The following is a 144,179-nucleotide window of genomic DNA, read 5'->3' on the forward strand; positions in this document are numbered from 1 at the left end:
GTACATTCTACCCAATAGGTACATTTTTGTCCCTTACTGTCTCCTACCCTCCTGCCTTCTTAGTTTCCAATGTCCTTTACACCACTATATGACCATGTACACACATTGTTTAGCTAAAAATTATTAGTGAGAACATGTGGTACTTGTTTTTCCATTCCTGAAATACTTCACTCAGGATAATGTTCCTCAGTTCCATCCAAGTTGCTGCAAAAGACATTATTTCATTCCTTTTTATGGTTGACTAGTACTCTATAGTATATATATATATATATATGTATATGTATATGTATATATATATACATAAACATTTTCTTTATCCAATCAATTGATGGGCACTTAGGTTGAGTCCATATCTTTGCAATTGTGAATTGTGCTCTGGTAAACATTCAGGTGCATGTGTCTTTTTGACATAATGGCTTCTTTTCCTTTGGATATATACCCAGTAGTGGGATTGGTGGATCAAATGATAGGTCTACTTATACTTCTTTGAGGAATCTCCATACTGTTTTCCATAGACATTGTACTAATTTATAGTTTCACCAACAGTGTATAAATGTTCCCTTTTCAGTACATTAATGCCAACATCTATTGTTTTCTGATTTTTTAATAATGACCATTCTGACAGAAGTAAGATGGTATTTCATTGTGGTTTTAATTTGCATTTCCCTGATGACTAATGATAGTGAGCATTTTTTCATGTTTTTAGCCATTTGTCTATCTTCTTTTGAAAAATCTCTATTCATGTCTTTTGCCCACTTTTTAATGGGGCTATGTGTTTTTTCCTTGCTGATTTGAGTTCTTTGTAGATTCTGGATATTAGTCTTTGTTGGATGCATAGTTTGAAACTATTTTCTCCCATTCTGTAGGCTATTTACTCTGTTGATTATTTCCTTTGCTGGCAGAAATTTTTTAATTTAATTAAATCCTATTTATTTATTTTTGTAGTTGTTATATTTGCCATTTGGGTCTTGGTCATAAATTCTTTGCTTTGATTGATGTCTATAAGAGTTTTTCCTACACTTTCTATAATTTTTATGGTTTCGGGTCTTACATTTAAGTCTTTAGTCAATCTTGAGTCACTGCTTCTATTCAACATAGTACTGGAAGTGTGAGCCAGAGAAATCTGGCAAGAAAAAGAAATAAAGGGCAATCAAATAGAGAAAGAGGAGGTCAAACCACCCCTGTTTGACAATGATAGGATCTTGTATCTTGAAAACCCCAAAGACTTCACCAAACGACTCCTAGAATTGATAAATTCATCAAAGTCTCAGGTTACAAAAATCAATCCATGCATATCAGTGGTATTTCTCTATATTAATAACAATCAAGCTAAGAGAACTCAATACCATTTACAATGGCTGCAATGAAAATAAAATACCTAGGAATATACTTAACCAAGGAGATGAAAGATCTCTACAAGGAGATCTACAAAACACTGATGAAAGAAATCATAAATGACAGAAACAAAAGGAAAAACATCCCATGCTTGTGGATTGGAAGAATCAACATTGTTAAAATGTCTATATTGCCCAAAATAGTTTACAGATTCAATGCAACTCCTATCAAAATACCAATGTAATTTTTTTCATATACAAATGTGAAATTAGATAAATTAATCCTGAACTTCATGTGGAACAAAAAAAGAACGCGAAAGGGCAATAATCTTATGCAAGAACAAATCTAGAGGCATCACATTATCTGACTTCAAATTATACTACAAGCCTATAGTAACCAAAACAGCATGGTACTGGTATAAAGGTAGAGATATAGATCAATGGAACAGAATAGAGAACCCAGATATAAAACCATATAGCTACAACCAATTTTCCACAAAGCAGACAAAAACATACACTGGGGAAAGGACAGCCTGTTCAATAAATGGTACTGGGAAAATTGGATAGCCACATGCAGAAGAATGAAACATGATACTTATCTCTTGCCATATATAAATATTACATTTTAATTTAATTTTCTTGCCAAAATATTTTCTTTAAAATTATGAATAGAAATGTCCAAATATTAAAAAAAAAAAGCCTCCAAAATAATCATTTTTGGATTTTACCATCTAAGAAATTAATGTTTAAATTTGCAAGCCCATATAAACAAATTAAAATTTACATAATGATTCTTTCTAGGAGTAGGGATAAAAATGCATCCTGCAACTCTGTGTCTCTATGTGTGTTTTCTTAGTTTTTCTTTTACATTATTATTATTTGGAGAAATTGTGTTTTAACAAGTAAAAGTAAAACCTAAAGTTTATAGTTACTAACATTTGTTTGTGTAAAAATCCACCTCTAAAATTAATACTCCTTAATAGTTTACACTATTACTAAGAGAAAGGGTTAATATCTACAAACCACTTAATTAAAAACATCATTTTCTGAAAAAAAGAAAAGATAGATACTGAGTACTTCCTTGCTGTTTAATAACATTCTCTCTTCCCTTTTCTATTACCATAATGCCAATCAACACCTGACAAAAAGGAGGTAGGGTTTTGGGGGGGTCTATGAAAGTCTTAAAAAAGAATTTTCACCAAACAGTAACTTGGAACCACCAGTTCCACTGCTACCCTTGGTCAAGCCTCCAACATTGGTCACCTAGACTTCTTTATAGCCTCCAAATTATTTTCACCTTCCATTCTTGACTCCCTTTAGAATCCATTCTACACATGAACTCAGAAGGATGAGTTAGGTCATGTCATACCTGAGCACAGAATTCATCAGTAGCTTCATCACATTTTGAACTTCAGACCTAGAAGCCCTGTGTACTCTCTCAATGAACTTCTTTCCTTTTCAGTTTAATTTCACACCAAACTTTCCTGTGTTCTCCGTACTCATTGGCCTCCTGTTGATTCCTAGGCCATGCTAAACATGGAGCTGCCCCAGGGTTTTCTCATGCTCTTCCCTCCATTTGCCTCTATCTTAGGTAGATCAGTCCATGTTACCTTCTCCTCATCATTCAGAAATTAGCTCACTTCTGATGAATCAGGCCTTTCTGATGATTCAGTCTAAAGTAGTACCCCCTTACCTTCCCAACTTAATTAATCTCTATGCTGAACTGCATCACCCAGTTTTGTTACCTTCAGAGTTCCTACCACTAGTTCTTTATTTATCCACTCACTAATGTTCTCTGTCTCCCCCTAAAGAATATAAGCTCCATGGGGGCACAGCCTACATTCTCACCACTTTACCCCCATACTTGACACATAGTAGGTAAATAATAAATGGAAACTGAGGTTAGTATGAACCCAAGAGATTGGGGCAGAGAAATTACAGTAAGAAGCTGTTTATCATGACTGTGGCTACAGTTTTGATAATGATTACTATTTTAAGTCAGCATTGATAAAGTTTACTCTGTAGGTGACATTAAAGAAATCCATAAAGCACAATGCTTATAATTATTTGCATATGTGATAAAGAGAACACAAATCAGAAATAACTAATAAGTGATCAGACCTTATAATATGTTTTGTAGTCCCCTTAGAAATGATGGAGCCTAGTGGAAGGAGAAGAGGGCAGGTGAGGTCCCTGTTGAATTTAGAGGTGGACAGAAGGTTCTCTTGATGCATGGGACAGAGTGGGAGAGGGCTTTCCCTCAAGACTTGCTCACTGCCTGGAGATTAGTTTGCCTTATGTTTATCTGTCTGAGGTGTGACAGCTAATTCATTTTCTCTTTAAAAGGAACTGCAATTCTGGCAGAAGTCTTAAAGCTTTGCTCCTAAATCTTCCATTTTCACTCTTATTGAATGTTGATTTTTCAATTCACTCTGAAAAGATATGGCAGATATTTTCAAACCTAACTTTCTTGAAACCTTGATTTTTTAGAAATGTATTTTATGACATATAATTATATGCAGGCCTCTGGTTCATTCTTTCAAGGCTGGGGAGAGGACACTAGGGTGATACTTTATTAAATGACAGAAGCATCTGTTCTTCATGAAATTCTGGAGAGTAGAAGCTTAGTGATCCTCTCCTACTATGTAACTAAAATAAAAGTTCATGGTAGGCTTTTCCCCTTTGTGGCAGGTTGTGGTAGGCATTCTTCAGTGCGATTCAGATTATTAAATACATCTAGGAAAATCTGTTACCAGCAGGAGAGCTGAGGAATATGCTTCATCTGCAACTCACATAAGGTCTCAATAAAAATGATTTTGGTATTGTATGTGATAGGCCAGATTAATTTATACTTGAATCTGGAAGAATGAACCCAAGTCTCTGTATATGCTATCTTTACCCTTACGTTGGGTAGAGAATGCTATGTATGCTATTTTATTTATTTATTTTTCGGTCTATTTTATTTTAAGGTCCATAATAAATACATAATTATGCAGTTCTTCCTTTTTAAAACCTATTCTCTCACTTCATCCATGATTTCAACCACCTTTTTTATTATGGAAAACATTTTCAAAAATTTCTCTAATGTATTTAATAATATATACCTCTCATCTGATATAGATCACCTTGGAAACACCTAGATGTCTCAACCAGGTGACTTAGATGGTAAGAAAGATGCCTGGTACCTTCCAAATATTCCTAGAGAAGTTAATCTTTCCAAATCATTCACTGTCAGTGAAGACTCTTCACTTTCAAAGCCTCTGACTTGTGAAGAGCAAGTCTCCAATTTATAGCTTATATAAACTTTGATCCTTCAAGATATTCTTGTGACTAAGACCTGGCACATTTCAATAATTGATTACTTGGGCAAGATGACTAGGTGGCTTTTTTATATGAGATAACCACAACTTTTATATAATAAATAAATTTTAAACATCATTTTTAATATTTTTTTAATCAGTTGAGTAAGGAGGATGCCATCTTATTGCCTTTGTTTTACTGCTTGGAACATGTTCAAAACTTACAAATTGATATAGAATAAAAATCACCCTTAAAACAAAGGTTTTTCTATTTAAGCACCATAGAGAGTGGAACGTCACTACCTAAAATCAGGAGTCTAACTCATTAACCAGTTAAATTTTCAAAAAAGTCACTCCATCAGCCTGAATATATTTGAAATGTTTGCATTTCCTGCAGGGCTTTGATATGACTATAGTTTTGGCTTCAAAAGGCTGATGCTTTTTATGCCTCTCACATTCAGAATCTTTCTGTGTGTGTATATGAAAAGCTCCCACTGATTTCAAAGATTCCAGGTTAGGAAAAGCAAATAAATATTCTTACACATTAATCCACTATTTGGGGATTAAAATATACATATATGTACAAGTAGGAAAAATAAAAGGAAATACAATGACTTTCATTTTCCAGGTCTCATTCTTCCTCTTGTTCTATTTTATGGTTTCTATTTTATTTTGTTTTAATCAACAAACATAACATTTACCTCTTAGTTTCATCTAATTCTGGGAAATTTGTGGGATTATCATACTGCTCTATCATAGGAGAGATAACTAAAGGAAAGCATATCATTTTTCAAAAGAACAAGATTTTGGAGATATTGACTTAATAAAAACTCATTCATTTTCAGTTAATGTTGATGTTTCCTGAAAAAGGGGAAATTTCATTTTCTCCTCCACCTATAAGTATTTTCCATTACTTATTATTTTCCTAGCTTCATGATTATGATAATTACCAAAATTGTAAATGATTAGTTTATCCATCAGGTTATTTTCTCAAGCTCTCATAATTTTACTAAAAAAAAAATTAATGGAGCAGTTTTAACATCAGTATTACTAAATGTAATGGTTCATTTAGAAATTTCAAAATTTAAATCTTATCTTGAAGAAAGCAGTTTATAGGTTACCTATCCTCTCCACCCTGGTATACATATGTACACTTGATTTCCTTATATTGCTTACTGAATATACCTGTGTTGCACTCATTATCCTGCTAATGAAGGTTCATTTTCATGTTTGCCTTTCTTATAAGTCTGAGCTCCTATTCCTATACCTAGATATGTGGGCAATTCCTAGCATGTACTAGGCAATAAGTAAATGTTTGCTAAAACAAGTCTTTTAATTTCTGTAATTTTATTTTTTTCTGAATATAAAATCATAAGTCTTATTGTAGGATATTTGAAAAAAACCTAAAAATACAAAGAACATTTATTACTTTTAATTCTATCATCCTTAAAAAGCCATTGCTAACATTAATGACTTAATTTTTCCTAATTGAATTTGATTTGTGGCTTAAGGTGAATAAACAAGGTCTTCCACAACCCCAAAATGTTTCTTTTTCCTGTCCTTAACTGTGTAATTTACATCTGACTTAAATTTTGTAGTTTTTGAAGTTTCTCTCATTTGCTGGCTCTTTTGCTGTTATTTAGGGTTGATTTTGTCTGCCTTCATTCATTCATTTATTTTCCTGCAATAAATATAAATATTCATTGACCTCCTGCTATGTTTTAGATACTATGCTAGGCGTTGGGAACATAATATTGAGTAAATACACATATTTGCCTGCATAGAACTTAGGAGAGCAAATTATAACAGAGAGTGTTTACTAAGGAAAGAGTTAGAACTCAACTGAAAAAAAATGAATCCATTCCTGGGTGGCAGAAGAAAAGCAAACATTGGTAATATGCGACATTCATAATCTATGCAGCATTCAAGAGTTGTCAGTGTTTGAATGTCAGCTGGTGTGTGTGTGTGTGTGTGTGTGTGTGTGTATGTTTATGTGTGTGTCTGTTTGTGGGCATGTGCCCTAAGGGTTTAAAACATTGAATGTTAATCTTTCAATTCCAATATTTTATATGTAGAAATCATATTTATAGTAAATATACTTTTAAAAAGTTGAAAACAAACTGAAATCAAGTCAATCTCAGAAAATCAGATAGAGATCTGCAAATGAGAGCTACTTTCTGACATAATATTCTAGTCACAGCTGAATCGATAAAAGAAACACTTACCATTTTATTTCTTTATCCCCTGAAAAATTTTTAAGCGAAATTTCTCCACTAATGTTAAAAATCTAATAATAAAGAGGAAAGAGAAGTGAGAGCAAGAGGGCTTAAATTTAAACTGTTTATATGGATTTTCACAATTGATTATTAAATGGGGAGCTACTCATCTAATCAATGTGAAGAGTGAAAGTGCAAAGTTGGTATTAATAAATGAAAAATGTTTCTTTTAATTAAATCTGAGAAAGAAAATAAATTCTCAATAACTAAATATTCTAAATGACTTAATGGAGAAACAAATATCAAAGAACAACTTCAAAACAACTTGCTTTGTTGTTTTTGTTGTTTAAGGGCTTTCTTGTAGGAAATGTAGTGATTAAATACTTTAGAGAGTGATTTTTTTATGTTGTTTTGAAAATAAATAGAACACTTCAAGAGTTATTTGTAGGCAAGAAGTAGCATATATATTTTGGGGTTGTATAAAGATAAGTAGGCACTCATGATAAGGTATGCATTTTCATGTTTATAACTTCTGACTTTAAAATAAGCTTTATCTTTAATATACATGTTTTTATTTTTTCTTGATGTTATTTTACATTTATTTGCTATTATCAGTACAAAGAACACTGTAGGGAGATAGGCAAAATCTTAAAAATATCTTAAGTAAAGGTCAACAGAAATGATACTGCCTTAATCTTTCACTTTTGATTAACTTATTTCTTTTTTCTTTTCTATGCAAAATTTTATGGAAATATACGGGAGAGTTCACAAATTGTAAGTCAATTTCTACAAATGAATATATTCATGAAACCATCATCCATATTGAGGAAGTACCAGAAGTTTCATCATGCCCCTTCTAGACATTTATCTCCCCACAAATGTAGCCATTTTTCTGACGTCCTTTGCCATAGATTAGTTTTGCCTGCTTTTGAACTTTATATAAATCAAACAGTAAGTTCTCTATTATATATGGCTGCTGTCACTCAATATTTTGTTTATGAGGTTTATCCATGTTTTTGACCATAGCAATAGTTCTTTTTTTGCTGGAGAGCAGGGCTTGGAACAATTTTTTATAAAAGGTAAATGTTGGAAATATTTAATATTTTGGCAGCCATATGGTCTCTGTTGCAAGTACTCAACTCTGCCATTGTGACATGTCATAACATGAGAGCAGCAATGAATGGACATGTCTGTGTTCTAGTAAAACTTTATTTTCAAAAGCAGACAAAGGACCAGATTTGGCGCAAGGCCATAGTTTGCCAACCCTCTCTGTAAAGTATTTTATTGTGAGAATATACCAGTTTATTTTCCCAGGCTACTTTTGGTATTGTTTTTAGTTTGGTTAATGATGCTAAAAAACATTTTCATGCATGTCTTTGGATGTACTTATATATGTATTTTGGTTGTGTGTATACCAAATTATATAATTGCTGGGTCACAGAAATAGCTTAGGTTCAGCTTGAATAGATACTATCAAACAACTCTCTGAATTTACACCCACCAGCAATGCATGAGAGTTGTGTTTGCTCTAACTCTCCACCATTCGTATTTTCAGTTGTTTTGTTTTGTTTTGTTTTTTGATATAGAGAGAGTCTCACTCTGTGCCCTGGCACTCTGTGTAGCGGCATCATCATAGCTGACTGCAATCTGAGACTCCTGGGCTGAAGCAATCCTCTTGCCTCAGCCTCCCGATTTTCTTCCCTCAGTCTCCCCAGTAGCTGGGATAACAGGAGCATGCCATGATGCTCTGCTAATTTTTCTATTTTTAGTAGAGACAGGTTCTCACTCCTGCTCAGGCTGGTCTCGAACTCCTGAGCTCAAGCTATCCTCCCAGCTCTGCCTCCCAGAGTGCTAGGATTATTACAGGCGTGAGCCACCATGCCAGGCCGTTATTGTCAGTTTTTAATGCAGTGTAGTGATAATTTACTCCTTAAACAGAGATGATCCTAGAATTTAATTCTATAGCAAGAAATACATCTCCATGGAAGGTATTATGATAAATTTAAAGTTTAAACATTTAATTTTAATTGATTTGTACTTTCCCCTTGACAGTTTGGCATACACATTCCCTGCTCCCCAACACATATACACCCCAAACTGAAAGAACAAAAACTATATTTGCTAGCCCTGAAAGAACTCTATGAATTTCCTGTTGTGCTTTAGGGAAAAAATCATGTATTTGTACAGTTAGAAAAACAGAGAGGAAAAGTATAGCGCCCTATTATCTTTAAGGATCATTTTAAAACCTCAGAAGCCATCTCTAACCAGTGCTATAAAAGTCAGCTCAAAGTGCAGTGGGACGTGCAGAAAACGTTCATTAATCAGGCACACTGTGAGTTAAGTCTTTACTTCTAGGAATCATTTCTAATCATTTGTAATTAGAGTAATGCTTTTGAAAATGTTTGCCTTGATAACCATGAGGAGTTGAAACTCTCTCTTCTGGGAAAGTGAGCAGATGGTGTCACTTCATTTACTTTTTCCTGTACAGCAGTGAGGACTAAGGGATTTAACTGTCCTTTCCATCTCTCCTGCCTAGGCTTTGGATAGCTGTCTAGTCTGTGGTCATAGCTCTTGGCTCAGCTATTTCGTGTCCACTTCTCTTTGTTTGATATTACTTTGATCCTTGCCCAATATCAGCAATGCCTTGCTTGGATGATTCTCTCACTCTAGTTCTTACTCTTTTCCTTGGCAGAAGTATTCTTTTCTTTTGGTTATAAGAATCTGGCCAGTAATGAGGTGGTAAGCTCCTGTCGAAGCAGCAGGAGTTGTCAGTGCTCCTTTCTTTCATTAACTTTCTTGGGCTGTAGCCACAACAGCGAGACTTCAGGGACTGAGATTTAACCTTCTCCAGCACTGATCATTTTTCCACATGGATTCACATGGCCCCATAGCCCCTTGGCCCCTTTCACTAGTCCCCTCCCTTCATCCTGCTTTTCATAGTTTATCTTGAACTTTCTGCCCAATGCTCTCCAGGGCCACTAGGAAATAATATGCTTGAAGCATTTCTTTTTTTACTTAACTACCTTTTATTCAGTGTTGTTAAATGAAGAGCACTTTCATACAGCTTTAACAAAAGGTTCTGAAACTTCAGATAACAGCTGTGGCAAATTATCTTTTCTCTTATAAAATAAGCAAGTAATTGGTAACCATACTTTTGTAGCATAATATCATTTATTTTAACCCTAGTAGAATGAAAATCTTTATATTTTTCTACCTAACACAAATGACCATACATGTATGTGTGTAAATGCACATAATGCATAATTAGAAAATATATATCTCTTCAAGTGGTGACTCTTCAGTTAAATATTCATATAATCACTCACCATTCAGTTTATTCTGAAAGAAACAATATATTGATGAACTGATTAGGGACTGTGACCTGTGGAGATTAACGTGATAGTAATAGTAATACAAATAATAATTATGGTAATTAGACTATCATATTTTGGATGCCTACTGAGTGCCAGATACAATGCCAGACATTATGTGTTATGTGTGTGTGTAAAATTTCTAATTCTCACATAAATCGTGTAAGATATAATATCTATGGTTATGCCCATTTTACAGATAAGCAATATGAAGCATGGACAGGTTTCTTGCCCAAAGTTAGAATTACACTGGATGGTTCGTCTCTTTCTCCAATTCCTCAGTCAAATTGCTGTTTTTTTATATTTGGCTGTCATATATACCATCAGCAATCATTTTACATTTCTAATATTCACTTGTAAAAACATTTCCAATGTATAGATGGTTATAACCTATTCTTTAACCTATCATCATGGGCCATACAATGTTGAAAGACTGGATTTGCTTGAGATTTCAAGCTTATTTTGAAATGATTTCTTCATGTTAATGAAACATACACCTTTACTAATGCTTTATCTTATATATGAGATATAGTGTATATATGTGTATGTGTATAGTTAGATGGATTAATTTTTCTACAATCACTTATGGATTATGCTTTTTATAGGAATAGATTAGAGGATATAGAGCTAAATACAACTGTGTTATTAGCTAGTTATAACTCTGTTATTTCCATTAATTTCCAGTTTACCATTAGGGACTAAGATAGTTTTCCATTCTTTGGGTCTGTATTAACACCAAATTATAATAATGTCAATGCAGGAAAATGTCCATATTGGCTAATATTTTCTTAATATGTGCCATTAGGTGCTTTATTATAGTTTCTAATTTCCTGGAATGTCAGTTACTCTAACATTCCTTCATTTTTATTCTATATATTCAACTCTCTTATACTCATATTTGAAGATGTACATTTTCCATCATCTGTTACCAGTAGCAGCCATGGGCTTTTAGTTACCTCAAGAAAATTAAAAAGCAACTTCTTTGACATAGTTATTTTACCTCTTAATATTTGGCAGCACAGGAAAAGTGCCGATCTAAGTTCATTCTCATCGGGTATTTTACTAACAGCAACAGAATAACATGTATGCACTGTGGCAATTCCCTTTAAGGCCAGGAAATGAGTTCTGAAAAGAATGTATATGAAGTTTTCTATTATAAAGACATAACATTGAAAAGACAAAGATAGCAACCTGTAGTCAAAAATATTCATTTTAACTGATGGAGATGTTTTTTGTAAGAAGATGCAAGGTATTGAAATATTTCATTTATTTCAGTTTGACAAAACATCAAGCACAGGTGGAAAAAACAATTCATTGTATCTCTATAGTTTTAAAATTACATAAATATTTCCAAGTTTAAACAAAATGCTATTGCCAAAATTATAACTTTTTAAAAAACAGACTTTTTTTAGAGTAGTTTTAGGTTCACAGCAAAATTAAGCAAAGGCACAGAGATTTCCCATATATTGCCTGTCCGTATATTTGCATAGCCTGCCCCATTATCAATATTCCCCACCAGAGTGGTATATTTTTATCATAACTGATGAATCTACATTGACATATCATTATCACTCAGAGTCCATAGTTAACATTAGGGTTCACTCTCAGAGTTAGAAAAATGTATAATGACATGTATCCACAATTATAGTATCATAGAGAGTAGTTTCACTGTCCTAAAAATTCTCTATGCTCCACCCAATTATCCCTCCTTTCCCCAACCATTGACAACCACTGATATTTTTTCCATAGTTTTGGCTTTTCTAGAATGTCATATAGTTGGATCACACAGTATATATAGTCTTCTCAGATTGGTTCCTTTCACTTAGTAATATATACTTAATTTCCTACATGTCTTCTTCTTTTTTTTTTTTTTTTTTTGGTTTTTATTGAGCTTTCAATATATCTTTGTTTATTACAGAGATAATAATTACAAGATAAACATTTTTCTAATATATGTTTATTGCTCATTTGTATTCCTTCTTTTGTGAATTTGCTTTTCATGCCCTTGGATTTTTTTAAGTATGTATGTATGTATTTATTTATTTTCTAATTGACACATTGTAATCATACATATGTATGGGGTAGAATTTGATATTTTGGTATATATATATGTTGTATAATGGTCAAATCAAGGTATCTAATGTATCCATCACCTCATGCATTTATCATTTCTTTGTCATGAGAATATTCAAAAGCCTATTACCCTGGCCCAATTTTTGCCCAGAAAAATGCCTCCTTAAAGCATTTCTCCTATGTTTTCTTCTAGTAGTTTCATAGTTTGGGGTTTTACATTAAAGTAAATGTAAAATGTCTTTATTTTGAGCTGATTTTTTATATGGTGAAAGGTAGGAGTCTATTCTCGTTATTCTGCATGTGGATGTCCAATTTCCCTAGCGCCATTTGTTGAAGAGACTATCTTTTCCCCAGTTCTTGGCACTTTTGTAAAAAAACTCAGTTGGCTGTAGGTGCCTTAATTTATTTCTGAGCTCTCTGTTCTGCTTCTTTGGTCTCTGTGTCTGTTTTTATGCCAGTACCACACTGTTTTGGCTACTATAGCTTTGAAGTCTGGTAGTTTGATGCCTCCAGGTTTGTTCTTTTTGCTCAAGATCTCAAGGCTATTTGGGGTCTCTGGTAGCTCTTTATGAACTATCTGAGAAAGAAATCAAGGAAACCATTCCATTTACATAGCAACAGAAAATAAGATATGCAGGAATAAACTTAACCAAGGAGCTGAAAGACCTCTACACTGAAAACAATAAAACACTGATGAAAAAAATTGAAGAGGACATAAATAAATGGAAAGATATCCTGTGTTCATTGATTGGAAGAATTGATATTGTTAAATTGGCCATACTACCCAAAGTGATCTTCAGATTTAATGCAATCCCTATCAAAATGCCAATGACATTTATAGAAATAGGAAAAAGTCCTCCCTATGTTTTTGTGAACTGATAGTTCATTTCTTTTCAGTGAAAAATTATAACTTTTCAGTAGTTAATCCCTTTAATTCATTTCCCTAGAGTAATCTGATCTGTTTCAAGCGTTGGAGCTAAAGGAATTAAAACAGCCAGGCACAGTGGAAATAGCCCTGGAATGGGAGCAAGAGAAATGGCTGCAGTCCCTGATCTCCCACTCTACTCTTCACATCCCCAGGTTACCTTGACTAAGCACCTCACATCTGTGGCACTTCCTTTTCTATGAAATAAAGGAATTTGAGAAAATGATCTATTATGTCCTTTCAAGCTCCAGATACTTATGATTATTATCTGCATTAAGACAGGATATAGTCTTGTATCCACGACTGGATGCAGTAAGTGAGTGAATCTATTTGAGTAAATCATGCCACATATTAATCATCATATGAGAAGGGCAGGAATATGGAAAATTACCTAAATTATTCAAAACAATGGTTACTCCATCATTCATAGAGCAAATTAAAGATAACTGGTTTTGTGATCATGACACTTTCCAATTTGAAGCTCTTCAGGGGCTCCTTATTGCCCTTAAAATAAAGATCAAACTCTATTCTGGCCTGCAAGTCCCTCACCCACCCACCACCACCCTTTAGCCCCTGTGTTAATTGAGGTAGGTCAAATGTGTAATGGTTCAAGCACCATGGATGCATATTTCTTGTTTAGACAATAGTCCATGGAGGGGTTCCTGCTGGCAGATCTTCTTCTGAAAGTGCCTCAGGAACCTGCGTTTTTCTCACCTTGTGTCTCTACTGTCCTGCAAGAACTTGTACTTTTTGGTATTCAGCTGACAAATAGGAAAGGGAGAAAGGGCCTTGGCTCAGAGTGACACACATCATTTCTGCTCACGTTCTATTGGTGGGAAATAGTAATAAGCCACACCTAAATACAAGGCTGAGAAGTTGAGAAATATAGTTTTTCTGAATGTTCAGGAAGATGATGAATTGTGGTACACAGCTAGCAAGTGCTACCACTGCTTCATCTCTATCTGTAAGTCTTACTTAATTTTTGTTTTTGGTACCTGGAATGCCCACATTGTCTTCACCCAGGAGCCCCTCTCTCTTCACCTGACTCAGACTCACCCCTCAGGTTTTAGTAGGTGGTGACCTCCCTTCTCTTCTCCCATGGCACTCTGTTTCTGTCCTATCTTTATCATAATACTCATTGCAGTTTGTTTTAATTAATTATGTTTGCCCTGCTAGGTTCTAAGCTCCTTGAGGGCAAAGATCATATTTGTCATTTTTCTCTGTTTCATTCAAAGGTGGTGGAAAAGGAACTGAGAATGAGGGCAAGAAGGAAGGAAAAAGAAACAGAGTAATTGTGAGGGCTAGCAAAAAGATAATAGGCTACAGTGTCAAATCTCTCCTGCTTTTTTCTTCACTGAAAAGATTTTGGCATGGTATTGTAAGGAAAAAAAGATACATCATTCTTTGTGGCTATAAAAATGAATAGGCTATATCACAATAATTTGCTATATTATTATAGAATATAACTTCTTTGGGATGAAAAGAAAACACTAATTTCAAAGGCAAGAAGCTGCATCTCAAAATATTTTCAGCACCCCATTCTTGTCTTGCATCTCAGTAGTGTTCTTTCAAACACCACCAAATACTTGCTCTCTTATTCACACTAAAAGAATTCACCGGGGCTCCTCTAATCATCTTCATTGACTAGTAACTTTCTCCTTCTCACTGTGAGTTTCTCAGCCTGTGAGGTAAGAGGCTATATAAGAAGAATGGAATGAAGATCAGATTCATTATGGTTTTGCTTCTGAGAGAATTATCTGGGAATTTGAAAACAGAAATAGCCGAACCAATCCTCAAATTATTGTGAACCTGTTTTTTTTTTTTTCTAATATCTTACAACCAGAGAGCTACAATGTTTTCAAATTTTATACTCACAAATATATGTATAAAATTCTTTTTTGATTTAATGAGGAAATGTATTAATAGAAATTGCTATATGATGAAGCAGGTGTGTAGTCTTTTAGAAATATATATATAGAGAGAGAATTCAGCAATGTGGCAAGCAGCATTGCTGAAACCCAAATTGTAGTATGTATTAGGAATCATACGTAGAGTTAAGAAAGTAAATAAAACTTTACAGTCATAATTTTACTGTAATATAATGAACACAAGTCAAATAATTTAAAACTATGTGATGTATAATTTAGAGTACTTAATGGACTTCTAGAACAAAGAAATCACAGTCATTTAAAAATAATTTGAGAGGTGTTTTGTTTCAGATGTAAAATTAAATTATTTTATATAGCATGTTTATTTTGTCTCAAGTTCTCACAGAAATAGCTGGAAGACAAATTTTAGAAAAAATGTATTAAAATGTGAAAATTTTTTAAAAGTAAAAATTCAGACTTCATGAGTCACCAGGGTTTTCCACATCAGTGTATAAAGTCTGCAAAGTAGATTAGTTATAGCAGACATCTTATGATGCTGTCCATAAAAAGTCTATGTCTGACATGGATTGGATTAAAAATCAAATGAAAAACATCATTTTATAAATGTCAATTTATAAGTACTAAAATTATAAAGAAATATAGGTCGTCACAGCATTTAAGTACCCAGACAGTATTTCTGGGTTTATTACCCTCAGTGTTTGCAATGATTGCAGGTAACTGAAACTTATTGCCATTTACTGTGTTGTTAATCCAGTTAAATTCAGATGTCCACCTCCTGTCTTAATCTGGTGTTACTTGGCTATCTTGGGTCCAAAGATGAGAAAATTTAACACTCATATTTTTTTAAAGAAAAATATCCAAGAGGCTTAGAATTATGCCATTTTTAAACATGGAGAGACTAAATTATCTCTTATTTTCACTTCAAAAATGAGAAAATTGAGGCCAGAGAAATTTAAGTGGCCTGCTTGGAATAAAATGGATGCTTACTCATAGAACCAGGATTTTCCTTTGATTTTAAAACCCTGTTTTTCAAAGATAATCTTCATTATTTGGATTTAGTTTTAAAAAAAAATGTTAACCCTTTTAAAGGAAAGAAAAGTAGCTTTACATTTAGATGGGTTTATTTTCATCCATTTCATCTGTCAGCATATCAACAGTTGTTTCGGATATGTAGATACTTTGGTAATGTATTATTTATATTTCTCTTGAATGATAAAAACAAAACATAGTATACAGTGATAATTTAATTAGAGTAATGTGGTCTCAAAGATTCTAAAAAGAAAAAAAGGAAGCTCTTTGGAACTTAACACAAGGACACTAATTCTGCTTTCCCCTTGCACCTGCTTGTAGTAATTTATTGGAAGAAATGGAATTGAACATACTTGCTCTTTTTATTAAAATCAGCTTAATAGTTCTTAGCACCACCTGTTACCACATTATATAATTCATCATTAGGTACTAGATTTTCTCCAGATGTTTAGCTTTCTGTTTTCATGGGGGTTGTGGCCTTTTCTACAGTCCAGTGATTAATAGGTCACATGGTTTGCCTGTGGCAAATACACAGAAACAGGTAGTTTAAAATGTTTCAAGTTAAGGAAAAAAAATTGACTGTTAATTTTAAAGATTTTCTTTTTAGATTTAACAGTGAGCTAATATGGCATTTCAAATGGCAGCTGATAACTAGGTAGAAATTTGCTAATGTAAACAAACTCTTTACAGCTAAATTTAGGGGTTCCTTCAGGAGTCTAAACATCTTATTCTTACAATTCTTTTTCTGGAACTGTCCACTGTTTGTATTCTAGGATAGCTTTGTGCATTTTAAGTTAATTGCATAATTATACCAAAACATAAGATAAACAATCTGTTGATTTTGTCTGTTATTTGGCAGTGGAAGCACAATTCAACACACAGACTATTTTTGCTAGTCTATTTCGTGACCAGACAACATGTGCTTTCAGTGAATTTTTGGCAGGATAAGAGGTAAGTTGTAGCTACTTTGAAACTGGGACCTTCCCGTCTATGTACAGGAATAAGCTAGAGGTGTCAGGAGAAACCTTTCAGGTTAATAAAGGTCAGTCTTCCTGTAATTCTATCTTCCCAGTGTTCTGTAATTCTGTACAGCAATTATGTTAAAGACTTATTCTGGAAGAAGAGAGTGGCTAAGAATGTGACCCTATGAAGTAAATATCATTGTACTCATTGTTTCCCAAATCTTGGGTCCCCTTATCTTGGTTAGTTGGCTTTTAGGGTTTTCAATGGGTAGCATATGCCTACTATGTAGAGTGTAAGGGGCCCTCATTCCTGCCACACTAAACTTTACATTAAGTTCAATTTTCTTTGAAATAGAACGAAAACACGGATAATGAGCCAAGCAAACATACAGAGACTGACCCGAATTTAAGATTTGTAAGGAGAATAATTGAGTCTCCTTTCAGAGTTGCTTTCCCTTTGATGTACCATCCACTCAGCCAATATGCAGTACCTTATGGAGACTCCCTGAAACTTGATGGCCAGTGCTGCTCCTGTCTGAGGAGGATTCCACCAGGCCCCAGGAGCCCCTTCCCTGAATGCAGCTCACTATGAACAGCACTAGGCTAGGGTGAGCACTGGTGCTCAAGGGTCTAACATAGATAATTCCTGGTTGGACTTCTTTATTCTGTCTCTATTATAGTTTTTACTTTCTTGTTGGACCTAGAGTAAATCTGAGTATTGTAAGTATTAATATATGAGTTAATATGGTATGTGAGTTAATTACTCTGATTTATAGAAAAATTTACAAAACTTTACTGGATTAGTCTTTTTCTTATTGCATGAGATTATCTATTTCTAATTAAATAACCAGCTTTCAACTTTGCTACTCTCATTTGTCATCCAACTTTTCTAATTTAATAAAAATATCTTGGGTGGCAGAGAATTTTCCTGGAAATAAATTATTGAGAAAATATAGATATTGTATATATTGATTCTATAAATAAAAAAAGACAAAACATTTAAGTATTCTTGTTGAGATAAGAGATTTTTGCTAGTTTTGTACCAGATTTTTTTTTTTTGTTTGATGGTAAAAAAAAAAAGAAATTATTTTTATTTACCCTAAATTTTGTGTCTCAAGTGAGGAAACAGGACTTAATATATTTAAATAAGATTTAGTATTATATAGTTGAATGCAGAAGTTTATCTGTTTTCTTCACCCTAGTCCGCTTTTAATAAAAATTTTGGAGATGAAGGAAGCAGAAAACAAGTTTTAAATTGATAAGAGAAAAGAGTTTATAAAAGTGATTTTAAAACTTTTAATAAAATATATTTATTGAGTATATTCTGCATCTGTGTTCAGTCTCCTGTGCTAAAAGCCAGGAACTTTTATTTCATTAACAATTACTACAAGCCTAGGCACTGGAGATGATAATAGGTAGAATAAATAAAAATCCCAGCCCTCACTGAATTTATGTTCTATACAAATAAACTCTAAAGTTTGTTAGGTGATAAGTGCTAGTGAGAAAAATAAAGAAGAATAAAAAGTATTGGGAAGACTAGGAATATGTAATTGTAAATGGGATGATTTCAATAAGTGCTCCAGGCAGAAAGAACAGCCAGTGCTAAGGTCCCGTGGCGGGAGCATGCTGAAATAGGTGCAAGATCAGGAAAGACACTAGGTATGTAGCAGTAGAGTGAACAAGGGGTAGAGTAGAAGTTGAGAGGTAATAATGTTGGCTAGATCATGACAGCACTGCAAGCTGTTGTGAGAATTTAACTTTTACTCTGATTGAAAAGATCACTTAGTAGAAGGGGCTTCAGCTCTATCCAGGATGATACAAAAGGTGCTAGATCACCATTGTTTTTTTGTTTTTTTTTTTTGTGGCTAAGTAGAACTCCATGGCATATATATACCACATTTTATTAATCCACTCATGTATTGATGGGCACTTGGGTTGTTTCCACATCTTTGCAATTGTGAATTGTGCTGCTATAAACATTCTAGTGCAGATGTCTTTTTTATAGAATGTCTTTTGTTCCTTTGGGTAGATGCCCAGTAATGGGAATGCTGGATCAAATGGTAGTTCTACTTGCAGCTCTTTGAGGTATCTTCATATTACTTTCCACAGAGGTCCTATTAGTTTGCAGTCCCACCAGCAGTATATGAGTGTTCCTGTCTCTCTGCATCCACACCAACATTTATTGTTTTGAGACTTTTTGATAAAGGCCATTCTCACTGGAGATAAGTGATATCTCATTGTGGTTTTGATTCACATTTCCCTAGAGATGTTGAGCAAGTGAAGTATCACAAGAATGGAAAAACAAGCACCACATGTACTCACCATCAAATTGGTATTAACTGATCAACACTTAAGTGCATATATTATAATAACTTTCATCAAGTGTCCAGCAGATTGGAGCGGGGAGGAGGGGTTGGGTATATATATATATAATGGGTGCGGTGCGCACCATCTGGAGGATGGACATGCTTGAAGCTGTCACTCAGGTGGGGCAAAGGCAACATATGTAACCTAAACATTTGCACCCCCGTAATATGCTGAAATAAAAATAAATGAATAAATAAATAAAGAAAGAAAAGACACCATCAGAGGATTTTGAGCAAAGGAGTGACATAATCTGAGGTAAATTTTTAAGGGACTACTCTGGCTGTTGTAACAACCATAGACTGTGACAGAGGGAGGTGGGGACAGCTAGGTAAGGATGGAAACAGAGAGTTTTATGCTCTTGAAGGGTCTTGGGTCTAGTTTAGTAGAGAGACATGTTCACAAATTGTAAAGGTGAGTACTGAGGGGAAGTAGGAGGAAAGTTTGGTCTGAGAAAAGAAGCAAGGTCAAATGCACTCATTTCCAATTCTGCCCATTCAATGTTGATTGATTTTATAAAGTCCTGGGATGTGGAGGCAGAAAAGGAGAGATGAAGGTTGACACATTTTTATTAAAAATATTTATGTATTTTTATTATAACCATAATACATACTATAATTCCAGAAAAGTATCAATTAAAAGATAAAAATTAAAATTTAAAAAATAAAGGTCAACTATAATGCCATTATCAGGAAATCATCACTGCTAACACTTGTATGTATAGTTGTCCTTCAATATATGTGGGGAGTTGGTTCCAAGACCCCTGTGTGTACCAAAATCCCACATACTGAAGTCCCACAGTTGGCCCTGTAGAATCCACTTATGCAAAAAGTCTGCCCTCCATATATGCGAGTTTCATATCCTGCAAATACTGTATTTTCAATTCTCTTTTAGTTGAAGAAATCAGTTCATAAGTTCAAGCCCGTGTTCTTCAAGGGTCAACTGTGTTTCATTCCAACCTCTATCTATTCATGTATCTATCTACTTATCTATCTATTTATGAAAAATTAGAAACAAAAATCCTCTGTGTAAGCTGATTCTGTTTCTTCACTCAAATTGTACCATTAACATTTACTCGTATCATGGACTACTTATTGAAGCTATAATATTTATGGCAGCATTTCCACTGTGGAGATATAGCATTATTTTACCATATCCCATGCAGTTAGAAAAATAAAATTTTTACGTTGTTTTGATCATCCTCAAATACAAATCTTTTAATATAATTAAAATGCTCATATGAGTTTATTTATTAATGAATTTTGCATTTGTTTCTTGGTACCTTGTGTCTCTTTACCCACTTTTTCCTCTTACTAAGGTGCATATACACTTCTTAGTCATTCATAAGAGTTTGTGATATAATAAGATTATTCAACATTCTGTCATGTATATTGCAAATATATTTGTCATTTTGTATATTAATTTGCATGCTGAAATTTTAAAGTTGCAGATAGTAAATTTTTCCTTTCTTATTTCTTTCTCTGTTTTTGGAAATAGCATTTTCCATATTGATATTTATATTCATGTCTAGTTTTTCTACAAGCCCTTGTGTTATTTATTTTCTGTGATCTCATCTTCCCCCCTAAACTGATTCTTTATCTAGACTTTTTTGAGCAGAGACAGAGATGAGGATCTAAGGTGACTTTTGTTTTCTCAGTATGTGGCCAATATTTCCCAGTAGCACATTTAGAATTATCAATTCTTTTCCCATTAAACTGTGATGTTTTCTTCATTATACATTAAGTTTTTAAATATATGGGACTCTGCTTCCACTGATCTTTTTACATTTTTAATGATGAAATACATTTTGAATTGGGTAAGAAATTTTTCTGGATCATTTCAAATCTTAAACATATGATTTAGTTGATTTAAGGAAACCAGACTAGCCAAAGAGGATTCTTTGCAGGCTGATAAACATTTTTTTTTCCTTTTTCCTGTTTCTATTTCTGTCTAAAAACAAACAAAATGGCTTTTTCATCTATTCTGTCATTTATCCGTAATTTTTAAATTCTGAATAGACTCTAAGAATAAACTTTCCGCAATGCTAACAACATTTGACCAGAAGCAAAACTTTTAGAATTTTGTGTTAAATCAGAAAATCCCAGATATATGAACACAGTATAAAATAAGCAACATTTCTGGTAGCTTAAGTGTTTGAGTTGATGAATGAATGAATGAGTTCAGTATTGTATGGAGACAGATAAATAAGGTGAGATTTTCATGATGAAGTTACACAAGTAAATAGTAACTGTTAAGTTAGTTTTATCTAAGAAACTCTAATACATAAACCAATTTTATGGTTCAAGAGGTGAGCTCTAATTCAAAATTTTGAAATTCTGTGGTTTGAGACAGGATGAGATGAATAAAAATATGAGAAGATTTTCCAGTTTTTTCCATTTTTTGTTCTAAGTGTGAGTAGTAATAAATTTCATGTGCAAAATATGAAGGTTTTAACACCCTGGTTATCCTGGCAAACAAAATGGGAAGCACATCTGAGAGATGGTCTTTTTTTTTTTTTTTTCCTTTGGTAACCATTGTTCTATTTTCTCTTGTGGTACTTTTTGCATCCTTCATTACTTTTTTCTTTTTTCATTTCTCCATTCACTCTCTTCCTCTTACGATTTCCTTCCCATTTCCTTCTATTTCATTTTCTGAATCTAACCTAATTAACTTCAACAAGAAAGGTCTAATAGCCAGTCAGTCATGAAAATGAGAAAAGAAAGCAAGAAAAGAAACTATCAACCGATTAGTATATCTTTCTCATTATACAGTAGATTAGATATTACTGTTTTGACTTCCCAGTCTCATGAGAAAGACTTGGCTAAGAAAGACTACAACAAAGCATTCATTAGTATGACATATGGCAAAAATAATGGAAGTGGGACCCAACAAACACATTCAGGTTAAAATCTTGAAGCTGTAATTGTAAGATAATTGTGCAGTCTTATTGTCAAGCAGTTACAGCATGAGACTAATAGGATGCCAAGGGAAATGTTGATCAGTACTTGAGAGCTTTAATTTTCCCTAAATTTTATTCACCAAGTTGTTCAATGAATAGGGCTCTCTTCTGAAGTTGCTATTCATGTGTGAGTTACTGAGCAGTCATGTGCTTTAAAGTGATAACCAAACAGAGCTGACTGAGAGGACGTGGAGTGGGCACTCAGATGAGAAAATGAGATACATTCTTCCAAAAAGTTTATTCCAAGATCTAGGAAATGCTCCTAACATCTAGTTTGCATTTATATCTAAATTGCAGTGACTGTGCCAACAATGGGACTCATAGTAAGTGTGCTAAATAAACTATTGCATTAATCATTTTTAAAAATTTACTCCAGTTAAAGCTACTTTGATGTTTCCAAGAATAATACGTAGGATTGATCAGATGCTAAAGTCTATGTGCATTTTATTTTACGAGTTGATCTATGATCACAAATTCACATATTCTGCTGTAAAATGCTTATAAACATTATCTCAGGAATATTGAAATAATAAGCATTACAATATTTCCAATTAATCTATGTTTAATAGAAATGTGATATGTGCTATACACCATTACTATTTTAAGTGAATTATGCACAGTTTTTCTCCCAGTAACTGCTAATGAGTTCATTAATGAACTTTATTTATAGTGTACAGAGAAAGCTAAAAGAAATATCTCCATCTGCAATGGGTAAACAGAATAGGCTCTATTTTAAGTAGCATAATAATTTAGTTAATATAAGACAGAATTAACTGTTAAACTTTTGCCAGGATGAAATTATTGATTATCAAGGTCATGTGAAACCTAAAATTAGATAGAAAATATTAAAATTATTTTTAGAAATTAGAATAATTCAAGAAGTTTCTAAGAGCTCACTTTCAATAACTTTTCAACAAAGTAGGATATAATGTTTGATCATTTGATCTTACAGGCTAATTTTATAGGTAAAGGCAAAAAAGTACAGAGAGATTAAGAGGATTTTCCAAAACCATGCATCTACTTGACAATAGAACTAGAGTTTCTTCTTCCTTCCAGGCCTCCAGAACTATTTATACAAATAATAATTGGTATGCAGAGATGACACTTTGAATGAGAATCCAAGTAAATTAAAATATTTGCTTAAAGATGTCTATTAGCTTTTCTTTTGTACCTTCTGTTATCTGTCATGATTCTTTTAAAACATAAAATTGATCATAAAATTGTTTGTTTGCTCAAAATCCTCTAGGAACCTCCTTCTTCCAATTCACTTAGGTTAAAAGTCAGTCCTTACAAGCCCTTGCAGAATCCTGCTGCTCTGTCCATTATTGTCCTCTGATTTCATCTTCCACCACTCACCCCCAACTGACTGCCTCAGCTATTGGTTCTTCAAATTTTCCAGGCACTCTGGGTCTCAGAACCTTTGTAGTTCCCTTAGCCTGGAATGTTCTTCCCTAGATGTGCCCTAGATGTGCCTCTCTCTCCTACATGTTCTTCAAGTTTGTGCTTCAGGACTACTCCCAAATATGGAAAATGAACACCCCCTGATCTTTAAGAGTTGCCAGTTCTTCAGCCCCACCTTGCTGAGCCCCAGACATCATAGAGCAACGAGTTCTTCAAGCCAAGGGGAAACACCCACCTGAATTTGGCAGTCCCTTTCTAGACTACATACCATTTCCAGGGATGCTTGGCAAATGCTGTGAGTGAGCCTGCTTTTCTCAAGAGTCACAACATCACCGAGGGCTTCCCTGGTTATCTGTTTTGAAATTATGTCACCGTTATCACCCAGACAGTTCTTTTTCTCTTTTCTGTAGTACACATTGCTTCTAACCTAGTGTATAATTTATTAACTGTGATTGTCTCCTTCTAGTAGGATGTAAACTACATAAGGCAGGGATTCTTACCTGCTTGTTCACTGCTGTAGCACTTTGTTCCAAACAGTGCTTGGCACACACAGTATATGTTTAATAATATTTGTTGGCTGAATGAATAAATGAATCAAGGGCAAAGATGTATCTTGTGTCTTCTGAACAGCTGTGAAAATGGCGGAAATACGTTTGAAGATGTTATATTGTTTCCAGTTGATCTTTATTGTTCATGAGGAGTGTTCTAATGATTCAAATCTCCTCTTTTCTGAAATCCATCAAGTATTGTTAAAGTTTAAAAAAAATAGGTCTTCATAGTGTCAGAGTTTGATCCAAATTTAAACTGTTCAGAAAATTAAATATAAAAGGCCACTTTTCTTTAGTTTTTGAACTGTCATTGAGAAGTTATACATAAGCAATACCCTCAGTTTAAAGCATCTGTGCTTTTCAGTTTACATGTACTGAACTACCTCTTCTGGGATGTCTGAAGCCAGTCTATTAAATCTAAAAGAAATCAGATTCTCAAAGATATGTAAACTATCTTCTGATGCAAATTTTCCACACTGTATTCTCTAAATGTTTGTAGTTTGCTAAATATTTACTATTGTGACTTAAACAAAATATAGATTTAAATATGAAATACTCTCCATATGAGAACTAGATTTCTTTTAGAAAGTTATTAAACTTCTACAGCTTGTCTATTGTGTTTAATAAAAATAAGATGCTGTCTGTGCTAGATACAGTGGGAAAATGAGAAATCATGGTAACTTAGAAGACTAAGAGCGTTTATATCTAGTGACATTTCTAAGTATTAAAGCAATAACTTAAAAACAAGCATTGGCAAATATCTTCCAAACACAACCTTCTGTTTGTTTGTTTGTTTGGATGGATGAATTTCACAAACATAATGTTGAAAAACAACAAAAAAACCTGGACACAAGAGTATGGATTATGAAAGAAATTCTTTTTGCATGACTTTCCAAGACAGTCAAGCTAATTTGTGCTTTCACAATTCAGGATATTGGTTACCCATTGATGTACATGGTGACTAGAAGAGGTGACTAAAGGTCTTTAGGAGTGCTGCTGATGTTCTGTCTCTTTGGGCTTTGGTTATGTTGGTGAGTTCACATGGTGAAAATTCATCCAGCTGTTCACTTACAGTCAAATATAACCCTTTTTTTTTTTTTTGAGACAGAGTCTCACTCTGTTGCCCAGGCTAGAGTGCCATGGCATCAGCCTAGCTCACAGCAACCTCAAACTCCTGTGCTCAAGTGATCCTTCTGCCTCAGGTTCCCAAGTAGCTGGGACTACAGGCATGTGCCACCATGCTTGGCTGATTTTTTCTATATATATATTTTAGCTGTCCATATAATTTCTTTCTATTTTTAGTAGAGACGGGGTCTCGCTCTTGCTCAGGCTGGTCTCGAACTCCTGAGCTCAAACCATCCACCCGCCTCAGCCTCCCAGAGTGCTAGGATTACAGGCGTGAGCCAGCACGCTCAGCCCAAATATAACCTTTAGTATAACATTTTCATCAACAGAATTGTTCATATTTTGTCATGACATTCTGAATGCCTGGAATAGAATTTTTGAACTTTAGGAAGATTAGAGATTATCTGAATTTCTGTATTATGCTAGCAAAAATTCTGAGCCCTGAAAAATTTAAGAGATAAATAAATAGTGTAAAGAAGCATTATAAATTAAATGTTTTGACATTTAAAAATGGAAAGAGCTTCTATTTGGGGGTTGGAGATCATCAATGTGGGGAGATACAGGGAGTATGTCCAGGACTAACACAAGCAAAGGAATGGAGTTGTGGATGTTGATAAGTTAAAGTGAGTACTACTGGAGCATCAGGGAGAAATGAGGCATGGATGAAAAGCAAAGTTGGATTACAGTACACCTTCAATTGTAGGCTTGTGAGTTTGGATTTTACTCCTTAAGTAATGAAGAGCTATTAATGTTTTTTTTAGGAAGGTGATTAGAGTTGTGTTCAAGAATACAATTTGTCAGTAGTTTGGAAAGTCAGTGGGATGGGAAGAAGACTAGATCAGGTTTAGTCTGAAATGATTGATGTTATGTGTAGTTACATTGGATTGTTGGGATATATTGTTCAGGGAAAGAAAAGTCTACCTGAACTCAAGTTATGATGATGGAATGAAGAAGACAAACTGAAAAGAAGAAATGCTTTCTGGGTGAATGTAAGGGAATCTGAGAACTAAATATACATTCCAACAACCTCTCTCATATGACTGTAGTACCAACAGTACTTCTGGTATTATACTAGAATTATAATCATGAGATGATACATAGAAATAAAGTAAAAAGAGGTATGTTCAATATCTCCCTGTCACTTTTTCCATTTTTAAACCAGAATAATGTTTTCTTAGCTATTGAACACACCAGGCTAAATTACCACAATTCCTAGTCCCTGATTTTTACCGTTAAGAACTCACATGCTGTCATGCAAACTAAAGTTAAGGAGTAAATAGAAAGCTAAGATATTGTTGGAAGCTATTAATAGATATCAATAGAAAAATTAAGCAAAATTAATGTGATCACTAATATGTGAAAATATTGATAAATAAGTAATGAAATAACTTACAAGAAAGAGAGAAATGGAAATGATTTTTAGTGCCATTATGTACCAGAGGGTCATGTCAGTATCTGTAAAACAAGCAAGGTAAACTATAGACAAGCCCTACCATTTGTCAAGAGGAATATAATAAATGAATTTCGCAGTATTATGAAATCTATACTATTTATAATCTTATTTAATTGCTCTTGACAAAGGCTATGCAATTAAGGTTTTATTTTCCTAATTTATATATAAGAGTACAAAATTTTTACAAATAGATTTTATGCATTATTTTAACAATTTTTTCCCTTTTAATATGTGATCTAAAACATTCTTCATTTCTAAGTTGTGATATTCATCCACTTTGGGTGAAATTTCTTACCATAACAACACATTTCTAATGGGATAATGCAAATCAATGAGAAACATGATTCAATTAACAAATTTTTTAACAAATGCATTGTGAGATTCTATTTTTTAAAGTGAGTTATATCTGTAGTTAGATTATTTTCAAGAAAGTAATTTACATTTGATTTAAGGAGCACACTTTTCTCATTAAAATATGTTCCTGACAAATCCACAAGACAGTGTGTTTGGGGAGGCTAGGTGTATTAAATTATACATGGTCACTTAGGGAATTGTTTGAGGAAATACTAATAGTAACGGTATAAGCCCATAGGTATTAATGCAAGTACATCCATCATGTGAGAACATTTGTCATTAATAAAGCCTTATTGCCAACTACAAAGAGCTTTCAAAGCATTTTCCACTTGGGTTACTGTATTGTCTAGCAGATTTTAAGGATTCAGTTGCTGGCTTAGGAAATTGAAAATAATTGTCAAAACCCAAAGTGTGCAGTCCTGCAACAAATATTTAGGTTTGACCGATTCTTGCTATAAGAACATAAGCAAAAATAAGATATGTAAAAATGAGTTTAACTATTTGAATACAGTAAATCAAATAGAGTTACTTGCTAAAAGTAGTCACTTAAGAAAAATATAACACTTTTACTGAGAGTATTCATCAAGCACTTTATCTTGTAAAACCTTCTGACTGACTTCTTGCCTCACTATATTGACCTTCTATTTTCCCTATGTTGTCATTTAAATTTTCTCATGTTTTATTCAGACCTTCCCAGAATAACTGCAAGCTCCTTGATTGTAAAAAATGTGCTTTAATTTTTTTTGAAACATGAAAACAATCTATCAGGATAAGCATTTGATAAATCTGTTTAATTACAAGTTCTTTATCATTTATTTGAAAATTATTGACGATTTCACTTGAATTAATAGCCAACATTCAAATACTCTCTATGAACTAGGCACTGTGTTGTTTTATGTGGATTATCTAATTTAATCTTCAGAATATACCGTTAACTTAAAAAAGAGATTTATGCTTTGGAAAAAGGAGAGCTTTATTTCTTGTAAAGGGTTAACTACCCACAGTGGTCATTCTGGCAAACTGGGAAACCAGGCTCCTGGCCACAAGCCAGGAACAGGTGTTTCTAGGTGAGGACAAAGAGAACAGGGTTTTACACTGAGCAGGGTGACTGTATATTGTATATATATTGTATATTAAGAGCATGACCAGAGTCAACTTTACATATTTTGCATGTGCCATTTTAATTCTTTTTATGGAGTCTCTTCTTAACTTTAGATCACCCTCGTTAAGAGAGGCTATGAGAGGAATCTTGATCTCATTTGGAAGACTTGAAAACACCGATTATAGAATGATCTTCATTGTTTTGGAAGGTTTGATAGCCTCTTTGTTTTAATTGAGTGTGCAGGTAAACTAAAGTTCTCCCAAGATTTTTATTGTGGCCAGAAAAGGTTTAAATCATCTCAGATTAGTTCTCTTTAAGATCACAAGCATTTATAAGAACTTTTGATAGTTTTAAGCATGTTAGCCACTAGATTCTCTGATGGCAACATTTCCTTAAAACTATGGTGTTTTTAATAACTGCATTTGCTTTATGAAGGCATCCCTTCCAGTACCCATAATGGGAACATCCTCACAAAACCTTATGGAAAAACTGGGTCTGACTAGGTCCTCCCCAGGTGTCCTGCTGAAACCTTGATTATAGCCCAGTAAGATCCATTTCAAACCTCTGACCTAAATAATAGTACGATACTAAATTCGTGTTGCTTTAAGTTACTAAGTTTGTGTTATTTTGTTATAGCAGCAATAGAAAACTAATACACTAAGTCAGATCTTAAAATACTTTTTAAAAATGTATGAGGTATAATGAGGTATAGTGAGGTATAATGTACAGTTTACAATTTTCAGTCATAACATAATTTATAGTTCGGTGGGCTTTGATAAATATGTACACATGAAAGCCACACTCCTATCAAGATACAGAATATTTCTTTTTTTTATATTTAGTTTATTTTCTTTATTAGGATTTAAATATCATCTCTTTGCATTTTTTAGTGGTGGCTCCAGGGATTATAGTATGCATGTTTTTTTTTTATTTCAGCTTATTATGGGGGTACAAAAGTTCAGATTATATATATTGCCCATGCCCCCCCATCAGCCCCCCCCCCAGTTAGAGCATCAAGCGTGTCCATTCCCCAGACAGTGCACATCGCACTCATCATGTAGGTATACACCCATCCCCTCCCCCCATCCCCCACCTCTGTCCAATACCCAATTGGTGTTATTCCCAAATGTGCACTTAGGTGATGTTCAGGGAAACCAATTTGATGGTGAGTACATGTGGTGCTTGTTTTTCCATTCTTGGGATACTTAATAGAATGGGTTCCAACTCTCTCCAGGAGAACAAAAGAGATGCCATATCACCGTTATTTTTTTATAGCTAAGTAATACTCCATGGTATACATATACCACAATTTACTAATCCACTCATGAATTGATGGGCATTTGGGTTGTTTCCACATCTTTGCAATTGCGAATTGTGCTGCTATAAACATTCGGGTGCAGGTGTCTTTTTTATAGAATGACTTTTGTTCTTCTGGGTAGATGCCCAATAATGGGATTGCTGGATTGAATGGTAGGTCTACTTGAATCTGTTTAAGGTATCTCCATATTGCTTTCCACAGGGGTTGCACTAATTTACAGTCCCACCAGCAGTGTATGAGTGTTCCTGTCTCTCCGCATCCATGCCAACATGTATTGTTTTGAGACTTTTTGATAAAGGCCATTCTCACTGGAGTAAAGTAATATATCATTGTGGTTTTGATTTGCATTTCCCTGATGATTAGAGATGTTGAACATTTTTTCATATGTTTGTTAGCCATTCTTATATCTTCTTTTGAAAAATTTCTATTCATGTCCTTTGCCCACTTTTTGATAGAGTTGTTCAATTTTTTCTTACTGATTTTCCTGAGTTCTAAATAGATTCTTGTTATCAGTCTTTTATCTGATGTGTAGTACGCGAAAATTTTTTCCCATTCTGTAGGTTGTCTGTTTATTCTTGTGACTGTTTCTTTGGCTGTGCAGAAGCTTTTTAATTTAATCATGTCCCATTTATTTATTTTTGTTGTTACTGTGATTGCCTTAGGGGTCTTCATAAATTCTTTGCCTAGGCCAGTGTCAAGATACAGAATATTTCATTACCTTAAAAAGTTTCCTCATCACCCCTTCCCAATCAATTTTCTCTTCTAGGCAACCACTGTTCTGATTTCTATTGCCAAACACTAGTTTTACCGCAGTTTCATATAAATGGAATCATACAGTATTTATTCTTGTATTTGGCTTCTGTTACTCAGGGTAATGGTTTGAGATTTACTCAAATTGTTATGTGAATCATTACTTCTCTCCTTTCTATATTTGAGTAGTACAGATGCTCCTCGACTTATAATGAGGTTACATCCCAATAAGCCTATCTTAAGTTGAAAATAATGTACGTAAACAATATATCTAATACACTTAACTTACCAGACATCATACGTTAGTCTCACGTACCTGAGCTGTGTTCAGAACACTTATGTTGGACTACAATTGGGCAAAATCATCCAGTAGAAAGCCTATTTTACAGTGAAGTGTTGAATGTCTTATGTAATTTATTGAATACTCCACTGAAAGTGAAAAAACAGAATGGTTGTATGGGACTCCCCATTGATGTGCACACTTGAAAGTCCACAAGGCCTGAAGAATGTTTGAAGCTGCATGATGGGATGCTACAGTGACAGGGTCATCAATTTCACTCTCTTCTGATGAGGCTCAAGAATAACTGGTAGAAGGCACGGGGGCATGAACACTAGTTGATGGTTTAGAGGCATAGTGTTCTTCATTGACGCACAGTTTGTTCTTTCTTTTCATTATATATTTACAACAACCAAGAGCATCCTGTATCTGCCTGTCAGCTCTTGTGAATTTCTTATAATTGACATCCATTTCTTCTAACATCTATAAGCCACTGCTGATAACAGCAAATGCCTCCATGGGTTTCTTTGCTGCAGACTTTCTTGGTGCCTCGGGTGCAATGTCTTATTCCACTGCATCAACTTCTTTACTTCTTTCTTTCTCCCATTTGATCAGTTCCTCATTGGAAAGCTCTTCAGCCTTAATGCCAACAAGGTCATGAATATCTTCTTCATTACTGTCCAATTCTAGCTGTTTTCCAAGCACTAATATCTTGTTACTATTTCATCACAGGAGAATCTATGTAAAGGCTTTTAAATGTGTTCACATATGTCTTCAAAACTTTCTTTCAAATGCCATTCATGAATTGCTGTGTGACTTTTTGCCATGTTTCAGTGATGTTCCAGATAGCATTTAAAATATTAAAAACTGCCCAGATTCAGTTGCTTCAACAGCTTGCAGAAACGTGTGGTGTAAATAGCATGCTTTGAACTCAGCTATTGCACCTTGGTCCATTAGTTAAATGAGTGGAGTTGTGTTCAGCTTCAAATACACAACCTTTATGTTAGGATGAACATCACCAATATGTTGTGGATGCCCTAGGGCATTGTTTAAGCTCAGAAGAATCTTGAATGAAATGTTGTTTTTCCTACAACATTCTCTTGCCAGCAAAATAAAACAGTGCAAAAACTAGTCTTCAAACAATGCTGATATCATTTAGGCTTTCTTGTTATGGTAATAAAAAATGGAATGCATATGCTTGCTCATGCTCTTAAATGCTATAGTGTTCTTGGAGCGGTGAGGTTAGGAGAGGCTTTACTTTGAACCCTGTGACATTTTCACCTGAAAGCAGGGTTACAGGATCTCTGAATGTTTCAAATATTGGTACAGTCATGGACCCTTGATGAATGTATGCATGCTCTGGCATATGCTTCTAGAACAAGCTAGTTTCATTGACATAACATATTTGTTCTAGCACATATTTCTCATCCACAATTACCCTATGCTGCTCTCCCTTAAAAGCTTTGGAACCTTCAGTAGCAGCACTTGTTGCCTCACCACTGACCTTCACATTATCAAAATTATTATATGACAGCTTTTAAAGCATTGGAACCACCTATGACTTGCTGTAAACATTTGCTTATACATAGGATCATTGGTGTGCTTTTCTATTGCATTGAAAGACTTCCTGCCTTAACCAGGATCGTCAGTAGGCTAAGCGGCATGCGCTTCTGTGTCTGGTCTTCCATCCATGTGATGAGTAACTTTTTAATATCACCAATCACCCCAGCTCTTTTCTTTGTGGTGAGGGTGTATTTAACCAATGTTCATGATTTCACTGCATGCTTTAAGATGGTCAAGATTGTGGATTGCAAAAGTACTAACTCAATGATACAATGGCCATTACTGGCTTGGCACCTTCATGCTGGGCAATTATCTTGAGTTTCATCTCAAGAGTATTTTTCTTCTTCTTCTCACCAGAAGCAGGAGACACATGTGGACATTTTGTAGACATGATGGGATACAAAAACACTAAACACGGTTTCCAAAAAATGCTGGCAACACAGTCCACTGTAGAGCATTGTTTGTTAATCCTCATGATCACAGAGCTTACTGGGAGCTGTGGCTTTCTGCCACTGCCCAGCCTTACAAGAGAGTACTGAACTGTGTCTCATTAGCCTTCGAAAAGATCAAAATTCAAAATTTGAAGTACAGTTTCTACTTTTGCACTATTGTAAAGTTGAAAATTCATAAGTCCAATTATCATTAATTCAGAGACTGTCTCTAGTTGATTACATGACTATACCACAATTGTTTATCCATTCACTTGTTGGACATTTGAATTATTTTCAGTTTTGGAACATTTCTGACTGTTATAAAGTTTTTATGTAAATCTCTTTCTGTACTTTTATTAGATCTTTACATTTGTATTTGGCTTCAGTATAGAACAAATTAGATTAGCTTGGACAGTGGGTCAGAGAGCAAGAGCTGACATGGTGAACATTGATGTTCAATAATTGAATTATCATAATTGACAATTCTTGGCTCAAGTGAGTTTTAGCTTCTGGTCTCTAGGCATCCAGCTTCACCTAACTGCTATTAAGTCACTATTGGTAGCCAGTCAGGCATGATCGTCACACATTTATCTATCCTATTTGATATAGCAGATCGCATTGTTATGGGAATCAGAAATGCCTATGTTTGATATCCAAATGTGAAAAGATGAGTTTTGATCCTCAACTCAGATCATACCTAAAAATTAATTCAAGTGGATATTAGACTTAAATATAAGATCTTTAAAAATGCAAATTTTAGAAGTTAACACAGAAAATTTTCAAGACTATGAATTAGGTAAAGATTTCTTATGTATGCCACCAAAGAACATGGTCCATAAAAGAAAAAAATCTTATAAATTGGACATTATAAATTTTGAAACTTTTGTATCTCAACAGACATCATCACTTAAAAGAAAAAGACAAACAACAGACTGGGAGAAAACATTTGCAAAATAATATTCAGTTAAGGACTTGTATCAATAATTTAAAAAGACTTCTTAAAGCTTAGTAAGAAGACAACCCAGTTAAAAAATGGGAAAAAGATATTACAAACATATCACCAAAGAAGATACATGAATTACTAATAAGCACTCAAAAATATGCTCAACATCATAAGTCATTAGGGAACTGCATAGTAAAACCACAATGAGATATCATTTCATAATCACTAGAATGGCTATAATTAATAAAAGAGACAAATAAAAAATTTTGTGGGGTATGTAGACAAACAGGGACCCTCATATAATGCTGACAACAATGTAAAATAGCATAACCCTTTTGGAAACCAGTTCTTCAGTTCCTCAAAGAGTTAAACATAAAACTACCATATGACCCAACAATTCTACTTCCATATATATACCTAAGATAATTTAAAAATATGTCCACTAAAAGACTTGTGTGTGCATGTTCATAGCAGCAGTATACTTAATAGCAAAAAAGTGAGAAAGAACTAAATACCGATCAACTAAGGAATGGATAGATAAAATGTGATATACCCATACAATGGAATACTATTTTAACAATAAAAACTAATGAACATGAGGAGGGACCTAAAACATTATACTAAGTGAAAGTTGTCAGACAGTCAAACACAAGAGACCACATAGTATAAGATTGCATTCACATAAAATGTCCAGAAAAGGCAAATTATAGACAGAAAGTAGATGAGTGGTTGCCTGAAGCTGGGGTTAAAAATGAGGATTAAATGTAAATTAGCATGAGGAATCCTATTGGAGGAATGAAAATGTTCTAAAAATGATTTAAAGATGATTCTTACTTAAATTCTTCTTTGAGCTAAATTCAAAAATCGAATTGTACACTTGAAATGGGTGATTTTTGTGATATGCAAAATATTCCTCAGGAAAACTGTTTAATAAAAAAGAAAAAAATGTCTGTGTTCAAAGTTTTGTGCCTCAACTTATTAATGTCTATCTTTGGGCAAGTATAAAATGGTAAAATCTATATCTATCGTACAATTAGGGGAGGTTGACATAAGATGGATATGTCTTGGACCTAGAACAGACTAGAGGTTTAATTAGTAGTAATTATTTGTCATGCTATGAAATTATTTTCCATTCTACCATCCATTCAAAACTCTAAATCCTCTAAAATTTTGATTAAACTTAAGTAAAACAACTGGTAGATAATACACACTCAGAAAGATATTTGCTAGTTATTTTAATCTAAACTTTTAACTTGTAGAATTTAAGAGAATTGAAATAAAATTAAAAATGCAAGAAGTTTATGTGGAGTGTACTTATATCCATGATGATGTGCCTAGGGTGGCCCATGTGCTAGTGCTCTCTAGAACAGAAGGATGGGGAGAAGTGCAATTTACCGGATCAGTCTGGGGGTCTGCCCCTGGGGTTAGATTATATCTCATATGCTCCTCTTAAATCTTCTAACCTGGCCAGCACTGAGCACATACGAGTAAATATGCTAGACAAATATGCGTGACATTTTAATTCCATTACAAATGTTAATTTAATGAAAAAGTTTTAAGAAAGATGACAGTTTCTTTTAATTGAAAAGAGATGATTATATAATTCATAAAAGATGAGCTTGATTGTATGGTTATAAAATAGGCTTTTTAATATTTTATATTTTGAATCATAGGAAAATATTTGTTGGATTCTAGTGTCTGAGTTTTCCATATCTGCTCCAATGTAAACCTAGTTCTTAAAACTACTATAGAGATTTATATATGAATATATTAATATATTTGTCCTAATGTCTTTCATAAACGGATTTATTTTCTTTAGTTTTTTCAACCTCTAAGTTTAGGAAAGTTTTTATAATCATCATTGGCATTGTTTGTTGAGTGAACATTTCTTCTGTCATCAAATTGTTTATTTTGAATCTCCAATTTTCTTTAGTGGCCTTCAGTGGATTGCTTTGCCTATATTATAGGCATCTACTCTAGATATATATTTGATAATGTGCTAAATAGCACATTATTTTCCAGAATTTCCCTAAGCCATCAAATCTGTTAGCATTCCTCAGGGTCACACTTGATTTTCCTACCTTCTGCCATCTCTTTTCTAATATGGCACCATAAAATATAAGCTGCAAACTATTCCCTGCACTGATTAAAAATTTATTGTAAATCCCACATCTTTTAAGATTCTTCTACTACCTCACTCTACCATACACATAATCAGTCAAATATATCAAGTGTTTCTTCTTTTTGAATCTAATATTTATTGACATTATTATGTGCAAGATCTTGGGCTCAGCACATTGACTGAATGCATTATCACATTATCCTCATAACAATGCTAGGGGGTAGGAATTACTGATTTCGTTTTATGGAAAAGCAAACTGAGGAAGGAAATGTGGAAATGTGAAAGGAAATGTGATTGTATTATCTTTGGTCATCCAAGTTTGAGAACCACATTATCTTCATAAAATAATTCATCTAATTGCACTTGAAGGATGATGTTGACCAAGTTCTCAGCCTCTGCTTATTTAGACAAAAAATTTTGTCCTCTGTGGTTAAGCACAAGATAGGAAATGTCAGAAAGAATGAAGTTCAGGGGCCTCTTGGATGCTGGGACTTAGAAACTTCCATGAGAGGGTCCAATCAAAGAACAGATTGGTTGATGGTCAGATATCTAAATCTAGGGACGTGGCTCAAGCAGAAGTAAAGAATGAGTATCAATTATCACTTGACCTTTATTGAGGAGAAAGAGCAGGCAGGGTAAAAACCTCAGACTGGAAGATGGACAACAGACTCCAACAGACAGGCACAAAACTAGTTTTTCTCTCCACTCATTTTAATAGAAGTAAAAAATGTCATTAAGTTGCTGCTCTACAGAGTGAGGATTGATGTTATAGATGCCAGTGTTTGCAGAAAATATGTCCCTGAGAAGGTTCCGGAGTTTTTACAACCTGTTCCAAAAGACCTCCAATTTAACTCAAAGAATGAATAATCAAGAAAACAATAGTTTCAAGGACTCCAAATACATAAGATTACTCAGTTTCAATATGAAATGATTTTGAATTACATTTCTACATATTCTTATCTATTATCTTAATCGACTTGAATTATTTAATCAGTTTAAACCAGTTGGAGCCAGTGTCCAAAGACAAAAAGAGAGTATCTACTTTGAACACTCCTGACAGTTTTGAACTCTCCTAACAGTTTTGAATCAACTTCAAACACATCAATACAGTTTGAATTGATTAGTATGGGCCTAAAAAATTAATGAATCAGAATCTGATAGATTCTTTAAATTTCATTGCTGATTTATTTCAGTAGTATCCTAACTATATTATCATACCACTCTGTTTCAAAGTACAAATTATTACCAAATTAATTTCTTTAAAATGTATCTTACATTGAGGCACCAGGTACTGTGCTAGGCACAGGTAACAATTTTGTCCTTCAGAGCATCAGTTTTGATTCTTCATAGATTACAGAGCTAAAATCCGAATTCATTGACTAATCAAATGTTTGCCACATGCTAAACTCAATATTTATTTTCTTACAGTTTTATATAAATCTCTTTGGGTTTTCTAAATATTTTTATCTATTATCTATTCTTTAAACATATTTTGAACTTTTTACCCTTTGAACTCACAATTTGCTTTACTTGGAATGGCATCCTATAAGTTTTTGATCCATTAAAGTTTTTCTTGTCGAAGAGAACATTTATTGTATATTTAGTTACCCACCACCAATTCCCTCTTCTTTTAGTAACACATACAGAATTCATTTTGGAGAAGCACTACTTGCGTCACTCTTAATCCATTTCCTGCTATAATAATTGGTTCATGGATAAGCATATGACCCAATCAGAGCTAATCAAAACTAATTCAGAATCTAGGCTGGAGAGAAGGTGTTCTCTTTTACTCTTGACTGAACCTGGAAGAATATGGTTGGAGTTACTGTCAATGAGGAAATAGTCTATCTCAAGAGACAGAGCAGAGGGATGAAGAAAAAAACATCCTAATAAAAGTATTTGATACTTGAATCAAGATTTTTCATCATGAGAGCCAATATTTTCATGCTACCTTTTTTTCCCCAAAAGCCAATTTACACTGATTTTTTTTGTCACATCTACTTTTGCCTTTCCTATTCATTCCATCCTGTATCTCTACAGAGATAAGAGTTTAGAGCACTACCTATGTAGAACATGTGCTTGAATCATCTTATATATTCTGCCCTTTCTTTCTAATTTTGTGTATCCACACCTACTCAACAAAAATTAAGAAATTTAGAATATGCGTTTTCATGGTGAGAGTATCTGTTTATATAATGCCTATTTTAAAGCAAGCAAATCCAAATTATATAACATGTTAATATTTTGCATCTTTTCTATCAAGAAAATACAGATTTTGTGTGTGTGTGCTTCTAAAAGGTCAGTAGTACTAAGAGTTTTCCTCTTTACTTTAAAGTTCAAATCCAGTTAATTCTATTGTTGACTAGAAGTACAATGAAAACACATTTTTACATGGATTCCATGCCCCAGTAAGTATAAAGCCCTTTAAGAATGTTTCATAGCTTTCAAAATCTTCCCTGACCTCAGACCAATGCTAGAGATGACCTTTACATTATATTCACAGCTCTACCAGTGGTGTGGTGGTTTATCTGCTGGGCCACCAAAAGAATGCCAGTGGGGAGAAAGTTACTTGTGACTATGTTCTCCCACTGTGCCTCAAAATGGACAGCATTAAGACATCATCTACAAACAGATCATCTTCGTACAGGAAATAGAGATTGATTTGCTGGGATAGTGTGTTTTTTCCACTACAAATAATTATTTTACTATGTGAATTTTTAAAGTACACTTTTTTCCTTCTTATAAGACATTCGTTTGAAAATTTCCAAACAGATTTTTGCAAAGCAAGAGGGCAGTGATTTTTAAACTTTTTGATTTTGTGTATGTTAAACCATTTAGATTTACTGGATTTTTCCAGTAAATTTTACTAATATGATTATTTCGGAGCAAAGTTGGCAAAGAAGAGTGTTCTTGTTTTAAAAAATAAATAAAATAACTTACTTATGTTGTTATGTAGCCATTTTATGTTATGTATGTTTTACATGTTTTTAATACATTAAATGGCCATTTTATGTGATGTGGCCATTCTTGTGTATTTGTTAATATGTGTATGTGTGTTTATGTGTATACACAGTTGAGCAAAGCATAGAAATCCTGTGTTTTAAGATTTTACAGACTGATTAAGCTTGTCATTAAAAGTGGAAGAGAAGACTTTCCACAGAAGTGTGGGCCATTTCTTTGACCACTGAGTTCTGGACAAGCAAACCTCATTGAGCATGGAGCATCGTGGATCATTATTATTTGGATGCTGTACACTTTAGATCCTGAAGGCAGAATTCATAAAGATACTTTTAAATCAACACCTCACTCTTTTCTTTATACCTCCCATACCGTTGTTCTTTAAATTTAATCTTTATATAATCAACATTTTTAAGTAGTTTTCATTACACAATTTAAAAAATATCCCTCCACAAAGAGTAACATATACGGACAAGGTTTGGAAAGGTTACCATCTTCATTAAAACTTATAAACTGCAGAGAAAAATATTTAATTAAATCTCAGGATATCATCAAAATTATTAAGACAAGCTCTCTTTCAAGCTAGATTTCAAGTAATTTTTGGTTTAAACTGCTTTACTTTGTTTTCTTTGTGAGCATATATAGCTTAATCAGAGTGCGTTTGACTAAACATCTGGATTAATGTCACATTTTCCCAAATAGGTCTATATGGGCAAAAAAGGAATCTGTTATCAGTATATTCCACAATAACTAAGTCTTATATGGTTTTAACAACAGTCAAGGGACACATGCCTGTCATAAAAGCATCATATACATTATTCCTACTGCCTGGCTAGCAGATATTCAGACACCGCAGTTAAATATTTTCCAGTAACTCTTCATGAGAACAATTTCTCCTAAGATGAATAGATGAAAGAAGAACTAAGTGATAAAGAAGAATTAGTAATAAGTTTTCTTATTTAAAAAATTTGTATATCCTATTTATGGTACGGAGCTTCTGTTTGCAAGGAATAAATCTGATATTCTAAATCAAGTTACTCTTTCTCCAAAAACCATGCCTGTCTCAGCTACCCTGCCATCACATAGGAATTGTTGGGTTCTTCACTGACAGTACCTTTGGAGTCCTTTTCTTGTCACCATCACTTCAGGAATAGCCATTCCCATACCATGGGTGTCTGTGCAGTCTTCTCTGCTGTGTAGATATTGAATGGGTTGAGAAGAGTTATATTGACCAATTACTACCATTTCAGAAACAGAGGTCCGTATATACCTGAGTTGTAAGGCATATGACAAATTAATTTTTCCATAAATCCAATATAAGTGGCAATTAACTTTCAAAGCCAATACCCCAACGTCCACTTAGCCTAAAGTATAGCAAAATTATAGTACTAATGGTGATATTTCAACCACTGATGATCTCCTCTTTTGCTCCCTTTACCCTCTTCTAATATTTGCTCCTTATTAAAGCCAGAGTGATATCTTTAAATATGATCATATCTCTCTTTTGTTTCTTCAAAGGTTTCCCTTTGTTGTGTTCTTTGAAGGCAACAATTCTTCATTTAAGCTTTAAAGCACTCCATAAGTTAGTTCCAGCATCTCACATCTCCAGCATCATCTCAAACCACTCTTCCTTTTATTCCATGCACTTGAAGAGCTACATCAGGCCTTTATACGTGTTCTCTCTCTGAAAAAATATTCCTTTCCTTATCCAATTTTTTGCCTAATTAACTCCTATAGAACACAGCCTTATACCTCAGTTTGGGGAAAACTGTCTCTGGCCCCCTGCATCAGATATGCTGCATGCTTCTTTAACTGCATGGACTTTTTCTCCATTAGACTTATGAGCGTTTGAATTATATTTTTGTGCAGCTATTTGGTTAGTATATTTCTTACTAAACTGTAAGCTTGTGAGAACAAGGTTCTTTTTGCTCAGTATTATTCATTGTTTGTTACCTTGTTGTTTTGATCACCATATCATCAAAATATAGGAGAATGCCAGACATAAGTAATAAATGAATATTTTTGGAATAAATAAAGCATATTCTTTTAAACAACATTCTTTTTCATTTCTCTTATCTGGATGGGTGGCAAGGAACTTCAAAAACAAGATGGAAAAATTAGTGACAGAGAAAAAAACACATGAATAAGAACTATGGTCTGAATGTTTGTGTACCTTCAAAATTCATATGTTGAAATTCTGACACCCAAGGTAATGCTATTAGAAGGTGTGGTCTTTGGGAAGGGGTTAGGTTATGAGGGTCTAGCTGTCCTGAATGGGATTAGTTCCCCTATAAAAGATACCCTGGAGACTTAGCTACTCCCTCTATGATGTGACGGCTCACTAGACACTGCTGGCACCATGATTTTGAACTTCTCTGACTCCAGAGCTGTGAGAAATAAATTCATACTGTTTATAGCCTACCCAGTTTATGGTATTTTTGTTCTAGAAACCCAAATAGACTAAGCCAATAAGTCAATTGGAAAAGATACAGCATATGGGGATATTTGTAGCCCATGTTTTCACTTACAAAACGACCCACTGCAGGGAAGACCCTCGAGGTGGAGACAGTGAGTTCATAGATGGTAGTGCTAGCAAAAATAAAGCAGACAGGAAAAGGAAACCTTTAAGTAGAATAAAGATCCATTCCTGTGAGGATAAATTGATGCCCCCTTCATGATGGAAGTGTCCAGTGAGGTCACTCTGCCACCAGATAAACAGATGGTCTCTGGAATTCAGGTTCCAGACTTCTAATTTAGCTTTAACCTCTGCTAGTGGCAAGTTATGTGCTCATTAATAGCAATTGCCAAGGAAGTCTTTCCCCAGTACTATTAGTGCTTGCCCAGTGGATTCATGTACAGAGTGATGATGTCTGTATAAAAGGAGGTTATGAATGGGCTCAAGGATACATAAAGCCATTCAATAAGACTTCTTTTGTAGAATGACAGAACAATGGAAAAACTTACTGAAGACTCATTAAGAGCTGAAAGACAAAATCTTGTAAACTTAGGCACGTCATATAAAATTCAGTCTGTGCTTTAATCTGAACCCTTCTATAGCCAGTATATATAGGTCCAGAAATTAACAGGATAGAAGTAAGGATATTTTCTCTCTCTTGTAAACATAATACCTCACTTGAAAAATTTTTGCTTCCTGTCCTGAAACCTTTGGGCTCTGTAGTTTAAAAGATTTAGTTTAAATAGAAGAAATAATTTCAGTAAGGGACAAAAAAGATGCTTTTTAGAACTGGAAATTGTGATAGCCACATAGCCTTTTAGGGCTCCTCATGCTAACAGGCAAAGAAGGGGATGCTCTACTGTGTTGTGGTAGATACCTGTTATTAAGGGGAGAGTAAGCTCTGTGTATAGATAGGGCCCAAGGAATTATTTATGATCTCCCTGAGTATTTCAGTATTCAGTGGTATGAGTCCATAGAAGACTACGTGTAAACCAATAAAGAAAGGATTACTTAGAGATTAAACCTTGACAAATAAATGTTTAGGTTTTTAGGCTATCCCACTGGGGAAAATTCTGGCCAGCTTAGGCTAAAGGAACCATGTAACGGATAGTGGAGGAAGGAAATCATAAACATCAAGCATCATCTGTGATCAATTGCAGAAACCAGGAGAGAACTAGCTATGCCTATTTTTCTTTGCCTATTTTGTAATTTTACACACAGCCCCACACACCATTTTTTTCTTTTGCTTTTCCTTTTTTCTAATTATTTTAAAGAAATAGTATTGGGGATGAAATTGTGACTGAAATAGAAGAGGAATTAATATAATATTAACTTCCCCCCAAATTGGTTACAATGAGTGATAAAATTGGTTTTCTACTTTTAGGAGAAAGAATGAAAGTGTCATCATTTATATGAAGGATAGCTGCATCATGTTAGTAGAAATACGATATTGCATTATTATCACTTTTCAGAAGTTTGAAAATTGGAGAGAATATATGAAAGCTGAATAATCAAAGGTGGAAGTAACCAGACATTATTTGTTGGCACTTGATCCTACTTACTTAGACCCCTCTCTTCTATACTCTCCTTTGTATAGTCAGGGTAAAGCCTGCGAATTGCATTTCACATACTCTCTTGCCAACTAGGTTCTGGTTATCTTCTGCTAATGGAGACACTTGCACCAGATGAAAAATCTGTTGGTAGGCAGAAACCATTCTCTTCTCAACCACGGGCTCTTGTAGAAGCACAAGTGGTTCCAGCTTTTGTGCCAGGGCTCCAAATGCAGCCACGTTAGTGGTAGCAATGGGGGATTCTGGACCACTGAAGGTTACTGCAGAATTTTTCAATATTTCTGTGGATCTCACAGTGACTTTTGTTGTTAAAAGTAACTGTAGGGCTTGAAGGGGAAATATCAGGCAAATGACAGGGACTTCTGAAGCAACTACAGAGAGCACTCTGGGCTCAGACATGCTTTGCTATTGTGGAGACCTTAACATCTTTCCATAATATCCAATCCTTGAAAAACAGTGCCTCCCTCTTCTTTTGTTCTTCCATCCATTCACAAAAGCATGTAAAATCATCCTCCATATTCTATCTCTATTCAAAGATACTAGAGTGGTTTCTATTTTTCTTACTGGACCTTGGTTCATTCTCTTCTTCCCTATCTCTTGCTGTTGCCCTAAAGCTCAGTAATTCATGCTCTTCTCTCATCTTTCTACACTTACTCCCTCTGTGATCTCATCTAGCCTTAACGTGTCTCCAGATTCACATGTCTAATTATTCACTGGACGTCTCCACTTGGATGTTTAATAGATGTCTCAAACTTACTGCCTCCAAAAATAAAGTTCTGAACTCTCTTCTCATACTTGCTTCCCTCCCACAATGTTTCTAATCTGAGCTGATGGAAACTCCTCCCTTTAATAATCTAGGAGTCCTCACAAAAAATTCTCTTTTGTTCATGTTTTATGCCATATCCATCAGGAAAATCTGTTTTTTTCTTTTTTCCAAATATTTCCAGGAATTAATCACTTTTCACCATGACATTTGCTCTGACCATGGTCCAAGCCACCATCATCTTTCATCTGATTTACTGCAATAGTCTCCCCTAAGTCCACCCCCTATCATTATTCACAATGCAGCAAATAGAGCACTACTTTAAAAATGTTATAACTTTTTTTGCTCAGAATCTGTTTATGATGCACTTGCATTTAAAAAATAAAATCTAAATTGATTATTAATATAATAGATTATAAAATCTGCTTCCTTCATATTAGCATCTTCCTGATCTCAACCTCTGCAAGCTTTATCTTGGTTCACTTCCCATCAGCCATCCTGACCCTCCTCCTTGTGTTTTTGTTGTTGCTGTTTGTTTTTGTTTCTGTTTTTGCATGTACTATGCCTTCTCCTACTTCAAGGAATTTGTTCTAGCCATTCTTTCTGCTTGGATCTCTCTTCCCTAACAACACCTAGAAGGCTAACCCACTCACCTTTATCTCAGAGTTACTTTTTCAATTAAGTCTGTCTTTATTACCTGCACCTTTAATACTGTAGATCTTGCTGTTTTTTTCCCTCAACATAACCTATAGATCTATAACATACTATATATTTGTTACTGTTTATTACTTATTACCTCCCATACAAGAATCATAATATACATTTCATAAGGGTAGAGTTTTTTTTTAACTTTTTTTTTCAATTATTTATCATCCCAAGTACCAGACATGTTGTAAGCATTCAATGAATATTTGTTGAATGAAGTAATGAATTTCTTTTTTGGCATAGTTATTGTTTTCTAAATCTCAAGAGTTCATTCAGAATGAATACTGCTAGAATACAGAAGCAAAAAATAAGCTTTTTATCTGATTCCTCTGTCTCTCTCCTACCCACACAATCACACACAGACACATAGAGGCATATAGGTATTCAGACATAGACACACATGTGCATGTAGACACACACATACACTGAAGAGGAGAAACTTGCTAACATGGCATAAAATGTAAAAGGTTTATATTGCAGGCAGGGGTTATAAAAAGAAGTTACGTGAAATTGATTATTTCTGATGGTAAGAAGTAGAATAATGTTTTAAGCAGCCACTTGAATTGTCGTGCACAGTATGCTTTCATTATTATTCATCCTCAATTCTTCTTAAACACAAAGAAGGAAATTAAGATAATATCAAAACAATAATCCTACAAGAGAATATTTTTATTTTTGGAGACACTTTCAGCAGCTAATGAATGATAGCACTAATTTGCATCAGAGTAGATTGTCATTCTGTATCCTGGAAACCTCTTTTAAAATATTTTTTCAAAGCTTATATTATATTGTAATACCCCAGTGAATAATAGGAAGGAATTCTAATTTAATGGCACATTGTAGTACTCTTTTTTTGTACTCCTCCACCATTTTTCCTGCCCCATCAAAGAGCTAACACAGGTTCAGCATTTCCTAAAAGCATAAGTTATTGTGGAGGCAGCTGCATTCTCACCATAGTCTTTAATTAGCAATGATATTCTATACATGATAAAACTGGTAACAAATTATGTCCATCTATATTTATAAAAATATATTGGTTAAAATCCTTTTGAGAACAAGTAATCTACCAGACAAATATAAACATTTTCAGGAAAAATGTCTACTGTTTTGTGGCTACAAACTTGGATTTCAAAGTTGAGGACATGGATAAAACCTGAGGATCTTCGAACTCCCAGCAGTTGGTATAAAAACCATGTAAACAGCTACTCAAATTGCCATAAAATATTTTCCCTTGACATCTCCTAGGCTACACATTGTTAAACTGTCTAGAATCCACCAGTAGTCTAGGCTATAAGGCAACAAATGTAACCTGGCGGTGAATTGGTTTATTTGTTTCAAGATGGTCAGTGTTTTCGGTTTAACTAATTAAGGATTAAATGGAATCTTTTGGTATTATGTTGGGCTGTGTGGACTGGAGTAAAGAAATCAGAGACTTAGGAACTACAAAGCAGTTCATACATTGCCATTATTTGGAAAAGAAAATAGAGGTTAATGTAATATAAAATACCTCTCTCTCTCTCTTCCTCCATCACTCTACCTTCTTCTCTTAAGTGTGAAGCATATGCATTAGCAATAGGAATAAACATACAGGTAGTTTTTCCCATATTTAGCAGAGTTACTGGCAATGTGGCACAGCTAGATTATCATGGTCAGTTTCCCAAAGACTATGCTAGGCAATGTCTGTCCCCCTAAAAAAGAAAAAGCTATAGCATACAAGAAAGCGGAGGTGCCTAGGATGTATTAATCACAATAGCTTTACTGATAGATATAACCACTGTAGTCAAAGGATTAAAAGACAATCAAAGTATTTCAATTCTATTGGGCATTTAATATGCTTCAAATAGTCAGCTTTTATCTGGTAATTAGCAGTAATATACAGGTAGCCAGCTAAATTTATAACATAGTGTTTGTAATCATGAGTGTTAGAGTCAAACAGAACTAGGTTATTATGTTGGCCACACTACTTTTTACTCTGTAAACTGTAACAGATTATTTGACCTTTCTAAGATTTAATATTTTATTTGTTAAATGAGCATAATGATAACATATTTCTGATAAGCTTGCCATGAAGACTACATATAAAGTGCATAACATACTGCTTAGAACATAGTAGGTGCCTAGTAAATATTAAGTATTTTGATTTTGAATATTAATAATAATTACTTTCTAGGTATTTTGTTCTGCATTGGTTAGAAAGTGAGTCTTATTCTATCTTTTCTATCAGATGTTTCCAGTAGTTTCTTTAAAGAGGGATATGCTGACTAAGGCCATATTCTTAAATTAGTGATCTCATAGGAAAGTGTGTATTGTATGTGAGTTATACATGCTTTTATAATTCTTTTCAAAATAAACCACCTTGCACTTATTTTTAAATAAATCACAGCCAAAGTTCATTTTCTTTACAATCATGAAAGCCTCCATGTGGAACTCATGCAACATTCTTATACTTTAGAGGTAATAACAAAAGTCCAGTAGATTAGGGTGGCAGGGGGGAACCACATTAGGATGGAGAAAAAAGTTATTCTATGATCCCTAAGAAGAAAGTGTCATAGAATGGTTTATTCAGCTCATTAAGATATTCCCATTATTAGGTTGAACTGTATGAAATTGCCAGTAAATGTCAAAAATACTCAAATACCAGCAATTTCAAGTTTCAAACTAAATGTCTACCAAGTATTTTAATACAAGTAATGTTAACTACATTTCCTCTTCAGTGGATGCTAATTCTAGAAACATCCCTTGCTTAAGCCCTATATTTATCCAAGTCAAACCTAAACTATTGTGGATTAATTCCAATACATATGAAGGTGAGGGACTGTATGAGTGAGATTCTTGATGGAAAAAGACAGAAACCACTTTGGCTAACTAAGCAGAAAAGAAATTTCTGGAAGGGCACATCATGAAATAGAAAGGAAGTCTTGGATAACCAGGCTTACGGCAGAAAGGTCAAGACCTTGAAACTTGTCAACTTAGGGCATACCATAGTTTGGGACCCTCTGTGATCTCCAACATTAGCCATTTGCTAGCTACTCCATCATATCTGTTAGACATAATCTCAACCACATCCTGTACTTTTTTCTCATTCTCTCAGGGTTTGAAACTCTGAAATGGTTTGCCTGATTATTTGATATCACATCCTTTAAACGACTTTTCAGAGTTATGAAAGAAAATTTCCTCACTTAGTCACTTGTAATGGAAGACAGAGCTGTGCTATCTTGTTATTCTTGCCAAAAAAGAAGTCTGTATGTTGGGTGCATGTAAATAGTTTGTTAGCTAGAACTCTTTCTCCAGACTTATTCCTACATAACACTCTGTTAGGGTTGTTACAGCCTGAAGAGGTTTTGCATTTTTCTATTATTTTGTTTATATGTACATATATTACCTATAAAACCACAAAAATATATCCCTGTAAGTCTGAAAACAAAGTAGCAATTAAAATTTCAAGCTAAAAAATATAGCTTCTAGCCCTCAAAAATTTGGTAGTTCAGAATTGCACCATATTTATTTGACTTTTGTCAATTGTGCTATCAGTGTCAATTGTTGTTATATAAAGAGTGACATGAAAGTAATACAAAGAACAATTTTTTATTGTTTCATTGTGAAAAACATACTTAAGAGAATGCTGCCAGAGATGTTTTTCACACATAAGAGAAGAGATGTTTTTCACACATAAGATAGGTCATATGTTAGATCCTTGCGTAGAAGGTATGGAAAATTGTCAGTTTAACATAACGGAAACAAAAATCTATTTTCACTCAATGCATTTGTGTGAATTTAATCAAAATTGGAAAGCAAATAAACCTGTTTGCTGATGGTCGTGCTTTCTGTAGAGGATAAAATAATGTTTACATTGTTGTTGGTAAATAAAATCATTTTTCAAAAAAAAAGAATTCATCTTTTTCCAAGGTGAAGAATTTACCTCAGAATAACTTTAAAACTATGTGCTATAAGAGAAGTTAAAACTTTATTGAGATAATAAAACTATATTAATCACAATTATTTCACACTGAGAATAAAACTGACTGAATCTGACTATCTTATATTGCCCATGATATTTCAGTTCTCTGAGATACTTCTAGGATTTCAGAGGCAGGATATTCTTTACATGAGCACTTCTTGCACATTACATTCCCCAACCTCAATTATTTTTCCCTTTACTCATTTAAAAGAATCCTGAGAAAACTTAGCTCTCAGAATACACATTAAAAATGTGACCTATTCTTTCCATTGAATTAACAAATTAAAATCACTTTAGTTCTTTCTCTCCTAAACTTAGCTGTTTGTAAATATTTTCTTAAGAGAGTACTTTTTAATCCCTCCCTCACACTTTTTCATGTGGGGAGGGTAAGGTATTTGAAGGAATCATGTTTTTGATGTTAAAGGCAAAATAAGTTTATTGATAGAGAACTGATTAAAAAGTAATAAGACATTCTCGAGACATTAACCAAAGCATAATTGTAATATATATAGCAGATTTATAAAAAACCCTGGTTTTCCTTTAAAGTTTTGTTCAAGACATGATGTTTTACATTTAAACAATAAAATAATTCAATCTATTACTGAAAATTTTACTGGTGGGGCATTTTTCCTAAAACTGAGTTGACTTTTATGTAATTATCAATAGCTTGGTTAAAAGTATTTGTCTGAATATGGCTAATGGGTGATGTTGGAGTGTTCATCATGAAATAGAAAAAGGAAAAAGGGCTTGTATTGAGTATTGGTTTTTTATCTTGATGCAATTATCATGATATCTGATCATGTTTGGCAATTACTTTTCTACTTACTGCTTAAATGATACTATATAAATTAGATATTTGGCATTCCAGTTCTGTGAGGAGAGAAGAAGTTTCTTTTTGGAAGGCCAAAAAATAAGTTTTGGGGTTTTGATTTGTTTTCATTTTTTTTTACCCAGTCATGTCTACCGGGAAACATCATACCTCTGATGTCAGACATATTGCCATGCAAGAGAAGCACTAGTAGAGACAATAATTTTACATTGTTTTAAGTCCATGAATAAAAGAATCTTTTTGTCTAAACATGAGCATGAATTTAGGGTATTTACCTAATAATAGAAAACTTGCTTAAAAGGAGAAACTTTTTATTTGGTTCCAGATCCAGTGACTATGTTATCCATATACTTTTTCCCCTAAATAATAAGGCTGCAAAACAAAATACAAAGATAACAAAGTAGGTAATAAAAATGACTATATGTATTTCTGTTTTTGTTTTCAGGTAAATTTGATATGCAAATGTGTTAGGGTATGTGTGTGTGTGTGTGTGTGTGTGTGTGAGAGAGAGAGAGAGAGAGAGAGAGAATGAACTGAATATACCTTTTAGATGACTTCTTTTGAGTTAGAAGAATTTGGAGTAATTGTTGAACCTCTCTAAGTCACCAATATCTGCCACTTCACTTGAGTATTCAGAAACAGGCTGAAAACATAAAGAAAAGAAAGAAGCAAACAACAACAACAACAAAAAAAACCCAATGTGGGGCAACTAAGAATGCGAGGAAGCAAATGGCATAAGACATAAGACATTCGTTTTTTCCTTTTACCACCTCCTTGATTCCCAATCTACTAACTCTGTACCCAAAGTGTTTTTGCTTCCAAATGGAAGTGAATGGTAAAATATAGGATGCCAGCTAATGAGGAATTTTCATCTTAATCTATACCTCTCGGCCCCTGCCTTCAGTGGCACAACATAAGAAGACAAGTCAAAGCCTTCACACCCAGTCTTACAGCAACATGTGATAAGCATTAGGGGCCCCATATTATGATTGGGACAGACCTGACACTGTACCTCCTAGCCGAATCTGTCACTCAGGGCACTGGGTGCAGGCGTTGCTTGTTGGTTCATTTGTTTGTTTGAGATTACACATATAGACAAGACTTAGTCATTATTGACTCAACTATCATATAATGATTAAAGAGACAAAATTTAATGAATCTTGAAAGCAGACTTCTATTTGCAGTCAGCTCTTGCAGATAGTGCAAAACTATGTCATTTGCTCACAATAGTGCATTCTATCAAAAACTTATGCAGACTTACTTCAGCCTTTTCCAAATGAAATCACTATAAAAATAATCTGAAGGAGAAGAAATTTCCAAACAGCATATATTTGTAACCCATATTTCTCCAAAATAAAGCCTAGGAGCTTTACAGCCTAGGAGTAAAGCTAGTGATCCAATGAGAGAGAAAAAAACAAAACAAAACAAAAAAACCCAAACAGTATATCTCTCTTTTTGCCACTGTCCATAAGATTTCAGGACTTTCAGATTTCTCCAACAGAATTCAAGCTGTCCCCGCAGGGATAGCCAACAGCAGTCCATTCAACTGATAAGGAGAGAGTATGATTTCCTCTTACACAATCTTCTCAGACACCCCTAGGTAGACCTCCATTTTTCTTGTTCCCTACTCAGGCTGCTGTGAGAGTTAAGTCTTTATTCTCCTAATGCTCTGATGTTCCGGCCCTAATACAGTTCTTTTATTTCCTTTTATTCCACACAGTGGCTGGATTGGTTTGCTGCATAAGTAATGTGATCACAGAGATCAATAATTATGGAAAGTAGTACACTCTGCTATGTAGGCTGCTAGATTATGGTTACTCAGTTTTTTTCATATCTTACAGAGATTTTAGGAAATGAACTTTTTAAATTTATACCCTTTCACTGAGGTCTTTGCTACATGTTTTTAAGGAAAGAAAGGGAGCAGATAACATCGGATCCATAACCAAAATTCCCCATCTTTTCTTGAAATTAAGGCAAATTTGTGTGTATTTAATCTTTTTTCCCAAGAGCTTTATTCTTTCCTACTAGGTTCATTAGTCCTTTATTCAAGCAGACCCAAACTCACTAAATTTGCCCAAACATATCTGAATCCTAGGATGAATTCAACTTAGTCTCTCAAGCTAAGATTCCTATCACCCTACATATACATATATTCCAGTGCTAATATTCCATTTGAGCATAGACCATCATTATTTTAAATATAATAGTCATTAAATTGGATCCAAGTGAGTTATTTTATTGGAATTGTCCCTGATGTGCCATAGTTTACATTTGGGACTGACTGAATTTTCTAACAATGGAGCAAGGAGAGCAGTACCTCTTAATATCAGTTTGGATGGCGTGGTACCAAAGTCACCAATTGAGTTTTCTAGAGCAAATCAGTGCTATTCCCCAAAGTAACCACATTGTCCATTTTCTAGGACTCTTGGTAGACTGAAGCACCAAGTGCATTGTTTTGCCTCATTAAAATGATCTGCACAAACATTTCTCTAAAAAAACCACTTTTTTGCTGTAATAGGCCTTAGTAAGGTTTTTTAGGCTCAGTTATTTGGAGCCTTCTGTTCAACAGATAAGTGATGGCACATACCCAGATTGGTCATACTTGTGTATATTCAATGTCATTACACTTGGGTGATGCCTTGTCATTTTTACATATTCTGTAGAAAATGCATACACAAGACAGTGTTGGCTTCATTAGAAATTATAACCTGAGCCCAGAAGTGACATGGATTTCAAAAAGCTGTTTAGAAACCACGCAGTGTTGGAGTTTCTAAGAGAAATGACTGGGTATGAAAGAAATTTGGAAAGCCCTCTCTTGATGCTGCATGCATTCTAGCTGGAATTCAGTTCTCCCTCTGGATGGACAGAAAAGACTGCCACCACCTGAGTGCATATATGCATAAGGGAACTAACTGGGGTAGACGGCAGAAGCCCTGCCCATTAAACTTCCCAAGTGTGATATTTTCTTGTGCCCTTCTCCAAAAACTGTATCCTTTAACCCTATGGTAGTAAAGTTAAACTTGATTAAGATTTAGGTATTAGAATGATAAGTTTTGTAAATTCTTAAAACTTTTATTCTGTGGAACTAAGTCAGTTGCCATGCAAATAAAGATTTTGGTTAAGAATTTAAAAAGAATAAGGATTCAGTATTTATACTGTATTTCTTTAATCTATTCTTCAGTAGATATTAATCAAATTTATTGCAATAATGAGACTCCTTCCATCATTCATACAGTTTTCAAATACCAAATTTGTGACTTCCTTCTTATCCTCTAACTTTTGGGGTTATGGGTCAGAATTAGCAAAAGTCATCCCTTATATTAATACTTCTACAAGGATGGAATAAAATGAAGGAAAAATGACAAAAAGACTTTTTGAGGAATTTTGTGTACATCAACTATGACAAGTTTTTATTTTATTCCCTTACTATCATAATTTGAACCAACTTCATGAGAGAAAGAGTCCCATAAAATATAGAGGAATCTAGAACTTCCAAAGTTTCACACACCAGGGAAGAAATATCATCTTAAAGTTTTCTACAGTGGAAGCTGATTTATTAGACTAAAGAGGGTGAAATAAGGGGGAGGAAAGAAAGAAAACGTTCCCTATTGAAAAAGGTCCAGAGTAGAGCAAGGAAGAAAAAAGACTGCCAGAAGGAAAAATCTGTAAAGGATATCTCTGAGAAAGGTCACTCCAATTGATGTAGGTTTTGCTGTTACGGATTCTTTTTTATGTGCTTAGCTGTTAAATGTTAAATCTTCCATTTTAAAATGGACTTTAGTTTCACCATGGAATCAGGCCCTAACCCCTGCAAATGATGGTCAGTTTCTACATATGTATTTCATTTTGTGTCATGTGCTCCTTGCTCATGCTTTCTATTTTTCTTATTTGGCGCCCTGATATAAGGGCACTTATCTTTCTGAAATGTCATTGTGTGAATGTATATTGATATCCTCTTGTGTAAGTGCCTCAGGGACATTCTTTTCTGATGGATGTTCCAGATGTCAGAGTTTACACCTGTTCCTAAGTGTAAAATGTATATGTTAACCAACAAAAATGTTTTGTAAGACTGGTATGATTTTAAACTAAAAAGCTCATGTGAATGGGTTATAGCAAGGTGTAGAAATATAAAACATCTCATATTTGTTTGAAAAAATATATAATTTCTAGAAGAATGCAAATATAACATTTAAAGGAAAGGTCTGGATTAAATATCATAAGTTTAAGTGACTAAATAAAGTAGCTTAAGTGAAAGGCTTCCTGGTTCCCACAGGGTTATAACTTTCTCTTTGCTATGTCATTAAATAACACATGGTTTGGAGGAAGAGAAAAAAAGAAGCAATTGAAAATTTTGATAAGAAATGTCGATCCTTAAACCTAAATAGAATTTAATAGCTTTATGATTTTTAAAATATTTAATGTAATCAATAATGCAATTAGTGGTAGCATAAGCATTAATAGAGAGAAGCCTAGATTATAATTCCCACGTTAGCATTTGTTGGTATTGTCATTCACACATCTGTTCAACTATTATTTAAGTTCTTACAATGTGCCATGCAGTGTTCTTGAAAAACATTTTAATATCTCTTAGCTTCTACTGCCTTATCTATAAAATGGATTTAAAAATCCCCTAACTTAGTGAAGATAGGGGCTAAATAAAATGGTCTTTTGAAATTAAATTACAGATTTACAATTTTAATATTCTAGGTAAGATTTTTTATTTGATTCTCATTCATATTTTTTCTCTCTCTCACTCCAATGGAAATTAAAAATAGAAACAATAGTAAACAACCAAAATAACATAAACTATAAAAGTCATTCCTAGAGAAACACAAATTCTTTAAAAGTAGAAATTAAACATTGCTTCAGAAGACCAGTGAAAGAGATAACAATGTTCTGTGAAGAGCAACAGAGAAAACCAGAGTTAGGAAAGTCTTTAAATTTTAAGAACTATTTACCCAACAATTCTTTGAATTTTAGACTTTACCTTTTTATTTTCTCCTTCATAGGTATGATAATAATAAATAGCAAGCTGAATTGAAGAATTGCTTGCAAAGACCGAAAACTGTCCCATAATGTGATTTTAGTAAATGAACAAAACCTTTCATTTTAATTGTATAAGATTAAAGGTTGGTAATATGACATATACTTCAATTCCATAATGAAATTAGACTACATATTCAGGAAGCCTATTTTTTGGAAGGCAGAATTTTGTCAAGGAAGGGTTTTGATTTCATTATTACATTAATACATGACAATTTTTAATATAGATCTTTGTAAAAAGGTAGGTAGGAGCATTTAAAACTGCAAAATTAAGGCATATATTTTGAAAATGTTTCCTATATATTTATTCCAAAGATATGGAATATTTATTTTTTCTTGTAAACAGCTGAAATCTTGGTTTATTATTTGTTTGAAATTTATTCCATCTACATTTGAAAAGTTTGAGATGGTTAGGCTACTGTTATTATTACTGTTATTATGTTCTTAAATTTCTTTCAAGAAGAAAATGTATACCTGATCCATAATCAAATAAACTATTACCAGAATTTAATTTGAATTGGGAATAGTAGCAACAGGAACATTTAAAGCTATAATGGACCTTGATTAGTTGATTTCCTCTATGATAGGACCATGGTGCAAATTCAAAAGGAGGTTAACTATAATTTGGTTATTTTATTGTATGGAAATTTCATCCATTGCAGATTTGAGGGCTCTGATTATATAGATCCATGAACACACAAATACAAGTTTTTATGTGTCTGTTCTTTGTTAGTTAAAATGGCTCAGTGAATTTTCCCTATTACACTATTACTGTCTAAAAGTTTCCCGTCTTGCTAGGCTGCCCCTTTCCTGGTTCTTAGAATAGACAAGGCAGATTTTTGTTAGCAAGATTTTTGGTTTGTACCCACTGGCATTTGTGGGTCGCCAGCTTATTAAGCTGGGCTATATGAAACGTAAAGAAAACTCAAGGAACTCAACTATTCTCTTTTTTTGAGTCCCCAGCTCTCTAGTCAGTCAACATTCTCTCTAATCTTTCAGAGTCTTATTATTTATGTTTGTTTTATATACAATGGCTAGGGTTATTAGTTGTACTTGGTGGAAGAAATAAGGTAAAGTATATCTATTCCATCTTCTCAGAAGTGGAAGTTCCAAAAGATTTTTAAAAGTTAATACTATACCCATCTTCACCATGCCTTCAGTTCCAGCCTCTCAGGAGTCTGAGGCAGGAGGATTGATTGAATTCAGGAAGTTGAGATAAGGTCTCACTACGTTTAGTGAGACCTTATCTCTAAAATATATATAGTTGCTATTAAATTTTATTAATGGCTAACAATTTTTCTAAATAACACAGGATAATATGGTAAATTACACTCCTTGGTTCTGTCTGTATCATTTAACCTTACAATGGTATCATTTAAACTCATAGAATATATGAGTTTAAAATATCCTGATCACCTAATCATTCAAATCACACATTTAATAGCAACTCTATGATTCAAAATCAGATTCTTAATACCTAGTCAATGTTATTCGAATATCTCACCAAATTTTGTAGCTATAGGATAGCCCATGTTATAAAATCTAGTAAATGCTAAATTTTGCTTAAAGTTACAAAAAGATGCTCTGAGTGTGATTCATGGTTAAATTTTCAAACTTTTGCCTTCTCAATGTAATTTTTCCATTAACTTATTTTTAAAATCACAGTTAAGAAAATACATATGCTTTTACCTGTCTTGGGCTCATTTGCTTTAAAAATATGCTTGCAGAGTACATTAAAATATGCTTTTTAGGAAACTTGGGGGAATATATCACACCAGAAATATGAGTCATCAACATAGCTTATAAACAATTGGCCATATAACTTATCTATATTTATTATATTTCTGAATGCTATTTCCTGTTTCACTGTGTTACAAACCAAAATAGTTCAATAGACACTTACCTGATATATGTACCCTGCTTTCCCCACTCTAGTCCATTTTCTACACAGTGTTTTTTTTTTTAGAAAACTGTAAACCATTATTTTATACCACCTCTGCTCAAAATTCTCCAGTAATTTAGATTCACACTTAAAATAAAATACAAATTCCTTATATGCCCTTAAACATTACTTGATCTGAGTCTTGCTTCCTTCTTTGACCTTACTTCTCCCATCCCCCCCAGAAATCCCCACCCATGGTTCCCATATTGCATCTATACTTATTTTCTCTCTGTTCTTGAACATATCTATCTTGTTTCTACTTGATGACTTTTGAACAGTTATATCTTATTATTGCCTTTACCAAAAAACTACAGTCACTATAAAAGAAAAAACTTACAGAGGACATAAACAGATGGAAAACCATACCATGCTCATGGATTGGCAGAATCAAAATTGTTAAAATGTCTGTACTATCCAAAGTGATCTACAGATTCAATGCAATCTCTATTAAAATACCAACATCATGTTTTGCAGATCTAGAAAAAAAAAAATTCCACGCTTTGTATGAAACCAGAGAAGACCCTCTGTAGCCAAAACAATCTTAAGCAAAAAGAACAAATTGGGAGGGATGAATTAACCAGACTTCAAGCTGTACTATAAGGTTATAGTAAGCAAAATGGCATGGTATTGGCACAAGAAAAGAGACATAGACCCTGGATATAAAACCATCCTCACATTGTTGTCTGCTCTTTGACAAACCAGACAAAAACATACACTGGGGAAAAGAATTCCTATTCAATAAATGGTGCTGGGAAAATTGGATAGTTACATGTAGAAGACTGAAACAAAATCCATACCTCTCACTTCTCATAAAAATCAACTCATGGTGGATAACAGACTAAAACCTAAGGCATGAAACCACAAGAATTCTAGAAGAAAATGTTGGAAAAACTCTTATAGACATTGGCCTAGGCAAAGAATATGAAGAAGATCCCGAAAGCAATCACAGCAACAACAAAAATAAATAAAGAGGACCTGATCAAATTAAAAAGCTTCTGCACAGCCAAGGAAACAATCATTAGAGTGAATAGACAACCTACAAAATGGGAGAAACTATTTGCATGCTATATATCCAACAAAGGGTCGATAACTAGAATCTGTAGAGAACTCAAGCAAATCAGCAAGAAAAAAATCAGACCCATCAAAAAGCGATCAAAAGACATGAACAGAAACTTTTCAAAAGACGATAGACTAAGGGCCAAGAAACATATGAAAAAATGCTCAACATCTCTAATCATCAAGGAATGCAAATCAAAACCACAATGAGATATCACTTAAGTCCAGAGAGAATGGCTTTTATAAAAAAGTCCCAACACAACAAATGTTGGCGTGGATGCAGAGAGATAGGAACACTCATACACTAGTGGTGGGACTGCAAACTAGGTCAATCTCTATGGAAAGTTGTAAGGAGATACTTCAAAGAACTAAAAGTAGAACTACCATTTGATCCAGCAATCCCACTACTAGGTATCTACCCAAAAGAGAAAAAGGACATTTTATAAAAAAGACATCTGCACTTGAATGTTTATAGCAGCACAATTCACAATTGCAAAGATGGGGAAACAACCCAAGTGCCCATGAATACATGAATGAATTAATGAAATGTGGTAAATGTATACCATGGAGTACTACTCAGCCATAAAAAACGATGGTGAATTAATACCTCTTGCTTTATCCTGGATGGAGCTAGAGCCCATTCTTCAAAGTGAAGTATCACAAGGATGGAAAAACAAACACCACATGTACTTACCATTAAATTGGTACTAACTGATCAACACTTACGTACACATATGGAAGTAATATTCATCAGGGATCAGGCAAGTGGGAGGGGGGAGGAGGGAATGGGTAAATTCACAGCTAATGGGTGCGGTGCATACTGTCTAGTGGATGGGCACACTTGTAGCTTTGACTTGGGTGGTGCAAAGGCAATTTACGTGACCAAAGCATTTTTACCTCTGTAATAGTCTGAAATTAAAACAAAGAAAAAGAAAAAGAAAAAAACTGAAGGTTGGCTATTGTGTGCTGGCTAGTAAATGAGTACTATCATTTCTGCTTCTTTAGTTTCAATCCTCTATTGTTATCAATTACGTGTTATAAGCTACAAGAGAGGTGTTTACTGAAATGCGTGAAGATTCAGAATGTAATTGAAGAAAAATTATAAATCATATATGTAATGTAATCTGTCTGCATAGAGAAACAACATTGTAGATTATATTTTCAACTATTCTACACACTATCATCAGCAGAAAACAACAGAGTTAGCCATACATAGAGTTAAACCAGCTCATACCAATTTTGTTATTTTGTATGCTGCTCTCAAAGCAATGGCTCTGGAAGAAATCCAAATGGAAATCCAATTCAATAGCACTCTGTATTCCAAAGAATATGTGATGGAACCAAAAGTATAACAAATGTGACTTGGGGGCACAATGTTCTAAAAAGAAAAAATGATATATCTCACATAAAAGATGAGCTGGTTATAACTAGCGGGGGGCAAATTACAGTATGTTTATGGATATTCTGATAAATACGAAAACAAGAACATTATAACTACATAAAATAATGCACTCTACACATGCTAAACTTGAAGAGCCATAAGATTTATCTAATTTCAGCTATTTGTTTTTGCACTTTATATGTTAAATTTTACTACCACTAATATCACGACCTGTTGCTTTATTTTCCCTTCTTCCTTGGAGGACTTTTCATCTCCTTTCATTTATTGTAAACTAAATGACAAACTCTCCAAACAATATCTGTACATAGAGGTAGGAAATTTTCTTAATAAAATGAACATTTTTCTCTGAGGTAACAGAATGTGCCATTTATTTAGCTGCAATTTTTTCATTTATATTACTGTATATGAGGCAAAAATATAAAATTCTCATTTTTTTAATAATTTTGAGGCATGTGAAAAAAGCACAAGACTGGCAATTTTAGGGTAATTTTTCTATAAACTTACTATGGATTTACTAGACAGACATTAGTGGAAATATTTCTGTCTGTGTGTGTGTGTGTTTGCATGTGTGTGCATGTGTGTGTACATCTTCTCTTACTTGCTTCATTCTAAAATTTTGGCTTTAAGGAAGAAAATTCAGTCCAGATATGAAATAAGGAAATGAAATAAGAAGAGGTAAGTTTGCTTCCTTCTGAATTATGTTGAAGGCTTGCCATAAAACTGGCAATGGTATTTTTCTTTCTTAACAGAAAGCAAATGCTGAATTGGTTAAACTTTCCAGGGTACAATAGGAAGCAGCTTATCCTTCCCTCCACTCCACTGCCTTCCAACCTTCTCTCTGGTATTTCTTGATGACAACTCAAGCATATCCCATGGATTTCCAGTAACTTTCAGGTACTCATAAGTCCATCCAAATCTATCTCAAAATTAATTTCTTCTTCCATTTAAACACCACCCCCAACCTAGTCTAAGCCATGGCCCAGCACATGACAACAAGGAAAAGGAAATTTGTGGTCTATTCTCTTATATTTGTTTTTCCCACCCAGGTTTTGTGGTGTGTAAAGCATATGCACTTTGGGGAGAGGGGAGCCTTCTTTATGAAAAAAATAATATAAATTATGAATACAAAATTTGGTCCATAGCATCCTAATGAGGGCTGTGCAAGTGAGGTGCTCTGAAGATGAAGCTTCATTAGCTTCCCAGTAAACCCACCTCTGTCTTCACCTTGTGCTTCCACTCTTCCTGCTCATCACTTTGGTTCTTCCAAGAACTAAAGCATCATGAAGAATGTTTAGAGAAGAGGGGAGAAAAGATCTACTTGTTATGTGAAACTATTTGCAATTCTTGACTAGCAATAAGTGGCGGCTGGTTGTTGCCCTCTGCTGTGGCAAACGTCCAGACACTCAAACTTTTACAAAGTATATGTTGTTGGATTCTTTGTAAACTACCCTTCTCTACTCACCCCAGAGTAGCTTCCAATACTGTATATTCTCTGATGGGAATGTGACAGTCCCAAGCTGACCTTCTGGATTTTGCTCTCAACTCTGGCAGTACGTCACAAAAGGTCCTCACCATAGGAAGTCTCCTTTTTTTTATGAGGGGGTGAGAATGGGCCAGTACTTTCAGCATGAACTCAGCCTGGCTATCTTCCTCAGTATCCACTTGGCTGCAAGGTATAAAAACTTCCTAGTTTGTCAAATTATAGAATTTCAGCTTGTTTTGAGTGTGGCCTTTTTGCCTCTTTGCCCCACCAATGTAGGAATGTCCCAGGTGTCTTCTCAGCTTCAAATGTACAGTGTGAGATCCAGGCTGCAATTTTTTTGCTGCAAAACTCCAGGAGTGAGAGGCCATACTCTCCTAAGAAGTCACAACGCTTTCCACCCTCGAAACAGTGTGGGCCCCGTCCATCGTTTCCTATAGCCAAGGAGTGGAAAGTCAATTTCTTCTTCTTGATTCCAACTCCTCCCAATCTCTCCAGGGAATTTTTAGAACCTTTGAATTTGCCTTTGGAGGCACCTGTAGGGAGGAGAGGGAAATTCTGACCGCAATCTAGTGACCTACAAATTGCCTCACTTCAAGAAATCCCTCCTCACCAATACGCCACTAGGTTTTATATAGGTTGTGGGTGAAAAATGGTTGCTGGACTAGTTCAGCTTTCTTTTCATCAGTCCCACACAATGTGTGTAGTACCTGTTTGGATGGGATATTTACCACCCAATATCATAAGCCTTATGGCTTTAGCCAAGAATATAAAATAACAAGAAAAATCCTATTCCAAATATTGTGCTAACTTTTTTTACTGGCTTTGAAATGACAAAGCAACTATTAAGCCAAAGTTAAATGTCAGGTATTTGGCCTACAAATAGAAAAATGGTGTCGATTCAATCAGGATATTGCTCATTTATGGTTTCAATGGAATGCCAGTGTAAACATTTGAAAACAAGCGCAGGAATATTATTTAAGATAGGAGAATTGCAGACATATGCAGTTGGGCTTTTAGTCATGTTGCAAAATTGTCAGTGTCTAAATTCTATAGGCTCTCAGAACTCCCTTTCTCCTCTAACCATTTTGCACATGACTTGATTGTTGGTCTTATAAAATGAAGCTTTTTTAAAGATGGACTCACAGAAGCAGAGGGTAGAATGGTGGTTACCAGGGACTAGGGAGTAGGTGAGGAATTTTGAGATGTTAGTCAAAGGACACAAAAGTTCAGTTAGATAGGATGGATACGTTTAAGAGGCCTATTGCACAACATGATGACTATAGTTAATAACAAAGTATTGTATGCTTAAAAAAATTTAAGAGAATATATTTTAGGTGGTCTCACCACAAAAGATAAATGTGTGAGGTAATGCATACTTTCATAAGCTTTATTATGGCATTCCACAATGTATACCTATTTCAAAACATTATGCTGTATACCATAAATATGTACCTTTTAAATTTGTTAATTACAAATAAATTAATAATAGATAAAATAAATAATAAAATAAATGAAGCTTTTATCATTTCAAAATTTATTTTCCTCTTATATTCTCTAAAAATCTCTTAGCAGCTTTTCCTTGTCCACTGGCTAAAGTCTAGCTTTGTTTACTTTGTTCTTTAATCCTTTATTACTAGAGCTAAGCCTTCTTTACAGTCTTATTTTTTGATAATGTATTGCATATATCCCCTCCAAGAATTTATTTATACATTCTCTACAGCTGGAATCCTTCCCCTTCTCATTCTATCTAGTCTATATTCATTCTTCAATAAAATCTTCTCTATTACATCAACACTATAGGAGGTCCTTATTCAGAACCACTTAGTAAGTTTTCTTTTCTACTTATGATACAGAAGTAGTTGGTTAATAGTGTTTAAACTTTTTATTTCTCTTTCAGTCACTAGTATTGGGCCATAACCCTATTCAGAACACATGTGATAATTTGTCTTCCCAACTGCATTGTAATCTCCTATGAGGTGTTGCCTTAAATGCCTAGAATGATGTCTTGTATGTAGTAGATGTTTATTAAGTCTTGGATTTTTATTGGTTAACATATGACAGAACTGATAAGCAGCCAAGGAAAGAGAATGTCTATATCCAAAGACTAAACAAAATAACAAAATTGCAAGAATAAAAACAAAGTAATTTTCTTTTAGGAAGCTTATTCATGGAAGAAAAGAAAAAAATACGAAGAAAACAATTTATCAAACAAGCTATAACAACTTGCCACAAGTTATTTTCTGCTATCAACTATGTCCAGTCTTGGGTCAGTGCAACAAGAGTTGGTGCGGCTCTTATTTTCTCCTCCTCTTCCTCTTTTTTCACTTCTTATTCCTTCTGTTCTACTTTATTCTCCTTTGTCATCTCATTTGGATTTAAGTGACACTGTATAATAATTAGTTACCTTTGTCATTCATCGCATCATAATAGGCAAGGAAGCCTCACTCCTTTTCTAAGGCCACAGGGTATGCATCTAGCCTGTTCCTCTCCCCTCTAGCTACTGGCTAGAAAGAGGATTAACAGGGTTCCTATACAGTTATATTCAGAACTCTCCACACCCACTATTTTACCCTGGTCCAAGTCTTCATAATATTGTAATTGTTCTCTTTGCTTCCACTCTTGGCCCCCTTCAAACCACTCTAAGTGCAGAAGCTGGTGTGAGGCTTTCGCACATAATGCATATCATTTTCTTTTCCTGCGAAAACCTTTCAATAATCTGCCAATATATTATTTAGATTAAAACCAATGTTCTTCTAATTATACTGTATGATTGCCCACCACTACATATCCTACACACCCTCTATTCCCCCCCACTCCTACTACTTTCTCCCTTTCTCTTTCACCCCTTCATAAGGCCTTCATACTTGCTGTCCCACCAGCCCTCAGTACCCTTTCCCAAGATGTCCCATGACATTTTCTCCCACTTCCTTCTTCTTATTTTCTCAAATGTCACCTTCCCTGCCCACCGTATCTATGATTATACTCTACCCTTCTCAATTTTTATACCCCTTTCCCAGGTTTGTTTTCTTCCATAACTCTGTATATTTACTAATTGTTTTTGTTTATTCTCTGTTTTCCTCTAACAGAATATATATGCTAGGAACACAGATGTGCTATGTTCACTGCTACATCCCCAGCATTTAGCATGGTACCTGATACGGAGCAGGAGCTCAATGAGTATTTGTTGAATGAATTAATGAGCACCTATATGAAGGCCACAGTACTAAAGCAACGGGAGAGATTCAAAATATACAAACGTAGCTTTTGCGATCAAGGCACTTACAGTATGTTAGAAAAGCCAAAACAAATACAAAATATTTTTTTTAATTTCAGGATATTATGGGGGTACAAACATTTTGGTTGCATGTTATGACTTTGCCTCACCCAAGCCAGGATTTGAGGCGTGCTCTTCAAGTACAAAACATTATGCTACAAAGTATTATGGCAGAGACTTCATTGACTGTGAGTGGGACAACAGTAATAATTGTGCTTAATCCTGAAAGATGAGATTGGAATATGAAAATGGAAGTAAGACTACATTCCTGACTAACAATAGAGTATGGGAATATTAAAAAAAAAGGCAATGATAGAAAAACATGTTGTATATTCAGGTAGAGTCAATAATGCAGTTTGGTAGAAGTGTAGAATATGAGAAAATAAGGCTACGGGTAGAAAGGTTAGATTGTTGCCAGGTAAGAGGAATTCTGAATGTCAGATGAGGAGAGTGAATGGCAGAGGCAGCAAGAAATCTTGTAAGTATTTTGGGAAGGAAATTGAGATGGCCATGTTTGTGCTTTTAGGGGATAAGTGGGAGTTCAGCAGAGAGCGAGGAGAGAATGAAATCAGAGGGACTAGTCAGGAAATTAATAAAATATTAATATTTTGAGAAGAACAATGAGGGTAAAGTAGGTAGTGGCAGTAAGGAGCAGAAATGAAAGGGAGCATTCCAGAGATAAAGGAAGGCAGAATGCAAAGAACTTAGCTACTGATGTGATGTTTTTTGTAAAGGCATTATCCCTTATCTATGCAGATAATGTCTCCACCCAACTATGAATATGAGTGATAATCTGAATTAAAAAATTTGTGCAACCCCTGTGGAAAGCATTATGGAGGTATCTTAAACAGATTCAAGTAGACCTGCCATTTGACCCAGCAATCCCATTACTGGGCATATACTCAAAGGAAAAAAGGTCATTCTTTAACAAAGACACATGTACCCGAATGTTTATAGCAGCACCATTCACAATAGCAAAGATGTGGAAACAACCCAAATGCCCATCAATACATGATTGGATTAGTAAGCTGTGGTATATGTATACCATGGAATATTACTCAGCTATAAGGAATGATGAAGATACGACATCTCTATGGTTCTCCTGGAGAGAGTTGGAACCCATTATATTAAGTGAAGTATCCCAAGAATGGAAAAACAAGCATCACATGTTCTCACCAGAAAATTGGTTTCCCTGATCATCACCTAAATACAAATCTGGGAACGACACCAATTGGATATCAGACTGAGGTGGGGGGTGGGGGAGGGGATGGGGGTATGCCTACACAATGAGTACATTGCGCACCGTTTGGGGAGTGGTAACACTTGAAGGTGCTGACTCGGGAAGGGGGGTGGGGAAGGGAGGGATATATACCTCATGATGGGTGCAATGCGCACGACCTGGGGAACAAACACGCCTGGAGCTCTGACTTGGGGGGAAAGGCGGTACAGGAGCAACATATGTAACCTGCAATTCTGTATCCCCCATAACAAGATAAAATAAAAAAAAAATTTGTTTTACTTTTACTCAGTCCTGATCTTATGTATACTAGGGTATGAAAATATGTTTAGAAGCAGAAAGTCTAAGGATCCTTTCTTTCTTATAGTACTAAGAATTCGAATGGAATCAAAATTACTCCTAGTCTGAAATTTCCCAGTGATGTCAGAAGCTCAGAGATAGAATAATTTGTGCAACCTATGCCTATAACCGTCAGATTCAAACAATGGTCTGGCACATATGGGAAGCCAGTCATCCTCATTGCCTCAATTCCACTAGGGAATGATAAAAGAAAAAAATATTCTTAACATGAGACATTTCATGCTTGCAAGAGGGTGATGAGCAAGTCTTTTGATGAAAATAAAACCTCCAAAAATATCTCTCAAATTAAAGCAAGAGACCTGCACAGTAGAAAACAAAACACAACAAACTAACAAATAAACAAAGGTGATCAAAACATGCTTAGAATAGGCAAGCAGCAAACAAAGAGAAAGGGTTATGTTGGGGACACAGCAACATAATTGGATTCCTCTGCCAACCCTGGTAATTAAAATGGAGACACTCAGTACCTTAGTTGCTCTGCAATCCCATAATATGTTTGAGATTAACAACCCTTGAATCTTGGTGTTACTGCTATATTATTTGAATATACAATACGTTTCTCTTGTCGTTTTCAGAACTCACAAATAGAGGTTTCTGTAGGGCCATGAAGATTTAGAAACAGCTAATGAGAAAGCCTGACTTGTACTCCCCAATCACTTCCCCTTGCTACCATCAATATCTGGGCAAATCTGAATGGAAAACAAATGAAATAAAGAAATAGCAAGCTTTGCAGTGATTTAAAGCTCTGCTCGCCTATTTGAGAGGAAAAAACAAAAACAAAAACAAGCTGCTGCTCTGTAGCTTTGCATGGCTACTTCTCTGTTTTGCCAGCATTTTTTTTTTTTTTTAGATCTTGCCAATGCCTTGTAAAAATAAAAGACACATAAAATGCATTGTTGGCTTGAACTGCTTGGAGAGGACTTGATTATTTGTGAGGGACTGTTATCTTCGTTGATATCGCCCGACATGCTTTGACCACTCTGTGTCTCAGATCTGTGTCTGTACCCGTCTGTGGGAGAGAATGATGACCTGATCTCCTCATTGGCATGTGGCCTTGCCTGGATGATGCCCACCAGTAACCCACAGCCTGTGTGCAGGAGACACAAAGAGTCTCTGCCACTCTGCCACTGAAAGGCTGTTCTGACTGTGTGGATGGTAGTCTCAGCCAAATGCCTGCTGCAGAGTGATGAGATTTCCTCTAGGCTCTGGTGGAGGTGTTAGTCAAGTGCTGCATATGGATATTAAAAAGGGAACAGGAAGTACATGGCAGTAATTAATGTTATATCTTGTCCCCAAAGACATTCCTGGTCCCTTTATATGTTAGTTGACTGATCATCCAACTCCTCTGAGAGGTAATGATGAAGTTAATATAAACACTGAGCTTTATACCTTATTTCTACTATTAAAAGGGGGGAGGAAGGTGAGCAAAGATGCAGACACACACACACACACACACACACACACACACACACACAGAAAGCAGGTTGGTAATGCCTAAGAAAAATATCAACAATACTTGGTATGCTACACAGTGGAAGGAGTCAGGAACTGCTTTTTCTGGCCGAGGGAGGTTGTTTCTAGTAGGTCTGTTCATGGTGACAGGTATTACAAATAACTTGGAGAAAAGGGAAGTTGAAAGAGCTCAAAAAGAAAGAAGACAAAGGCCCTGTTATATTCTACTTCTGTTTCATCCCTGGACAAAACAAAACCATGCCAACAAAAGCTCAGCACTAATTCAGCCCCACATGGTGTGAAATAGACCCCAGCTCTTAGTTCACTTGCCTGGTTAGTGAGAGAGGAGGTGAGCAGAACACCAGATAAATCAGGGATTATTCTTACTGCAGTGCAGACATCTGTCTATCTTTGCAGGGTCTAGGCTATTGTGAGATGACAACTGGAAACTCATGCTTTAAAAAACGACTTAAATTATACATCCGACACATTTTGGCATTAAAATAATAGACATTCATAAGGTAAATGTCTAGTCTAAGCATGTGGAAAATCCTATAATTCATGCTTTTAATCATTCATTTATTCAATAGATATTTTCTGCCTACTTTGCTGCTGCCTCAGTCTCTGTGGGATTGTGTAAAGGATGCTCACTGCTCTCGGAGGGTTTATAGACTAGATGATCAAGTTTGTTGGATGACACTTAAAAAAATAGGAGACTATAAACAGATGTGAATTTTGTTGGGCCAATAAAGAGAACTATTGACTGGAGAGAATAAAGATGGATTATTTTTTAAAGACACAAAGATGGTTATCCCCCTCCCCTGAATCGCCTATTTTATATGGTTACAAATTTTAAGGGCCTGAGTAAGATTATAATGGTGAAGGAGTCCAGCCATAATACTGCTTCATAAATGTTGACCCTGGGTACAATACGATCTGCCCCAAAAGAGTCAAAATAACCACTGGAAATCTGATGATTATATTGTTTCTAAAAGAAAATTCCATTCTCTCATCATGATTTAGTTTGGTTTAAAAATTCTGATTTATGATTTACTGGATTATTTCCAAATATTTCAAGGGGATCCTGCCATCCTTTGGTCCTCAATAGTGTAACATTTTTAATTCATATATAATAAAAATAAAACATGACAAGCTTGACTATGAGTATAAGGCAAGGCATTGGAAAATAAAACAATTAGTGGAGTGTCACTGCTCCACCAAAGTGGACAATGATTGTGCATTCGTATCATCTTTATTGTTTACAAGACTCCATCTTTTTACCACCTATCAGAAAAATAAAAATATATTTTTTTTTCTGTCAGAAAACTCACACTAACCTCTTTTAAATATTTCTGCCAGTGGAAAAATACCCTTAATGAAAAAAAGAACACTATTTCTTGAACTTCAGTCTTGTTTCGTTGGCCATTAGTACCTAGGTATTAGAATTCCAGCACTAGAACTTTAGGATCTGAGAATTTTAGGGGAAAAGGCCTACGTGTGGGCCCACATGCATTCAGCAGGGGTTATGCTTCACAGCAGATGCTCTGGGGGGAGAGGGGGAACAGATGCAGCTGTGGAGAGGAGCCAGCCTCTGCATGGGGACGCCGTTCCACATTGCTGGGGCTCGGCAGTGGTGAATCTGGGAGCTGCACGGCATTATGGCGGGTGCAGTGGTTCAGTTGTTATTAGTGAGTGTCATTGTGCCCTGATTGCAAGCACTCAAGTGTTCAGAGGGGGAATCAAGGATACCAAATGGAGAAAAACAATACACAGGAGTCTAATATCTTTAAGCGGGTAAATTATCTTTTCCTTGAGAAAGCAGAAAATGTTAATGGCTAAGTCTGCCAAGACATTTTATAATAGAGGTAAATAAAGAAACAAAAGAGTGTTCCAGTACTTTTGTGTGCAATTAAAGCATGTCATTCAGTACCCTGAATGAATCGAGGCACTCTGACGTAAATGTGTAGCTATGTGAAAAAAAGGAGCAATTTGGATGGATTTTTTTCTTTACAAAAAATACTTGGTGACTGGAGATTGTTTACATGTACAGTAATATTTGACATAATATATTTATAATGTACCAATATTGGAGTAAAAATACGTTTTTATTCCTATTTATCTATCTTTTCCCTCTTACAACCTATTGTAACTGGCCTGTTTTGGCATTGAGACTAAATTTTGTTAGTCAAAGTTTCTTTTGTCTTAGGTGATAAGATGGTTATTGATTTATAGAATTAGATAAGGTATAAAAGGGTCTGTGGAATAAGAGGTTGTCTGAAACAATAAACTGAGCAGGCTGAACAATGTTAACTCTATTTCCCTGTTTCCTCTGGCTTTTACCTGTGACATCTAGAAAAGTTAAATTTGCTCTTACCTCTGGGTTACTTCAAGGCATGTTCAGAAAGGAGAACTGGCCTTCCTGCCCCAGAACTGCCCCTGTACCCAGCTGCCCCATTGGTAAAATGATAAAAAGCAGTGAGTAGAAGTCACCTCCCTGATGTCATCATGGAATAGCTGTGATTGCCAAAACAATCTCCTACGTATCCTGTCTTTAACTGTTCCACAACTGAAAAGTGGATTGACAGAAAAAAAACATGTCAAGTCCCCAAGATGAGATGACATGACAGAGGGGAACAGTCATAGGCTTTGTTGTCAGAACTCTTGGGTTCTCATTCAGGCATCACCATTTACCAACTGCAAAAGACAAGTCACCTAACCTCCCTGAGATTCATAATCCAAATAAAAGAAAGAATGATAACGCCTAAGCCATGTATTTTACAGCAATTCTATGGAGATCAAGGTGAGATGGATACACAACCGTATTTTTAATCCAAAAGCATAAAATTTGTTATTAATTTCCTTGCATGCGGCAGGTTTTCGATATTTATATGTTGAATAAAGGATTCAGTGTGCCATGACATCCTCTCCAGATCAGGCAAGATGACCAGGATGGGGCCTCCTAAAAAAAAAAAAAAATTAAAAGATGAATAATACAACCTATTTGGAAAACCATTTGGCAGTATCTGCTAATATTGAACATTTCACAGACCATATGCCTTCCAAATTCTACTCCTAGACATATATCCAGAAGAAATTATTGCTTATTTTGTCAAAAGGCACATACAAGGTTCATGGTAGTATTATTTGTAATAGCCCCAAACTGAAAAAAAATTCATCAAAAGTAAAACGTGTAAATAAATTGTGATGTATTAATCCAGTGGAATACAATACAACAATGAGAATAAATTATGACTACATGCAAAAATATGAATGAATCTCACAAACAAATACAGCGAAAGATGCTGTACACAAAATATTACATATTTTAGAATTCCATTTATATAAAATTCAAAAACAGGCAAAACTAATCAGCGATGAAAAAAGTCAGAAAGTGGTAGTTCTTGGAGGATTAGTGACTAGAGATTTTAGGATGTTTGATAATGTCTTGTGTTTGGTTGAGATTTGTTTACTTTGTGAAAACTCATCAGACTGGACATTTATGATATGTATACTTCTCTGTATGTATGTTATATATGAATAAAAAGTTAAAAATTATGATTTTGGTGAAATTTAATTTTAATCCTTCCAAATTTACTAAATTCATGCTGATTCCCACAGAAGATATCTTGAATCTTCATGCTAAACCCATGTTTACTCTCTTTATCAATAGGACAGATAAGCCAAAAATTTACACACTATTAACTAAAATATTATCTCTCTCATATTTACATTTTTAAAAGAGGATCTTTAAGAGAAAAAAAGTCAAACACAAAGGTATGAATCACTAATAGTTGATTTTCATTAATCATTAAGAAAGATAATTTCAAGTGAAAAATACCTTGATTTTCATCAAATCATGCCACATATGAGAACATATATTCTTGTTACGCATAGGTAGATTATTAAAGTCAAAGTTAATGAGAAGGAATAGGGAAGGAAAGATGTTGAGGTTAGAGAAGATGCTGTGAAGAATATTCATGCCCACTCTATAATAAATATCTTTTGAAATTTTAGTTTGTGCCAAGCACTGTGATTTTTGCTGGGATTACAGCAGACAGAATAATATGTTCCATTTTCTCATTAAGTTCACAATCTAGTAGTGGAAAGAATTAATTATTAAAACAACAAACATAAATTACAATTTTGTTTTAGTTACAGTAGATATACAAGTGTACACAGTTCTGCCACTTTCTGTCTGCATGAAGTTCAGCAAGTTATTTAACCTCATATCTGCATCTGTTTTCTCACATAGGAAATGAGAATAATAATTGTACCTGCTTCACAGGATTTCTATGAAGATTAAAAAAGTTAGTACTCATAAAATGCTTAAAGTGAGGCGTGGTACATTGATGTTTACACAGCACATCTCATCAATCTAAAATATATAGTTTAACATTTCAGATATTGTATTATTCTTACAATCAGTGGTATCATACATTCACTTAGCTAAGGTGTGGTAGGGGTCATCATCTACACATGTTTGACCATGGTTGTTTATTTTTGGTGGCTTGATTAAACACTTCTAATGTCCATTTGAGGAAGAAAAATAAAGTCCTGAATATATCAGAAAACCTTAATTGAAAACTTCTAGTAAAATCAGTAAAGTACCTATGTAAATCTTCCAGCAAAGTAGCATGGAGCAAACTTTTAGAAGAAAACCAGTAACTTAGAACTTGAAACAGACTTGTGGGAAGTAGTGCATTATCAATGTTTCTTATGGCTTAAAAGATGATATTGTATGGAAACATGGATATTGACCTTTCTGAATTGAAAGGAACTAAGAAAAGTTGGATTCTGAATGTGAACATTTTAGGAATATCTTAATTTATTTCATTTCAAATGTCCTTTTTGTATATGCATAAGATGAATATACGATCGAGAGCTATGTCTAAATATTTCTGAAAGAGCTCTTTCAACAACAGTAAAATAAAAATTCTGAATCCTATGAAACATTGTTTAATTGGCATCTTATTTTCTATCCCAGTGATAGCACATAAAATATGTCTTGTCATCAGCAGTGTCTTGGTTTCAATTAAATGTGGTAGATATTTGTTAAATAAATGAAATGTGATGAGAGCATAGAAAGGGAAATAGATTATCTTAAGGAAGTCAAGAAAAACTCCCCTAAGTAATTAATTTTTGACCCATGACTGAGATCTAAAGAAAAGGCAGGGGTTGAGGAAGTATAGGAGAGAGAGAGTGTCTCTCAGGCACGAGAAATAGGATGTGCAAAGATCCTACAGCAAGAGGGAGCAAGGCATTCATAAAGGTATAAGTAAGACGATAGCAGTCATATCCCAACCTCATTTCAAGGCATCTTGCAGATTTAATTTTCGTGAGTTGAAAGCAGACTCCTCCTTCACACATATTGAAAATCTACACGATGTCCTGAAACATCATCCTGGTTCAGAAGCTGATGTGTTTCCTTTACATCACAACTCATTTTTATTTTTCCCTGAAAAAATAAATCAGCACTTATTGGCAAGAAACATACTTTGCACTTAATAAGTCTGCCCTGGCTATTGTCATGTCTGCACATGAGAGTTTATTCAGTGTGATTTTATAATGACAGCTTTTATAAAATTGAATAAATATTATTTGATTATAACAAATAGTATAATGAAGCTAACTACAAAATAAGAAAACTGATTGAATCATTGTGAAGCAGAAGTTAAATCATAATGAAATAATTTGAGTTTAATTTGAATGTAATAGCCCATTACATCTTCACATTTTTCTCTCTTTTTAATATAGTGAGCTAATTACCTTTTCAAAATCTTTATATAGTAACCTTTATAAGGGCCAGAAAAGTATCCTGTTCCATAAATTCCAAAAACACCCATGACTGAAAGTGTATATTTAAGATAAATTCAAGAAATTGTGAATAAGGAATTATTTTAATGTGCTTCACTGTAGTATTAAAAGTGTAGTGTTTATTCTTTTTATTTTCAGAGTTTTCAGTCACTTTTCCTTATTTTAATAATTTTCTCTATCTTATGTTCTCCTTTTTCCTGTTTATTTTTCATTTTCTGGTGATTCAAAAGTATTAATATATAGCCAGTTTTAATTCTCCTAGACTTTACATTTACAATTAAAAAAACACAGCTCATTATCCAATTATATTGCCACAAGTTATAGTGGTGATTGATTTCTCCTTTCTATAAGATGAAACAACTAACTTTTAAATTTTGATTCATTTTAATTGGTATTAAATTATTATTTTTCACTGATAAGGTTTTTTTTTTTCCATAACTGCTTTACCTTTATTGTGAAGTTCCATTAAAATTCCCATTACAAACCTGAACTTCTTCAGTCTTTTGACTTTTTTGGTAAATCATAAAGATAACAATAGATAATTCATACATAGACTGATAAATGCTTTCCAGTATTTCCCCATATTCTCCAGGAAAGAAAATTGACCATTTTTTTTAAGTTGATTATTTCAAATCATTTGTCTCCACCTTTTGGGTCATTCATGCTTTCCATTATCATCTTCCAGATTTAATGAACCCATTGACACTGCTCAAAGAGGTCTTTGAGATTTATTTGTGGCACCTTTTAGTAAAATACACAGAAAAGAATAGCAAAAGAAGTGAATATCCATTGATACTTTTGATGTCAATGAGAATTTAAATCACAGGCTACTTTTTAAAATACATAATACACATTTTATCATGGACAAAATTAACTAAAGACAAGTTGGTCAGGCAGTATTTTGTCCTAAACAACCTCAGTAATAAAATTAAATTTGAAATCTGTAGATGCAACAACATTGTTCTGCAAATTGTCAAGGATAACTTTAAAAAAATATGAACGTGAGATCTTTTGATGCAACTTGGTTCCATGAGTGCTTGTCACTCGTGTTGCCACAGTATTTTCTATGGTGAACAGAGCTTCACATTGTACTATCTTTTTTAAGAAAAGACCCACCCCTTTTTTTGGCTTCCTTCTTATCAGTTTCATTAAGGTGCTCCTTCTTACTGACCAGTATGGTGCAACCTCAAGAGTAAAGATACCCAATTATTCTTGTGAAGTTTATTTTAGGGAGTGTATTTTCCTCCTCAATAGTAACTTTTAATGCTTACTTTTGTTTTGGAATTATTTGCTTTGGAATTATATCATTTTATAACCCCAACTTTCTATTCTTTATTTTGTTTTAATCCTGGTTCAACTGCAATGTGTTTTTTATTAATTTTTTTCACTGGGTAACATAGACTTTACTTTCTCAGCTCTTGTATCTGTAATGTGGTCTTTCCATTAATTTCTCATGAGACTGACAACTTAGAGGTATGAAATTTGGGATCATGACATTTATTTATTTATTTTTGAGACAGGGTCTCACTCCGTCACCCAGGCTGAAGTGCAGTGGCACAATCATAGCTCATTCCACCTTGAACTCCTGGGCACAAGCGATCCTCCTGCCTCATCCTTCTAAGCAGCTGGGACTACAGGTTCATGCCACCACACTCGGCTAATTCTTTAAAATGCCATTTTGTTTACCATGAATTCTTTGGACGTTGCTAAATACTGTGGAGTTTTGGATATAAGACAGACATTTGAGGCTAACTTGATCTGTGATTTTTTCTTAAGGCAAACTCTTGTTTTATTCAGATGCTTTGGGACTTTTTTTTTTAACACATTAAATTAAACATTTTGCCTGGGGCAAGCCCAACATGTTTTTAGTTTTATAAAAAGTTAGGTTAACCCAAGATCAGTTTGTTCTGTGTTGTTTATTTATATCACTAATCTATCACATCAAATTATAACTACCTGTGTACTTGTCTCCCTGCCTCATAAGTTTTATCTCCTTAGTCACATTAGCATTGCCTTTTTAATGCTGTAACTTGAGCATGTTGCACAGTGCTTGGTACAGCACAGCTCTCAATAAACATTTGTTGAGGGAATGAATAAGCAAGCAAATATGGAGACCCACTTAAAATTTCAGAATTCAACAACATTCTCCAACTGAATTTCAATGCAAGTCAACAGATAGACATATGTAGGAATGAGACTTGAGTCTACATATTTTTAAGAAAATTTTTATTAAAAAATTAAAATATTGGTGAAAATATTAAAAACAGTGTTCCAAATAACATATTAAGTATCATATACTATTAATAAATGCCATTTGCCTTATCCTTGTTGCATCTATTGACTCTTTCATGGATGTTTACTTCATTTGGTGATATTTGATGGTATGATTATTGCCAGTGGGCATTGTCTTTTTTAGGAGCACATTATATTTTGGATGCAAGCATATACATTATTTTCAAGTTTTCCCTTAAGTGGAGGCAGAATTTACTATCAACACACTGTGAGTAAAAATTCTAATCTCCTGACTTTATGAGGGTAGGCTTGGGTTCAATTTTTGAGAGGTCACTCTCTCCCCACCAGAGCAATGGATAGAAGGGAAGCTTCCAAGCCATATCCCAGGAGAATGACCAGAGTATGTCTCATGGTTTCTGAGTTTATATGGAGGCTTCATGACTTTCAAGGCATAAGGGCTCATCTTGAACCCTTATTTGAAAAATAAAACCTATACTCCAACTCTATACAGTTTAAATGTGTATTGGAAAACCCTTGACTTTGACCTTGACCTCAGCTCTGGCTTACTGCATTAGCTTTGTATTCCTGCTTCATTTCCAACATGTGACAACTTTATTTTTATTTTTTCTTTGAGCTCAACCATATAATATCTAATAGTTTTCATTTCTACAGCATTCCTATGAATTTGGAGCAAAAGTTCATGTATTCATCTTTGTATTTCCAGTGCCTTCCCAAGTCTGTGGCCCATAGATGCTCCTCAATCGTTTGCTGAAAATCATTTAATGAAGGGCAGATGTGAATGCCCTATGATAGTCACAATGTTGATGTTCATTGAGAGGGTGGAGAATAGGCAACAAAGTGGTCTGCTATATATGACCAAGGAAAAAATAATAAGAAAGAATAATGGGAAGGATGAGAATATAAAAGAACAAACAACACAACACTAAGGAATAATTTCTGTGACTTGCAAAATTTGCCCGAGACCTGACTTCTGCAGAGAAATTTTTAAAAGTCAAAATTATGATCCCAGGACCGAGGACTCTAGTTTTGTCATGTTGATGCTTATTTTACTTCATCAAGATTCTGTAGCTCTTCACTAAACACGCATTATAAAAATTCTGCCCAAAACGAAGAAAGATCTCATTAAAAATAAATAGTGAAAATGCCATCTAATGCATATTTCTGGTAGCAAATTCCTCTTGATGACACCCCTAGCTTGACAAATTTGGATCATACTGCAGATGGATAATTTTTTGGCAATATTGCCAGTTTTCTCCCAGACAGATACTATGTGTTCACCACTTTCCAGATGTACAACTCCCTCTGGTTAATTCTTTAAAAAACATCTTTCATTGTTCAAAAAAAAAAAAAAAAAAAAAAAAACAAAACTCACAATTTGAACGAGTTTCTTTGTTTCTTTATTGTTTCATTTGATAAAAGATAGTTTATCTATCCAACACACGCATTGCATTCTCACAGCACCTTGTGGCAATACAGCTTTTTTTTTAAATCTGCATTTGCTAAATTTAGTATGAACGGCAGGATAATCCTTGCTAGGAAAGTGGATTATAAAGATAAAAGAAAGAAGCATTAAGTTCTTTCCCCAACCAGTTCCAAATGTGCCTTTATGCCTATAATATCCCATAAACACCAGGACAACTGCACCAGCTGCTCTTGACTCTCTGAGGGCATGATATTTCCTCTCATTCTGGCACCAGCCACCACCCCAAAGGAAAGAAATTCTCACAAGCCAGAAGTAGACAGGAGGAGCTTTCATCGGTGCTGTAGATAAAACACTAGGACCTGATAGCTCTCTGCTGACAGTGAGTTTCTATAAAAATAAAAAAGTGAAGTATAAAAGATACTAAATCCAGACATTAAAAAGAGGTTTTTGATATTTTTTAATTATAGTCTTCTGATACTTTATAACTGTGATATCTATAACTCTTGGCAATGGTGCATTAAATGGGAGTGAGAAAAAAAAGAGGAATTTAGCTCCCTAGATGGACTGATTAATACATGGATTACTCACTTCCATTAGTATGAGCATTTTCTTTTGTGTTACTGAATTTTTGTAAAGCTAAAAACAATGTATTCGCTTATGTTAAAACCAGAAACACCATTCGAGTGCTATAAAAATACAAAGTGTTCGTCCTGTTTTAACTTACGGTTTTATTTTATTTTATCAAATGGTGAAATTGGACATTTTCTTACTCTTAAAACAAACACAAAACAAAATTATACTCCCAAGAAAGACTGGGAAGTACTGTTCTGGGCATCTTTTCCCCAGCACTCTTGAACACTGGTCACAAATTATTATGTTATTGTCTGATATTAAAAAAAAAAGAAGGAAACAGACATATATCATTCCAAGCTTGATGGCTATGAGGTGATGATTGCTCAAAGGGGCTTCCATATCTTATGGCAATTCTTTCTCCCTTCACACATATTCAGTTCAACTCTTTGTTAAATTCCCATCACACACACACACACACACACACACACACACAAGCTCCTCACTCCACCTTGCTCTGTAGTAGAAAGATTGAGCTGGCTATGTGCTTGGAAAAGGCAGGAAAATCACAATCTATTACATCCCCATCCAGTTCCATAAAAATCATATGTTGCCACCTCTTGACCTCTCCAAAGCAGACAGAAGAAAAACTTCAGAAAAAAATTTAGAACAAAACTTAGATTCAAATATTTGCCCTGATACTTATGAGATATTATGCTGGTTATTTAATTTTATTAGCCTTTGTTTCTTCATCTGTAATGAATACAGCAACCTCTGCCATTTCTTTTTCAATGTTTATTGGTCACAATCGGGTGAGACAATATATATGAAAAATTGGAAATTGTTTACAAAAGTAAGATATTCCTATTTTGGAAGGTTTATATTTGGCATATACAGTTAACACTCATATCTTCCTTATGTGCCAGACACTGTTCTAAGTGAATTAAGGATTTAACTCATTTAATCCTCCAATGCCCATATGAATTAGAGATGATTATCATCCCCATTTGACAGATAAGTAAACTGAGACACCGAGAGACTAAGCAACTCATACATTCCGTCAATCCATGCACTATACCAAAGTTTTATGGATGTCATCAATTAAACAGGTGCCATACTTATGCTATGCCTTACTTATGCCATGAGGTCAATAGATTGGTATGTAAAATTGGTTTAACAATAAAATTATGAAGTGAGATCTCAAATATAAGCCCTCAAAATACAGTGCAAGCCCATCTCAGGAAAAAGTTAGAAGAAAGAAACCAAAGTGTCTGCACTGTTTAAATGGAAACAGTGGACTCAAACCATGGAGGGACAAAAGTTAATGATAGTGACCTGCTCCTAATGTCTCATAACTGCATAAAGTTGGGCCATTCAGTCATCCTAACTTACTTAGTATCATCATCATAGTCCATCTAAGCAACAGGAGAAAATTAAAAGGTGGCAGAGAGGAATTTTAGATACAATACATCCTATTAGTGGGAGTAGGATGATGAAATGAAAATGTTACCAAATTAAAATGAGCATGAAAAGGCTGAGAATAGGAAGAAATAAGTATTACTAAATTGCTCAGATAATTTAGAAAGAAAGCTCAATGAATACATTAGAGTCATTCTTACCCATGATGTACTATTAGACTAGAACACCAAGTCCTTCTGTATGTAGGCAATGGCACCAACAATATATTTAATCTGAGGAAAGCAGAAATTTGGATACATTCACAGAGTGTGTCATGGGGTAAATATTACCTCCCTTCAGCTATTTTCTTTCCGTTTTAGACTACTACTTTCTTAGAGGCTCTATTGTTGCTTCCCACTTACCGATTACCTAATCACAAAATATTGCTTTCCAGCACACACCTCAGTTGCCAGAGGAACAGATGACATTTTTTTGTTGTTGTTTTGGACATAGATACTGTATTTGTTATCTATTACTCAGTAACAAATTGCACCAAAACTTAGCGCTTTAAAAAACAACATTTATTATCTCACAGTTTCTCTGGGTCAGGAATCTGGGCACACTTAACCTGGGTATGTCTGGCTCAGGGTTTCTCACAAGGTGTTAGCCAGGGCTTCAGTCATTTTAAAACTCATGTGGGGAAAAATCTGCTTCCAAGCTTGCTCATATGGTTGTTGGCAAGATTTAGTTCTTCATGAGCTGTTGGGCTGAGAGCCTCAGTTCCTCACTGGGTGTTAGCTAGAGACTACCTTCAGTTTCTTGCCACATGGGCTTCTTCCTAATGCAGCTCCAACATGACAGCCAGCTACTTCTAGGAAACAGCTTGGACTCGGGGCTGGATGAGGATCTTCTACATTTGGGCTTCCACAGGTGAGATAAAGAAGAAAGGGAGTTTAAAGTACTGGTAAAATGAAAGGTTAAGAGAAAAGCAGTGGAAGAAAATGGCTGAACTTCAGTGTGAGGGAAGGTCTTCTAGAAGGTTCAGGAACTGACAGTCCACATGTTTGATGAGCCCTGAGCCCTTCTTGTGAATGTTGAAGTCACTGTAATTGTTGGCAGGAATTGAAGTGGACAAAAAGATTGTGAGAATCAAAGGGAAGGAGTCACAAATGTAAGAGAGTGTACTAAACATGACACTAGGGAAGCAAGGAGGAGCCCTCACTTGGGCCTTATAATATGTGGAGTGTGAGAGATTAAGTGGCCTCTGCTTGAGTGGACTGCAAGACAAGTAGTGACCTCTAGAGAAAGGCTGGGTTATTTCAGGCAAGGAGGTTGAAGATATTCATTGAAGTTGTTGTGGATATAGAGAATTGTCTTTACCATAAGTATTAAATCTAGAATTGTCCAAGCCAGCGGACAGCTTGATTAAAAAAAGTTATAGTACATCTTCCTCCTTCCATGCATTGCTCTCTTTGTATTTCATATACCCTAGTGAAGTACTCACACATACTCTTTTATCTCAGGCTTGTTTTCTGGGGAACTTAAGCTAAGACAAAGGGAAAGGTAAACTTACAATATTGTTTATTCAAAGGTGTGCTATATATATCTCATATATTAAAAATATCAGAAAATGTTAACAAATTCTAATCAAACAAAAAATATTTAAAACATGAATTATCCTGTTTCTAGTAATCACCATCATAATCATTACCAGCATCACCACCATTATCGTCATCATCATCATCTCCTTCTGGGATTCACAGTAAGGTAACAAGCCATATGATGTGATACAGGGATACTAGGATGTTTGCAGGAAGAGACCAAGGCCAGACTTCAGGTGGGAAATGATGGTGCTTGTCTTCACCCAATCAACATTTGATTTCATTAAGAAGATGAATTATTTCTTTCCTTTTAAATATATATATATATTCTGTTCAGAAGTCCCTAAGATTATTGGAAGTTGTTAAAGATATCTAATACCCTCCATACAAAAATTGAATATTATTATATATGTTATTTTAACAATGAGAACCTTTCTAAAAATATATCAACAAGTAGGTAAATTATAATCAGAGAAAAATTATAGTTCAGAGTATGCATTAGATTCCTAGGACTACTGTAAAAAAATTACCGCATATTGAATGGCTTAAACAAACAGAAATGTGTTCTTTAAATTAACAGTTCTGGGAGCTAGAAGTCTGAAATCAAAGTGTTGCTAGGGTTATGCTCCTTCTAAAGGCTCTAGAGAAGAATTCTTCCTTGCTTCTTTCTGTCTTCTGGTGGTTTCCAGCAATCCTTGGCATCCCTTGGCCTGTAGCTGCATCACTCCAGTATATACTCCTTCACATGGCTGTCATCCCTCTGTGTGTGTCTCTGTGTCTCCAAATCTCCCTTTCTTTGTAAAAGTATCAGTCAGTGAATTCAGGGCCCACTCTAATCTAATATGACCTTACCTTAACTTGATTACATCTTAAAAGACCCTATTTCCAATAAGGTTACATTCACAGGTACCTGGGGTTAGAATTTCAGTACAGCCTTTTTAGGGAACATAATTCAACCAACTATAGAGTGTTATCAAATAATTCTTGGAATTTTTACACTAATGTCTACAAACCAAAACTTCCACTGGGGAAGAAAAAAGGTAGGCTAACAAACGTAGAATATTTTTTGTTCAGGTAAACTGCCAAATCTCATAACGTGATAGCAATTACTTTAAAAATTCAAAGAAGTTATTCCCTAAGCCAATTAAGCTAGTTCTTTTTCTTGAAGTTTTCCAGCCTTTAGTTGTGATATACTCACATTTTAGAAAGTGTTATACAATCAATGACTATATGCACATGAACAAATTTAGATTAGACGTATCCTTAGCCTTGGTGACGTTTTGAGTTTTGCTTTGCTGTTCACACTTACGAAGCTGAAAACACTGTAGGGAGCTGAACAATGGAGTAAAACAGAATGCACAGGGGCAGTACATCAGAGTTGTTTTCCCACTTCAAACGACTGGATTCAGAGCTTTCCCACTGTCTCAAAGTTCTCTGAGGCAGAGTGGTTAGCATCCAAACAACGTGCAAATGCATACTGCAAAACAATAAGCTTCTCCCTTACCATAAACAGGACTGGGAAGAAACAAAGGGAGTTTTTCATTGTTGACAAATGACTTTGGTACAAAGGATGTGTGGAAGCAAAGAGATTTTTTCCCCCTGGCCTTCATTACTGCAAACATGTGCTGTCCCGTACACCACCTCTCAGGTCTAAAATATAAGACCCTCTGTGAGACCTGCTATATACAGAACATACAAAATGTGAAGTGTGTTAGTCTTTTTATATGGCCTATTTAAATACACATTAGTTTTTTGTTAAGAAAAAAAGGCCACCACCTTTTATTTTTAAACCATTTCTGTGCAATAATTCCCAAGGAAATATGAATGTGCAGTCCAGTTCATTTATTTGACACACACAGAAAAACAATAATGCTAAAATTTCAGATGTTTTCCTCATTAACCCTCTTTGTCCACTTTGATGACTTTTTCCTGCTTCATTAATAATTTATTTCTATTTAGAAATTTCATCATAACTAATTTCAATGTCAAGAAGCTACCATTAGAACTTAATATGGGAACATGTGGTACAAATCCTCTTGTGTTTTTCTTCACCACATTTTGTGGACTTCTTTTGCGTCATTTTTATTTCTATGGTCTTTCTCCAAATACAAGTTAGTTCACAAAAGGATCAAAGGAATGATTTTCTCAGAGGTGTCCTTAGCCTCACTTTCCTATCATGAGTCCATTTTGTCAGCCAGCATTGTCACAAACTATGTAATTGAACTTTCTCTATGTTGTTTCCCAATTGACTCTCCATCTTCCAGTACACAAAACTCAATCTTTCATTGGCTTCAAAACCTGCCACTAGTCCTTCAGCACTCACTTCTATTGAATTAATTGTTTTTAGATTATGCATGTGTACCTCCAAGCACACCTACTTGTTCCTCAATGGTCCTGTCCAGAACTCATTTCTCAAATAATTTCTGAACCTAAAATTGAAAACCCTTTCAAAATCAGCCCTCTGCTTACAACTTAGCTGTTACTGTCTGAGCCTTAGTTTCTGTATTTTTAAAATGAATGGTTAAAATAATCATTCCTATCCACGAGTTTATGGTTTTTGTGGTCTTTTAAACTTGGCACAAACTTTGTTTGCTAAGTGTTACTTTAAATTAATCTTATAAAAACTCAGTAAGAAATTCTATTTGATATAAGGAACATATTGTTTAATATCACAATTTATAACCTGCCTTAAGTATTTTAAGTAAAAAAAGAAGAGTGTAAAAGTAAATTTAATAAATAAAAACATATATTTTTTCAAAAACGTATGTTTTGCGGACCTATACTCTGTGACCTGAACTGCTGCTGGCCTGTTGTTAAGGGTAAGCTATTCAATTTGAATTTCAAGTTAAAACAAGTCAGTGACTTTTGCTCTTTGTAACTGATGAGTAATGAGCTATTTTATTTTTTAATAAATAGCTTGACTCTTTTTTTAAAGAGTCAAGTAGAAAATAATTATCTGATTAGACAGAATCTAGACAAGCATGTTGGTGGCATACCATAATGTGTAAAAGAAGAAAATCTACACAGTTAGCTTGTCTTTTCCTTTCATTGCTATCTGAAAAAAAAAACAGGAATCAGGGTATCTTAGAGTAGAAAAGTCAAAGGGAAAGATTGAGATCTTTTGGTTGATGAGGACATGCCTAATGCTAAAAATACAATCGATACATAAAAATTGAGAATATTATCAGCATAATGATTTAAATAAATACTTAAAATATGTATGCATCATGCATTTTTTACTTCATGATAACCTGAAACCAGAGGGCCAGTACAAAGGTGATTTAGTGGTAATATAGAATTAAGGGTAACAAATATCCAATCCATATTTGGGTATGTGAATTAGGTCTCATTAAAGCTATTAAAGAAGAAAAAGTGGGGAAAATATTTGATTTTACATATTTACTAAAAAGAAAGAGATCTTGTTAAATAAAAATTATCTGTTTAACTTGTAACATTGCTTAAGTTCAATTGTTTAATTAAAATACTAATTTTTAAATAACAACTGCAGTGATTTAATAAATTCTCATCTCAGCTACATCTCTAACCCTTAAGTTTTGCTATCAGATAGTGTGATAGTGACCATCCCAAACAGTAAACAAATTTATTAATTCATTCAATCAATCAATCATATTGTTTCAATAGAAGCTTATTGTTTACATAGATATTGTCAGAATTGAATTTTGAAGCATGAAGAATTAAAATATTTATTAACATGTATGGTATTCTACTAGCCATTATGAGTTTATTTGCCTGTTTGAGAGCTTACAATTCTCTAGATCCATGGTGTGATGGGCTGAATTACATTCCTTACTCCAATTTATATGCTGAAGTCCTAATCACTATTTCTTCAGAATGTGACTGTAATTGGAGACAGTGTGTCTAAAAAGGTGATTAAATTAAAATGGTGCCATTAGGGTGGATCCTAATTCAATCTGATTCATGTCCTTATAAGAATAAATTTGGACACACAGAGAGACAGAGAGACAACAGAGAAGTGTATTCACAGAGAAAAGAACTTGTGAAGACATATCAAGAATGTGGCCATCTTCCCTGGTGCAGTGGTTCATGCCTGTAATCCCAGCACCTTGGAAGGCTGAGGTGGGAGGATTGCTTGACCTCAGGAGTTCAAGGTTAAATGAGCTATGATCATGCCACTGCACTCACTCCAGCCTGACAAAGTGAGACCCTGTTTCAAAAAAAAAAAAAAAGCATGTGGCCATCTTCAAGCCAACAAGAAGAGAGGCCTCAGAAGAAACCAAACCTGCTGACTCCTTCATCTTGGACTCAGTCCCTAGAACTGTACAAAAATAAATTTCTGTTGTTTAAGTAACCCCGCCTGTGGTATTTGTTATGGTAGCTCTAGTGAACTAACACACACTGGTCAAGGCCTGAAATAATCTTCAGAAATTGTTTTAGAAACCTTTCCATTTAAAACATTACATCACTGGGGTTTATAGCTCCAGGGGATAACAGAATGGGAAGATATCAGCTCAGTTACCCTTGTTTTGGCTCTTTGGTGACCCATTACTCTGTAAGGATATGCTACCAAGGAAGGTGTTTCCAGCAATTCACTTCTGCTCTGCCTTTTGTGGACTCCAGTTTTGTTTCCACGGGGCTGACTCTCCAGGCACTGTATATAGTCTCACTGGGCAGTCAAACTTTAGTAGACATCACAGCTGAGAACTGATGCTGCTGAATTTCAGATCATCCTGGAGAGCTAGCTACCCACCAGCTGCTGTGTGCCGTCCAGGGCCAGGACTGGACTGAGGTGGTCCTGCGCTGGCATGATCCTTAGGATGAGACCTCCTGAGATTTTGGCTGTAGACACCCTACTCTCTTTACCTAACTTTGAGCCTAAGTTGGTGCCACGCACTTCCCAAGCATTTTTTGACATTCCTTCAAAGCGTTTATAGTTTGGTTATGGGTACACAGGAGATATTTACAGTAGATTAGAAAAATATATGAGCTTTGAAAATAAGTGCTAAATGAATGATCTCAATTCTTAAGGAGTTCAGGGGACAGTTGCTTTGCCTCATTGCTATAAAAATAGCTTCATAGAGAATGAAAGTGTGAAAAATACATAGGATTTTAACAATGCCTGGAAGTTGAATCTCAGATCAAACAACAACAAAAAAATGGACAATAATCACCATCGTACCTAATTCAGAAGCTTCAGAGAAGGCATGGGTTGCAGGCCTGGAGCTGCCACTTACCAGCTGTGTAGCATAAAGAAAATTATAGCCTCTCTGAACCTCTATTTCCTCATGGGTTTGTTTAGATGATTAGAAATAACTTATATAAAATGACTTACTTTGTGCCAGGCAAATGGTCTGGACTCACTAAATGGTTCTATGCTTATTATCATTGTTTCTTGATTAATGCAAATCTAACCACCATCATCTCAGCAGGCCTTATTTTAGCACTCACACGACAGACATCAGAAATCAAAATTGACCTTAGCAATGATTTAGTCCAGTCTCCTCATTTTTCAGAGAAAATTAATGCCCAGAGAAATTAAATGACTTGCCCCAGGTTACAGAGCCAGTTGGTGGCAATGACAGCATCAGCCACAGAACATATGATTTCTTACTCAGGTTCAGAATACTTTTCATTTCAGAGCACTTCATTAATAGCAGTACACATGTCTTAATAAACATGTATTTTTAAATGTGTACTAATTACAAATGGGCAGTCAATGAACTGAAATAGATAGAATAATGGTTAAATCTAAGTATTGTGGTAGTGCTGTAAATTTACACTTAGGTCAACTCTGATGTACAAAGTAATTGAAGGTTTTTGATTGTCTCTAACAAATCTAATCTCCCTCACAAGCCCTGACCCTGACAAATAGGGATGGAATCTATGGTGGGGATTTTAACAGGCTAATTTACAGTATCTCAGATTCTGGTTTAATTTTGTTTTCCAGGAAAGTGCTTTGTTTTACATATTGCCAATCACAAGTCCCAAACTAACAAATGAGAATGTGGGAGGGGACATAGGGGGGCCTCCTGCCCTTGCAGAACTGGCGGAGAAATGTGGAACTCTTGCGTGATCTCCAGGCCCTCTGGATCCTCCTGGATCTCTGCTGTAGAATGGCTGCTTCATCCCTGGCGTTCTTGGGCTATGTTCTGAGGTACAGCATAAATTTGTGACTTGTTCTCTTGGGCACTTCAGGACTTGGTTGTGCTCTTCTCATATTTTCAAAATCATCCTCCATCAGGTGCCTGACTAGGCTACTTACACTGTGGTTTTTGCACCATGGCCACCTTGTTTCTAGCCAGGGTAGCCCCAGGCAGGCCTTCTAGCTCTGGGCTGAGCTACCTTCGTCTCTTCCATGGGGCATGCAGGGCACGTCTGGGTCCCATCTGTGTCCCACTACACAAGGGCAGCTCTGAGCGTTCTCTCAGCCTTCTCTCTACTTAATGCTGCCATATCTTTAGTTTTTTCTGTGCCATGGCTGAACTCTTGTTGCCACAAACTCCCAACGGTGAAACTGTCTTTTCAGAGTTCAAAATGGAAGTAGGCAAAAATCTTTCCCTTCAATTAACTCCACACCTCTGACTGGGATTTCAGAAAGCAGGTGAAAGCTACACTCCTTATGTTTCCCTCTTTGCTTTTTTCTCCACTTTGGTTGGTATCTTTCTTCCCAGATTTCTCTGGACAATAAGAAATTCTCATTACCTTTTCTCTTCTGTCTACCCCAAATTCCTCTTCAGACATTATTTCCTCTGCCCTCTCTCACTTTTAGCTAATATTAAATACTTACCATTTGAGTCATATAGGCTAGGTTCTTGATATTGGAATCTCAGGCATCTAGAAACTAGTGTTTAAGACAAATAATATATTGGTTTACTATTTCACAAATATTTTCCTCATTGCAATATTTACTTTTACATAGAACTAAATCAGGCTAAGTCAAAAAAACTGCTTGAAACTCTTCAAAGATTTTCCCTTTCACTGAGAATAAAACCACAACTTGCAGGATCTGGTCTCTTCTTCTCCTTTAGTTTTCAACCTCATCTCAACCTCTCTTTTCCCAGTTCTTTGCACCCTAAACACACATCATACCAAGGAAGCTGATTCCCTCTTCATGGTCTGTTTTGTTTTTTTTTTCCTCTCATTTCCTTTTTCTGAATCTTTGCACACCAGCTTCTTCTCATGTTCTAGGTCTCAACTTAAAACTTGCCTTTCCAAAGAGGAATTCTTTAAGTTGCTTCTTGAAAGATTTTGAAAAGAACTACCCACCCCCTCCAGTCTTTTGTTTCTAGCACACAACTTGGATATTTCACTCATAATACTTAAGACAATCTGAAACCATTTTGTTCATCAGTATGCTTGTTCATTGTCTGTTTCCCGATGGTATAGAAAATGCATGAGACCAAATACTGTGTGCCTGTCTTGTTCACTATCTTATGCCTAGAATTAAATCACGTCTGAAACACAGTAGGTGCACAATATATAAGGAATGAATGAATGAATGAATGAATATATGTTGTTCTTCTAGGAGTCATAACAAAGCTAAATTTCCTTGTGTACTTAGATTATTTATACTTTTGAGAATGCTATTAATTACATAATTAATATAGAATGATGACATGTTTGAAAGATTGAAATCTCATAGTATTTTAAGGTGATGAAGAATATAGTCTTCAAAAAAGACTAAATTGTATTGAGATGGTATAGGAACAGGACTTAGGCATCACTTCTGACCAAGGGAGACATCATGGGGACAGCATAACCTTGTGAGCCATGTTTTTCAGGGCCACTGGAGCAAGACACTGACACAGGCTGATAAGGCACCTGGCTGCAAAAGAGCCAGACCTATCTGAATCCAACAGCCTTAAGCCAGAAAAAAAAGAAAAACCCTCACACTGACCTTACCCTGACTTTTCCCTCATTATAATCTCATTTTAATGCTAAAAAATCACATGGGGGGGGAGGAATTTAACATGCTAATGAGACATGCAAGCATGAAGATGCCTGTAACAGAACTATGCAGATGCAAGAAAATCTCTACCTCTACATTCTTACACTTCACCCTTTTCCTGCCTAAGCCTCTTTAAAACTCTCCCTGAACTCCCCTCAGGGAGAAAGCCTGAGGACTTTTCCTTTGTGCTGCTTCTCTTATGTTCGAACATAAGCCCCAATAAAGCCTTGCCTGCGACTTCCATTTGGCCTCTTATTAATTTCTATTGCATAGAGAGCCCAAGGACCTGCACCAGTAACAATACGTATTGAAAAAAGAAAGAAAGAGAGAAATTCTACAACTTGATTATATTTCAAATCAGCATTTAATTAATCTAATTACTTTATCTATTTTGTTACTAGTTATTTTGCAATATTTCTGTTCTTTGTTGTATTTTTTCTTGTATAATAAAATATCTGTTATCCCTGTTGTACAAATCTTCCGAACATGTTCTTAATACATTTTGGCTAATAAATATTCTGTTTTTCATCCATATAAGACATACATATGCACACACACTTATGGAATTTTTACAAAAAACTCAATTTACACTAAAATGGAAGAAAGATTGGAAGATTGGCTATTCTATCCAGGGGTATCAGGATTGTAATACAGGATAATTACCAACAGATGTTGTTGGTACCTTGCAGTGGGTCATGCCAGAACAGTTCTCCCTTCAAGTAAAGCTGATAGAAAAATAACTGACCAATAGTTGCTTCTTCATTTTCTCTTTTCCCCCTCCTTTTTCTTCTTTTCTTTTTCTGTTAAGACAAAAATAAAAGACATTCTATTAAGATATCAATTGTATTACTCAACTGGAATATACATAAAGATAAACTCACAAGAAGCAAGACTTAATAGAATTCTGTAACTAGGCTCACATTGTAATTATCATTTAATTATCTCTTATTTAGAATTAAACCTCTGTTTTTCTCCTATAGCTCAGTTACCTGCATAGAAAGTTATTTCACTGTATGGCAGAAACTATTCATATCTTGATTTCTAGATTTATAGTTTGAGTCTTGAAACAATAGCTTTTACATGTGTCAGGTTGCATTGGAGGTTAATGATTTTAATCACTCATTTGTATTTTTGCTTTCCCTGTGTTTAAGTTTCTGTGGCATTTTCTATTGATATTTTTCTGTTCCTGCATCTCTCCTCCCCACTCTGACCCTGAAAATTAAATCCCAACTTTATCTCTGTTTCTTGCATGATTCCACAAAACTGAAATTTAAAAGAGGAAAAAATAAGCATATCAAAGCAGAGATTCACCCAATTCTATAACAATATTTATTCATTAAGGAAAATACATGATGTCTCTGTCTTTTATTTTTAGGTGTCTTCTAACTCTGCGTTCATTTCCCACACCCTTGTTTAAAAGAAGAATATCTGGATGTTCATGATTTAATTATCAATACCACTAGTCATTTAAATTTTATTTTATTTTCAGTCTATACTGATTAAAAAGAAAAAAACTTTGCTTTTTATTTACTTTCAAAATATATAAACCTATTTGTTTTATGAAGAACACATCAACTATTAAATTTTCACAGTCTCCTATGGTCAATTTAACTAGTAGATGAACCATATTTTCTGCCTTCAATGAACATACAAACTATGGTATTCATAGGCTAATTATTTAGGTCTTCATTTTGTCCGTATCTTTTGTACTTGAGGTTTTACTAATTTTCTTTTTGATTTTTTTAATTTCAGCAAAACATTGAAAAATAACTGGAGAATAGGTAAAACTTATAGTAGATTGCATTGGTATTTGAAAGATTTTCTTTCAAAAAATTAAAATTACCAAGTAGATTAAAGCTCTAATTTATTATGTTATGTTAGTAAAATTTTTGCATTTTGTAGAAGTTTGAACATGGTTGATGAGTTCTTTAATGGTATCAAGAACACGTTTGTTTACATTTTGTTCACTATCTGCATAATTGAGACATTGGCTAGTGAGGTTACATTTAACTCTGTATATACAAGTAGTCTGTATATTTGAGATTAGTAAAAAACTGATTATATTTTATTCTTCGGTCCTGACATTTTTTCCTCCTCCTCCTCCTCTTTCTTTCCTTCCCTCTCCTCTTGCTCTTCATTCTCTTATTCTCCTTTTTCTCCTTTACGCTCTTCCTTCTCCTAGTCTCCTCCTTCTTCTCCTTTTCCTTCAACTTCACTGTCTTCACTCACTCCTCAGCCCTGCCTTCTTTGTACTATTTACAAAGAGAAAGATAGCCCCTGTGCACCCTCGGAATTAGTGTTTGTTGGTAAACCTTTACAATTACCTGCACTATTCCTACTCTTGTTCTCTTGAGTATGGAATAATCCCTGTGGAGTTACTTGCTATTGTTTCAGTGCTCTGTATATAGAGGTGGTTGTTGTTGTTAATACAGTTGTATTTTAACTAGTTAAAAGGTAAAAACAAATTTAAATAATTAAAACGCAATTGGTTGTATTTATGTCCCCAAATTTTGGATAGTTTATGGCTGTTTTTGGTGGGATCATATAATATTATTAAAGCAAATTTTACTAAGATAGACTATAAAACTGTAAATGTTCATTGAAAAGTTCAATTAATACATGAGTAGATAAATAAAAGTCGAACTTCTTCACTTATCATCTCTAATTGCTCTACCAAAAGGCATAATTGAGAAGTTGCTGTGTATGCATCCATAATTTTTGTTTGATTGTACTTAGACACATCCATAAAAATATACATAACCACATAATTGTATATTTTCAGCAAAAACTGGATCATAGAATACATATTGTTCTGAAACTACATTTTTAAAATTAATTTTATGGATATTTATATTTTTAAATTATTTTAAAATTAAATTCTTACAATAAGTACTGTAGATAAAACAAGTAATAAATATACAACATTTATATTAGTTACATTATATTCTTTTTTTCTTTAACTATTAATACTAAGTGGAGAAAAAAAGCAAAAAAAGAAACCTAAGCATGGTTCATATGAAGTTATATTAAATTGCAATTTTGAAGAGTTATTTAAAATCCTAGCATTTGTCAGTTTCTGATCTTAGTTTTTTCTTTTGACAAATATGAGGTGGAGGTGGGAAGATACTGATCTAGTTGGTTTCTGATACCTTGTCCTGATACCATTCTCTAATTCTATAATAAAGGTTGCACACACAATAGAGGTAGTGACAGTAGCAACAATAGAATAAGTAAGTTGTATTGTGCTTCATTAGAATATCGAAAAACAAACAAAAAATAAAAAAAAAAAAAGAATATCATCGTAGATGCTGTTACACCAAATAGTAGTGTTCTAAATAAGATAGAAGTTTATTTTTCTTTCATATACAATTCTAAGCTCATGTGGTGACTCTAATCCTCAAAGTTTTTGGAGATGTAGACTTTCTCTGTTTTGCTGCTCTGCCATCCTCAGTAGCAAGCCTCCATCTCATGGTCAAACAAGGCTGTTCCAATTCCTGCTGTCATGACTTCCCACATTCCAGCCTGCCAGATGAATAATATGGGAAATGGAATGCTGGCTCCCTTTTAGAGGCATAGCCCAGAAGTTACACCCACCTCTTCCGATCTATTCCACTGGCCAGAGCTTTGTCATATGGTTATCGCTGACTTCAGGCAAGACTGGAATATGAAGTATTTCTGTGTGGCTATAATTGTTAGCCAAAAATTCTATTGCATGAAAAAAATAAGAATGGGCATGGAGGACAAGGGATACCATGGACAGCCAAAAATAGGTACTTTTTAGTATTCATGAAATCTATAATTTTACAAAGAAAAAATGATGTGTCTAAGAGATTCTGGGATTAAAAATTAGCTTATCCTCTTTGACCCCGTCAATGTATCTCTTATGTTAATAATAACTTCATTCTTTTTGTTCTTTGTGTATGCCACCACCACCACTTCCCAATTTGTATAAAGAGCGTAATTGTAACACAGGAGAATTGTAGCTCTGTCTGTCTTGCTCTTCTTAGTTAAATCACTTAACTTCCCTTACCTTCATTTTGCTTGTTTTCCCACCTGTTAAATGCTGAGCACAATGACTGTGCTACTTCTGTCGATAATGCATAGAAGACTATTATACAGAAAAAAATTAAGATAATTACTACTGTAAATTAATTTGATAGGTAAGCCATGCTTCTGTAAATAATTGAAACCATCAAATATTTATTGCCTACTATGGGCCAGGCAGTCTCTTAGATGCTTTAAATGTATCTCATTTAATTAATCTTCACAACGACCATATGGTGTATTTTATTTTTAGAGTTGAGGAAACTGAGGCTCAATAGTAGTTAAATGATTTACCCACAATGCCAATTCCACCATGCTCAGGGTTTGGTGTTTTAATTTCTTAGGGTTTTTCTGTCTTTACACTTTTAAGTAAAAATCTAGCATATGCACCTGACTTGTTTTACTGCAGTGAGTAACTATGAACTTACATCAGATGCTCATGAAAAAAACTAAATCAGGAGTTTTCCTAAGACTGATGCTATTAAAATCAAATACTGGGTTCCTTCTAATGAAAGTCATTCTTGCCACACATTCCCTTCTCATTTTATGATTGACAAGTGATGTGGATTAAAGTCCACTGCACTCATCTTTAACTTGAATTGTCATCCATCTCAGTCCATCTCTTTGTGAAGTCGGCATTGAAACCCAAGGATAGCTTGGCATGTTCTTGGTCTGTTTGAGTGAATGTTGGGGCTATAAAGACATGGAGGCTGAATTCTGGGGGCTATTACCTTGTAAGGTGGGTGATGTGCATTGACATGGAAACCCAGAGACACTTTTCATCATGGCTAATGACAGTGTATCTAGCTGGTGGGTAATTACAGGCCTTCAACCTTCACTACTTCTTCATGAGATTAATGTTTATTCAGAACAATAAATATAAGGTCTATGACATCTTTAAAGTTACACTTAAATGTGACTCTGTGACCACTGATGAATGACTACAGTTGTTTCATGCTTTGCTGAACATATTTGGCTTTTCATGAGCAATAGATTCTGAAAGGAGAAGCATTCACAGTGTGTGTTATGAAGGTACACATATTAATTCTATAGAATCTATCTAAAACCTCTATCTAGTTCTTCAGGGGGTGACATTAACAAAGTTTTGTGATCTAGTCTTGACTCTGATAAGTACTGAACAGCTGCAAGGGACAGGTAATGTTTTTTCTACATCAGCAAATACCATATACTTATTTTTTTGTTTCTGACAAGAGAACTAAAAAATGTAGCTCTCTAGCCTTTTGGTGATTTTGTGAGATAATGTCCTTTTAAAAATTCTTTTTGTATCTAAAGTATTCACAGTAGATTCTGCTGTTTGCAGAATAGCCCAGAAGATATGTCTATGCAACCTGGCTAAAAAGCTTTGAGGGAAGGTAAGATGCATTCATTCAGTGGATCATTTGTTCACTATTTCCATTTATTCATTCTCTCTGCCTTTCTGAATAAATAATTAACTCATTTAAAGTGTTTATTGAACGTGACCATGCACATGCATGCTATTTTATTCATTTTTGCAGGAGGGCTAAACAATAAATTGAACAGTAACCCTGTCATCAAGGAATTTGTGTAAATTTAACCCAACTATGTTAGAAAACAGAAGGTGGTCAATGCTATGAGAAAGGTACAGAACTACAGTGCTATGAAGTTTCAAAAGCAGAGAGATGGACAGCAGAAGAAAGTCACCTCTTTCAGAGAAGAGATGGCATGGGGAATTAGAAGTAAAAGTTAGGAGATATTTGAACACAAAGATGGAGAAATAAGTATCTCTTGGGTAGAGAAGGCATGACAAAGAGAAAATAGGTGGAATGTATAAACAATAGGCATGATTACTTTTAATGTATCATTAATGAATTGAGAAATAAACAAAATGGTAAAGGCCAGATGACAAGAGCTTTCAGCTTATAAAGAGGCATTTTCACTTAATTTGTAGACCAGAAAGAATTGTGAGAAGGGACTACTTCAAAAAGATTATTATTTCATATATATATTTTTCACAAACCTTTTTTTATTTTTAACTATTTCGGGGGTACAAATGTTTTTGGTTACATGGATTTCTTTTGTTATGTTTCAGTCAGGGTTATAAGCATGTCCATCACCCAAGTAGTGTTCATTGTACCTGTTGGGTAGATTTTCGTCCATCCCCTCCTACCCACAGCCCCATGCTTGATTTACACTGAGTTTTACTTGCCTCTGTGCACATGTGTGCTCATCAGTTATTTCTAATTTAATAGCGAGTACATGTGGTGTTTGTTTTTCCATTCTTTAGATACTTCACTTAGAAGAATAGTCTCCAGCTCCATCCAAATTGTTGCAAAAGACCTTAATTCATCTTCCTTCATGGCTGAGTAGTATTCTATGGTATACATATACCATGTTTTATTAACCCACTCATGAATTGATGGGCATTTGGGTTGATTCCACATCCTCACAATTGTGAATTGTGCTGCAATCAAGTGTATGTGTCTTTTTGATAAAATGACTTCTTTTCCTTTGGGAAAATACCCAGTAGTGGGATTGTTGGATCAAATGGTACTTCTAACTTTAGTTCTTTGAGGAATCTTCATACTATTTTCCATAAAGGTTGTACTAATTTGCAGTACCACCAACAGTGTAGAAGCAATCTTTCTCTTTGAGTCCATGCCAGCATCTATTGCTTTTGGACTTTTTAATAACAGCCATTCAACCTGGGGTAAGGTGATATCTCTGTGGGGTTTTAATTTGCATTTCCATGATGATTGGTGATGTTGAGCATTTTTTCGTATGTTTATTCACCCTTTGTATACCTTCTATTGAATAGCTTTTGTTCATGTCTTTTGTCCATTTTTTAATATGATTGTTTGTTTTATTCTTGCTGATTTGCTTGAATTCTTTGTAGATTCTGGTTATTAGCCCTTTATCAGATACATAGTTTGCAAATATTTTCTCCCATTCTGTAGGCTATTTGCTCTGTTGATTGTTTCCTTAGCTGCGCAGAAGCTTTTTAATGTAATCAAGTCCTGTTTATTTGTTTTTGTTGTTGCTGTGATTGCCATTAGGGTCTCCTTCACAAATTCTTAGCCTAGGCCAATATCTAGAAGAGTTGTTCCAACATTGTTTTCCAAAATTCTTATGGTTTCATGCCTTACATTAAAGTCTTCTATTCAACTTGAATTAATTCTTGTTAGTGGTGAGAGATATGGATCCTGTTTCATTCTTCTGCACGTGGCTATCCCATTCTACTAGCACCATTTATTGAATAGGACTTCTTTTCTCCATTGTATATTATTGTCTGCTTTGTGAAAGGTCAGTTAGCTGGATGCAGAAGGTTTTATATCTGGGTTCTCTGTTCTGTTCCATTGGTTTATGTCTCTATTTTTGTGCCAATACTATGTTGTTTTGGTTACTATAGTCTTGTAGTATAGTTTGAAGTCTGGTAATGTGTTGCCTACAGATTTGTTTCTTTTGCTTAGGATTGCTTTGGCTATTTGGGCTCTTTTCTAGTTCCAAATCAAGCCTAGAATTATTTTTCTATATCTTTGAAATATGATGTTGGTATTTTGGGGGGGATTGCATTCAATCTGTAAATCACTTTGGGTAAGTATGGACATTTTGACAATGTTGATTCTACCCATCCATGAGCATGATATGTTTTTCCATTTGTATGTGTCCTCAGTGATTTCTTTCCTCAGTATTTCTTAGTTCCCTTTGTAGAGATCTTTTACTTCCTGGGTAAGTATGTTTCTAGATATTTTATTTTCTTTGTGGCTATTGTGAATGGTATTGAGTCTTTTATTTCACTCTCAGTTTGACTGTTATTTGTGTATAGGAATGCTATTGGTTTATGCATATTGATTTTGTAACCTGAGACTTTGCTGAATTTATCAGTTTCAGGAGGCTTTTTTAGTGGCATTTGTGTTGCTGTCTAGATATAAGGTCATATCATCAGCAAAAAGCAATAGTTTGACCTCCTCTATGCCAATTTAAGCACCCTTTACTTCTTTCTCTTGCCTGATTGGTCCGGGTAAGACTTCCAGCACCATGTGAAATAGAAGTGCCAATAGTGGGCATCCTTGTCTTGTTCCAGTTTTTAATGGGAATGCTTTCAACTTTTCCCCATTCAGTATGATGTTGGCAGTGGTTTGTCATATATGGCTTTTATAAATTTGAGATATGTTCCTTCTGTGCCTACTTTGTTGAGGATTTTTATCATGAAAGGGTGTTGAATTTTGTCGAATGCTTTTTCTGCATCTATTGAGATGATCAGATAGTCTCTCTTTTTTTTATGTGGTGAATTGCGTTTATTGATTTACATATGTCGAACCATCCCTGCATCCCTGGGATAAAGCCCATGGGGTTTATTATTATTATTGGGGTCATGGGGTAATATTATTATTATTTTTTTTTTTTTTTTGAGACAGAGTCTCTCTCTGTTGCCCAGGCTAGAGTGAGTGCCGTGGCGTCAGCCTAGCTCACAGCAACCTCAAACTCCTGAGCTCAAGGGATCCTCCTGTCTCAGCCTCCTGAGTAGCTGGGACTACAGACATGCACCACCATGCCTGGCTAATTTTTTCTACATATTTTTAGCTGTCCATATAATTTCTTTCTATTTTTAGTAGAGATGGGGTCTCGCTCTTGCTCAGGCTGGTCTCGAACTCCTGAGCTCAAATGATCCGCCCACCTCGGCCTCCCAGAGTGCTAGGATTACAGGCGTGAGCCACCGCACCCGGCCATTATTATTATTATTTTGATGTGCTGTTGAATTTGGTTTACTAATATGTTATTGAGGACTCTTGCTTCTATATTCATAAGGGATACTGGTCTATCATTTTCTTTTTCTGGTGTGTCCTTTCTTGGCCTTGGTGTCAAGGTGATACTGGCTTCATAGAATGACTTGGGAGAGTTCCTTCTTGATGCTATGGAATAATTTTTTCAGTATGGGTACCAAGTGTTCTCTGCAAGTCTGGTAAAGTTTGGCTGTGAATTCTTCTGGTCCAGGGCTTTTTTTGCTTTGAAGATTCTTCTTCAGTTCTGCTTCAATCTCATTGCTTATTATTGGTCTGTTCAGGATTTCTATTTCTTCCTGATTAAGTCTTGGGAGGTTGTTTGTTTCCAGAAATTTGTCTATTTTCTCTATGTTTTTGAGTTTATGTGCATAGAGATTTTTCATAGTATTCACAGATGGCATTTTGTATTCCTGTGGTGTCAGTTGTATTATCTCCTTTTTCATTTCCGATTGAGCTTGTTTGGGTCCTTTCTCTTCTATTCCTGATTAATCTGGCAAGAGGTCTATCAATTTTATTTATCTTTTTAAAGAACCAACCTTTTGTTTCATTGATCCTTTGTCTTTTTTTTTTTTTTTTTCCATTTTATTTAATTCTGTTCTGACCTTAGTTATTTGTTTTCTTCTGCTGGGTTTGGATTTGGTTTGCTTTTCCTTTTCTATAATAGTTCCTTAAGCTGTGTCATTAGGTTATTGATTTGTGATCTTTATGACTTTTTGATATAGGAATTTAAGGCTATAAATTTTTCTCATAGGATTGCATTTGCTGAATCCCATAGATTTTGATAGCTTGTATTCCCTTTGTCATTCAGTTCAAGGAATCTTTTTATTTCCATCTTAATTTTGTTATTGACCCAATAATTGTTCAATACCAGGTTAATTTCCATGACTTTGTGTAGAATTGAGTGTTTCTCTTGATGTTGACTTGTAGTTTGAGATATAATTCACATACTGTATTATTCGCCAACTTAAATTAAAAAATTCAATGGGTTTTTTGTATCCACAATGTTTTGTAGTTTTCAGACTATTGGTTTTCCACTTCTGTTGTTAATTTTTTCCTATGTATTTTATCCTTCTTTAACAGTACTGTTAATAGAATTATTGTCTTAATTTCATTTTTGGATTGTTCATTACAAGTATATAGAAATGCAATGGATTTTTGTGTATTGATCTTATATCTTGAAACCTTACTGAATTCATTTATTAGTTTTTTAGTGTATTTCTTAGGATTTTATATAAACATGATCATGTCATACTCAAGAGGAGCTATTCTTTATTTTTTTCTTTTTAATACAGGTATCTTTTATTTCATTTTCTTGCCCAATTGCCTTGGCTAAATTTCCAGTAAAATATTGAATAGGAGTGGCAAAGAGAACATCTGTGTCATATCTTTCACCATTAATTATGATGTTAGTTACCGTTTTTTTGTAGATGTAATTTTTCATATTGAGGAAGTTTCCTTCTATTCCTATTTTTTTGAATGTTTCAGTTTTTACTATGAAGCCATGTTAGAAAAATTATTCTGATGTCTGTGTATAAATGGAATTGGAAGTGGAAGGGACTGAATATGTCATGTAAAAATCAAGGCATAATGTTATGAAAGCCCAAATTAAAGCACAAAATAAAGCATGGCTATAGATGAGAGATATTGAGAAGGTGCAAATGATATCTTCTGGCAGCTGAGTTGACACAGTTGATAATATAGAAGGAAGTGTCTGAGAGCATGGAGGTGTTTAAGCATAATACAACTCAAACTGAAGCTATATGTCTTTGTGGTTAAGAGCATGAGTTAACAATCTGACTCCTTTATAATTATGTACTTTGGCCCAGCAACTGAGTCTTTTTGTGGTCACATTTCCTTAGCTCGTAATAACTGTCATGAAAATTTTCTGTGACTATTAAATCTATTATATGTAAAGCCCTTAAAATAATGCCTAGCTCTGAGTATTAACTGCAATTATTATTATTATTTCAAAAAAATGTATTCTTTGACTAATTTAAAACAAATACATATATATACTCCCCAAATTAGTATTTTCCAGCCAATACATGAACATAGAATTTTTTTCTACTCACAATGAAATAGGAAATACATTGATTCCGTTGGCCTAAATTATTGTCATAGAGAAGGCAGAAATATGTTTTTTGAAATATATTCATTGGGATTGTTGATGATGGCGGAGTGGTGGTGACAGCCTGGATTTGTGCTCCCGGTGAGGAAGACATGGATCCGGACCTACCACAATGCTAGAGGACCGCTCCCACACAAGAACAGCGGTGTGAATCCATGGAAAATCAACGTGGGACAAACAGAGTGAGTGAGGTCTGAGGTGAACAGAAAATAAGATTGCGAAATTCTGCAGAGTGCGGGACAGACAGTAGACAGCAGAGCGCGGGTCGGCTACACCCGCCCCACCTTCGAGTGGGGCGGGGACAGCCTCCTAGGAAAGCGGCTTGCTCTCCTCACTGACCTCCACACCCAATCGTTTAGAGACCTGCCTCAAGCCAGTGAAGAATCACCGAGGGAGACGTGGGGCATTGCAGACAGGAGGCTTTTTCGGGAAAACAGCTTAGACCCTGGGAGGTCTCAGCTGAGACCACGCTTAGCGAGGAGGGACGGATCTATGCCAAGGCAGAAAACCGCAAAAGGTTCCCGAACAACGAATTTTGTTGTCACTCCTTGCTGACTTTTTCGGCGGTTCTCCAGCTGGTGGCCCCCGGTGAGTGTCTTTGCCCACCAAGCCCCCGGCAACGGTGGAGTCTGCCTGCCGAAACACCAATCCCCTCCAGCCCCGGAGCTCTACGGCTCTCTCCGCGGCACCCTCCGCTAGCCTCTGAACCCACGCCAAGAGCGCGGGATATACATAAGCACGGTGGGCAAGAGACATTACTGGGTAAACAGCTTGGATCCTGGGGGAATCTCTGCTGGGGCCGTGCTTGGCGTGGAGGGGTGGAGCTGCGCTAAGGCTTAAAAACAAAAACAGAGTCGCCAAACTATATACTTCATTTTTGTGTATCTTTCTGTTTTGTGGTGTGGTGTGGTGTTGTGTAGTTTTGTTTTTGTTCTTTTTTATTTGTGTTTTTGGTGTTTTTGGTTTGGGTTTTTTTTTTTTCTTCCTTTTCTTTCTTTCTTCTCTCTTTTTGCCTTCTAGCTGGGGAGCCACGGTGAGCTTCGGAACTGGCCAGGCCCCTGGCTCTGGTACATACCGGAACCTGAGCAGTCACCCCCAGCGCCAGCGATCTGCAGGCGCGCAATCGCCATCTTGGGGCCCACAGCCAAGTCACTGCGGAGCAATAGGGTGCCAAGAGGCTCCCTGGACGGCCCCCTCCCCTGGTCCAAGGACCTTATATAGGGGCCCCGCCCATGTGTAAACACTGAATACTTTTCCAGAAGCGAGAGTGTGGAGCCTGGTCCCTGGGGACATTGGGCCAAGGCAGACTTTTGCCCGTGGGAGCTGCAGCAACTGGGATGCTGAGCGAGCAAGGGCACTGTCCACTCCCCATAGCTAGTATCTTTCCTGTGGATAGAGACAGAAACCACCCCTATAGAGGAAGAACCAAAGGGAAACAAACAAACAAAGAGAATTTCAGTCTACTACTAGTGTGGACCCTGCCTCCCTACTGAAAGACCAAAACACAGTGTCCTAACTCGCCAAAGTGGTCTTGGATCACTCCAATCCTCTAGGGTTGGACCCACCAAAAACAGTCCCCCGACCAAAATAGAAAAAAACTCTAAACAATACACAACAGTCTCCCCCTCTTGCCAAAGGAAGCAACATACCTAGACTGCTTTACAGCCTAAGAGCAGAGTACAAAGAGTGCTGTTAACCAGACTAAATCTATAAGAAAAGATCCAACAATAAATCTAGATGGGAAGGGCCCAGCGAAAAAACACGGGGAGCACAAAGACTGAAACGGAAAGCTCACCCCCAAAGAGAAATACCAGCTCTCAACCATTTGACACAAACCAGACTCAAAACACCAACATGTCACAGGAAGAATTCCAATTATGGGTCATAAACAAGCTGAATAATATACAAGAAACAATGGATAAACAACACAAAGAAACCACAAAAAAAAAAAAATACAGGATTTGGAGGAAAAATTCACTAAAGAAATTGAAATATTGAAGAAAAACCAAACTGAACTCCTAGAAATGAAGAATTCACTCAGAGAGCTACAAAACACTGTGGAAAGTCTCAAGAGCAGGGTAGATCAAACAGAGGAAAGAATCTCAGAGATTGAAGATACCTCTTTCCAACTAAATAAGTCAGTCACAGAGATAGCTCAAAGAAGTAAGAGAAATGATCAGAGTCTTCAAGAAATGTGGGATTATGTGAAGAAACCTAACTTGAGAGTTATTGGCATTCTTGAGGGTGAAGAAGATAATAAGCAAGGGTTGGACAAGCTATTTGGAGACATAACCTAACTTGAGAGTTATTGGCATTCTTGAGGGTGAAGAAGATAATAAGCAAGGGTTGGACAAGCTATTTGGAGACATAATCGAGGAAAATTTTCCAGGCCTTGCCAATACTCTAGACATACAGATTCAAGAAGCTCAAAGGACCCCTGGGAGATTCATAGCAAATAGGAAAACACCACGCCACGTAGTCATCAGGCTGACCAAAATATCCACTAAAGAGTCCCTTCTCCGAGCTGTAAGGAGAAAGAAACAAGTAACTTACAAAGGAAAACCTATCAGAATCACGCCAGATTTCTCAGCTGAAACCTTACAAGCAAGAAAAGGTTGGGGCTCCATTTTCACTCTTCTGAAACAGAATAATGCCGAGCCTAGAATCTTGTACCCAGCTAAGCTAAGTTTTCTCTACAATGGAGAAATTAAGACATTCTCAGATAAACAAAGTTTGAAGGAATTAACCAAGACAAGACCAGCCCTCCAACAAGTGCTCCAAAGAGAGTTACACATGGATCAGCACAAGAAAGACCCATGAATGTAAAACTACTCAAGAGCTAAAGATCAAATTCCAGATACCACAATGGCTCAGGAGAGAAAACATCGCAATGAAGTTTTACCCAACAAGCTGAACAAAAAACTGTCTCACTTATCAATTTTCTCAATAAATGTGAATGGCTTGAATTCCCCACTCAAGAGACATAGACTGGCCCAATGGATAAAAAAACACAAGCCAAGTATCTGCTGTCTTCAAGAACCTCACCTAACCTGCAAAGATGCATTTAGACTGAAAATAAAAGGATGGAAATCGATATTTCAAGCAAACGGTAACCAAAAGAAAGCTGGTGTGGCAATCTTAATTTCCAATAACTTAGCTTTCAAACCAACAAAAATAATAAAAGACAACGATGGATACTACATACTGGTTAAAGGCACAATTCAACAAGAAGCCATGACTATACTCAATATATATGCACCCAACCTAGGTGCACCTAGATTCATAAAGCAAACCCTACTTGATCTGAACCAAATGATAGATAACAATACTGTAATAGCTGGAGACTTTAACACCCCACTGACAGTACAGGACAGATCCTCTAAACAGAAAATAAACAAAGACATAATGGACCTAAATAGAATGCTAGAACAAATGGACATGGCTGATATCTATAGGACATTCTACCCAAAGTCCACAGAATATACATTCTTCTCATCAGCTCATGGGACATTCTCTAAGATTGACCATATCCTAGGGCATAAAGCATGTCTTAAAAAATTCAAAAAAATAGAAATTATACCATGCATCTTCTCAGATCACAGTGGAATAAAAGTAACAATGAACACAAACAGAAACGCTCACTCTTACTCAAAGTCATGGAAGCTAAATAACTTTCTCCTGAATAATTATTGTATAAATGAAGAAATCAAGATGGAAATCAAAAGTTTCTTTGAATTAAATGACAATGGAGATACAACTTATCAAAATCTATGGGACGCAGCTAAAGCAGTCCTGAGAGGAAAATTCATATCCATAAATGCCTATATCAAAAAGACAGAAAACTTGCAAATAGACAACCTAATGAATAGACTCAAAGAGCTGGAGAAAGAAGAACAGAATGACCCCAAACCCAGAAGAAGGCGAGAAATTACTAAGATCAAAGCAGAATTAAATGAAAAGGACAACAAAGAAACTATAAGGGAAATTAATAAAACAAAAAGTTGGTTCTTTGAAAAGATAAACAAAATAGACACACCTCTGGCTAGACTAACCAAGAGCACAAAACTAAAATCTCTAATAACCTCCATTAGGAACATGAAAGGAGAAATCACAACCGATGCTACAGAGATACAAGATATCATCTATGAATTCTACAAAAATCTTTACGCACACAAACTGGAGAATGCAGAGGAAATGGACAAATTTTTAGAAACACATAGTCTTCCCAGGCTCAACCCGGAAGAAATAGAGTACCTGAACAGACCAATATCAAGAACTGAAATCGAAACAGCAATAAAAAACCTTCCCAAAAAGAAAAGCCCTCTTCCAGATGGGTTCACACCCGAATTTTACCATACATACAAAGAAGAACTGGTGCCCATCCTACAGAAACTATTCTCCAATATTGAGAAGTATGGAATTCTCCCCAACACGTTCTACCAAGCCAATATAACATTGATACCAAACCCAGGAAAGGACGCAACAAAAATAGAGAACTACAGACCAATTTCTCTCATGAATATAGATGCAAAAATTCTCAATAAAATACTAGCAAATCGAATCCAAGTACTTATCAAAAAAGGAATCCACCACGACCAAGTGGGCTTCATCCCAGAGATGCAGGGGTGGTTCAACATAAGGAAATCTATAAATGTAATTCACCACATAAATAGAAGCAAAAACAAAAACCATATGATACTCTCATTAGATGCAGGAAAAGCATTTGACAAAATTCAACACCCTTTTATGATAAAAATGCTTAACAAAATAGGCGTTGTTGGAACCTACCTAAAAATGATAGGAGCCATATATGACAAACCCACATCATTCTGAATGGGGAAAAACTGAAAGCACTCCCACTTAGAACTGGAACCAGACAAGGCTGCCCACTGTCCCCATTACTTTTCAACATAGTATTGGAAGTCCTTGTGAGAGCTATCAGGCAAGAGAGCAAAATCAAGGGAGTCCAAATAGGGAAAGAAGAGATCAAACTCTCACTTTTTGCTGATGATATGATGTTATATCTGGAAAACCCCCAGGATTCAACCATGAGACTCCTGGAATTGATTAACGAATATAGCAAAGTCTCAGGCTACAAAATTAATATACACAAATCAGAGGCATTTATATATGCCAATAACAGTCAATCAGAAAACCAAATTAAAGACTCAATACCCTTCAAAATAGCAACAAAGAAAATAAAATATCTAGGTATACACCTAACTAAAGAGGTAAAGGACCTCTATAAGGAAAACTATGAAACACTGAGAAAAGCAATAGCAGAACTTGCAAATAGATGGAAAACTATACCATGCTCGTGGATCGGAAGAATCAACATTGTTAAAATGTCTATACTACCCAAAGTGATCTACAGATTCAATGTAATCCCTATTAAATTACCAACATCATTCTTCACAGATGTAGAGAAAATAATTATACACTTTGTATGGAATCAGAGAAGACCCCATATAGCAAAAGCAATTTTAAGCAACAAAAACAAAATGGGAGGTATTAATTTGCCAGACCTCAAACTATACTACAAGGCCGTGGTTCTTAAAATAGCCTGGTACTGGCACAAGTACAGGGACACAGATCAGTGGAACACAACAGAAAATCCAAATATAGAACCATCCTCATATAGTCACCTAATTTTCGACAAAGCGGGAAAGAATATACTCTGGGGACAAGAATCCCTATTCAATAAATGGTGCTGGGAGAATTGGTTAGCCACATGTAGAAGACTGAAACAGGACCCATAGCTTTCACCTCTCACAAAAATCAAATCACGGTGGATAACAGACTTAAACCTTAGGCATTATACAATCAGAATTCTAGAAGAAAATGTAGGAAAGACTCTTACAGACACTGGCCTAGGCAAAGAATTTATGAAAAAGACCCCTAAGGCAATCACAGCAGCAACAAAAATAAATGAATGGGACATGATTAAATTAAAAAGCTTCTGCACAGCCAAAGAAACAGTCCAGAGAATAAACAGACCACCTACAGAATGGGAAAAAATTTTTGCATACTACACATCAGATAAAGGACTGATAACAAGAATCTATTTAGAACTCAGGAAAATCAGCAAGAAAAAATCAAACAACCCTATCAAAAAGTGGGCAAATGACATGAATAGAAACTTCTTAAAAGAAGATATAAGAATGGCTAACAAACATATGAAAAAATGCTCAACATCCCTAATCATCAGAGAAATGCAAATCAAAACCACAATGAGATATCACTTAACCCCAGTGTGAATGGCCTTTATCAAAAAAACCCAAAACAACACATGTTGGCGTGGATGTGGAGAGACAGGAACACTCATACACTGCTGGTGGGACTGCAAACTAGTGTAACCCCTGTGGAAAGCATTACGGAGGTATCTTAAACAGATTCAAGTAGACCTGCCATTTGATCCAGCAATCCCATTATTGCGCATATACCCAAAGGAAAAAAGGTCATTCTGTAACAAAAACACATGTACCCGAATGTTTATAGCAGCACAATTCACAATAGCAAAGATGTGGAAACAACCCAAATGCCTGTCAATACATGATTGGATTAGTAAGCTGTGGTATATGTATACCATGGAATATTACTCAGCTATAAGAAATAATGAAGATACGACATCTCTATGGTTCTCCTCGAGAGAGTTCGAGCCCATTATATTAAGTGAAGTATCCCAAGAATGGAAAAACAAGCATCACATATACTCACCAGAAAATTGGTTTCCCTGATCATCACCTAAATACACATCTGGGAATGACACCAATTGGATATCAGACTGAGGTGGGGGGTGGGGGGAGGGGATGGGTGTATGCCTACATAATGAGTGCATTGTGCACCGTTTGGGGAATGGTCACGCTTGAAGGTGCTGACTCGGGAAGAGGGGGGTAAGGTAGGGTGGGATATATACCTACATGATGGGATCAACGCGCACTGTCTTGGGGACAGACATACCTGGAGCTTTGACTTGGGGGGAAAGGCGGTACATGGGCAATGTATGTAACCTGCAATTCTGTATCCCCCACAACAAGATGAAAAAAAAAAAAAAAAAGAAAAGAAATATATTCACATTTTCAAGGAAACGGGTTGTTTCTTTGTTCAAAACCATGGTAGACATGAGCAGATAGCACACAATAAAGACTAAAAATAGATGTCCAACTAATATACATAAAATTTGTCTTTATAGAGTAAAAATGCATATTTAATCAATCTAATCAAACACAACTGTACCTAAATTGTCTTACACTTGCCTAAGACATGCACACACCTGCTGAACAAAAGGAATAAGATATCTTGTCTCTAGGAAATTACTGCAGTTAAGCATCTTCAAAAATATTTTATTTTTGAACTTTTCTTTTATATAAATCCAGAGAAGCACCTAATTAAAACATAGGTGATTTCTTGAACCATTTTATTAAAAATGGCTATGTTTGGTACTATCTCAACCTTTGAGTTCGTACAGCTGTTTAATAATGTACATTAATCACTTTTCAACCTTTGGCTAAGATCAAGTGTTATAATGAAATATATCTGAAATGATAGTATATAAAAGACTAAATACACTTAAAATGCCCAGAAAAAAAATTGCATACTGTAAAATAGTACAAAATTAGTTTGTTTATCTATTGTTTTTACTTTAAATTATATATGTAAATTTTTACAAATTTTTACTGGTGCTAGAAGAGTAAAACCCTCATGTATCATGTACATTGATAAAAGCATAATTAGTTTTCATCAAAAACTAAAACCTTAATATTTTCAACAATAGGTTAAATATTTTCAATCCTACTTTTAGAATCTTTCTTAAATTTGTCAATATTAATCCACTTTGAAAACTTAAATAAATGAAAATAACATGTTACATTAACATTTTTATGCAGTGCACTTTTCATCGAATGATCTTGCATCTTAATTGAACACAATATACCATATAGTAAATGATAATACTATTCTAGTGTTTTAATTTATAAATTATACTTAATAAAATTTTGTAACAGAAATGCTGAGAATAACAAATGATGATGAAATGGACACTCCTATTGGAAATAAAGAGACTAAAATTGCCTCAACCTTTCTACAAGAAAATTAGATATAGGTTTCAAGGACTTTATATGAAGCCTTAAATTTACTTGCACTGTGCTCAGTGGTAAAAAGAAAAAGTAACTTTTTTGTTATGTTTCTAAGTTACTTGACCTTTCTCCTGAACCTCCTAAACCTCAGGAGAGGAAACTATTATATTCAGGAAATCAAGTAGTCTTAGCTCAATGCAATAATGAAAATAGTCACTTTAAGTAAAATGTTCAATTTTCTAGATCTGCAAAAAATGATGTTGGCATTTTAATAGGGATTGCATTGAATTGCATATCACTTTGGGTAGTACAGACATTTTATCAATGTTGATTCTGCTGATCTACAAGGCTATAGTAACTAAAACAGCATGGTAGTGGCAAAGGATAGAGACATAGACCAAGGGAACAGATATAAAACCATCCTCATATAGTCATCTAATCTTTGACAAAGCAGACAAAAACATATACAGGGCAAAAGAATCCTTATTCAATAAATGGTGCTGATAAAATTGGATAGCCACATGCAGAAAACTGAAACAGGATCTGCACCTTTCACCTCTCACAAAAATCAGCTCACGGTGGATAACAGACTTAAACCTAAGGCATGAAACTATAAGAATTTGTAGAAGAAAATGTTGGAAAAAATCTTACAGACATTGGCCCAGGCAAAGGATTTATGAAGAAGACCTCAAAGGCAATCACAGTAACAACAAAAATAAATAAATGGGACCTGATTGAATTAAAAAGCTCTGCACAGCCAAGGAAACTATCATGAGGGCAAATAGAAACCTACAGAATGGGAGAAAATATTTACATGCTACACATCCAAAAAAGGGCTATTAACTAGAATATACATAGAACTCAAGAAAATCAACAAGAAAAAATCAAATGACCCTATCAAAAAGTTGGCAAAGGACATGAAAAAAACTTTTCAAAAGAAGATAGACTAATGGCCAAGAAACGTATGAAAAAATGCTCAACATCTCTAAACATCAGGGAAGTACAAAGCAAAATCACAATGCGATATCACTTATCTCCAGTGAGAATGCCCTTTATCAAAAAGTCCCAAAACAATAAATGTTGGCATGGATGTGGAGAGATAGGAACACTCATACTCTGATGGTGGGACTGCAAACTAGTGCAATCTCTGTGGAAAGTAATATGGAGATTACTCAAAGATCTACAAGTATAACTACCATCTGATCCAGCAATCCCATTACTGGGCATCTACCCAAAGGATAAAAAACATTCTATAAAAAAAGACATTTGCACTCAAATGTTTATAGCAGCACAATTCACAATTGCAAAGATGTGGAAACAACCCAAGTGCCCATGAATACATGAGTGGATTAATGAAATGTAGTGAATGTATACCATGCAGTTCTCAGCCACAAAAAACAATGGTGATCTAGCACCTCTTATATTATCCCGGATAGAAATGCTGTCAATTCTACTAAGTAAGTATCGCAAGAATGGAAAAACAAGCACCACATGTATCACCATCAAATTGGTATTAACTGATCAACACTTAAGTGCACATATAGTAGTAACATTCATTGGGTGTTGGGCAGATGGGAGAGGGGAAAGAGGGATGGGTATATACACACCTAATGGGTGTGGTGCACACTGTCTAGGGGATGGACACACTTGAAGATCTGACTCAGGTGGGGCAAAGGCAATATAGGTAACCTAAACATTTGTTCCCCCATAATACGATGAAATAAAAAAAAATGCTCAATTTTCTCATTTCACTTCTTATCTGAGATGACATTTGATGTATGTTAGGGACTTAGTACTGGCCGGAAAATGTTTCTGCTGTTATTGTTAATCACTGCAGTATTTTGTGACTACTTCAGACTTTTCGCCACTAATTTAGTTCAGTTGACCTGCCTAGTGAATGCCTACTTAGTTGTTATTTTTGGTTCCTGTATAATGTGTGTATGGGTGCTGCTGGCTTTGTCAGAGCCTAGTCTGTATCCTCACTCAGGCTATTTGGCTTTCTCTCGGTATTCAAAGGCCACAGAGTCCTCTCTAATGGTTCACCATACCTTCCATCTAGACACCAACAAGATTTCCACTCCTTAGCTTCTCCAGTTCCCTTAAAAGTTTCCAACCCCCTACTGTGTACCCTGTCCCCAAGGAGCCTAACAAGAACCTCTGAGTCCCATCCATACAACGTAGGAAGGGAAGTTTGAGACAGTTTGACATTAGTCCTTCCTTTCCTTAACCACGCTGAGATGCCAGATTTACTTGTCATAGAGCTGCTGTCCAAGTTCATGTAGGAGTAGATTTTGGGGGGTGAGAATTGGGGGCAAGGAGAAGCTAACAGTAAAGGAAATTTCCCCAAATCTTAAAATTTATATTGAGCAAAAATATCCTTCCCTTTTAGTCACTCAACTTCTTCTTTTTAATACACCTTCCCTTTTCTGGGCTAAAATCCAGAAAGTGAAGATCGAGATTTTAATCTGTCCCATTCTCTTCCATTCTTGTTTCTCTCATTCTTCCCATTTTTGTGATTTTTCAGTACAAAAGAAGTAAAAATCTCTTATTTGCTCTATGTAATATCTACTTACCTCTTCCAACCCCAAGGGTAAAATGTAATTGTTGACAAGAATATGAGAGCAAGAGATTAGCTTATTGGTAAAGATTAAATTGGGAAGTGTTTCCAAGCTATTATTCTACTTATACATGCACTAATAATATAGCCCTGAAAGGGACTGCATTGTTCAAAAAACAGTATAAATAGTCTTTTAGAATCCTTATAACTACTAATAGGTCTGTCATAGACTTTTACTATGTTTAACTTATTTTCTATTACTCTGTTTTCTGGAAAAGTACATATTAATGCCATATTTGGTAATCTAACTGAACTCTCTTTTTAGGTTAATAATTTTGGGGTGATTCTATTTAATACTACCTGGAAATTATTATACTATGCATCTAATTTATTTTGTCTCTTCTTTTCCAGTATTCATACAAAATTAATTTGAGAAACCCTTTATTTTCCATCTGTTAAGGTCATCATAGGCTTTACTACTCAAATTCATGATTTCGCTTACTATCTCTGAACTGTTGGCCTTAAGTGAAGCTCAGGTTTTACCTCTAATTTTTATGTCTCTATACTTAATTATTTCCTTGACATTTCTTCCTGGATGCCTGAAAAGAATCTTATATTCAATTTGCTTATAACTGAAATAAATTTTTTCCTTCCTATTTTCATCCTCTCTAGATCTTTGTATATTGATGAATGATAGCAATGTCTTTCTATTAGGCATGCCAGAAATCTAGAAATAACCCTTGATATCTCTTTTTGTCTCATTTCCTACATCTAACTCAACCAAGAAATTTTGATTCCTCCTCTCAAGTATCTCTCAATTTTATCCAATTCTCCATTTCCACTGCCCTCATTATAATACTCCCAGCCATTGTCACCTTCTGCCTGATGATTGCTGTAAATGTCTTGATTATTCTTACTGGGTGTACTTTTGCCTGTCACTAATTCATTCTATACATAGCAACTAGACTGCTCTTTAAAAACCTCCTTCTCTGTAAGACTCTCCTTCCCTAACTCCTGTCTCATCTCATACTGTTTCCCTCCTCAATCTCTGTGCTGACCCATATAGACTTTAACTTATCCCTTGTCCTCAGGGATTTGGGGCCTGGAATGAGTCCCTTCACTGCTCCTCATTTACTCTGACTCATTCTTCAGATGAGATCAAATAAAATTTCTTCATGGAAATCTTCCTTGCATTTTCCAGACAAGATGAAGTCCCCTTATTATAGATCATAATAACTTTTCTTTGCAGCATATAACACAGGTTGTAATTAGACTTGTGCAATTTTTGCTTTGATGCCTACCCCTTCTCTAAGTCCTATGAGGGTAGGAATTATAACTTTTGGATTTTTATTATTGTAGCCCTAGCATCTATAGAGTGCCTGGAATAGAGTGGGTGTTCAATGTTAAATAAATCAAGTGATATTGACATGATTTTGATTTGATTGGGTGTGAAATATAAAGAATATGGAGAAATCAAAGACGGTTGTTAGTGGTACAAGGCTTGTATGCATAAAGCTCCTGTCAGATACTAAATTAAATGTTTTACCTTCCTAGTCATAAATATCAGAGAAAAGAATGAATTTCTTGAAATATTTTTTGTTGATCCTCATTGAGTTGTAATTGGCAATATATGAAATATTTTGAGGTATGTCACAAACTTTAAAATATTTAAAGCATTAAACTCTGAAATTAAGCACTTTTATGTGTGTGTGTGTATACATACATAGACATATAGTAGTTGAGCCATGAATATTTAAGTACCTATAGGTATTTCAAATGTTATGACATAAATAAATGCAGAATCAATTCCAAACTCCATGTAATACCAAAACAAATGAACTAAAATTTTTTATATTTTCTAATTTTTTATATTATCAGTGAATCTCATAAATAAATAAAATGGAATATATTCAGTAATTGGATTGATTAATTATTACTAATTGGTTTACTGATAACTTCAAAATACTTGGAGAGGTATTCAAATTATTATATCAAATCACAATTAAAATATATTTGACAGCTGATAATAAACCCCTTGTTATGAATTTTTCCCAAATTTTATGATAAATTGACATGTTCTAAAATGGTGAGGTTGGGAAAAGACTGAAGGTATAAAAATATATTTTGTAAATGACTCCAGGATTTTATTACTGTATCATTTTTAATTTCATAAGACTCCGTTAGTGTTAATTTTGCTAAAATCAAAGTAAAATAAATGATTTTGAAGGTTTTCCCAAGTAACTATAGTGCAGAACAATTTGCATTTGCATTTATAAGGATATTAAAATGGTAATCTTCTAATCAAACAAAATAATTGGGTGGCTATTTTTTATTAGCTTCAAGAAGGCAAAGGTCGTGTTACACAACATAAATTACAGTTTTTTTTATCACTACTTAAAACACATTATTTGAAAACTTTCTATATTATTGTCAAATTTTATATTCAGAATATTAAAGTCAGCCTAAACCAACTTGGTAGTTTTTTTTATTATTTTACGCATATGCATACACACACACACACACACACACACACACATACACACATATACTAAAATATAGAAGATTTTATGATATCAGAATTGACCTAGGTACACTTTTGCAGTTTCCAAATTTGATTCAGATGAACCTTTATTTTTCCAGTGTATACCCATTTACATATTTTAAAGGGTTACACATAACTTTTACATAAGTAAGGGTATGAAATTTGCCTTCTTAGAAAGCATTTTTCCCATTAAAAAACAAACCAAAAAACAGATGCACCATTGCCTGTTTCACAGTCAGAGCCAATCTGAAATGGCTGCTGCTAGCTCAGGGAAGTCATAAAGAGATCAAATGACTTCTGGGCCAATGGAAAGCCCTACCATCTAAATGCTTTTCAGGCCAATTTGAAGAAGTAATTAGACTTACTGGAAGCTTGTGTGAATAATGCTGCAAGTACAATTATGAGCTGCCCAGAAATATGGTTTTCAATATAGAACTTGTCAACTGATTATGATGAGATAGATGTATGTAAAATTCAGGATCTTTATTTTAGAATTGATAAAATGATGGTGACATCATGATGTATTAAAAATTGTGGTTCATTTCTGGAATTATTATTATTAAGTAAAAAGCCAGCTATTATTCAAATGAAATATAATCATGTTCTTCTATAAGTCCTTAGCACTAAGCTTTTCTTGTCCTAAATGTTGACAAATGACTGTAACTCTAAGAAGTCTACAGATAATAATTGGAAATGCTTATAAGAACTGAAAAATCTATAGACACATGGTAATGCCAGGCCATTGCAATGCAATTAGGGGATGTTGTGTGGATGCCTCTGAAGTGCCTATAAATGAATGTGACTTCAGTAATGCTGCCAAATGAGTCCAATGTCCCACAAATGAACTGAAAAATAAAGTGCCTGAAATACTGTCTGCAGTGTCACTTTGAGGTGACTGCCATGCTGTATTAACTGAAATGATTTGATGAAAATATCATGGCACATGTATGCACCAAGATATTGTATTTAAGTCTCATCTTATTCAATGAAAAATGGGTTAATCGCTCACGAAAGTATATATTTCATCAGAGTTAGTATATGGCATGACTGAAAAAGATTGAAAGGATATTTATTCAGAGTATGACTGAAAGCTGGTTTGACAATATCAAAAAATATTTATTACAAAGTTGTAATAATGAAGAAAGCAAAAACAACATGGAAGGCACTTTGGTTTCTATTAATTATTTTCAAGCAGGGAATAATAGTGTGTGTCGTATTCAGTGTTTGGGTATTATTTTCTAGGGAATTTTTGTTTTTCTTTTTCTAATAGAAAACTTGATATTGTCAACTATGAGCTGGCAGCTCCAATAAACATTTGTGGTTTTTTTTATTTCAGTATATTACAGGGGTACAAATGTTTAGGTTACATATATTGCCTTTGCCACACCCGAGTTAGATCTTCAAGCATGTCCATCCTCCAGGCGGTGTGCACCGCACCTATTAAGTGTGTATATACCCGCCCCTTCCTCCCCACTCCCATCTGCCTGACATCCAGTGAATGTTATTACTATATGTGCACTTAAGCATTGATCAGTTAATACCAATTTGATGGTAAGTACATGTGGTGCCTGTCTAACATTTGTACTTTTTAATTATCTTTTCACAAACTCATTTTATTAGTGCTTATCATGTGTTACAAATTTTAACTTGTTAACCCTCAAAACAATCTTGTGATGTAGGTAAGTTAGCCCCATTTAGAGCTGAGGGAACTAAGACTTGGAGAGGATAAATAATGAGCCTCGGGGCACAGGACTAGTGAGTAAAGGAGCCTAGTTTAAACCCAGATGATCTGCTGTAGATGCTGAATTTGAATACTGACCTGTTCTGTCACACACACACATATATGTATATCAGATGTCCAGAGGAATCACAGGAGTTGATATTTCTTAATGCTTGATACCCAGGTTTTAGCCCCACAGATTTTTGGATTTAGTGCATCTTAGGATATGGTCTAGGCATCTATCTCCATTTTTAACCAGATTTCATAGGTAATTTTGATGCTAGTGGCTTGTTGACCACACTTTGGGACAAACCTATTAAAAAAATACAAGTTACATTCATAATATTGGATTCTTTATTCTTGTTCCAGCCTATATTCATCCACCGTAGTTTCTGTAACTAACCAATTAATGCTATACCAGTGCTCACTCTGATTTTAAATAGAGGAAGTTCAGAAACAAAAATGCCCATATGGCTCATGCTGTCATTTTCAATTATCACTGAGGTCTGATCCTTTATAAATCCAACTCTTTTAGGGTATTATTTATTAATCTAGAGTAATTAGTGAGCTAGATACTATATACGTTTTTGTTAAGTGAAATATTCATGAGTATCTTTCCCGAATATGACTAAGACATGTGCCTTCCTGTTTGTATGCTTATATTAAAGTTTATTTTTTAACTTCATCCATGATTATCTGGGCTGAAAATTTCTTTTTGCTTTTCAAATGAATACTCCCCACTAGCACTACAATAGTTAATTGAGTATTTCCATTTTATAAAATATCTTTGAGTGTAATGACTGAAAGTACTTTGTTGAATATTCATTAACTATCCTTTCCTCACAGGGCATATAAATCCTCTGAAATGTAATACATATACACTTTAAACTTTGACATAAAATACTCATATTTCTAAGATAAAGGAGTTTTTCTTCTTTAAGCACTCTCTCAAATCATATATAATCAGGAACATTGGCAACATTGCTGCTATGAGAAGGACAGAGAGAACATCAAGAAATCCAAATGAATTCAAGCCCATTAAATGTAATGGTGTGGTAAATCTCAGTGTACCATCTGCTGTGGAACACTGATACACTATTGGAATTCCACATCTTATTTACATAACAGATAAGAATGTGCTAGTAGATTTATATGGTGAATAAATACTCGAGACAAAACTTAGTTTTTCCTATATTCACATCTGGGGATAGCCACAGCTGTATAAAATTTAATCTATTTCTGGTTAGCTATTCTATAGTAAAACATAAAATGCCACTTTATCCAAATGTTATCAGCAGTACTGTCAGTAAAAATCAAATAATGAATTAAAGAAACAAAGAATTCATATGCAATGCTGTGTAAGATGTGAAAATTTATCCAAGAATTCTCTTTTATTTTGACATGCATATTTAAAGAATAGGACTACAAGCCCATAGTAAATGCCTAATATATCTGTGCTTACATTTAACAAATAACTTGTTAGCAATTCTTTCAGAGAAAGGTTTGACTCATATTTACTCAAAAACACTTCAGGAGTTAGGGTAGTGATTAAATTTATTGAGTTAATTAATTCAAAACACTTTAAAATCCATAATGTGTAAGCAAAACCCTAAAAACTAAAACAAGTTTGAAAAAAAAACATGAAATCAAATCTTAAAGTGGAATAGTTTCCTGTCCTCAAATTGGAATGAATCTTCATTCTTCTTTTGCTTTTACTTGAGGATGCCCCTTAAATAGACATGAATCATAAAGCTTGTAAATGTTTTCATGAAGCATATCCTATACATAATTATAAGACCACATTATCTATTACTACATATATCTTTTTCAGTAGCTAGAATTATTTAGCAAGGTACTTTATGAGTTGTGAACACTTTCATCTGCATTCTTTTAAAAACTTTTTTTTCACTTAAAGGAGGTAAAGAGGTAATCAATATTTTTCAGGATTATATAGAAAAGATTAGGAGATACCAAAATTCTTCTGGAACCTGTTTTTTGACTGTCATCACCAGCGAAGTTGAATAATTAAGCACTTTTACATTTACATTCTGCAACCAGGATTTAATTAAACACAGTTCCCATCTCTTCAGCTGCTCTTACCAAGCCTCCAAAAGTTGAAGAGTGTTGCTGTTGACAATGGCAGTCCACCAAGTGGAAAATTATGCAAAGAAAATTGAGAATGTAGGAAAAATGCCAGGCCTGGTGCCTTAGGGAAGGTAGAGAATACGAAAGTAAATACAGTACAGAGTACTTTGGTTATTGCTGTTGGCAGTCTTCTTGATTATGTAATTGACTTTGTAAATTGATATATTACATGTTTATTACTTATTATCAAATCACAGGAATAGGAACCAATTTTGTTCTTGAAAGAATGATGGCACATTACACAAGTCCCATCAAGAATGTATTTGGCTACGTAATTGACCATGGCGGTAAACTGAGCTAATTTCAACATAGGCTTGTATAGCAATATTTATCTGTGATTACCAATAGTTGGAGCCAATTTTTATTATTCACATATTTCATCTTATACACAGGCCCATATCTTTTTTCATACAGTTAGAATTTTGCTAATAGGAAAAATTAACTATTTTGTAAGCAGAATCTGGATCCATATTTTAAATGTGAAACCATGGTATTCTACTGATATAATATTTAATTTTTAAAATCTAGTTTATTATTTAACAAACTTCTAGGAAAACTTTGAGCATTGATCTTAAGTATGTTTTGATTCTTGTACTAATTATTAATCATCAATTGAGTGCAGACATGCTGCAAAATATACAATGACTAGGAAGAAGGGGAGATAGTCTTTGCCCTCAATATGACTCTCAAATAAAATGTTTAATTGATAAACACATGTAGTGGTTTAAAAAATAACCACTCCTCACATAAAAAAACACATATACACATTCATGCCTTGAAATCTGTGAATATGATAGTTTTAAGAAAAAGGGTCTTTGTAGATGAAAGATTTTAAGATAAGATCATTATGGATTAGGGTGGACCCTTACAAGGAAGACGTGGGAGACAGGGGAGAAGGCCATGTAAAGATGGAAACAAAGACTGGAGTTACATAGTCCCAAGCCAAGAAATTCCTGGAGCCACCAAAACCTGGAAAAGGCAAGGAAGGATTTTTCCTACAGTGTTCAGAGAGAGCATGGCCCTGTCAACACTTAGATTTCACACTCCTGGTCTTTGGAACTGTGAGACAATAAATATCTCCTATCGTAAGGCACAGGAACAGGGTATTTCGTTATGGCAGTCCTTGGAAACTAATACTAATTTTGATACCAGAAAGTAGCATGCTGCTGTAACAAATATCTAAAAATATTTGTGGAAGTCACTTTGGAATTGGATAACGCATGGAGGCTAGAAGAATTTTGAGGCATATGATAGAAAAGGCTTAGATCCTCACCTTGAACAGACTGTTGGTAGAAATATGGATTTTAAAGATGTTGCTGGGGAGGACTTAGAGAGGAATAAAAAAACACGTTATTTGGAAACTAGAGGAGAGGTGATCCTTGCTACACAGTGTAAGAAAACTTAGATTAATTTTATCTTGCTGTTGTGTGGAAAGCAGAACTTATATGCAATAAACTGGAATATTTAGTGGAGGAGATTCCAAGCAGTGTTGAAGATGACAATATTTAGGGATGTTGAGTTGGGGTGAATGTATTCTGCACATGGAACAGATGTTAATTTTGGGGGGTAGAGGGCAGATGTAGACAGTTTAATAGTTATATCCTTGCCACTCTACTGAAATTGTTCTTGTTAATGTCATTAAGGAAATTTATGCTGCTAAATCCAAAGAACATTTATTTCTTTAAAGTTTCTTAGGTTCTCAGGGGCAGTGGACTTCATCAATGACTCCCTTCATCTGTTCAATAATTTATATTATATTTAAATATAGTTTTCTTTTTTTTACTTTTTTTTTATTTCAGCATATTATGGGAGTACAAAAGTTTACATTACGTATATTACCCTTGCTTCTGCTCCGAGTCAGAGCTTCAAGTGTGTCCATCCCCTAGACGGAGCACATCACACTCATTATGTATGTATACACTCATCTGCCCCACTACATCTGCCCGACGCATGATTAGTGTTATTCCTAAATGTGCTCTTAGGTGATGATCAGTGAAACCAATTTGATGGTGAGTACACGTAGTGCTTATTTTTCCATTCTTGAGATACTTCACTTAGTAGAATGGGTTCCAGCTCTATCCAGGAAAATGCAAGAGGTGCTATATCACCCTTATTTCTTATAGCTGAGTAGTAGTACTCCATGGTATACATATACCACATTTTACTAATTCACTCATGTATTGATGGGCACTTGGGTTGTTTCCACATCTTTGCAATTGTGAATTGTGCTGCTATAAACATTCGAATGCAGATGTCTTTTTTATAGAATGTCTTTTGTTCTTTTGAGTAGATGCCCAATAATGAGATTGCTGGATCAAATAGTAGGTCTACTTGTATCTGTTTAAGGTATCTCCATATATTTTTCTGACAAACAGAGGAGAACTTCACATCGCATATTTAGAAGATACTCTTTTCTTCATGGCACATGATTATCCTTAGTTTGTGCAAAGTTCTTCTCTGTTGTATTTCAGTTTATTTTCATCTGTATATCTGAGCCCATTACCAAAATAAGCACCCACTATAACATATCTTTTATATGCCCTTGAATATGTATGTAATTTTGAGAAATACATGGTGTCCTTGTGCATGCTACTTAAATGTACATGAACTGTATTGTGGTATAGATTTATTCTATACCATTCATTTTGTTTCTTTTCTTCCAACATTTGGTTGTAAGATCTGTCCATGTTTTTGAGTATATTTCTAAATGTTTCTTTCCAAATGATGCCCATTTTTACCCGAGAATTTAGCCATCCCTTTTCACTTATTCATTCTTTCTGTAATGATCACACCTATATTACCTCCAAATCCTTACTATGAAAAATAGTGCTGTGACAAACATCTTCACTCCTTCTCCTCACATCTGTAAATAGGTGTCTCTGGAGTATATATCCAAAAGTGTGCTGACTGGGAATTAAGGCAAATAAATGCAGAGACTTGTTTGAGCATGTATTGAACCTATGGATACATTTGGGAAGTATTTGAATCTTAAAAATATTAAGCTCCTTATCCACAAACACGTTATGTCTCTCCTATTATTTAAATTTTTTAAAATTTATCTCAATGATCACTTGTAGTTTTTTTGTAAAAAGTTTTATAAATCTTTATTAGATTTACACCTAGGTATTGGATAAAATGATAATGTAAGTGCTATATTTTTAAAATTTCATTTTTCAATGGTTTCTGATGTTATAGGTAAATAAGATATGGTCTCTACTGCTCCCATTTTAAGTCTCTTGAAAGGAATGACTGCTCATTCCTTGTTATATCCAAAGGACTGAACAGGATGTATATGCTAAGTAAAATTTTGTTGAATAAATGAATGAAAATTTTGCAGGAGCATATATATGTATGCATTCAGAAGGCTCACTTTTGCGTTTTGTTTATGCTCCTTCTTGTAGTTTCAATCAATAAGTTTTGAGAAATAGCTTCCTCTCATCATAAAAAGTATATAATATGGCCCAAATGTGCAGTGCTAAATTATTTCACCATAAATTGTAAGTCTTCACTGTCAATACAAAAGACAAGCATTATTTCCAATACTAAACACACACACACACACACAATGTAATGAACAGAAAGTGCATAAAAATCACATCCTTGTCTACTAACTGACAAATTCTGTCAAACTGACATCTCTCAGCATTTTTATAGACTGTCCAGAAGCCAAAAGTACAAATAAGGCAGCAATGCTCAAAGTTTAATTCTCTCAACAAGGGACCTTTTTTTTTTTTTCCCAATGGAAAGAAATGTTTTGTTATAGTTTACACCTGTAAGAAAGCCCAAGAAAAAAATTCTCAGTTCCCTTTATTCAGCAATCTAATAACCCATCCAAAGTTCCAATTGTTTTTAATGAACATTTCACATAATCCAAAAACCAGAAAATGCAAACAAGTTTGTCATGGGCGTTAAAGTGAGGCAGTTTCCATGTGATTATTCAAATCAAATATTTGGCCTCTCTCCTTGAGATGAAGTATCTGCCAACTGTCAAATGTCAGGCTAGATGAGATTGGAGAAGAACAGACTGGGAAAGAAGAATTCTTTTTGTTTACATTGTCACGTTTCAGCACCATCCATTTCACTGTTGTCATGAGTCATCAGTGTCTTTGGTCTAATATTCAGTCCAATCCTACCATATGGGTAATTCAGCACATGTCTGCAGATTAAAACCTTAATGTAGTCAGGGGATTTTTCTTGTTGTTTGATAAAAAGGTGAATCATTGTTCCTCTTATTTCTACTATTCTTGATTTATACATCAAATTAGAAAGCAACTTACTTTCCTTTCAGAGACCATGGAGAAAAGACATCTTTTGGCATCTCATTAGATTAAACATTTGTCTAATAAGAGAAGAATTTAGCAGTTTCTTATCAGTGTAATTTTATTTGACTTTCAACTTTGAAGAATATTATCATTTATGGTTTTATATATTATATTTTCTTTGAAAATTACTAAGATGCAAAAATTTTAGCCTATTAAGACTTTATTTCATTAGCAAATATGCTGGATATACAACAAGCATTTCTGAAATCAAGCACATTGATTAACCTTCTCCAAGATTTAGAGATTTTATAAAATAATACCTAAACAAGATTACATTAAACTTTAGATCTAAATCCTAAATAAGGGTTTGACAAAATGTGTACTCACTATTAAAATTGTGATCCAAAAATAGTAAATGGGTTCTTATCATGTTTGATAGTATGAGACTGTGTAAGCCAATTTCTATTTTAATAAAAGCTCTACCAGTGGAGAAAGATAGTGAAATCCTCCTTCAAAGAGTTCAACATCAAATTTTGTCCTTATAATGCCCATATAAAAGACCTAAAATCAGTTATTTTGATTAACAAAATTTAGATAAGGAAAATGGACTTGCTATTCATAATGTTTCATAACTTTTCAAATGCATGAAAATATAGTGAGACCCAAGATAGTACACCACTAATTTATTATAAATCCAGTGACAACTTTTTGAGAGATTAGTTATTGGCATTCAATTCTCCAAAATGCTTATTCCTAAAAATATTTTGTTGTGTGATGCAGACAAATGCACCAAAATACTTTTATATAAAATGATATTTATCTAAAAGGACTTCCTAAAGACACAACCCAAAGATGCGGTAGAAGATCTTGAATAATAAAATTATATAATAGGCACAGTATCACATATTATTATTTATTATATATCTACATTATATATTAGATATTTGTTGCAGGCAAAAAGCTAATTTACATGGTACTTTCTCAATATATTTTACTGTATTGCAAAATAGCATTTACTTTGCTATATGTTGTATAGACATATAGACATTCAAAAACTTTTTATGATTTTACATTATGGAAAACCTGTAGAGTTGTATTTATTTTAGATGTAAAAAATTCATCTTTTTAAAAGAAGATGTCATTGACTCTATTCTTTTTTTTCTTTTTTTTTTTTTTTTCAGCTTATTATGAGGGTACAAAAGTTCAGGTTATATATATTGCCCATGTCCCACCCATCCCGCTGAGTCAGAGCTTCAAGCATGTCCATTCCCCAGACAGTGCGCAACGCATTCATCATGGAGGTAGTGGTGACTCTATTCTTAAATGCATTTGTGAATTTCCTGTTAGGGGCTTCCAGTTAGCAGGAAGGCAACATAAATTCAAGTTCCTGGAGAAAATGTCTAGAACAGGTAGCTCTGGCATAAAGAGGGCTCAGAAAATGAGAGAGAGGAGTTTGGGAAGGTGGATAAAGCAAGGTAAGCATGACTCTGGATTTAGAATAGTAAGAAAAGAGTCTAAAACCTTAGGAAGGTAGTTCAGTGGTTGGCTGAACATAGATAAGGCACCAGATCCAAGAAGAAGAAATAAATAGTCAAGAGGGAAGTCAAGAAAGAGAGAATTGGGACTGCTGGGTCAAATGGCAGGTCTACTTGAATCTGTTTAAGATACCTCCATAATGCTTTCCACTAGTTTGCAGTCCCACCAGCAGTGTATGAGTGTTCCTGTCTCTCCACACCCACGCCAACATGTGTTGTTTTGGGATTTTTTGATAAAGGCCATTCTCACTGGGGTTAAGTGATATCTCATTGTGGTTTTGATTTGCATTTCTCTGATGATTAGGGATGTTGAGCATTTTTTCATATGTTTGTTAGCCATTCTTATATCTTCTCTTGAGAAGTTTCTATTCATGTCATTTGCCCACTTTTTGATAGGGTTGTTTGATTTTTTCTTGCTGATTTTCCTGAGTTCTAAATAGATTCTTGTTGTCAGTCCTTTATCTGATGTGTAGTATGCAAAAATTTTTTCCCATTCTGTAGGTGGTCTGTTTATTCTGGTGACTGTTTCTTTGGCTGTGCAGAAGCTTTTTAATTTAATCATGTCCCATTCATTTATTTTTGTTGCTGCTGTGATTGCCTTGGGGGTCTTCTTCATAAATTCTTTGCCTAGGCCAATGTCTGTAAGAGTCTTTCCTATATTTTCTTCTAGAATTCTGATTGTATCACGCCTATGGTTTAAGTCTGTTATCCACCAAAGGAAAAAAGGTCATTCTGTAACAAAGACACATGTACCCGAATGTTTATAGCAGCACAATTCACAATAGCAAAGATGTGTAAACAACCCAAATGCCCATCAATACATGATTGGATTAGTAAGCTGTGGTATATGTATGCCATGGAATATTACTCAGCTATAAAGAATAATGAAGATACGACATCTCTATGGTTCTCCCGGAGAGAGTTGGAACCCATTATATTAAGTGAAGTATCCCAAGAATGGAAAAACAAGCATCACATGTACTCACCAGAAAATTGGTTTCCCTGATCATCACCTAAATACACATCTGGGAACGACACCAATCGGATATCAGACTGAGGTGGGGGTGAGGGAGGGGATGGGTGTATGCCTACACAATGAGTGCATTGAGCACCCTTTGGGGAATGGTAACGCTTGAAGGTGCTGACTTGGGAAGGGGGGGTGGGGAAGGGAGGGATATATACCTACATGATGGGTGCAACACGCACTATGTGGGGAACAGACACACCTGGAGCTCTGACTTTGGGGGAAAGGCGGTACATGGGCAACGTATGTAACCTGCAATTCTGTATCCCCCATAACAATAAGATGAAATAAATAAATAAATAAATGAAAAGAAAGAGAGATTTATAGGAGATAGGTAAACAAAGTGGTGGGTATGCTGCAAGGAGGCTCAGACAGGATTCTTACTACTTCTGGCCCTTATGGACACTGGACATGGTTTCTGATAGGTATTTTTGTTTATTAAAAAATCCATAGTTATGTTTTGTTGTTTCTAAAATGATTTACTGATTAAGAAATTAGATATATTTTTAATATTCTCATTTTTTCCACATGCATAGCTTTTAGAAATCCACAGAAGAAGGTGGAAGGAAGGTAATGTTCACTCTGCCAGCCATATATATTCAATGTCTTGTGAAAAGATAGTAATGCATCACAACTAATTCAACCTTACATTCAAATTAAAACCTTAGATTTCATCTTTTTAAATATTTTCCATCTATATTTAAGTTTTTATCAATACCTATTGTGGGTATTTGCTCAAATTAAAATTGTATACTACTATAATGTATATACTTTATATTAGATAGACTTTCTGTACAATAAAATGTTTTGTTGGCCATTCATTTAATTTTTCTTTGGGCTCAGAAGTGACAAAGTTCAAAGTCATATACATACATCTTTGAACTTAAGATAGCTGTATAAATGTTGTCTCTCACAAGATTTTTTTTCCTGTTTGCAAGCAAACACTGGTAATTCAAACAAAATCTCAATACTCCTGAATTTTGCATAAATCATTTACATTTCAAGAGTGTCAAAATCAGTAATAGATCAGACGTTTCAGAGTTAGAAAGACTGATAGGAGCAGTTTAGAAAAAGGAGCACCCAAGATTTGGGAATTGCACAATATATTGGATCACAAGAAAAGAATATAAGAAGGAAAATTAATAAAGGTATGAGATAAAAAGAAGTTTTTTGGGGGGTGGTACTGTTTGAAATTTCTGTATTTATTTTTTCTTCCACACTTTCAGGCAAGATTCCTGTCTTCTAACTTAAACATATAAATGTCTCTTCTATCTAAGAAGTATTTCAGAGCCTTTCTTAGGAATCTGTTTCAGTATTTTTCAAGTTTTATCACCAAAATAATTTTTGACAATTCAACTTACTTTTTGTGACATAGTCTAATTTTATTACGTTTGGTTTTCAGTGTGTAGGTAAAACTTCTGGAGATTTCCCTATAAATGATTCTCCACATTTCCTGCTAATCAATTTCCAGGGATGTGGAATTGATAAAAGGTGCTTTCTTCTCTAAGTGTCTGTGATGCAATAATTCTACCATCACTAGTAGAACAAAGGCTTTTCATGAAAGTATGAACTTGAGACTTCTGAAGTGAGCCATCCAATATGGTGCTACATAGCTATTTCATATGCATGAAAATTACTATATAAGGAGATCTGATATCTTCTTAAAAATATGCAACACAAGTTTCCTTGACCTCAAATATACCTAGCCAGCCTTCCTAGTTAACCTGTACCTTACAATATTCTTATAAAAATGAAGAAGTAATCCATGTAACACACAGCACAGTCTCTACACAATAAGCATTTAATAAATTGTAGCTATTATTAATTTTACTCTGACTAGTGTCTAGTCAGTTCTACCTTTCCTTTCAATTTTATGTTTCTTGGTTTATACTTATCTCCTGGAACAATCTCAGGCACAGAACACTAATAAAAGGCAAAGGAAATAAACTGACATAAGTAAATATTGAAAAGATAATTGCAGATTATTTCAGGAAAATGAAATCAGAATAATAGATACCACATCCATTGGATGGCAAAAATAAAAATAACAGTAGCATGTATTGTTGGTCAAGTTGTAGGTACTATGAGGATGTGAATTGCTACAAGTTATTTTTGAAAAGTAATTTAGTGTTTAAATAATTATATTAATTTTACTTTAATTTAACATTTAAATAATTTAAATGATAGTACTAATACTTATAGCATTTGGCCCAGTTTTCCCGTTTTTTAGCATTTTAGCAGAAAATACTGGTGCTAAGATTCAAAATCAAGTGCACTTGTGGGTTCAAATTCATGTACTTTCTAATTTATCCCATTATTTCTTGACTCTGTATGTGTGTTGAATTTTCCAGATTGGCACAACTGGATAATTTCAATTGGACATACACTGATCCACTTCATGTTTCTTGGCTGTGTAGACCAAGGTTAAAATCTTAGTTAACTCAGAGAATCAAAAAACTGAGAAGAATCATATTGGTGTAATCACTTTTTTTCCAGTCAACCTGGGACCAGGGCAGGGACAATATTTCAGTATAGGATAGTGGTTAAGAGGAAGTGCTTTGTAGTCAAGTATATCTAGAATCAATTCCCAACTAAGTCATTTATTAACAAAGTGGCATTCACTGCTAAATATCTCTAAACCATTATCAACCGTTTAAACCAGAACACCTAAAATTTATTCTCAGTTTCTCCCTTCCTTAAACTTTATATCAAATCCATAATTAAGTCCTGGTAAATAGAGATCCAGAGTATCTCTAATCAATCTATAGCCTCCATATTATATACACTTTATATCCAAGCCATAATTATATTTTTCTTCATCTATTGCAAAGCTTTCCAGAAGTTTAACCTCTTTTCACTCTTGCTTTTCTCACATTCATTCTTGCTAATATTCCATATTTAAAAATATATATTATATCTTGTCACTCTTCTGCTTAAAAGATCTCCATGGAGGATATATTTTAGGGGGAAAAAAAAAAAAAAACCTATGTGCTTTACCATGAGCTGTAAGGCCTCAGGATCTGGTGTCTGCTGATGTTCTGGTTTCATATCTCAAGCCCTCTGCCTGTTTCAGGATCAATATTGCATTATTTATGTTGCTCAGGTGTATCAAGTTCTGTCTTGATTCAGGGCCTTTCCCCCTATCTTTTCTCCATATGTAGTACTCATTTTCCTTTAGTCTTTTCATAGCTGGCATTTTCTTATTCTTTGGGTCCTAGATTAAACTTTATTTCCTCATAGTTCTGGAGGTCAGGTGTCTGAAAAGCTCATTGGGCTCAAAAGTTCATTGGGCTAAAATCAAGGTATTGGCAAGGCTGCATTTCTTCTGGAGGCTCTAGCAGAGAATCCATTCTCTTGGCTTTCCAGTTTCTAGAAACTTTCTGCCCACTTTCAAGCCTAGCATTTTAGTATCTTCTAATATCTTTCTAACTTTAATCCTCCTGCCTTCCTTTTATAAGAACTCTTGGGATTACATTGGACCCATCCAGATAATCCAGTATAATCTCACTATCTCCAGATTCTTAATTTAACATCTGCAAAGTCCCTTTTCCAATTTAAGGTAGAATTTTCACAGGTTCTGTAGATTAGGATCTGGCCACCTATGGGGGCTATTACTCTGCTAAAACCATCTGATTTTTTAATAATTTCAGATACTCAATAATCTCAGATAACATTCTCTGTTTTTCAAGTCTTTGAACATATTTTTAAGGACTGTTTTAAAGTTCTTGTCTCTTAATTCCATTATCCAGATCATTGTGGGGTCTTTTACCATTGACTATTTATTTTTCTTACCTCTGAGACATATTCTCTGGGTTCTTTATACATGTAATAAAATTCTATTGTACACTTCAATAACATGTTTAGAGATGGGATTATCGTATCCTGCTCTGAAGAATGTTGGCATTTGTTCTGGCAGAAATTGCTGGCGAGTCACACTGATCTTGTGGAGCCTCGGTTTTACACTTTATTAACTTGTGACTATTTGGGTTTTACCCTTATTCTTATGATGAGTCCCTTATTCCTGGCATATCGATTTTCTTCCTAAAGTGCAGCCTTTCTGAGATTTCAATAGAAAACCTGAGGCTTTTATGTAACCTCTCTAACTTGATGGGCCTCAAACTCCAACCCTTTTCTCCCCTGCAGTGGGAAACAGCTGAAATCTCTACTTAACTTGTTCTGACTTCCATTCCCTTTCTGCTTGGTTTTTCTGAGTATTTCTCTGAACATGACAGTCACAATATATGAAGTTCAACTATCTGACGGTCATACTGTGAAATGCCCAACCTTGCCAGTTGGAGAGGTGACATAGAGGAGAACCACTATCCTGGGACAACAGCTCTGGCTGAGCTTCCAATCTGAGAATGAGACCAATTTGACAGCTGTGTAAATGAGGACATTTTAGAAGTAGATTTTACAGTCTCATTAAAGCTGTCCCAGGTGACACTACATGGAGCAAGAATAGTCTATTCCCACTGAGCCTTGCCCAACTTGTAGAATTTTGTTTCACCATAAGCATTTTCATTTTTAAAAAATTAAACAATATATTGATATATGTTCACATACATATTCACACTTTTGACAAGTCAGACACTGAAATACATAAGTAAAAAATGAAATTACTCATATGCTGGTCACACATAACTAATCTTCCCCCAATTTATTTCCAGTAATACATGGATTGGTGTGTATCCCTTTGAATGATTATATGTACACATATGAGTATACACAAGCACATTTAAACAGATACATTCATTTATAATATAAGTCAAGTTATATGAGAAGCATTTTTATCTTCCCTAATGTATGTTTGCTAATTTCTACACACCTACAATTATAAATACATTAATCTTATTTAATTGTTGTATTGTTTTGTGTTATACTTTGTATTATGTATGTGCCAGAATTTAAGAATGGGCGTATGGGCATTTGCTCTATTTTTAATTCCAAGGGTCATAATACTACTCTAATCAACTTCCTCATAGGGACGTGCCCAGGCACACATGCATGTAAGCATTTCTGTATAATATATTTCTATAAGCAGAACATTCGAGTTAGTAAATTTTCACCTTTTAAAGTTTAACTAGATACCATAAGTTGCTCTTAGAAAAGGCACTCATATGTAAGAGATATTTATATACCAAATCCTTACCAGCACTAGATATTGAAAATCTTAAGTATATTTTTGCAAATATTATAGGCCAAAGTGACATCTTTGCCATTGCAGTTTTCATATTCCTGATATTTAGCAAATTATGCATATTTTTCTATTTCATTGCCATAGGTATTTCTTCTTTTATGACTTGATCATACTTGAATTTTCCCAATTTTTAAATTATGGTTGTAATTTTATTGAGTTTTTTAAAAAATTAATTATAATTAAAATATAAAATTCAGTTATGAATTTAAAACAATTAGAAAAAAGTTAGAAAAATTATGTATGGTAATTCTTTGTGTCATATATGTTTAAAATATTTTCTTTAAATTTGTTGCTTTTTTGTTGATGGTTTCTTTCATCATACAGAATTATTAAAGTTTTATATTATCAATGTTACCAAATGTCACTCTGCCCATTCTATTTATCATGGCATTCAAAAAGTCATTTCCAAGTTAAAAGATATGAAGGGCAGAAGCCACCTCTTATAGGGAGTGTTGTCATTCTGCAACAAAATGTGGGACAAGAAATTTTGCTCTGGGTTTTTTTTCAAAAATACTATCTTACACAGGTTGCATTTCAAATATTGCTTCTAAATGACAGTTAAATAGATGTAGATAGAAAGAGAGTGAGAGAGAATATATAGATATATAGAGAGATCAATAGAAGATACAGGTATAGTTATGGATAGATAATGGAAAGAAACAAGTTCAAAATAAGTTTCTTTTGGAACTTTGAAGAGAGTGCTTCACTGCTTTCTCATTTCAGTTTTGCTGAAGGAAAATCTGATGCCACTTTGATTCTTCTTGTAGATAACCTGAGAGGGGTGTGTGCGCGCGTGTGTGTGTGTGTGTGTGTGTGTGTGTTTGCTTGTTTGTTTTTGTCTGGAGCATTATTTTTTTATAATTGTATCATATCTTCTTTGTTTTGAAATTTTACCACAAAACTTATCTGGTTTTTAATTATGTACTGATGACCACTCAATGTGAAGATATTTCTGTCTTCAACTTTGGAGCATTTTCTCCTCCCATTCACTGTATTCTTGCCTTTTGTATTGCACAGTCCATGGTTATGGGACTTGAATCTACCACTCATGTTTTCATTCCTCTCTTTCTGCTTTTGTGCTGCCTGTTGAGGTAGATCTTCCATTTCAATAACAAGATTCTAAGCCAGGGCTGGAGGCCAAGACTTTGAGACCAGCATGGGCAATAGCGAGACCCCATTTCTACAAAAAATACAATAATTAGTGAAATGTGATGGCACATGCCTGTAGTTCCAGTCACTCGGGAGACTGAGGCAGAAGGATCTCTTAAGCCCAGGAGTTGATGTTGCATTAAGACCAGGACATGACACCACTGCACTCTAGGCCAGAAACAGAGTGAGACTGTCAAAAAAAAAAAAAAAAAAGAAGGCGGCAAAAAAACCCCAAGATGCTATTCCTTTAAAAATTGTTCTTTATGAAAATGTGAACTGGGAAAATAAAATTAATTTGATAACTTTTCTAAGCAGTCTGAATAACCAATATTATTCATTCTCTTTGTTGGTAGTCTGTGTGCTTTAAAAATGTATGCACGAGTCTGAAGAACTACTGAACTGTAACTCAAAAATGTTCCCAAAATTACTTTGTTAAAAATATTGTTTTGGGTGAGTTAATGTACATTTTTATTATACAAACACTAGCCATTATGTTAATTTCTATAAAATTTAGATATGAGAGAAACATTCTGTAAGATATGGCTCTTAATTCCTTAACACAGTCTTTCAGCTCACTAATTTTATCTTCTGATTTAATATGATTACTTTTTACATAATTGAATTTTATATTTTAATAATCATAATTCCTGCTTGTTACAATTTCTTTTTGTTGTTGTTAGTGAATACTATATTATACTGCTTTTCTCTACAGTTACTGCTTGTATTTATTTTAGTTTTCTATTTTCCCTTTTAACTCTCTTTATTGGGAGCTATTTTTTATATTTGCTTGTTTGGTCCCTTTCTTTCATGGTATTATTATTCCTCAAATGATGGGTTATTTCAGATTATCTGTTTTTATTTTCTGTTGTGGTTCTATTAACAATTCGAATAGCACATTTCTTCAAACAAAATAGAAATTTCATTTTGCCTTTTTAGAAGCTTTTTCTTACAATATATCTTTGTTTTAGTTCTGTACAGTTCAGGTTTTCCTATGAATCCAATTCCATGTTTTTGCTATCTTAAGGGAATTGCTTATCATTTCTGATTTACATTTTTGGATTCATAGTTCTTTAAGATCTTTAATAAAATTTTATGTCTTTTTAATATTCTAATAATTATTTTTTAAGATTATATATCCCTGTTTATAATATGGTGACCCAAGGGTAGTGTTGTTGAAGTATTATTTGCTTAGAAGATGGTTTTTAACCCAGATATGGTCATTTTTCTAGCTCTAAGAATTGCGTAAGTTATTGGACATTTTATTATTTGTGTTTCCAGATTTAAAATACAGATGTAATTCATGATAAAAGCCCAGTCTTATTTTCCTCATTGGGTAATCTGCATGTTAAATTAAATGACAGAAGTCAAATTCTACTACAGTGTAAGATCACATGTATGAAGGTACTGTTATTTGATTCTTTCTTGTAAAATTTAAATCTCTTTGCAGGCAAGAATCATGTTTAATTTTTCATATGCATCATATGTCTATGTCATGGATGAATTACAAACATTTTCCTGTATTTTATGCTTTTGCAGAGGTTGATCTCTGTGCTTAGATTTCTAATACCCTTCTCCTCCTGGCTGACTCCTATTCTTCTTCAAGACCCAGTTAAAGTTATGCCCTCATAGAATTGCTCCTCTATTTCCCACTCTCCCCCAACTGTGCAACCTGTAGATTAGACTGTGTGTCCCCTTTTGTGTGCTCTATTTTAGACAGAGCACAGCTCTATCACTTAATTTACTGCTTTGCATTATAAGTCTCCGTGTGAAGGCACAGAGAGATTAAGCACACTCCCCAAGGTCACACAGTTAGTTGGTGTCAGGACCAATATTCAAACCCAGAAATTTCAGCACTTAATACTACGCTTAAGTACAGGCTTAATAACACTGAATAAACATGCATTAGGGTAATATAAACCATATCCTCAATGCTCAAATAGACAACATATCTGTTAAGCTATCTCTTTTTGTGCATTTTAACATTTAATATAAAAAAGCTCTATTTATAAAAGTAAACTGGATAAAGCCACATAATTTCTTCAAACATCTGTAGTGATTTCCCTATGATATTTATGGAATAGTAAACAAAAGTTTTCAATAACTTTTACCATTAAATTTAAGAAAGTATTTGCAACATGTGCTACTTATTGAGAATAAACTATACCATATCATTATTTTTAAAATTAAGGTAAATAATCAAACAGTTACATTTGGATATATAGCATTTCAATACAAAGAAATCCAGTTTATGCACTTGCAAATGGTTTCAGGGTAAAATCAGTTTATTTTTTGAATGTGTAGGTATAATTAACCAAACTGAGACTAAAATGAGAGCATCAATCAATTTTGTGTTCCCTGGGAAGAAATGCTTTTGTTTTTAGCCTTGCGTATAAATGCAAAATACCTAAATTTAAAATTTTTTAAATTGATCATATTTTTCTTTACAAACTGAATATATATAAATATTTGAGATTTATTTTATATAGTTTTTCAACTATGTTTTATTTGCAAATGGCACATGTAAAAAACATGTAAATATCTTCTCTATTCTGACAAAAATTTTGCAGGAAAAAATTTTAAAATATACTGTCAAATACCAATTTAAATAGATGTTAAATCAATTTTTTTCATCATAAATAAATTCATTAACCCAATAAACCAAGACCTGCAAAAATCACACCATAAAACACACACAAACACACACATACACACACACACACACACACACAAAGTTAAACATATCCTTTTCTGCATGCTGAGGTATTTCATTTCAGTCTTCCTAACTCCCTGTGCATGGAAGTAATAATACTACATATCCCTAGGTTTATTTCACTTCCTTTTTTCTCTTCTTAAGCATTGTCATAAAAATAAATGAATATTGTTCCACTGTGCATGCTTTTTACACTTCTCATGATGAGAATGAATTCATGATAACCCATTTATTTTCTTTTCTTCTAACAATCTTTGCAGCAAGAATGAGATGCCTGAATTTTAATGCCTAATATGATCTTCGGAAGACTATAAACTTTTAATAGACTTTAAACATAAAGTGAGGGAAAAGATAAATAGCAGAGAAGTCTGTGGTTTGATCCCAGGAAATCCTGATTAATAGCCTTCAGATTGTGTTAGACCACCCTGAATATTTTCTGAAAACAATTGGTTCATTTTATTGTCAAATAAATTGTAATTGAAGTTACCAACTTCTAACCAAATAAAAGCCTAACTAAAGGGGAAGGGACATGGGAACATGTATTTCTTTACACACTATAGCATCTGGGACATAGCTCGTTTTATTTATTCTCTGTGCTATTTATTTCTGCTAATTTTATGTGATAAACACAACAGGTTTAAGACAACAAAGCTTTTCTTTCAAATTGGCTCTCTCTGTGAATCTTTTTTGGGCAGCCATAAATTAACATAAGATCAGAAATATTCAACATTGTCTTTAGTATCTTTAGGGCACAATATTGACTACTTTCAGAGGTCTGCAAGCGTAGAATTTAAGACCTCCTTGGAAGGGAAAAAAATCTCTCCTCTAACATCACCTTTAGCAATGCTTACTGTGTGGTTTCAAATTTTGTTCTCTGTTTATATTTTTAAATAAAATTAAACAGTATGATTATGTCCTTTATGTAAATCAGTCTTTAAAGGCTAGAATGTAACAAAAATGCAATTATGCTTTATAATTAGAAAAAAAGATAGGCATTGATAATGTGCAAAAGGTTCAAATCATATATATTTGTTAATGTCCTTTTATTGATTTATTTTTTAAATAAAAAATGAACAATTTTATTATATAGACTACAAGCAAAGATACAATCTTTTGACATTACAAAATACTATAAATGATTCTTCCAAAATTGCATCTCTCTTAAAATAGAGGGAGAAGGAAAGAAAACAGTTAAAAAAAATTGGTTGATATTGCTACAATATACACAACCCCCTGAGCTTTGCCTTTTAAATCAGCATTCTGCTGTTAAATAATAAAAGAAAAGTCCCATTATTTTCCCAGCTTCACTTTGCTTAAAGTGATTGATGTAGAATTTTACTGCCATCCAATGGCAGCCACCTAATATAGCTCAAGTAAATGTCTAAAGCTTTTTGATCAAATTGCAGTCTAGGGAATTTAACTTATGTAGTACACTCAGAACTTGCATCAATACATCTCTGTTTGTTACACAGTGAGAAAGAAATATGACTACAGTTTCAATTTATTGTGCGTTCTCTAAATTCAATTTAACAGTGAATTACTAATATTGCTGAACATAATTACCTAAATGAATAAATCAACCTAGGCTACTCACTAGAGAGAACATTAGAGCATAATATTAATTTTTACATGCACCTCATCATATTAGTATAAAAGGTTTCTTTTTACAAGTAACAATCTTTTCCTACCAGGCAAAATAGCCTGTATTAAAAGACTGTTCTCAGCTTTACTTCTGTTATTTGGAAAGCATTTGAATCTTTTTACCTGCTACTGTACATCATATAATTTCTGATTAACATTAAATTGCATACTGTTTTAATTATAATCTTCATTTCTAAATGATTGAGTATTTAGATCATTTCTCAAAAAGGCAAAATAAAAATTATGTTTGATTGATATGAATGAGTTTGTGCTTTAAATATTCAAGCTTAGTTATTCAAAATTCCAGATTTCAGGTAGAAGAGTTGATGGGTAATAAACCAATTTTGCTTTTTATTATAATTAACTAAAATATAACATATTTGAAATTATAAGTAAATTACTACTACAAAGTAATTTTATTTAGATAAAACTTCATGAAAAAATATATTTTATGATTTATTTTTATATGAATGACATTTTGCTAAAATATCAAAAGCTTAGTTCAGTAATTAATTATTTTAAATATAGGCAAATTCAGATAAATATCTTGCCCATTATATGAAAAGTATTTCTGATGTTATTTTATTCCACTGAATGTTTTAAAAGCATGTGTGCATGCATTTGTGCATTGTGTGTGTGTGTGTGTGTGTGTGTGTAAAAATAGCCTCAATCTTTAAATATGTTTTGATACTCTTGAACATCTGAGACCAATAATTCAATGGAATGGAAACACAATAGTATATTTATTTTAACTTATTTTACATTAAAATATTTAATTCAGACTTTTCTTTCAGTTAAAACCTCACATTACTGTTCTCCTAAAAGATTTCCAAATTAAATCCAAAACATTTTTTAGGAAAATCCAGATCAGACTTCATATTGAGAAAGATTTTATAAAGAAGCTTAAAACAATTCTAGAAATTTTGGATGGACAGGGATAAAATGACAAGAAATTTTTGATATTAGATGGAATTTGAAGACTTGATGTTTCCAGAATAAAGGGAGAAGTACCTACGACTCCTTGTCTATGCTGGGAGCCGTATCATTATTATATCTGATTTGTGGAGGTACAATAAAACCTCGAATCCAAAGAAAACACCATGACTTTGACAGACACCAACAATGAAATTGGACGTTAAAATCTTGAAATACCAAGATCAAAGAATTATTCTTTTTATCTAATGGCTTTTTCAAATTTTTCATTTGTCTATAATAAATTTGATTTTTGTTTCACATTTTTAATAATTACACCACCATTTAAATTCTTCTTTCTAACCTGATGTTTTAGGTATGACAGCTGGGAATCTCAGTTTTGATGTCTATAAATGAAACCTAAATTTTACTCTGCCTCAGCTTCATTATTGATAAATTAGAAACTGAACCTCAAATATAATGTCATCAATAGACAAATCTGTTGCTTTGTGTATTTAGACAATTTTAAAAGTTCAAGATAAACTAATTCTCATTAAAAGTTCAATTCTACTAATATATTTTCATACTATATATTATATAGCATAAATTTGTATACTATATATCATATATATTATTAATACTTTTAGAAAGTTTTATATTTGACCCCATTATTAAATTTTAAAAATAAGTTTTCATTTATGAATGATGTTTTAAAGGCTTACTTATATTTCCTTCATTTAATTGACATTACAAATTCTCTTTATAACTGAAAGATATTTTGCTTTGCTATCAAATATGCTAATATGCACAAGTTAGCATTTTCTCTACCTACATGTATATTCAAGCAATTAAACTAAAATATAAACAGCATCTGAAGTTTTATTACTTAAAATTCATTTGTGAAAGATACTCCCATTGATATGATTTCTCTATCCTCTCATTCTCTCATTCAATGTAACAAACAAGAGAGACAAGTTAAATTCTTTATTCTCTGTAAAATATGGAGAGTTTTGAAATACTTCAATTACCTGAAACATCTTGTTCTATAATGGTTTTAATTCTCTTTTCCTTACCAAGAATACTAAGGAATATTTAAATATTATTTATAATGTTTTACTTCACTATGACTTGGAGAAATAACTGTTTTGTTTTCAAAGATATTAAAGGATACAATAATTTCAACCCACATATGTCTTTTGCTTAATGTAATAAAGGATTGATATGAGAATTAATATAGAAAAATAATTAATGACCTTATGTTTTTTAATCACTATTAAAGTAGTACACTACTGTATTTTGAAGTGTGTCTTAAATTTAACTTTAGGAAACACATATTTTAATGTGAAACTAATAGTATGTTGATATATGAAAATATTCTTATTTACTAATTTTTATAGCCACAGTTATCAAGTACATTTTCAGTGCCTTTTTCAGATGTAGAGAGTGAAGTAGAAAAAAAAGATAATACTACATATGCCAGGAGACAGAAATGGGTGAATTTCTAAGCTGTACATATTTAATGATATAAATGTTCCAGTACACATTTAGATATTTCCTCTTTGATCCAATAAATACCTTGCTGACAAACTTACACTCTTACATTTGCATTACATTAAAAATATTTGGAGAAAAACTGTTTATATTAAAGTTGTGATTAGTTACAACCTTCTGTTTGACTCCTTTGCTGAAAAAAAAAAAAATCTTACACCATGGGTAACACAATTCTTATGCCATGACACAGAAGTTCCCACAGCTTTCCAATTTCATCAGAAATGGAGAAGTCCATTATGTTTCTGCAAGACAGCATTGCTGAAGGCTTCTGCCATCCATCTAATAAAACGATAGCTATTTTGAGTTAAGCATGCTAATATCAGATCCTATCAAACCAAAGAATTTCAGAAGCACAGAGCTTGGTCTTTCTTCCCCCAAAGACAGCATCAAAAATCTGATCAAGATAAAAGCAAAAACTTCTGATGAATATACACTACATGATTAAAACCCTAAGTCCCTATGGTTTAAACCTTGAAGACATTTTAATTATCTATTTAACATCTTGCTATTTCTGGAATTCTAACTGAGAAAGTTTCTGACATAGTATTTCATGGAATGTCCTTTTCTCATACTGAGCTGCTTTTATACTCCAGATGTAAACACAAAAGCTTCCCTTTCATCTTTTTAAACTCCATCACATAAAAGGAAAGGTAAAAACCGTAAAGACTACTTTTTCAATGTCTCCTATATATAATAATAGATAATAAAACTAAAAACTTTTTAAATTTAGAAATTTAGTTATTTTCCTTAAATTTTTATGCAATTCCCAAGAGTATATTTAAAAATTCTTTGATTGTCATGATTGAATTTTATTTCTTAGAGAGAGAGGAGAAAAGTTAGTAGCATTTTGGATATAAGATATACTGAGATGCTTCTTTCATAAGAATTTCATTATTAAAAATTTCAACTTTTTAGTGTGATTAAATAAATAGATTATAATAAAAATAGCCCTAAATTCCAAAGTAATATTTGCCAAATAAATTTTCACTTTAAAGTTTTCCTCGGCTAAGTTTAACTATAGCTACATTAAATTCTATGAAAACCTTGGAAGAAAATGTGAAGTACTACATAATTAGGGAAATTAGTATCATATTTTCAGATACTCAAATAGTAACTTACTGGTTTTTTAGAAAGATGAAAAATAAAGCAAATATGACCCTTGTTATTAATATATTGTTACAGTTTTCGATTTTTCTTCACATTTTTGTCATTTCTTCATATTCTTGCCAGAAGATTTAGTTGTATGTCTCTGTATTTCTCTGTATACCTCCAAAGAATTAATTGTAGAGTTCTGTAATTGTATATTCATTTTACCTTTCCAAAGATGAATAGCATACCATGATATATTTTGTATTGGTATACATATCCAAGAACACATATAACTTTTGAAACTATAGCTATACCTATTTGTATTTAGCTAAAAAGTTGGTAGTGTTAAGCAATATTTATTTCTAAAATGTGTCTAAATTATGATGGCATTTGGATAAGAAAACATGCTTTCATTCGAGTTTACCAACCTTATGGCCCTGATGGTTACTCATAGGAGACAGATTTCATCTTAGAAGGGGGTATTTGCTAAGTAGGATTGAAAGCATCATGGTGGTGGCATGCTCCCAGATTACCACTTGAGATCCATTGCTGGCTGATCAACAGAGCAGATTTGATTGCAATTTTACAAAGCCAGGTTCCTGCTGTCCTGGCTACAAGGTTTGTTTTCTTTTGTTTGTAGCAAGAGGGGAGGTGGTGCTTGATTTTCTACTTACCTCTAAAGCTTAAAGCTGAATTTTGGCCTAAGGAAAAAAGAGAATTTCTTAAAACTGAAGTTTTTCACTTAGCTCTACAAAAGTGAAAAATAAACAGCCCTTGCTGTTTTCTTGTTCATATTCCCTCTACTAAGTGCTGGATTGAACCTCTTTTTTAATTTCAGAATGACTTCTGAACCAAAGTAACAAAGTAACCAAGATCCCCACACCTGGAAACTGAGAAATGACTTTCACAAAAAAAGCAAGACTGAAAGAGAAAATACAGAGGTTCTAAGGTGTCCATCAAATCGGTTCTAAGCTCTTTTGCCTGACAGTCAAGACATTTTTGCAATTGGTTGGAGTTCCATTCTCCTTTCAGGACTCAGCTCCTGTCCCATTTTTACTGTGACCTTCTGCATCTTTTTCTTATACAAGTTTACTTCCTCTGGCATGAATAAGTTAATGTGGAAGAGTATAAAATATTGAGTAAATTGTGAAATAAAATATTTGGTTTCAAATAAAGTAGAAAACAGTGGATAGGGTAAAAATTATGAGTGTTAGATTATTAAGAGATTTGAATGACAGTTTAAAGAGAGTTGGGACTTTAGAGAACCATTAAAAATGTTTGCATATGATGCTTGTATTTCACAATTCAGTGCAGCTTGTTTTTCAAAGTGAATTACATATTTTATGTCAGAGAAGAAAATTTTCATATATTGTCCATAAACATATTGATCTTCAAGTTCCAAATGTGCAGTACATGCTCAACAAACTTTTTGAACATTATAATAAATGAATATGAATAGCTGTAATATTTAGAAAATTTGTAGTACTCACCAAAATATATATCATTTTAACAGTTCTTGTTATTACTAAAATATTAATGAATTTTATTTATACAAATAATTCATTACAAAAAATCTCATTAATCTCAGATACAATAATTAATTATTTCAATGATGAAATTACTGGGAGGGTAGTGTTATTTTTACTAAATATAAGTTTTAGACAATATAAATCATTTCTGTCCAAGTTTGTCCTTATAAAGGACTTACCATGTAGTTTTCTCTGTATGCAGTTCCAAAGGGGGGACACATTAACAGCACTTATTATAAACATTTGCTGACTGAATTTTTTAAAGATAAAATAAATAAACACTAAGAGACATACCTTAAAAGTTTAAAAACAATTATTACTTACCCTTCATTAGCTAGAGACAGCATTGATAAGTTAATAGGCATAGTTTTCACCACATTAGTGGTATGAGTGTTCATTGGAATGGATTATGTGAAACCATAACCAACCTAACCTTGAGAAGGCATACACATTTTCTATATATATAAAAGAAGTTATCTGACTTAGATATTATTTGAAATTTCTACTTAGCTACCTCCCCCATCCCTGCAAGAATGTAGGGCAGGCCAGGCTCTTCTGGCTGCAGTTAGAATTGTCTTTATGTGCAGATTGGTTCATTTTTTAAAGTTGTCAGTTTCTAGGGTAACTCATATGGGTCAGTCATTACATCTTATCTGGTATGGTTGGTCTGGGCTACCTAACTGTATTAAGAATCATCAAGGTGTTTAAAGTGATCAGTATATCTACACAAAACAATGTGTCGGGACCAGAAGGTCTTACATATTGTGAGTGGTCAGTCTCTGCTATAGGAACAGTCCATTAAGACTGGTTGACACAATTTGTACTTTTTATTCACACAGAATGCTTGGTGAGTAAATATGCAATAAATGATAGACAGATATATATAAAATTCTCAGGAATATTTCCCCAGTGTTTCAGCTGAGTGTGGTTTTATGTGATAACAGTATTCCTTCACATGCATTGATGGAGTAGACATAAGAATACATGCTCAGTTGAACCTTTGAGGAAACATACATCACCGCTTTACATAACAAGAGTAATTGAAGTCACTTTTTATGGAATGTTTCATAGTTCTGGTAAGGCCAACAGAACACTTTCAGCTTAAAATGTTTTCATAGAGAGTATATTTGTGAATCTATGTATATTTATATACTATAAAAATGACTGTCATAATAATAACAGCAGTAATAATGGCAACAATTTATTGAGGACATACTAAAAATCAAGTGTCAAAGATAGACTCAGAGACAAAATCATTCAGAAAAGAAAATATATTTATTTTCAGAAAAGTTTTCATTGGAGTACAGGTTTTAGCAGAAATTTCTCCTAAAATTAAAAAAGAGAGAGAGACTAGATGTTCAATTTATTAAATTTGTAGTGATTGCTCATGATAGAAAATTGAACATTTTCTTAAATGATTATAAAATGAGCAGCTTGTCACCTATCTCTAAATAGCAACATTGCAAAGGCCAAAATAAAGTTATTTTTGTTAGGAAGTCAGTAACATACAAGAAAAGCTCAACGTTTGGTTTAATTTGTGGACTAAAACTAGATAGAATGAGTCTAATTTCTGTTGTCATCATTGTTGTTTATCTTAGGGGGCAAAGTATGTTTTCTCTTTCCCTGATATGAAGTATGATGTGAACCTTTATTCCTTAAGTGGAATAGGGTAAGATGTCAGATTATTTCCTCATAGACATTGTGCCAGGTGCTTAATTTCATTTAATTCTAACAATAAGCCTATGATGTTCATAGGGCACTATTTACTCATTGAATTTACAATTATACTGGAGGTGAAGTTTAATTTGAATTAGTAGTACATTAGGCTTAGTAAATAATTTAGTGAGCCCCTCGAGAATGATCTAAAACATCAGCACCCACTTGTGCCATGTGTATGGTCAATATTATTTTCTGTTAGAGACTCATGATGAGATTACAGAGATGTTAGAAACTAATTAAGCATATAGAACCAAAGTTTTCACTCCCTAGTCCATTATATGCAGCCTATTACTCCTCCAGGAGCTTCTTAAACTTCACTTTAACAAGCTGAAAAGACATTATGAAGATGAATGTATCAACAGTTCTAATACATATTTGCATATGATTAACAATGCAATAATAAAGCACTCTCGGAACTATACTTGGTAGGATGTAGTACTTTTCCTTCTGAGGTGTGTCTTCCATGCCTACTAATTGGTGAACAATAATAGAACTTTATATATTGCGTTGTCTTCAGTATTTAAAAAATTGAGTTGAGAAACAGTCTGAATTAACATATAAAAGTCTATATTAAGTTAATTTTACATTTTTAAAAGATGCAATTTATTTTTTCGATTATATTCAATAATGAATCAGCTAACAGTACTTTTAAGTAAAATCTCTTGAGCTTATGCCAATGGATGTAGCAAATTCATGTGTAACTGGCATCTATTTGCTTCTCAAATTTTTGTTGCCAACACTTTTAAAAATGGTTTGTAAGTTAAATAAGGTCTAGTGGAACCAGAATAGCAATGCTTATAGAATAAAAAATTAACTATAGCCCCTCTCAGATTTGATTACCACATTTTTCTTTTTCATTAATGTATTGGAGGATCACACACACAGGGCAGGAATCTGAGCTTAGCTATTAAAATTGGAGTGGAGACCACAGAAAAGGGAGCAGGCTAAACCTTGAAGCTACTAAGTCCTAAAATTTCCATTGTCTTTGACTAGGGGCAGTGGTTCACACCAGTAATCCTAGCACTCTGGGAGGCTGAGGCAGGAAGATCCCTTCAGGTCAGGAGTTTGAGACCAGCCTGAGCAAGAATGAGACCCCATCTCTACTACCCAGGTGTGGGGCCTGTAGTCACAACTACTTGGGAGGCTGAGGCAGGAGGATCGCTTGAGCCCAGGTGTTTGGTGTTTGAGGTTGCTGTGAGCTAGGCCGACACCATGGTACTCTAGCCCAGGTGACAGAACGAGACTGTCTCAGAAAAAAAAATTTCCATTGTCTTCTGGGATTTCTCAAATTCATCCATCTTCCTCATCCTCACAGCTTCAACTTGAGTTTCAAAGTTCCACATCTCACCTGAAATAGTAAAATGTCTCTTCTTTTCTTTTTTTTTCTTTTTTTCTTTAATTTATTTCAAAATATTAAGAGGATATAAGTGTTTTTGGTTACATGGATCACTTTTGTAATGCTTGAGTCACAGCTATAATTGTGCCCATCACGCAATAATTTTCATTGTACCCATTAGGTAGATTTTTGCCTCTCCCCTCTGCCTCCCTCGCCCCTGCTTGATTTCCACTGAGTTTTACTTCCCCTCTGTGCACATGTGTGCTCATCAGTTAGAGCCAATTTAATAATAGGTACATGTGGTGTTTGTTTTTCCATTCTTTAAATACTTCATTTAGGAGAATGGTCTCCAGTTCCATTCAAATTGTGACAAAAGGCATTGAATTATCTTTTTTATGGCTAAGTAGTTCTCCATGGTATACATATATCATGTTTTATTAACCCACTTATGAATTGATGGGCATTTGGGTTGATTCCATATCTTCATAACTGTGAATTGTACTGCAATAAACATTTCAGTGCAGGTGTCTTTTTGGTAGAAAGATTGCTTTTCCTTTGGGTAGCTATCTAGTAGTGAGATTGCTAGATTGCATGGTAGATCTACTTTCAGTTCTTTGAGGAATCTCCAAACTGTTTTCCATAGAGATTGTACTAATTTGCAGTCTCACCAACAGAGTACAAGCATTCCTTTTTTTCTGCATCCACTTCAGCATCTATAGTTTTTGGACTTTTTAATGAAAGCAATTCCAATTTGGGTAAGGTGATATCTCTTGGTGGTTTTAATTTGCATTTCCCTAATGATCAGTGATGTTGAGCATTTTTCATGTTTATTGGCCATTTGTCTATCTTCTTTTGAAAAGCTTCTGTTTGTGTATTTTCCCCACTTTTTAATTGGTTTTTGTTTGCTGATTTGCTTAAGTTCTTTATAGCTTCTGGTTATTGGCCCTTTATTGGATGTATAGCTTGCTAATATCTTCTCCCATTCTGTTGATTATCTATTTGTTCTATTGATCATTTCCTTAGCTGTGCAGAAACTTTTTAGTTTAATCAAATACAATTTATTTATTATTGTTGTTGCTATGATTGCCATTGGGGTCTTGTTCATAAATTCTTTGCCTAAGCAGATATCTAGAAGAGTATTTCCTACATTTTTCCTGTAGAATTCTTATGGTTGCATGCCTTACATTTAAGTCTTTTATATGTCTTGAATTAATTTTTTCAGAGTGATGAGAGTTAGGGGTCCTGTTTCATTCTTTTGCATGTGGCTATCCAATTCTCTTAGCACCATTTATTGAATAGGGCTTCTTTTCCTCAGTGTATGTTCTTGTCTGCTTTATCAAAGATCAGTTGGCTATCAGTAGGTGGTTTTATATCTGGGTTCTCTGTTCTGTTTCATTTGTGTATGTCTCTATTTTTGTGCCAATACCAAGCTGTATTGATTAATACAGCCTTGTGGTATAGTTTGAAGTCTGGTAATGTGATGCCTCCAGATTTGTTCTTTTTGTTTAAGATTGCTTAACTATTCAGGCTCATTTCTGCTTACAGCCAAAGTGTAGAATTAGTTCTTCTAGATCTGTGAAATATGTCATTGCTATTTTGGTGGGGATTGGATTCAATCTGTAAATCACTTTGGGCAGTATGTACATTTTGACAATGTTGATTCTGCCAATCCATGAGCCTGATATCTTTTTTCCCCTTGTTTGTGTCCTCTGCAATTTCTTTTCTCAGTGTTTCATAGTTATACTTGTAGAGATTTTTCACCTCCTTTGTTAAGTATATTCCTAGGCCTTTTTTATTTTTATAGGTATTGTGAATGGTATTGAGTCTTTGATTTGACTCTCAGCTTGACTTTTGTTCATTTAAAGAAATATTACTGATTTGTCCACATTGATTTTGTAACCTGAGAGTTTGTTGAATTTAATTAACAGTTGGAGTCTCTTGATGAATGTTTGGGGTTTTCTAGATATAAGATAATATCACCAGCAAAAAGCAATAGTTTGACCTTCTCTTTCTTGATTTGGACACCCATAATTTCTTTCTCTTGCCTGATTGCTCTGGCTAGGACTTCCAGCACTATGTTGAATTGAAGGTGGCAATGGGCATCCTTGTCTTGTTCCAGTTCTGAGTAGAATGATTTCAACTTTTCCCCATTCAGTATAATGCTGGCTGTGGGTATGTCATATATGGCTTTTATAATTTTGAGATATGTTCTTTCTGTGCCTAGTTTTTTGAGAGTTTTTATCATGAAAGTGTGCTAAATTTTGTCGAATGCTTTTTATGCATCTATTGAGATGATCATATGGTCTTTGTTTTTGCTTCTGTTTATATGGTGAATTACATTTATAGATTTACGTATACTGAACGATCCTTGCATCCCTGGGATGAAGCCCACTTGGTCCTGGTGAATTATTTTTTTTGATGTGCTGCTGAATTTGGTTTGCTAGTATTTTATTGAGGATTTTTGCATCTATATTCACAAGGGATATTGGTTTGTAGTTTTCTTTTTTTGTTTCTGTGCCCTTTCCTGGCTTTGGTATCAAGATGATCCAGGCTTCACAGAATGAGTTGGGGAAAATTCCCTCCCTCTCAGTATTATGGAATAATTTCTGTGGTATGGCTACAAGCTTTTCTTTGTATGTCTGGTAGAATTCGGCTGTGAATCCATCTGGCCTGGGCTTTTTTGATGGAAGATTTTTTATTATTGCTTTGATCTCACTGCTTATTATTGGTCCGTTCAGGAGTTCTATTTCTTACTGATTGAGTCTTAGGAGGTTGCATGTTTCCCAGAATGTGTCCATTTCCTCTATGTTTTACAGTTCATGTAAAAAGAGATTTTCATAGTATTCATGGATGCTGTTTTTTATTTCTGTGGTATCAGTTGTGATGTCTCCTTTTTCATTTCTGATGGAGCTTATTTAGGTCCTTTCTTTTCTATTCCCGGTTAATCTAGCAAGGGGTATGTCAATTTTGTTTGTCTTTTCAAAGCACCAACTTTTTGTTTTGTCAATCTTTTGTATTTTTTGCCTGTTTTCCATTTCATTTAGTTGTGCTCTGACCTTCATTACTTCTTTTCTTTTGCTGGCTTTGGGATTGGTTTGCTCTTCCTTTCCTACTTCTTTGAGATGTGACATTAGTTGTTAATTTGTGATCTTTCTGTCTGTTTCATATAGGCATTTAAGGCTATAAATTTTTCCCTGAGAAATGCTTTTCCTGAGGCCCATAGATTTTGATAGCTTGTGTCCCCTTTGTCATTCAAGATAATGCAATTA

The sequence above is a fragment of the Eulemur rufifrons genome, chromosome 7 (genome assembly GCF_041146395.1).
Source record: "Eulemur rufifrons isolate Redbay chromosome 7, OSU_ERuf_1, whole genome shotgun sequence".
Taxonomy (NCBI): Eukaryota; Metazoa; Chordata; class Mammalia; order Primates; family Lemuridae; genus Eulemur; species Eulemur rufifrons.